The sequence below is a fragment of the Rhododendron vialii genome, chromosome 2a (genome assembly GCF_030253575.1).
Source record: "Rhododendron vialii isolate Sample 1 chromosome 2a, ASM3025357v1".
NCBI lineage: Eukaryota > Viridiplantae > Streptophyta > Magnoliopsida > Ericales > Ericaceae > Rhododendron > Rhododendron vialii.
The window spans coordinates 2,013,265-2,156,110 of NC_080558.1; the positions used below are offsets into that span (position 1 = coordinate 2,013,265).

The 142,846-nt window shown below is 38.8% G+C and overlaps 13 protein-coding genes, 2 long non-coding RNA genes and 1 pseudogene across 21 annotated transcripts; 5 read left to right on the plus strand and 11 right to left on the minus strand.

Moving 5' to 3' along the window:
* The first annotated feature begins 2,375 nt into the window (after positions 1-2,375).
* On the plus strand, positions 2,376-5,810 carry LOC131316670 (uncharacterized). The gene is made up of 2 exons (XR_009197222.1): positions 2,376-2,717; positions 5,540-5,810. It is a non-coding gene; the product is annotated as an uncharacterized LOC131316670 (long non-coding RNA).
* A 12,598-nt stretch (positions 5,811-18,408) lies between these two features.
* Positions 18,409-19,932, plus strand: LOC131316451 (F-box protein CPR1-like). The gene has a single exon (XM_058345820.1). The coding sequence runs from the start codon at positions 18,419-18,421 to the stop codon at positions 19,832-19,834; it is 1,416 nt and encodes a 471-aa protein (XP_058201803.1). The 5' UTR covers positions 18,409-18,418; the 3' UTR covers positions 19,835-19,932.
* Positions 19,933-20,390: 458 nt separating this feature from the next.
* Positions 20,391-23,199, minus strand: LOC131316596 (uncharacterized). The gene is made up of 2 exons (XM_058346015.1): positions 21,061-23,199; positions 20,391-20,973 (listed from the first exon to the last, which is right to left on the minus strand). Exons 1-2 carry the CDS (start codon positions 22,993-22,995, stop codon positions 20,539-20,541), a joined length of 2,370 nt encoding a protein of 789 aa, XP_058201998.1. The 5' UTR covers positions 22,996-23,199; the 3' UTR covers positions 20,391-20,538.
* A 2,179-nt stretch (positions 23,200-25,378) lies between these two features.
* On the plus strand, positions 25,379-27,786 carry LOC131316639 (uncharacterized). Its single transcript, XR_009197207.1, has 3 exons — positions 25,379-26,204; positions 27,456-27,550; positions 27,645-27,786. It is a non-coding gene; the product is annotated as an uncharacterized LOC131316639 (long non-coding RNA).
* LOC131316638 (uncharacterized) lies at positions 26,532-29,440 on the minus strand. The gene is made up of 2 exons (XM_058346069.1): positions 27,220-29,440; positions 26,532-27,126 (listed from the first exon to the last, which is right to left on the minus strand). The coding sequence occupies exons 1-2, from the start codon at positions 29,260-29,262 to the stop codon at positions 26,689-26,691; spliced, it is 2,481 nt and encodes an 826-aa protein (XP_058202052.1). The 5' UTR covers positions 29,263-29,440; the 3' UTR covers positions 26,532-26,688.
* An 8,021-nt stretch (positions 29,441-37,461) lies between these two features.
* LOC131316299 (uncharacterized) lies at positions 37,462-43,071 on the minus strand. Of its 2 annotated transcripts, none has more exons than XM_058345620.1 (3): positions 42,953-43,071; positions 38,220-40,154; positions 37,462-38,122 (listed from the first exon to the last, which is right to left on the minus strand). In XM_058345620.1, the coding sequence occupies exons 2-3, from the start codon at positions 40,152-40,154 to the stop codon at positions 37,691-37,693; spliced, it is 2,367 nt and encodes a 788-aa protein (XP_058201603.1). In that variant the 5' UTR covers positions 42,953-43,071; the 3' UTR covers positions 37,462-37,690. The 2 variants fall into 2 exon arrangements, with proteins under 2 accessions (XP_058201603.1, XP_058201604.1); XM_058345621.1 differs by having other exon boundaries at positions 38,220-40,366; positions 42,953-43,007.
* LOC131316300 (guanylate kinase 2, chloroplastic/mitochondrial) lies at positions 42,471-45,384 on the minus strand. 4 transcript variants are annotated; one of them, XM_058345623.1, is made up of 3 exons: positions 44,746-45,384; positions 42,953-43,337; positions 42,471-42,770 (listed from the first exon to the last, which is right to left on the minus strand). In XM_058345623.1, the coding sequence occupies exons 1-2, from the start codon at positions 45,278-45,280 to the stop codon at positions 42,982-42,984; spliced, it is 891 nt and encodes a 296-aa protein (XP_058201606.1). In that variant the 5' UTR covers positions 45,281-45,384; the 3' UTR covers positions 42,471-42,770; positions 42,953-42,981. The 4 variants fall into 4 exon arrangements, with proteins under 4 accessions (XP_058201606.1, XP_058201609.1, XP_058201608.1 ...); XM_058345626.1 differs by having other exon boundaries at positions 42,748-42,810; XM_058345625.1 differs by having other exon boundaries at positions 42,748-42,859.
* A 1,289-nt stretch (positions 45,385-46,673) lies between these two features.
* Positions 46,674-55,378, minus strand: LOC131315712 (mitogen-activated protein kinase 16-like). Of its 2 annotated transcripts, none has more exons than XM_058344915.1 (10): positions 54,680-55,378; positions 53,405-53,813; positions 53,108-53,235; positions 52,893-52,952; positions 51,066-51,215; positions 50,793-50,948; positions 50,491-50,702; positions 49,220-49,324; positions 48,952-49,112; positions 46,674-47,500 (listed from the first exon to the last, which is right to left on the minus strand). In XM_058344915.1, exons 1-10 carry the CDS (start codon positions 54,701-54,703, stop codon positions 47,217-47,219), a joined length of 1,689 nt encoding a protein of 562 aa, XP_058200898.1. In that variant the 5' UTR covers positions 54,704-55,378; the 3' UTR covers positions 46,674-47,216. The 2 variants fall into 2 exon arrangements, with proteins under 2 accessions (XP_058200898.1, XP_058200899.1); XM_058344916.1 differs by lacking the exon at positions 46,674-47,500 and adding an exon at positions 48,298-48,760 and having other exon boundaries at positions 54,680-55,372.
* Positions 55,379-68,143: 12,765 nt separating this feature from the next.
* LOC131316305 (F-box/kelch-repeat protein At3g23880-like) lies at positions 68,144-68,662 on the minus strand. The gene has a single exon (XM_058345631.1). The coding sequence runs from the start codon at positions 68,660-68,662 to the stop codon at positions 68,144-68,146; it is 519 nt and encodes a 172-aa protein (XP_058201614.1).
* An 11,920-nt stretch (positions 68,663-80,582) lies between these two features.
* On the plus strand, positions 80,583-87,321 carry LOC131316632 (kinesin-like protein KIN-14E). Of its 2 annotated transcripts, none has more exons than XM_058346062.1 (8): positions 80,583-80,895; positions 82,022-82,132; positions 82,494-82,603; positions 82,727-82,785; positions 84,853-84,893; positions 84,972-85,058; positions 85,154-85,330; positions 85,424-87,321. In XM_058346062.1, the coding sequence occupies exons 3-8, from the start codon at positions 82,502-82,504 to the stop codon at positions 85,459-85,461; spliced, it is 504 nt and encodes a 167-aa protein (XP_058202045.1). In that variant the 5' UTR covers positions 80,583-80,895; positions 82,022-82,132; positions 82,494-82,501; the 3' UTR covers positions 85,462-87,321. The 2 variants fall into 2 exon arrangements, with proteins under 2 accessions (XP_058202045.1, XP_058202046.1); XM_058346063.1 differs by having other exon boundaries at positions 80,583-80,892; positions 81,467-82,132.
* On the minus strand, positions 86,391-86,980 carry LOC131316633 (kinesin-like protein KIN-14E). The gene is made up of 2 exons (XM_058346064.1): positions 86,745-86,980; positions 86,391-86,562 (listed from the first exon to the last, which is right to left on the minus strand). The coding sequence occupies exons 1-2, from the start codon at positions 86,978-86,980 to the stop codon at positions 86,391-86,393; spliced, it is 408 nt and encodes a 135-aa protein (XP_058202047.1).
* Positions 87,322-109,425: 22,104 nt separating the features above from the next.
* Positions 109,426-116,804, minus strand: LOC131316058 (uncharacterized). Its single transcript, XM_058345328.1, has 2 exons — positions 116,551-116,804; positions 109,426-110,313 (listed from the first exon to the last, which is right to left on the minus strand). Exons 1-2 carry the CDS (start codon positions 116,585-116,587, stop codon positions 109,565-109,567), a joined length of 786 nt encoding a protein of 261 aa, XP_058201311.1. The 5' UTR covers positions 116,588-116,804; the 3' UTR covers positions 109,426-109,564.
* LOC131316309 (uncharacterized) lies at positions 116,597-117,076 on the minus strand. The gene has a single exon (XM_058345635.1). It carries the CDS (start codon positions 117,074-117,076, stop codon positions 116,597-116,599), a length of 480 nt encoding a protein of 159 aa, XP_058201618.1.
* Positions 117,077-117,872: 796 nt separating this feature from the next.
* On the minus strand, positions 117,873-124,502 carry LOC131316060 (uncharacterized). The gene is made up of 6 exons (XM_058345329.1): positions 124,155-124,502; positions 121,316-121,552; positions 120,101-120,212; positions 119,846-120,020; positions 119,418-119,655; positions 117,873-118,557 (listed from the first exon to the last, which is right to left on the minus strand). The coding sequence occupies exons 1-6, from the start codon at positions 124,327-124,329 to the stop codon at positions 118,259-118,261; spliced, it is 1,236 nt and encodes a 411-aa protein (XP_058201312.1). The 5' UTR covers positions 124,330-124,502; the 3' UTR covers positions 117,873-118,258.
* Positions 124,503-125,988: 1,486 nt separating this feature from the next.
* Positions 125,989-128,325, plus strand: LOC131309742 (small polypeptide DEVIL 21). The gene has a single exon (XM_058336347.1). The coding sequence runs from the start codon at positions 127,824-127,826 to the stop codon at positions 127,941-127,943; it is 120 nt and encodes a 39-aa protein (XP_058192330.1). The 5' UTR covers positions 125,989-127,823; the 3' UTR covers positions 127,944-128,325.
* Positions 128,326-130,165: 1,840 nt separating this feature from the next.
* On the minus strand, positions 130,166-140,066 carry LOC131309736 (DUF21 domain-containing protein At4g14240-like; annotated as a pseudogene).
* Positions 140,067-142,846: the final 2,780 nt, after the last annotated feature.

The window sequence follows — 142,846 nt, forward strand, 5'->3', positions numbered from 1 at the left end:
AGGAGATGAAAATTAATCTCCTACAATACATACACCCCCTATATATACTCTCATATCTTTAAATCACACACTCACTCCCTCAAGTTTCAATTTCCTCATTTCAAACCCTAATTCAAATAACCACCAAATAAACCGTATTCTCCTAATTAGCCAATTAATAAACATTTCAAATGATAATAAAAAAATAAAAAAAATACGGGTCTCTACAGTTCAAGCATAATATATAGAGGCACAAGAAGTCTCAGTACAACGGGATTCCAAGAATTCCGTCCATGATGATTTCATTGAACAATTCGGATCTCCGATCATATTTCATTGAGGATTTCATCAAAGTATTTCTTGTCAATGTCTGTGTTATGACAAGCATTCGAAAAGAATGACACAAAGATTTATGTGGTTATGCCTAAGCACAAAGCTACTTAAACACGTGCACTCCATGGACAAAGAGCAAAAAAAGGTTGGTTGGCATATACAAAGCTGGAAAGCATGTGGATACACTAAATTGATGTGCACGCGTGTGTATATTACGCCTATTTGTTTGACGAATAAATGAATATACGCCAAAATAGTTGAAGATTGAGGAACAAAATGTGTTGTATGGATGTCTTTCTATGGTTCATCATGAGAATCCAAGCAATTTTGAATGCTAGGGTGTCGAGGTATTGGCAATGAAGGAATACGGCATTAAAAAATCATGGATTCTGCTGTTCATCATATCGAATTTGACATTATGGTATCGTGATTGGTTGGAGCCATTAAGCTATACAAAAGATGGTGAAGCTCTAATGAAAGTTTTCATGGATCGTGACGGTCATGGTATAAATTCCAATTCAACCTAATCACTACTATGTCAATGCAATTAGGTATGAGGAAAGTTTGGTTACACCTACTGGCTACGTACGATTGGGAAGAGGAAATGGTTCCTGGGAGTCCTTCTATACCGGAGAGAGAGATTTCGAGCACTAAAACTCAGAAGATGATGATAAGTCAGATAGAGATGAAGAATATTCTTACAAATTGCTCAAAAGAGTACAACATAGAAGGAAAAGTTGGTGAATGCTGATCTGATTCTTTATCTCTTCCACTCTAGCTAATTTTGACATCACTTGTTATTTTTATGGGTGTTTTGAAATTGAAATATTATGCTGAGTATGTTACTTCTCCATCTCCAAAAAAGCATTTTTTGGAAGGCAAAAAAAATTTATGATCGATCCTTGAAATTGTTACAAAGATCAAAAGGACAAGGAACAAATCCTAAGCAAAGCTCAGAACTATCTTCTGCCAGCCCGAGACCCAAATTAAACCCTAGGTTGTCTGCATATAACAAAGCTGTAAAGCATGTGAATATACTAAAATGACGTACATATGCATATAAAAATATATTTCCCTCATGTTTGACAAAATTAAAGGGGATGAATATATGCCAAAAGGGGATGAAGATTGAGGAACAATAAGAAACTTTTCACTATCTTATTTTCTCCATTATGTTAGTTTGAGTTTCTTAGATGGAAGGAAACTAAAAAGTTGTAAGGAGATTAAGGGTTCCCAACCTAGCATGTATATAAGCGATATCCATCAATCAAGGTACTACAAGAAACTAAAAGGAAAAAAAAAATGAAAAATACTATTGACAAAGCTATCTATTTAGCAAATTCAATGCACTACACAACCTGCTCCTTCAATGGTTAGAATGATTGCCTCCACAGTCCTGCTCCTTAATTTGCTGGAAAACCTTGCCATTTCTTTCTCTCCGAAGTGTATTAAATCGATATTAGAATATAAATATGGAGCTTGCCAGATCGCTGGTCCGAACCAGCCCTTCTTCCACCGGACCAGCCCTTTACTTTACTCTCAAGTTCCATCAAAAACCACCACTAAATCTTACACAAACAAACTCACTTCCTAAACACCTAGGGAATTTCAGGAGTCTTCATAGATAACCCTCTCTTTTTTTGAAACAGCAAAAAAAAGCTTCATTAACTCATAACACGAAGTGCAGAGCTAATAGGTTCATAGATCACCCTTATTCAGCCAACATGTACGTCCTTAGTGGATAACGTGCAATGACAAGCCATCAACAATATAAAAGACCACTTGGGAACATGGGGGGAAACAAACCATGCAAACTGAGCCAAAGGAAAAGTTGGCTTCATCATGGGGTGATAGGTTGCTTTTGCTCTTGTTTGATAAACAAAAATTTCTTTGAAACTCAAGCATGTTTAGAGGATACCATTAGCAGTTTGTAGACACCCCATTCTGGATGTAGAGACCCGTAATTTCATCATTTAATTTTTGGTATTTATAATGCAATTGGTCTATAAAAATAAAATGTATATATATATGAATTTAAGGTTTGAACAAAATGTTGTTGTTAATGTGTGAGGGTGTATGAGTTGGGGGTTATAATGTGATGTTTGTTGAATAGAGGGGTGTTAGTGCATTAGGGCTATATGTATCAACACACCAAGAGAACACTTCACTTTCCCCTTTTCTTTTTTTTAGCCGAAGCTCTCTCTCCCTCCTCTCCCTTTCTCTCGGTCTCCTCTCTCTCACTCCCTCAACCAAATTCTTGCTACTCCACCATCAATCCTTGAAAACCCACGCACATCTCTTCATCCTCGGCCCTCGGATCGCGTGGGAAGAGCTCGGTGGAGGCATATTTCGGATTTGGAGGCTAGGGTTTGGTTTGAGCTCAAAGCTTGGTCTTGATACTTGAGGTAGGGATCTCCTGCCTTCTTTATATGTGTTAAGTGTTGGTTTGATGTGCAAGGATTAAGTTTGATCATCTATTTTGAGTCTTGAATAAATCTAGTGTATGCTGAAAATTTCGTGGGTTCTGGTAATCTGTCTTTTTGGGGCCTTTCTGCTAGGAATTAATTTTTGGTATCTTCATAACTGTTAAAGTACGTTTCAATACGAAGATTTCGGTACCAAGATCATGCAAAACCGATAATCACACAATTAGTTATGAATTTTTGAATACTGGCTGTTTGCTGGATGTGCGAATCTGTGCGTGGCTGTCTTCTTTTAACTTTCTGGGCATGACGAACATTTTGGGTGGCTTTGGGTCTTTTACAGGATGTGCATATTTAAGTTAAGAAGAGATTGGCGTTGGAATCAATTAATTTGGTTAAGTATACAATTTTTGGTGAATTTCTAAAGCTGGGTTGGTTGATAGGTGCGAAAATGGTTGCGAAACTGTTTTTCTTTTGATTGTTGGGTTAATCTCCTCTCGTTTCTGAACCTGGGATTTTTACTGAGTGTAGGGCTTGTCGTGGTGCAACTTTTGGCTTTGGTTTCACTATTTTTGGGTTTAAGATGAAAGAGTTATGATTTTTCAATCAATTTTACTTATTCCCGCGTAGAATCTGACAGCACCGGCGGACTTAGGTAAAATGGCCATAACTCCTAGCTCGGGACTCGAAACGACACACCGTTTGTTTTGGTAGAAACTAGACACATAGAGCTTTCCAACGATACATCCCATGCATCATGGGTATGTCCGAGCGATAACAGATTTGCATCCAAAGTTGACCTAAATTCTGCCTTTGTACCAGTTTTTACTGTTATGTTGGAGCTATAATTGAAAGGCCGTAGTTAAGTTACCCGAACTCCGTTTTTGATGTATGATCTATGGATTCAAAGGAGAAGCCTACTTTTCAATGGTTTAAATGTCGTTCTTAAATTTATGTTATTTGATCGGATATAGTCAGAACTTCAAGTGTGAATGATTAATTTCACCTATTGGATATGTGGGGGATATGATGAGTCGATCTAGATGATTAATTATTGGGATATGAGAATTAGTGAGCATAAGGGTTAAAATACTTGTAAACGATTGGAATAGAAAATGGATTAGATGGATGATACGATCGATGATAAATTAAGTTGTAGAATGTTTGACGCGATGTGTAAATTATTCGATGTCTTTCCATGAGATTGAGTCTTTGGGCTTGTGGGATACTTGCAGTGAGTTAAACAGGATTTGGTGAATCACTTGGCATGAGTGCATGGTTGTTAAGCACTGATGGGTACTACAAAGATGAGGATCTTTATAAGTATTTGCAAATTAGACTCTTAATGGAGATGTCACAAAGGGGGTCCATTAGGTGGTAATATGAGATGTGAATCAAAAGGATTTTAGTGGACGCACGGGGGTCCTTAAAGCCCGGAATTGAACGAAAGGATTTTAGTGGACGCACGGGGGTCCTAAAAGCCCGGAATTGAATCAAAAGGATTTTAGTGGACGCACGGGGGTCCTTAAAGGATTTTAGTGGACGCACGGGGGTCCTTAAAGCCCGGAATTGAATCGAAAGGATTTTAGTGGACGCACGGGGGTCCTAAAAGCCCGGAACTGAATCAAAAGGATTTTAGTGGACGCACGGGGGTCCTTAAAGCCCGGAAGTGAATCGAAAGGATTTTAGTGGACGCACGGGGGTCCTAAAAGCCCGGAACTGAATCAAAAGGATTTTAGTGGACGCACGGGGGTCCTTAAAGCCCGGAATTGAATGAAAGGATTTTAGTGGACGCACGGGGGTCCTAAAAGCCCGGAATTGAATCAAAAGGATTTTAGTGGACGTACGGGGGTCCTTAAAGCCCGGAATTGAATGAAAGGATTTTTGTGGACGCACGGGGGTCCTAAAAGCCCGGAACTGAATGAAAGGATTTTAGTGGACGCACGGGGTCCCTAATGCCCGGAAGTGCACAAGAAAGGCATGGATCCACCGAAAGGTGTGATGCCGGAATGGACATAGGACGCACGGGGTCCTTAATGCCCGGAAATGAAATCGAAACATGTGACAGTGAAAACGGAGAATCTTCATAGTATTTAGCATCATACTAAGATTGAAATGTCAGTTTGAGTTGGTAACTTGGATTGTCTAGTATGTCAATACATGTTTTACATTCCTTCTTTTAGACCTCCAACTCATTGTGGCTTGTTTTCCTGATATGTGGTGGTCAACTTGTTATGTGTGAATGCATATTTGGTACCTTGTGGTGCTATGCATTGTGAGAGTTTCATAAAAGACATCTTATTGTGAAGAGATTTTTACTAGATGTTAAACTTGAGATTTGAAGATTGATTTGGGGTTGACGGGTGAGTTTCGTTGTTGTTGAGGTGCGATATTGTTTGACTTGTTATTGCTTACCTTATGTTCTAACTCCACATGCCTAGCATGTATATTTTGGGGTGAGGTTGGCTAGTTGTATGAGAAAAGAAAGTGAAAACACTTCGTTAAAGAGCTAAGATTAATCTTTAGGTCATTGAAATGGAAATGAAAAAGCAAGGATTGATTTGGATAACGTTGTAACGGTAAGCTGAGATTTTTAAGAGTATTGGTGTGAGTGGGTGAGAGTGTTGGTGTTTGAGAAATGGAGTTAAATATTTTCCAGCGTGAGTATGACATTTTGAGCTTCACTTTTGACAAAACAAGTATGCTTTTGGAAAATGTTTTCCCTTGTGATCTGTCTTCACTTCTGCATGTAATTTAGGTATGGATATCTCTACGAGCTAGTGTAGCTCACCCTATCCTTTCAGGTACTCGTCATGACACTTAGCTTGGATTGCATGGAGTGCACATTGAGATGTCTCGTGAGAGCTTCATTGGTATCATTAAGGAAGTGTTCATCAGCTAGTCCAATTCATGTTGTGTACTTTGCTCCCAATTGAAGGTTGTGCCCTTTTGATTAGAATATTTGTAAAGCCATGTATAAACTCTTCTCCTTGACTATTATGAAACCCATTTAATTGTAAACATTTGGGAGACTTTATGTAAAAAAAAAAAAATTAGAGAGAAGAGCTTTGATTCCTTGCTTTGGTTGGCATGACATTTAAGGGTATATATAGTTGAGAGAGAGACTTTTATTTGTAGAAAATGTATTATTATTTTAGTTGAAAATCGAGGGCGTGACAATTCTGGACTGTCCAGGGAATGCTATTTTTCAATGTTTTATTTCCCCAATGATGATTATGGTCGAGAACAGCCTGAGGACGATGGTGTGTTTGAGCTTTGAGCATCCCGAGCCTCTTTCAAACCCCTTTCAAACCCTTCAAACCAAAGCCAAACGGCCCCAGCAAAATCCAACTAGCTTACGCCAGTACCTTGATGACGTACGCCAGTTAGCTGCCACATGTCAGTCATCGACCGTTGATTTAGCTATCACTGACGCACGCCGGTCCAAATATGGCACACGCCAGTCAAATCAACTTTATTCAGCCACATGGACGAGACTTTTGTGCCACCCTGACGTCGGCCACAGTAGCCCCTGATGATTACATCGGCCAGGCCCGCTCCCTCTCTCTCCTACACCCCCCATCAAGGCAAGTCTCATGCATTTAATGCATGGGAGGCTCCCTTCCTCTTCCAACCAGCCAAACAGGGCCTTAACACCAGACTGATCTCAGTCTCTCTCCCCTATAAATACCCCCATTGCATTCATTTGCAAGGGGTTAGCCTCATTAAGAAGAAAAATCTCTCTTCCTCCTTTCTTCTTGCTCTTCATCTCCTTTTCTTCCATTGAAAGAGGAAAGCAAGCAATCCACTTCCATACACCCTACTGATATCCAGTCATCATCTAAGCCTCCATCTCTAAGCTTTAAGCTCAATACCACCTTCAATCCTCAAACAAAAAGGTATACCACCTTTGTGTTCTTTACTGTTTTCAACCCCTGAGGGGAACCAGTAAGGCCCAGGCTGGAAAACAATACTAGTCCTGGCCTTAAACTGGTAAAATACAACAATCGTATGAGATGGAACATGGCGCACGCCAGTACTCCTATGCCGTACGCCAATCATGGCAGTATGAGCACTACTGGTGTGGGGATCATAGATCATCATTTCTGTCATTTTATCATTCTGTCGATCACCCTTGCATGATAAATAACCAGTTTACATCTTTCTGTATATTTAGAGCTGTTTAGATGTAGAAGTTATTGCTTACTTTTTTTACCTGTTTAAAATGGCCTCTGGGATCCTTCTGGTCATGTTCCAGAGCCCAGATGATGCAAAGCCATGCACTGGATAATGGTCACACCTGCGTACGGCATCGTATGACTGGCGTACGGCAGTTGTCCCACGACCCAGTGGCTGGCCCTTGCATCTTAGTGTGATCTTGGCCTGCTTCCTGTCCCCACTCTGTTTAGGGGGTTTTCTGTCTATTTTTATGGCTTCAAGCCATTTCATCTGTCTGTAACTATATATATTCTGCCCTATTAACTGTGTGGTTTGTCCTGGGTGTGCGCTGGTCCCTTTCCAGAGCCCAGAGGATTGCAAATAAGGACTGTGAAGCTTAATGAGTGGAGTACGCCAGTCTAGTTGTGGCGTGCGCAGGTCGTGCCTGCGTGCACTGATCAGTGCACGCTGGCACGGGGTCTGTTCACGACCCTCCGGGGCAGCGTACCCAACTTATTCAGACTGCTCTTTGTGCTTGTTCTCAATCTATGTTTATCATTGCAAGCAAAGTCATCCATAAGCATTTTTGTCACATAAATTGCAACTTGTTACCGTTTTAACCCCATTAACTATTCCCCCGCCCTAACTGGCTAAAAAAAATGATCAAAAGAGAGAAAAATACAAATGTTTTACAAAAAATGCCCGAGTAGAGACCGATCTCCGGATTGGGCGAGAGGGGTGCTATAAAACCCTTCCCCTCTCGTAACCTGGCTTCCGAACCTCAGATATCGAAGGTGACGACGATCCAGTCTACAAAGCCTTTTCAAAATCAAACAAACGTGGCAAACGTTTTTGAGTTCGGTTCCTTGGGTGTTTCACCGCTAAAACCCGAGTGGCGACTCTGAATCGAAGCGTTTCGCCGCACTTTTTAGAAAAAGGGCCGCACCCAATTTTACAAATCGAGCATTTTTCGGGTAGCGTGCCCACACAGTTGCAGATCGTTACATCGTTTTTTTGTTTTTTTATCGGCAAAAAGAATTTTATTAAAAATGAGGATGAGGGAAAGGGAATCCAACAAAGAGTTGAAAGATACATCACAAGGGCAGAGCCCGAAACACCGAAGGGGTCCGTAAGGGTCCAAAACAAATAAACACTTAAGCCCAACCCTACACCCAAGATAAACAAAGAAAGCCCAACACACTCAAACCCGGCCCAAACCTTGGACCGGCCCACCCAAACCAACCCTCAAACCCTAGCCACCTTCAACATCCACCGCCGCACAAACCACCGGAGCCCAGCCTCGCCGTTAAGCCGAGCCGGCCTCTCCCAGATCTAGAAACCGGTGGCAGGAACAGGCCTAAAGAAATGAACACCGAACACAGACAGGGCAAAGAGGAGCACACCACCACCAACAACTAGCCCCACCAAACTAAGAGTGGTTAACCTTATCAAACTAAGAGTGGCTTTTTGGGTTAAAGGAAGATGCAATCTTACAATCTATTCGGTTGAAGAATTCTAAAGCCATTTGGATGGCATTAGAAAGCATAAAATCTGAGTCTTTTTTTAATTCTCTTTTTTGTTTTTTTCCTAACTCTTGGTTGGTCTTTTCTTATTCTCTTTTTGGATTGTTGGCTAGCATATGATTGGATTGGTTTTTCCTTTCAATGATGCTTGCCCTATCATTCTCGATGTACCCATTATCGAGTTTCTAATATATCTTCTTTGCCTATCAATAAAACAACTAGCCCCACCACCAACAACTAGCCCCAACAGCACACGTTCCAAACAGCAACAGCAAAATCGGAATGACGAAATGTTGGCCCCTCGCCCGACTGAGATCTCGGAGTGGCCACAGGCCGGACTTCAGCACACAAAGACAACCTGAAATGAACAGGCCTGCAGAAATGAACACCGAAGACAGACAGGGCAAAGAGGAGCACACCACCACCAACAACTAGCCCCACCAAACTAAGAGTGGTTGACCTTATCAAACTAAGAGTGGCTTTTTGGGTTAAAGAAAGATGCAATCTTACAATCTATTCGGTTGAAGAATTCTAAAGCCATTTGGATGGCATTAGAAAGCATAAAATCTGAGTCCTTTTGTAATTCTCTTTTTTGTTTTTTTCCTAACTCTTGGTTGGTCTTTTCTTATTCTCTTTTTGGATTGTTGGCTAGCATATGATTGGATTGATTTTTCCTTTCAATGATGCTTGCCCTATCATTCTCGATGTACCCATTATCGAGTTTCTAATATATCTTCTTTGCCTATCAAAAAAACAACTAGCCCCACCACCAACAACTAGCCCCAACAGCACACGTTCCAAACAGCAACAGCAAAACCGGAATGACGAAATGTTGGCCCCTCGCCCGACTGAGATCTTGGAGTGACCACAGGCCGGACTTCAGCACACAAAGACAACCTGAAATGAATAGGCCTGCAGAAATGAACACCGAAGACAGACAGGGCAAAGAGGAGCACACCACCACCAACAACTAGCCCCACCAAACTAAGAGTGTCACACCCCAAAAATGAGAAGTGACCGGCCGTGAACCATGAGGCTAACCCATGGAACACGCAGCCTACATAAATTTAAGTAACCGAAAATCAAATGATCACTTTTCGTTATTAATCAAATCCAAAGCCAAATATGTCTCAATCATAAACATGGGGCACAACCATCCCATGAACCAAATAATATCCAGTGATCCAACAATAATAAAAAAGAATTCATTATCGGACAATTGTTTCGAATGCGGAAGCGATTTATAAAAATAAAACTAAGATGAGACACCCTAAGAAGGTCAAACAAAAGAATCCCCGAGGTGCCGCCAGAGTTCTACTGCCATTTTTGAAAATATTTGTTATTTGATGTGTATTAGTACCCACATAGTATTAAGGAGTTAATAGTCATTGGGTGACGCAATTGCGGTAACGTTAACGCCCCAAGCAGACCACTTGCCCAGTACCCTGATTTTGATCCACAAACCACACCACATGGCCCAAAAGCTTAAGCACAAGGTACTAGTAGTAGCTCACAAGGTTTGTTATATGCCCAAGATCATCCATGTAGACTTCCGATGTGGAACGGGGTGTTACAATCTCCCCAACTTTATAGCCTCGCGCCCTCGCGAGGGCTTGAGCACTATAATCACTATTATAAATCAAACCAACAACCAAATCAAACCAAACTCCGAGGGCCCACACGGTCGTGTACATGGATGGCTCTGATACCACCTATAACGCCCCAAGCAGACCACTGGCCCAGTACCCTGATTTTGATCCACAAGCCACACCACATGGCCCAAAAGCTTAAGCACAAGGTACTAATAGTAGCCCACAAGGTTTGTTATATGCCCAAGATCATCCATGTAGACTTCCGATGTGGAACGGGGTGTTACAAAGAGTGGTTGACCTTATCAAACTAAGAGTGGCTTTTTGGGTTAAAGGAAGATGCAATCTTACAATCTATTCGGTTGAAGAATTCTAAAGCCATTTGGATGGCATTAGAAAGCATAAAATCTGAGTCCTTTTGTAATTCTCTTTTTTGTTTTTTCCTAACTCTTGGTTGGTCTTTTCTTATTCTCTTTTTGGATTGTTGGCTAGCATATGATTGGATTGGTTTTTCCTTTCAATGATGCTTGCCCTATCATTCTCGATGTACCCATTATCGAGTTTCTAATATATCTTCTTTGCCTATCAAAAAAACAACTAGCCCCACCACCAACAACTAGCCCCAACAGCACACGTTCCAAACAGCAACAGCAAAACCGGAATGACGAAATGTTGGCCCCTCGCCCGACTGAGATCTCGGAGTGGCCACAGGCCGGACTTCAGCACACAAAGACAACCTGAAACACCCAGCCATGAGAGCCACATCCACCTCACCACCACCGGAAATAACCATCACCGATCAAAACGCCCTCTTTACCGATCATTTTTGTATAAAACCTGAAAAAAAAATGTTAGAAAATGAAAAAACAAACGCCCTCTTTCACTCCAAACTGGATCCAACAACCACCACCGCCCAACCACCACCTGCCACCACAAACCTCCAAACCACCCAAAGTCGCTAAGCACACCGAAGGAAAGAAGAAACCTCCTGCCGGAGGTGAGGAGGACCAGAACCACTTGGCCGAGACACCAATGGCATGCCCAAACCACACGGTGGAGGGCGGCGGCCCAGAACCAGATCTAGGAAAGCAGACGGCCCGGTGAAAGGCCGAAAGCACCAAACCTGGGCTTGCGAAAACAGGAGACAAGGGAAACAGGGAGCTCAATCAGGGAGAAAAGAAGAAGAGAGGAAAGGCCTGGGGGAGGAGAGGAGGAGAATGGCCGCGTCCCCCTGGCAAAAAACCCTAAGTGGCTGAACTCTGACTTTTCCTTTTCTTTGAGAGAGAGAGAGAGAGAGAAAGAAAAGACTAGGATAACACGGTTATCATTACATCGTATTAAGGAGAGGGTGGATGAAACGAACTTGCCATTAGCAAATCCTTGGCTTCAACGTGTCCTTAAGCTAGCAACTTGACTATGCTTGGTAACCTATGTCATACCATTAACTGTTGCAGATGGGGCAACCCTACGTCTGTGTGTATGGATCAATTGATATTCGTAATGGTCTGCTTATTGTGCACTTTTCATAAATAATAGGTTATTATCTCATTTAAAATTAGGGAGATGTGAGCATTTTACAGAAATAATTTAATTTTCAACTCACTGAGGGTAAATTGGTCATATAATTTTGGGGTTTAAATAATTTTAGATTCAAACTACTTGGGTTATAAAGTGAACTCCACAAGCTTTCTAACGGTTCAAACCTTGCGAATATCGGAGTTTGGAAGTGTTCGGGACAAACCCGCAAATTAAGTTTGACCAATTGTGGTGCTTAATTGCTCCCCAAACGTAATTCCATGCGCCCCAGGCACATCCTTCAAATTTCAAAATTGACCAAACTTTACGGTCCTGACACGGACACTCCAGAACTCTGATTTTTACATGGTTTGAACCATTAAAAAGTTTTTCAAGCCTAATTTCTAACCAAATTAGTTTGGCCTAAAAATTATTTTCACATCAAATGACATGAAGATTTTACCCTCAATAGGTCGAAAAATAAATTATTTTGGAAAAATTCTTGAATCACAATAATTTTAAATCGGATCAAAACCTATTTTGTATTGATAAAGAGTGCATCCGAAGTAAGAAAATATAGTGAAGTGATTGTGGTATATTTGGTCCGACAGTGTTGGTGGTGAAGGGATGGTAGTGCTCCGTTGATCTTCGTACTAGTCTACTTACTACGCATTTTTCACTAACCAAACTTTCTTATTTTCATGTTGGGATTCCACGTACTATCTTTTCATAATTTTAAAATCCTCTTTATCCTTTTTAGCCCATTTGAAATGAGGGAGATGCAAGCATTTTTCCGAATTGAAATACTTTATTTTTCAACTCGTGACCGAGGGTAAATTGATCATATCTTTTTGCAGTTCAAATAATTTTAGATTCAAAATACTTTAGTTAGAAAGTAGACTCCACAAGCTTTGTAACAGTTCAAACTCTGCACACAGATGCAATTGCATGCGCCCCAAGCGCAATTCAATGCTCCCCGGGTGCATCCTTCAAATTTTAAAACCGACCAAACTTTGTGGTCTAGTCACGAACGCTCCCAAACTCTGATTTTTATGTGGTTTGAACAGTTGAAAAGATTTTGAAGCCTAATTTCAAATCAAATTAGTTTGTCCTAAAATTTATTTACACAAAGTTTTTCACTTCCTGAAAACTTCTACTGACATGTCACCACTCAAAAGGACCACCTGGGAAACCACACAAAGTGAGCCCAAGGAAGAGTCGGTTTTCCATGAATAGCCGACTGAAGGAAATTTACATTCCTTTCGAAGCTTAGAAGTATCAAGGAATGGCGAACATGAACTAACAATTAATCAGCAGAACTTGCAACAAGAAGGACCTACGTAATTTCATGGGATGCGCCCGGGTCGAAACTAAAGTCAAATGAGAAAATAACGATGTGCCAGGGGCACAATTCCAGTGCGCCTGAGGCGCATTACCTCAAAAGAGAAAATTTCTATGCGCCCGGGGTGCATTATATTTGCGCCTGAGGCGCATGTGATGCACCAACTGTTTCCTGGGCACTCTATTTGCGCCTTAGGCGCATGCGATGCACCAACTGTTTCTAATTCATTTTTTTTTACTGAGTTTCTTAGTTCTAATTGGTTGGCGATTGTAAAATGCAAACCCTTGAGCATTATAAGGATTGTTCAATGACAATAGAGGCACAAAACAGCCAGTACGTTGGGATTCAACTAGAGTACCATCCACAAAGATTTTATTGAAAAAATCGGATCTCCAAGTAAATTATCTCATTGAGGATTTCATAGTAGATTGTAAAATTAGCCATCATCAAATTATACAAGGAAATTATACTAGCAATCTAATCCAATGTCAAGCCCATCCAAGAAAACAACCAGTGACTCTAGTCTCCTCTGCACCACTTGAACTTCAAACGTGTGTATCTAAGGTAGCACATCATATTAACGGACCAGCCAAACGGACTTATTTTGTATATCTAACAAGAATCACCTACAAAGTTTCATTACATGCGCCCGGGGAGCAAATGAAATGCACCTATATGGCACAATACATCAAAAGAGAAAATCAGGATGCGCCCAGCGTACAATTCAAGTGCGCCTGAGGCATATAACGTAATAAGAGAACATCAGGATGCGCCCGGGGCACAACTTAAATGTGCCTGAGGCACACTACATTAGAAGAAAAAATTCTGATGCGCCCAGGGCACAATCTATTTGCGCCTAAGGTGCATGTGATGCAGCAACTTTTTCTAATTCATTTTTTACTGAGTTTCTTAGTCCTAATTGGTACAAAGGGATTCAAGAGTTACCGTTCCGAGAAGATTTCATTGAAAATTTTGGATCTCATTGAGGATTTCATATATATTGTTCATTTCAACTTCAAACCAAAATTTCGGCACAATTCCACCTCATTCTACATCTTCTTTCCTTTCTCAGAAGAATGAAATTCCCACAGGAACGGTTTTGAAAACTTAGGAAATTTACCAACATCAAAGAGGTAGGCAGGGAAAACCAATTTGAGTAGTTTCTGCTCCTGATGGTCCCATTATTGGAATTAATGATAGTTTCTACTTCCTTATCGTGACAAACTCCTACTCCATTAGCAGAAGCAGAGCAATGGAGTGTGTATCCTACAGGAAGAACTAATGGACCTAGCTAAGAGCATGCTGATAAGCCAGATGCACGAAGTTTAACATTCTTTTGTAAGCTGAGAAGTCTCTAGCAATGGAAAAAATTAAGTGTCAATGAGCAAAGCTTGCAAGAAAAATGAGCTAGGTAATTTCCCTAAATGCGCCCAGGGAGCAACTACCATGCGCCTGAGGTGTGCGCAATACATCAAATTAAAGAGAAAATAGGATACGCTAGGGAAGCAATTTATAAAAATGCGCCCTAGGCGCATGACATTAAGAGAGAATATCATAATGCGCCCGGACAGCAACTTAAACGTCCCTGAGGCTGAGGAACAGTACATAAAAGAGAAAAATCAAGATGCGCCCGGGGCGCACTATATTTGCGCCTGAGGCGCATGTGATGCTACAACTATTTCTAATTCCTTTTTTACTAAGTTTTTTAGTACCAATTGGTTGGAGATTGTAAAATGCAAACCCTTAAACATTATAAGGACTGTTAAGGATAATAGAGGCACAAGAAGCCAGTACGAAGGGATTCAAAAGTTCCATCCACGTAGAATTCCTTGAAAATTTCTTATCTCCGAGCAAAGAGCAAAATTATCTCATTGAGGATTTCATATATATTGTCAAATTAGCCATCATCAATCTAATTGGGATATCCCAATAGGTGGGCAGTGGGATTGAACCCCCATAATTAGTCGATGGAAGTTCATGTAAGCTTAGCCCGAGTACGTGAGTTATCAAAAAATTAGCCACCACCAAATTATTTCTAGGCAATTAGTAGAAGCAGAAATGTGGAGTTCATCCTAGAGGACAAACTAATGGACCTACCACGTTGTGGTACAACTTTACGGATGAGGTTAAGATGGCCCTTACCATTGGTATTTGTGATATATTAATTTGCTTCTATAATTGTAGGTTTTCAAAACCGATTGCAGGAAGTTTAACATTTTTTTCAAAGTTAGAAGTCTCTAGGAATGGCGAACATGAACTCATAATAAGTAGATCTTCCAAAAAGAATAACCTACGTAATTTCATTAGTTGCCACCGAGGCACAACTATACGCGCCTGGGATGCAATACATCAAGAGAGAATATTTGAGATGTGCCTGGGGCACACGCATTACATGAAGAGAAAATCAGGATGCGCATGGGGCACAACTTAAGTGCGCCTAAGGCGCACTACATGAAAATGGTAAAACTTTGAAGCGCCTGGGGCGCACTCTATTTGCACTTGAGGACGCAACAACTATTTCTAATTCCTTTTTTACTGAGTTTTTTTAGTCTTAACTGGTTGCAGATTGTAGAATTCAAACCCTTGAGCAAATCAAATTATCTCATTGAGGATTTCGAATATATTTTAAGCCATCATCAAATTATTTCTTGTTAATGTCAGCGCGCAATATCAGTATTTGATGATGCTTTTGTTACAAGAGTATATTCAGTTAAGACTAGAAGAGGATAATTCATTCAGTACATGTCAGTAGAAGTTTTCAGCAGATGAAAAATTATACTCTGTAAAATGTGCAATTTCGCATGCAGGCCACTGGGTTCAATTGACACCACAGCTGCACATGCAGTGGTGGTAGTGCTCCGTTGATATTGGTAGTGGTCTACTTACTGTCCACTTTTCACGAACTAAACTTTTTTGTTTTCATGTTTGGATTTCACTATCTTATTACTTTGAAAATCCTCTTTATCCATATATAATAGGTCTTTATCTCATTTAAAATGAGGGAGAAGTGAGCACCTTATAGATATGATTTAATTTTTAACTCACTGAGGGTAAATTGGTCATATAATTTTAAGGTTTAAATAATTTTAGATCCAAACTACTGGGTTATAAAGTAGACTTCACAAGCTTTCCAACGGTTCCAACCTAACGAAATCGGGGTTCGGGAGTGTTTGGGACAAATGCGCAAAGTTTGACCAATTATGGAGCTTTATTGCGCCCCAGGCACAATTCAATGCACCCCGGGAGCATCCGTCAAATTTCAAAATCGACCAAACTTTGTGGTCCTTTCACGGATACTCCCGAACTCTGATTTTTACGTGGTTTGAACCATTCAAAATCTTTTCAAGCCTAATTTTGAACCAAATTAGTTCGGACCAAAAATTATTTATACATGAAAGTAAATGATGATTTTACCCTCAATAGGTCAAAAAATAAATTATTTTGAGAATATCCTTGAATCACAATAATTTTAAATCGGATTAAATCATATTTCACATCGATAAAGAGTGTATTCAAAGTGCTAAAAGATGGTGAAGTGAGCCCAACCTGCCATGAACGATACAAAAGGCTACCTGGGTGACCACACAAAGTGAGCCCAAGGAACAGTCGTTAGCTTGACCTTGGGGTATTACCGTGTTAGCTTGTACGATGTGCAAGCTTGCGTGCACCTCAGACTAATTCCACGGCCCCACAAGCTATCGCTAAATGATGTCTCAATGAGCAGAACTTGTAACAAGAATCATAGGCAAAATTTCATTATATGCGCCCAGGGCGCAAATGAAATGCGCCTAAGGCACAATACATGAAATCAGAAAACCAGGATGCTCCCGGGGCACAATTCAAATGCGCATGAGGTGCATAATGTAAAAAGAGAAAATCTATGCGCATGGGGCACAACTTAAATGAGCTTGAGGCGCACTTCATCAAAAGAAAAAAATCGATGCGCAACCTATTTGTGTCTAAGGTGCACGTGATGTAGCAACTTTTTTTTATTCATTTTTTAATAAGTTTCTTAGTCCTAATTGGCTGGGATTTGTAAAATGCAAACCCTTAAACATTATGGGATTGTTCATGGACAATAGAGTAAGCCCGTACAAAAGGATTCAAGAGTTCCATCCGAGAAGATTTGTATAGCAGGGTTATGCGCCTGGGAGTTTGTAAGTCTTGTTTGAGCTTCAATGGAAAAGTACTTATCGAAAAAAAAGATTTGATTGAAAAATTTGGATCTCATTGAGAATTTCATGTATATTGTTCATTTCAACTTCAAAACTAAATTTCGGCACTATAGACCAACCTCATTCTACATCTTCTTTCCTTTCTCGGAAGAAAGAAATTCCACTGGAACGGTTTTGAAACCTCAGGAAATTTTCCGATCGAAATCAAATGGGTAAGCAGGGAAAACATTCATGCTTGAAAAAACAATGACAGTGACATTGCTTATTTCTCTTAGCTCTATGTCTAATGGTCCAAGTAATCTTAGTAGTTTCTGCTCCTAATGGTCCCATTACTGGAATTAATGATAGTTTCCACTTACTTATTTGGATAAACTCCTACTCCATTAGCAGAAGCAGAGCAATGGCGTGTGTATCCTACAGGAAGAACTAATGGACTGTTCAAGCATAATATATAGAGGCACAAGAAGTCTCAGTACAATGAGATTCCAAGAATTCCGTCCACGATGATTTCATTGAACAATTCGGATCTCCAATCATATTTCATTGAGGATTTCATCAAAGTATTTCTTGTCAATGTCTATGTTATGACAAGCAATCGTAAAGAATGACACAAAGATTTACGTGGTTCCGCCTAAGCACAAAGCTGCTTAAACGCGCGTACTCCACGGATAAAGAGCAAGAGAGGACTCACTGTTAAAACAAAGAGCCGGCTATATCTCTAAGTTCTAAGAGAGACCATAGAGGCACAAGAAGTCAGTACAACGGGATTCCAATAACTCCATCGACAATGATTTCATTGAACAATTCGGATCTCTAATCAAATTATCTCATTGAGGATTTCATCACAACATTTATTGTCAATGTCTGTGTTATGACAACCAAAAAGTAAAGAAAAACAAATCAACAAGCAATTTAAAACGACACAAAGATTTATGTGATTCCACCTAAGCACAAAGCTTAAACGTACCCCACAGGAAAAGAGCGAAAGAGGATTATTACGAAAACAATTAGCCGGCTATATCTGTAAGTTTCTAGGAAAGACCTAACGACATTCATGGGCAAAAAATTAGGACTTGGGACACATTAATTTTATTCTTTGGTCATATGTAGATTTAGTGAGCTTGTAAAAAAGATTTCGAAAATAGACAACATGCATGTAGGTCCAACTACTCAAATGTAAGACCTCAGCCAGCTCCCTGAGGCCCCTCCAAATGTCGCTGGACCAAAGGCCCATTGGCGAATTTGTTTAATCTATCACCCTAATTTTTGCAGAATTAGGGCATCATAATTGAGTGTGAGGCACGGCAAGCATATATATATATATATATATATATATATATATATATATATATATATATATATATAGTTGTAGCGTTTATACATGGCTATTGCTAAGCCTTGCCCCCATTCTTCTTCACAAGTCATGACAAGCAGAAGAGAAGAAAACCCTATTCCCATAAAACAACAGTTTCGGAAGAGAATGAAAAGGAAGAAAAATAAGCGAAGAAGAAGAAGAGTGAAGAAGAAAGCAGAAACAAAATCCCAACCCTGCCGGTTTCCAAATATTCCAGAAGAAATCATTGTCGAAATACTCTCAAGATTATCCCTCAATTCTCTTTCGAGATTAAGGTGCGTTTCCAAACAATGGTATTCTTTGGTTTTTGACATCATTCCCAAAGTAACCGGGAGGAACATGGTTCTCGTTCAATCCATTTCAAGATCTGGTACCCCAACGTTCCACTCCATTGACGAAGAATCTCATGAGACACAAGTGCGCAGACCATGGGAAAAGAGTATACCTTGCCTATCAAAAAAAGAGAGTATACCTCCCATATTTTTCGGTTCATGTAATGGCTTGGTGCTTCTAAATATTACTGACGACTTATTCCTGTGGAATCCCATCACTAGTTATTTTAAGAAAGTTTTATCGTACAACCGCTTGGCTGATACATCGTATAGTGTTGTTTCCGGACTTTGCTATGACTCATTGTCTGATGAGTACAAGGCTGTAGTGGGGCTTTCGCATGACAGTCCACTTTATGGTGGTGAATTTGTAAAGGTTGGTAGTTTCAAAAGCAAAAATTGGAGAATGGTTGGATTGCCTTATGCGGTTGGTACAGTGCAATCAGGACCAGTGATAAATGGAAGCCTACATTGGTATGGCTTGAAGAAAAACTCGGGTCGCTTCCTTCCCGGGCCCCAGATTTTTTACTTCAATCCAGATCTGAATACCTTTAAAAAGATTCCTATGCCGGAGCCTAAGCACAAGGAGGAGGGAGATATGATTTTCGGGTTGGGAGTTTTGGACGGATGTCTTTCTCTGGTTCGTCATGACAATCCAAGCAATTATAAATGCCACAGAGTCGAGATATTGACAAGGAAGGAATACGGTATGAAAAAGTCGTGGACTTCGCTGTTTATCATATCGAATTTGACATTAAGGCATTGGGATACATTGGAGCCATTATGCTATACAAAGAATGGTGAAGCTCTAATGAAAGTTTCCTCGTATCATAACGGTAATACCATGAGGGCGTACAATGTTAATGACAGTTTACATAGAGAAATTTCAAACTATATCGATGCAATTAAGTATGAGGAAAGTTTGATTGCACCTACTGGCTACGATTGGGAAGAGGAAGAGCTGAGAGGGGAAGCAACATATACAGATTTCTGGTATGGAACATTAGTCAAGTACAAAAAAATAGGGAATGGGTCCTGGAAAATCTTCGAAGAGAGAGATTTTGAGCAGCAAAACTCAGAGGAGGAGGATGAGTTAGAAACAGATGAAGAGTAGTGTAAGAAAATGAGTACAAAAGATAAGGAAAAGCTCGTGAATGCTTATCTTATTCTTTATATCTTCCACTCTAGCTAGCGAATTTCGACATCACTTGTTATTTTTGCTCGGGTTTTGAAATTGAAATAGTAATATGCTTAGTATGTTCCTTCTGTTAATTTACCTGCATCTCCGAAAAAAAGTTGTCCCCGTATACAAAGCTGGAAAGAATGTGGATATGCTGAAATGACGTATATATATTACGCCTACTTGTTTGACGCTCAGATGAATATACACCAAAAGAGTTGGAATAAGTGAATGGTTGACACATAATGAACAGGGACATAGCTGGTTTGAACAGACATGCATGCCCGAATGTTCACCCCCCACAAAAGAGGGTGAACAATACCCCATGTTCTATTGGCTGTTACCATCTTATGGATCCCACACTAACCCACTCCATTCTCGTATCTTTAACAATGGTTACTTCAACTATTATGCACACGAAATATTTATAAGAGTGGGGCAAAAAATAGCGTGAGAATTTGCTGCAGTGATTAGAGATCAGGTTGGACATAGCATTTCAAGATTCGCAAGGTTGAAATTTCTGGCACTTATATATGTTACATTTGAAAAAGAACAGCTTTTAAGCTTCACTCATCTATAACCACACAGTCATGACTTATTTCTCTGACTCATCAAATAGAAATATTATTTGGAAAAATCTATTCTGCATCACTATAATTGACTTCCATTAACTTCATTGCGGTCTCAACTAGTGAGTGAATCGTAGTGTTGTGCCGGCTCATTCCAACAACACCAGAGAAAGAGTTGAAGTTTTCAAGGTCAGATGTTGTCTCTAGGACAGACTCCATCTCCTCGATCATTCCCAGATCCTTGAAAATTTGGACATTTTTTTCCTTGTAATTCATCAACCAAATTCCCAACTCTATGACAAACCTCCTTAATCCCGGAGTTTTGTTTGCTGGATTCTTGTATTTTCTCAGAATCTGAACCAGTGCCTCAGCCAATTCTTGAGTTCCAGCTCTCCTGAACAAGTTGCTTGATTCTGCACTAGTCATAAATTTGAAAACATCCACTGCTAGTCCCACCATCACTTCTTGCAATTTGCCCTCTGCAGTCGTGATAGCTCCAAGCACCTGCAATAGAACTGATCATCTCCACAACTTTCTCTCATAAATAATAGAAAAAATTTAGTGTTCTTTGTCAGTTATTGAAGAACTTACAACATGTGCTGCAATACTGACTCCCCTTAGCTGCGTGAAACAGTCTGCTCCGGAGTAGATGCACAAATTCTTTAAAATTCTTGCTGCATTTATGCGTAGAAACGGTACTTCCAATTCCAATGCTTTAACCAGCTTTTCAATTACATTCAAATTTAGAAGTCTGCGACAATTACTCTTGCTTTCAAATGCCAGCATTACCAGTGCTTCTCCTGCTGCGATTCTTACATCTTCCTGATGTTTGGGAATCTCCTCTTTGAAGAAAATGCTGAACAGCTCTTTAAGAACTCCACCGGTGCCCCCAATCCTCTCTGTTGCATCCGCTTCAATTGCCAGACTGGTTAGAATCTCAATCCCGAGTTTTTGTAACTCCGTCTGTTTCTCACCGTACTTCAGTATGTCTCTGATATTGCTGATTGTGAATATGATTTCAGATATTTCATTCCTGAGTTGTTTACCTGTGCTCCCCGTCGTGCTAGCTAGCATCTTCAGCACTTGGAGTGACAGTTTCACCATCTTGATCTGGGATGGTTCAACATTGTCATCCTTCAGTAACCTTTCCCCAACGTGAGTGAACTCTATGATTTTCGGTAAGAGTCCTCTCGTGTTCCCTATCTTTCTGCAGTCATCATGGTCCCGAGCAAGATTCTTGAGAATGAGAATTCCCAAATAATTGAATCTCTCGTTGTCATGGATGATTATCTTCTCAGGGATTCCATCCACTACACCTTGTGACATCCTATACTGGTTCTGAAGCAGGGACGATATGGACTCCATTGCACCAGGTATTCCCGAAACCCGAAGAGCGTGCTGCTTTTGACTTGCTAGATTTGATAATATCTCCGCTGCGGATTGCCTGATCTCTTCTTTTTTCGGATCTTTCCAATTCAGCATTTCGACTAACCTTTCCATAACCGGTAATTTTGTTCCGATCTTTTGGAAGGTGTGGTCGGAAAACCTCTCGTTCGTCGCAAATTTTTGTAATACCCGAATTCCAATGAGCTGTTCATCTGGGAAATTCGAATCCAAGAGGCCCATGGCGTGCGAAACCATGTCCATATTTAGTCCATCAAAAACGCTTCCGTATATGCTTCTCGAATAGACCTCATAGAAGAATCTTCTCGTTGAATCCATACCCAGAGACCCCAGCCCGCACGCCTCGTGCACTTCTTCCAACACCTTGCAGTAAGTCAACTTCCATTCCCAATATGCCTTCTCCAGGAGGAACAACAATGCTTCTGCCAATGCCAAGGAGTAGAAGATAAACAGAGCTGCTTCGCGGTTCATCATATCAGTACCTCCTCTCGGTGAAGTCTTATCAGGATCTCCTTTCGCCACTTCACCGAAGTCACGTTCGATGAGTTTCACTAAGGACAAAACTGCACATGCTATCGCGAATGCCAGCTGGAGCCCATACAGAACCTTGCTGACATTCCTGGGCAGAAAGACCCACTGGGAAAAGGTGAGAATCGGAACGTCCGAGATCTCCCACGTCCGAGCCAGCATCGTCTTCCAGTCCCACTTCCGCCGGCGAAAGGCCAAGGTTCTTCTCAACCTCGGACTCTGCTTCCGAACCACATTGATAGGCCCGGAACAAATCGAAAAGGTGGCTTGGCGTTGTTGCCATTCGAGCTCGTGGCTCCGGCTGAATATCCGGGCCCCCTCGATCAACAGAATTATGCTTATGAACCAGAAGTCTGTTTTACCAAGGGTGCTTGCAAAACCACCGAGTAAAACCACAGTTGCCCAGATAAAACCTAGAGTTCCGAACCCTGTAGCAGCTTTTTCCAGCGCCGCCAACCGGAGAACCACCAGGGTTAGCAACTTTTCCGGTCCATGATTCGTGTGATCAAAACTACTTCGTGATTCGACAGCGGTAGGCATGTCGATCACCAAATAACCTCTTCCTCTTCCTTCTTGTATGTGACCGTGATCCATTTATATCCGGTCAGATCGAACTTGCTAAATCCACTTTTTGGTTTCCTTTTTTTGTTGGGTGGGCAGAGGAGAATGGGTTTTTTCTCGTTTTGAAATGGTGGGCTGAGGTTGAGTTTTATTTTTGAATTGTTGTTTTTCTTTGAGCTGTGGACAAGTAGCGAATGGAGGAGTGGTGTGGTTTTCATTGTGAATAGGAAAATGAACTTTCCAACCTCGTGTTGAAAAGGGAAAATTAGGCGCACATAGAGTTGATCTGATCTAGTTATAATCCCTTTGTTCCGATTTGTTTGTCCAATCTCGAGTTTTCAATTTATTAAAGAAATCAAATTTAGGTCATTGGTTTGAAAATTTATATAATCTGAGCCATTGATTTTGAAATTGGACAATCAATTTGAGATGTGTAAATTAAAAAAAAGACAAACAAATTATGAATTGAACAGTCAATTTAAAACATGTGTAATTCAAAAAGAAGACAAATAAATTGGAATAGATGAAATATTAGACTCCATCCATGGGGGTTGATCAAGTCAGTATTACTAATCAATGGTCTCCCCTGTCCAAATCACCAATATGCAAGCCCATACAGATGGTGAGGCAAACTAATTACAAGCTGCCATGTGTCATTCCCAAGCCTTGGGATACTCCCGGTATACTCTTCCTTTGTCTCACATAACACGTGAGGCTCCTAATATTCAAAATGTGGTCACCGACTATGGTGACCATAGTATTACTCCCTCCGTTTTAAAACAAGTGGTCTTTTTAAAATTTCGTGTCATTTTAAAATATTTATATTTTTTGATTTATGAAATTTTATGTAATTTTGAAAATTTTATTTAATAGAATTAATTAAAATCTATTAAACAAGATATATATTGCATATTTTTTAACACTCATATTAAAATATATAAGTAATTAAAAATAGCACGTTTTTTCAAAAAAGTTACTCATTTTGAAAGACATTGAGTACTATTCAGTAAAGTAGGAAAATAACTTTCAGAAACTAAAAGCAACCTCTTTCGGCTCACTGTTACATAATATGGTGGGCCACGTTGTTCCCCAATTATCATGGGCAATTTGTCACCTTACCTTTTTCTTTTCTTTTGCCCTTTAATTAACCACCACAAAAGAATACTACTCCCTCCGTCCATTTTTCAATGTCCTATTTCGTAACTCCAACTTATTAAAAAAATATCATCATTATACCTTTCACATCAACTTTTTTCTTCATTTTCCCTTCTTACCCATCATCATTACACTTTTTACTCACTAACTTTTCAAAATGAAATCTACTTTTAGGGACAAAATAGACAATTTACCAATTTTTACCCACTAACTTTAGCAAATAAACACTTATTAAGGGACAGCCCAAAATAAAATACTGGACTATAATAAGGGGACGGAGGGAGTAGCAGAAAACAAGACCAGTGAGACGAGAGAGGTCTAATCTTCTTCCGAGAAAAAAAGAAGACTTGAGGTATTGGTCAATGCACGTTCTTATGTGGGGTGGACAGATTATAAGGTGTTCCAAATGGAAAGTAAAAAAAAAAAAATTTAGAAAAGAAGGTTTTTCAAGCTTTAAATATATTGAAAATGAAAAATAATTTTTTAATTTTTTTTGTACCGTTTAAAAGATCTCAATGAAATCTATCAAATAAGATTTATATTGATAGAAAAATTATTTGCGTAAACACATCATTTTTTAGCTTAAAAAACCTTTTTTTTAAAAGTTCTTTTTACTATTTATTTGGAACACCACCTTACTAGCTGCTTATCCAAATCCCAATCATTCTTCCCAAGGGCATGAAAGTTCCTATCCAATTTCATTTGCATCATTGCTGTCCACTTTCGATTTTTTGGTGTTCATTTTGGGATTCGAAAAATGATCGAAATCGTTTATTTTATAAAACTCGTAAAAAAAAATATCAATGCAAAAAATTCAGTTTGATCCGTCTTCTTCTTCTATTTGAACGAATCACATTTTTGCAAGAAAAAAATAGACTTGAAGTTACAAATCATCTAGATAGACAATGAAGTCCGATCAAATTTATTGTTCTCGATGAGTTATGCAGAATGAGAGATTCCGATCATATTTTTGGTTTCGGATTGAACCCCACAAAAACTGAAAAATGTGGAAGACACTGGACACAAATAAACCAGCTTTGCTATTGACACATATTTTCTGTGCATAGATTGTAATATGGGGCCTACTACAGATCTCACACCAATAATTCGAGCCATTCATTAAATTTAAAATATTTATTTAAGGGCTCTTGCGAAAAACCAGCTCAATTCAATACCTATATATGCTCGAGCTAATTATCTAACTTTTTATTCAGGTTTTAGAAGAGATTAAATTATTTCCACCTTAGGCCCCGTTCAGATATTACAGGGAAGGTGAAATTGCCTGAAAATGCAAAATGGTGATGCCTGGAGACAATGTGACTGCAGTTTTTGAGCTTGTTTCAGCTATGCCTCGTGAAACAGGATTGTTTGACTCCTTAGTACACAAGCCTACTATTGGGGATAAATGAGTATCCTGGATTGGTTTGTGTTGTTCAGTATTTGTTGGTATTTTTCTAGCCTAATTCGTTGGTGTGTGTTCTGATCAATTTCTTTTTGACAAGACGAAGATTTGCTTTGAGAGAGGAGGTAAAATGGTTGGCGCGGGAGCTGTCTCAAAAGTGCTTGGCTATGATATGGCTAATATCACTTAAAATTTTGTATCTACTCATTTCGGAAAAGATGTTAACAGCTATCAGGAGGGAGAAGTACAATTTATGGTGATTAGGGACATTTAGTGCACTTAGGAGTTGATGATTGCTTAGCCCAACGTTAGAGACATGAATAAGTTGAATGTTGATTTATTTGAATGGCGTGTAGAGATCTGTTAATTTCCATATTTCTGTTTATGAAAATTTGGTAAAGATAGTTTTCCGAACTTCACAAATTTTTCTATCTTCATTTAGTATGGATCAAGGTCCATGATATAAGCAGTGAAAAAATATCAATGGTGTCTTTATGGTTGTGCTTAATGATATATAACTACTGATTCTTGTTGAAATTATGACCTTCAGCCTTCAGGTCTATTATGAATGGACCTGTTCCTTGATTATTTTGTTTTCTTATCTTGCTCTATGTAGCATCAAATTCTATGACTTCAGGGTGAACGGATAATGTCATCATGCACAAGGATTCAGGCCTATCTGAAGGTAATATATTTTTTGCAGGTTTGCATATATTTGCTTCCTGTGAATTAGAAAAATGCTTGAATCGCTTGCAGTGTGAATTAGATGATTTAGTGATCCGGGTAGGCATAGCATTTTGATATTCACAAAGTCGAAATAGCCAATATGAGCATCTTCCTAGCCATCTACCACATGAAAAACAAAACTCCGCCACTTGATTTCTTTGATGGCAGGATAGGGTGAATTGTAAACTTACATGCTAGATCAATTTCTGCTAAGTAACAATAGGTGTGGAGAAATGGAGAAATTGCTTCATATGAGATCCTCAACCGAATTTACGGACATAATAAAGTCTCAATAGATATAGCTTTGATCTGGAATCATAGAAATTTCTGGTACTCATTTGGTACATATAAAAAATAACAGCTTATGAGCTTCAAGCACCCATACTTACACAATTATTGCATTTTCCTGACTTGTCGAAACAGAAATATCATTTCGAAAAAAATTATTGTGCTGTGCTGGCTCGTTCCAGTGACTTCATTGCGGTTTCAACAAGTGAGTGAATGGTTGTGCTGTGCTGGCTCATTCCAATGGCACCAGAGAAAACATTGAAGTTTTCGAGCTCGGATGTTGTCTCCACGATATTCTCCATCTCCTTTCTCATTCCAAGATCCTTGAAAATTTGCACATTTGTTTCGTCGTGTCTCATCATCCAAATTGCCAACTCTACGACAAATCTCCTTATTCTCGGAGTCTTGATTGATGGCTTCTGATATTTTTTCAGAATCTGAACCAGTGCCTTAGCCAATTCAGCCTCTTGAATTCCAGCTCTCTTGTACATGATGTTCGATTCTTCACTACTCATAAATTTGAAAACATCCACTGCTAGTCCCACCATCACTTCTTGCAATTTGTCCTCTTCTGACATGATAGCTCTAAGCACCTGCAATAGAATTGATCATCCATATTATTATCTGCATTACTTTCTTTCATATTCTAAGAAAATGAGTGCCTTTTGTGTTATTGAGAAACTTACAATCGGTGCTGCAATAATGACTCCCCTTAGCTGCAGGGAACAGTCTTCTCCGACGTAGATGCACAAATTCCTTAAAATTCTTGCTGCATTTATGCGTAGAAACGGGACTTCCAACGCTTTGATTAACTTTTCAATTACATTCAACTTTAAAATTCTACAACAATTACTCTTGCTTTCAAATGCCAGCATTGCTAGTGCATCTCCTGCTGCGATTCTTGCATCGTTCTGATTTTCAGGCATCCCCTCATTGAAGAAAATATTGAACAGCTCTTTGAAAACTCCACCAGTGCCCCCAATCCTCTCTGTTGCATCCGCATCAATTGCCAGACTGGTTAGAATCTCAATCCCCAGTTTTTGTAGCTCCCTTTGTTTATCACCATGCTTCAGTATATCTCTAACATTGCTGATTGTGAATACAATTTCAGAAATTTCATGCCTGAGCTGTTTACCTGTGTTCCCGGTCGCGCTAGCCAGCATCTTCAGCACTTGCAGTGACTGTTTCACCGTCTTGATTTTGGACGGCATAACATTTTCATCCTTCAGTAACCTCTCCCCCGTGTGAGTGAAGTCTATGATTTTACGCAAGAGTCCTCTTGTGTTCCCTATCTTTCCGCAGTTACCATGGTCCCGAGCAAGTTTCTTTAGAATGAGAAGTCCCAAATGATTGAAATCCCAGAAACTATAACTCTCATTGTCGTGGATGGTATTCTTCTCAGGGATTTCATCCGCACCAGGTAGCGTCCTGTGGTTCAGAAGCAGAGATGATATGGACTCCATTGCACCAGGTATTCCCGAAACCCGAAGAGCATTTTGGTCCTTACCGGCTAGTTTTGATAATATCTCCGCCGCAGATAGCCTGATCTCTTCTTTTTCCGGATCTATCCAATTCAGCATTTCGACTAACCTTTCCACAACCGGTAACGTCGTTCCGATCTTTTGTAGAGTATCGTTAGAGAACCGCTCATTCATCGCGAATTTATGTAAGACCCGAATTCCACTGAGCTGTTCATCCAGCGAATTCGAAGCCAAGATGTCCATGGCGAACGAAACTATGTCCGTGTTTAATCCATCAAAAATGCTTCCATTTACGCATCTCGAATAGGCATCATAGAAGAATCTTGTAACTGAGACCATACCTGAAGGCCCCAGCTCGCACTCCTCGTTCACTTCTTCCAACACCTTGCAGTAAATCACCTTCCATTCCCAATATGCTTTCTCCAGCAGAAAAAGCGCTGCTTCTGCAAATGCCAAGGAGTAGAATATAATCAGAGCCGCTTTGCGGTTCCTCTTATCAGTATCTCCTTTCTCCACCTCACCGTAGTTACGTTCGATGAGTTTCATTAGTGACAAAACTGTACATGCTGTTGCAGATGCCAACTGGAGCCAGAACAGAACCTTGCTGACATTCTTGGCCTGAAAGGCCCACTGGGAAAAATTAAAAATTGGAACGTCCGAGGTCTCCCACGTCCGAGTCAGCTTCTTTTTCCGGTCCCACTTTCGCCGGCTCTTTTCCAGGTGCAAGCTCTTGTTTATTTGTCTGGTACTCTGTGGACTCTGCTTCCGAACCACATTAACAGGCCGGAAACAACTTGCCTTCACGGTTTGAATCATGACTTGTGAGCTTGATCTTATTGCGCGGATTCCGACATCTGCGATCACATGCGTGGCTTGGTGTTGTTGCCATTCGAGCTCGTGGCTCCGGCTGAATATCCGGGTCCCCTCAATTAACAGAATTATGGTTATGGACCAGAAGTCCGTTACACTAAGGGTGACTGCAAAGCCACCAAGTAAAACAACTGTTGCCCAGATAAAACCCAGAGTTCCCAACCCCGTCGCTGTTTTTTCCAACACTGCTAGCCGGAGAGCAAAGAGGGTTAGCTTCTTTTCCGGTGCATGAGCCGTGGGACCTGATGGGGGATTGGGATTGACGTTGCTAGTGAAATTCTCCGTGTCGATACTGCTTTGTGGTTCGAAAACGGTAGGGTCCTCGATCTGCAAACGAAGGCTTTCTGTTCCTTCTTCTGTGTCTTGACCATGATCCATCGGATCAAATTAAACTTGCTGAATATGATGTCTTGCTTTTTTGTTGGGTGTGATAGATGATCAGATTGGAGTCTGAGTTTTGTTGTGGTGAGGTTGAGTTTTTTGGTTTGAAAATGTTGCTGTCTTTGAGCTGTAAAGGAGGGAATGGGGGAGCGCTGGTTATATCCTAAATAGGAAAATGAGTTTTGGAACACGTTTGGAAAACAATAACCAGAGAGAAAAGGAAAAACGTTAGTTGTTTATCTTTCCGGCATCCTATACCTGACGGGCTGGTACCAGCCGGATCGTAATTTTTTTTTAGCAAATCCGGTACCCCAGAATTATGATTCCGATTCGGCTAGAATACCGGTCGATACGGACCAATGCGACTTAGTGCTACACTGTACCACATTAAATTTTATCTTATGTTTCTTCCAAGTAATTATATATATTATATTTCGATATGCAAAAATAGCTCAAACGGTAGTAAATCCGAAACAATAACCAATATCTCACTAGCAAAAAAATTGGTACTCTAACCGGTACGGTATATAGTATGAAGGGAATGTTTCCCGGATTCCTTGAATCACTCTTTCTCTCTTTTAATCACTCTTTCTCTCTTTTATAATACCATGCTCTTTCCTCCATTGGATGGGAAGCACTGACCTGCAAACTAATAAATAAAAAATGAGGTACTCGTGGGAGAAAAGTAATTGTCTTTCGCATTTTGTTTATTTAGCCCTTTGATCATCTTTTATGCTCTTTCCGTTGACTAAACAAAACCATCTGTGGATGACAATATTGCCGTACGGTACCAGATTATTTTAATCATACGGTACCGGATCGGTATCATACGGTACCGGATTAATTTTTATTTTATGTTATTTCTAAATAATTATATATTGTATGCTAAATTTTACGATATGGGAAGATAACATCAACAATCAATCAATCCGAAAATGTACCTGATATCTCACTGATACTGTTACGTACTGTATAGGAAGAAAAACGCGCGCTACTCTAGCCAGTACATACTATATTCATAACCTTTGTATATGGTATAAACTATAAAGGTCATGTTACATGAATTCCTAGAATCACTCGTTCAATCTTTTATAATACCATGCTCTCTTTCCTCTCTTCGATGGGATGCGTTGACCTTCAAACTGATAAATCACAATGAGGCATGACAATAGAAAGATAAGTTACAATATGAATAAATACGATGCTATCAACTCTTATGTCATCTTCAAATAATTGGGAAATTTTCCCAAGTAGATGCAGGGACTTTGCCTAGTGATCAGGGGCGGAGGGATTACGAGTCCGGGGGCAGCTGACCCCACTGCCTCCCAAATTTTTTTAGAGATTGGTATAATTTTTACTCATTTGACCCACCCCCCCCCCCTCTTTAAAATTCATTTTTGCCCCAACCCATATATAAGGGTTTTGTACCTAGGAAAAAGAGGAGTCAAAATATAATTTCCGCCCACAAAAATCCCCAAAACGTGAATAGCGTTTCATTGTTATTATTATTAATATATATCTACTTTTTGATTAACTTGTTAATTTGATTTTTTTTTTCAAATAGCAACTCGAAAAAGTGAATCATACATAGTTCAAATTTTCGACCCCACTCATCGACAATCTTGGCTCTGCCCCTGCTAGTGAGGGGTATGACAATAGAAATATAAGTTCCAATATGAATAATTATCAGCTTGACAAATCGAAATACATGACCATAAGGGATTTGGCCAAATGGACATGAAAAAGTAAATAAGTGTTTGTCATCCATGAGGTAGTATGTTCGTATCCCATCGAGGTCAAACATTCTAAACATTGGGATCATTTGAGGGTTTGTCTGGCAGCCTTGGGATTAGTGGAGGTGCATGCAAGCTGGCCTGGAGCTCTGGTTATCAAAAAAATCTTGAAGTACAATCTCCATAATGAACTATGTTTCTTATATGCACGTTAAGAATGAAAATTCCTTATGCAATCTATCAATAAAGTGAGGCATTCTAAATTGTGGTCGACGCTCTTTCATGCCATTAAAAGCACATCTGACATCAACGATAGCACTAACTTCAAAACCTCTGACAATATATGTGATCAAGCTTGACATAAATTCATTCGAGTCCTTCTACCATCACACTTATTTACACACCCACACTCACAACACCCTCACAACACCCTTGTTGTGAGTGTGGGTGTGTAAATGGGTGTCCAAGGATGGGATCAGGAGGGGTCTAGTGGCGGCGGCCACCACGACAAGAATTTTAGAAAACGCAATTATTATATGTGAAAAAAAAAATTTATCCCCAACTTATATAGTGTCGCCACTGCTAGATTTTTTTCCTTATTTTTTATTATATACTAGTCATAAATCTTCTATTTTTTTTCAAGAAAGGAGATCCAAAAAAGTATTCTAAAACTAAATTCAATGGGCCAATAACTATTAATATTATAATGCATCTTTTTATTTTTTTAGCATACATTTCGCCACTGTTAGGGTAAAATCTTGGTTCCGTCCTTGTGGGTGTCGTGTTAGAATTATTGAAATTCATTCTCTCTTTTTACATACTTTGTACATGGGTACCCCAGTAACATTCCTATTCAAAATACCAACAACGGGCAGAAATTGATCGTCATCAGCCCAAAACTCAAAAAATGGAAATGGCTCAGCAGACTTGGGAAAATTCCCATCCTCGGTGGTAGGAAACTCCATTAATAGGGCATACTTGGCTATAGCATGAGTGAATCTATTACAATCGCTTCTAACAAATGAAATCGAAACATAATGGAAATGACGAGCTAAATTTATTACATCCGTAAGAGCATGTACATGAGACTAGCAAAACCCACCTTTGTAGCTGTTTTACCGAATCAAAGGTTCAAAAACAGCTTGCAGTAGTCTCTGCAAACCTGAAGCTATTTTTCCTTTTTGGAAAAATCCTCTCCACATCTACCGAGCAACTATTCATGAGCAAAAGAGTAAAATATTGTTCTTTCTCTCACTCCTCTGTCCCACACCCACTCTACCCAAGTACCTTACCACATGTGGAGTATTTTTTTATACTGTTTAATGGGAATAGAGAGGAATAGTAGAGAGGTTGGTGTGGTGGGATTGAAAATAATGGATAGGTAAAGTAAAAAAGGTATTTTTTTACTAGGTATTTAAGCTATTGTTGATGTACATGCTCTAATATGCACCGCTAAGCTAGAGCTAGCATTCTTCTACCCTTGGAGCATTGAACAACTTCTTTAGCATCTCCTTCCACCACAAAATCCTCCTCAGTTCCACCTCTTGCTAAGCAAACAGCATCACAAAACCCTCGAGCTTCCACCATTGCAGCGGACAGAACGTGAGTGATAGGAATAGCTGCCATCTTCTATGATACCAAGCACTTTCTCTGTGTTCTATGTTTTTTGAATTTGGTTAGTGCTTTGCAAAGTCAAGTGCTTTGCAGGTAACCAATTTGATATATTCATGTTACATCTCAAGGTCTTTAATTGATTTTAGAATGGACTTTTTTTTTTGGTTGGGGAGAAATGGACCTATTTTTCACTGTTTTGGTTTCTTCCTCAAATTTGCTTAGATTTTTCTTGAACAAAATGGCATTTTTTCCCACTGCCAAATAGAAATCCAGGTGAAAGTAAGATAATTATTCAGTTTTCCTTCCTGTCTCTAATTGAACCACTGTCCCCTTGCCCCCTTTCAAAGACATAGTCAGGCATTATCTTCCACCATATTCACTGTACCTTTCACACACAAACTGTTTGACAAAATGTTTGTTTGATAAATGAGGTTTTCATGCAGTAGTCCAACGTCACTTCACATGTACAAATACAAATTGGCACGCTATTCTTCAGAATTCTCCTACTTAAAGTGAGAACTGCTATTTGGTGGGAAAACATTGATGGGAATGGAAGCACAATTTATTCGGCCAATGTACACCCTGGGATGGTCTTAATTGAAGATCGAGGTGTTGCAAGATCAACCCATACTGAAATAATCACCCCAGACATACAAGAACTCTCTCTCTCTCTCTCTCTCTCTCTCTCTCTCTCTCTCTCTCTCTCTCTCTCTCTCTCTCTCTCTCTCTCTCTCTCTCTCTCTCTCTCTCTCTCTCTCGGTACAATTGCTCATCATTTCAAGTTGATAGAATTCTGATGTCTTTCTCTCTGATGTGAATCTATGTGTGTTGATGCTTCAAAATGACTCACGGCACTAACAAGCACCTGTTATAAGTTATTGGCCCTGTAATTTTATTTCTTGTAAAGAGCTTCCCATTTACTTATAACTGGTTGGGTGAAGACCATGACAATAGGTAGTGCACATATTAGAGGCCCAAACTACAAAGGAATTAATTGGTCAAAACGTAAAAAGGTTGATTATGAGACAAATCCCCTGTAACTATCTCTGTATTAGTCAGCCAAACAGGGTGTCATGATGTCAAATTGTCCCATTATATGATATATTCTATAATGCAATATACTAAGGTGTTACTAGCATAAAGGTGGGGTCATGGCACCCCACCTCAAGCCTTGCTTTCGTCACTGGTTGCCGCATATTATGTCAACGTGATCAATCAAGTAAGTAGAAGTGTAAATCTAGGAGATGAAACACCTTGAAGGCAAGCTATATGTTGTAACATCTATTCGATATCACTTATGCAGCTTCCTATCTCTTTTGTTTTTATTCCCTCCATTCAGGTACAATACTAAACCTCAGGTGCTTCCAAAGTCTCACATCTTTTGATCAGTGAAATACTGAGTTGGGAGAGTGGTGTAAGGTCTAATCAGATCTCGACCACCTCAATTATTGCACCAATGAGTGTTTGGTGGCCAAGTACATAAAGGTATACTTATTAATGTTACTAAAAATCTCTTGGCAAATACAAAAAGATCCTTAGAGTTCATTCTTTGATGATCGCTGCTACTACCATGAATCTATGAAACTCTCCTTCGCAAAAAACCCTTTGACTACTAACTAGGTGTGCTTCAATTTAACCGTTACTAAAGTTTGATGAACTTTTGCATGTCATTAGTATTTTAAAATTCTGTTTGTTACCCTATGTGTATTGCACACGGTGCGTTAGAATTGGTTTGAAACTACAAGTAATTGTCTTTTGTTTGTCAGTTCATGCGTTCTTGAATGCCCGACATACTGACTCCCGTTGATTCATATCAGAGAGGTTCTTGTGGAGTATATATTTGCAGTTGTAATATGGATTCTACAATATTTGCAGTATCGTTACTAAAATTCGTTTATCCACAATATAGTTCTTCCTTAGATTCCTTGTTAAAATTACCTTATCAACAACCCCGTTTGTTGCTTTTGCAGGATCATATCACAAGCATTTCATTATGCCCTCCTTCTTGTTCCCACGAGATTGTCAAACCAGCACCCAGTTAGTCAAAGATAAGATAGCTTTGTAAACCAACACCCATTTAGTGTTTGTAAAAGTAGCTTGATGTTGGATGTTCCTAAAAAAAAGAACTACATTGCGTAGAATAAAGAATGACAAATTTTGCGCGAAGTTAAACACAGGTTGCAATTTTTTGATGATGAGATTATCTCAAGGAACATTAGATGTCATGTTTAGAAGCAACCCAATACTCTTTCAGCCTACTGCTACCGAAGAATACTAGATCCATCGCTCCAACAACTACGTCAATATGCCTTCAAAAAGTTCGAGAGCTTTCCGATATGAAGTATTAGAAGGCTGATCCATACTTAGCTGACAAGAAACAAAGTATTGCAACTATTTAGGCATTGGTGTGTTCTTTTTGTTCAATCTGCTGATGATGAGTGATCCAAAGCAAAACGAATCCTTCGAGTGAACTTCCATTTATGTTGTTATTTGGAAATTTTTGAATTTTCATTACAGGCCTATTTTTGTGTAAATAACACAGGATTTATAAATAGTCTATATGCCGTTGCACATGCTCATCACTAGTGACTTTAAAATCGACCAATAAGTCCGGAGCTTCAAACAGCGCAACGTTGTTTTAAATAACTTCGCATGTTCAAGATGCGAAGTTGAAACTTGGAAGGAACCTCGCGTCTCTTAAACGCGAGTTCGTAACAAATCCCCCAAGACTTTACACTCTCAATAAAATCTTCGTCCAAAGCGGGCGTAAATTCTACGATTGTATCGATCATCATAGAATAACATCAGTTCCACGTACACAGAAGTTGAAATTTTATTCAATTTAGGCTGCAGATTTCAACATTTTGTGATGCCGTTCCACAAACATATTTGGGGCTCGTGTTTCGTCAATTTTATTTTGATAGTCTAGGTCAGTTTACGTGCACCTCGACTAATCACGTAGAAGTGTCCCAGTTAAAGATAAAGCAAAGCTCTGTATTAGATGGACTCCGTTGATATTACCTAAGAAGTTTCAAGACCTTAAAGAGGGAGCCAACCCATGAGTACCAATCAGTCTCAGACTTTGATCACCGAGCCAACCTTTCGGGTATAGAAATCACGAATAAATGTAAAAAGAAACATTCAATATTGTATCAGTACGTCTTGACATGGAAACATAAGATATTGTAAATACTTGAGAAAGACATAAATTACATTGTTGAGATGCAACGGAGAAATCAGAAATGTAATTCTACTAAGTGAACCTTTTCTTATAACAAAATTTTCAACTTTGTTTTATTTAGGGAAACCCTTTCACTTTCATCAGTGTTCTAGACAGCCAGTCCGAAGCCCGAACTTAAGAGGTGGGTTGTGCGTTAGGTTGTTGACAGCTAACACGTAGAAAAACTCGTTATATCCTCTTGACATGAATCCGATTATGAATGACTTATGCTAGGGCATTACAAGATGTCTTCGATAGAGCTTAATGGAAAAGAAGGGATTCTCGGAGCTTATCCCAATTGATTGGGACAAAGTGTTTGGTTTGGTATTCTAGAGGAAAGCAGCAATGGAAACCTAAGGTGAATCTGTGAATGACATCCATTTCTTTTCTTTTTCTTTGGTAGGAATTCAATGGGACAAGTTCTGTGTAAGATATGTGTAAGATATTGCTCAGTAGCTAGGTGTGGACATCCCATTGTATAGGTGAGATAGGTTTGTGCAGTGAAGAAGTTCCTATGTTTTGGAACCAAAACAATAAGATTGGTTACGGGCGTTCTGTGGAATGTTGAGTTGCTTGTTTGTTGATGGAGTGTAGATAGTAACAGAAAGGGTTGTTCAAATACTAAGGCAGAGGTGATGGATTCACTGTGAATCCAAAGGAACTTGAACGAATAGTTCTACTTTGCTTGAGATACGCTGACGCCAAATGCCTCCATGAGCTTGCCCCGTTTTGAGTTGGTTGGTGAAATTGAACAAATGATGAATGTGTCTAGTCTTGACTACGTATCAGATGTTCCAGCAACTTCGTATTCAGTGTTCTGATTTGTATATATGTTCCAAGTTGTCATCATGACTTGTTTAAATTCATGCTCATTAGCTCATCGGTTTTCCTTGTATGGATTGTTGTTTCAGAAAACCACATGTAAATGTGGGTACCATTGGACATGTTGATCGCGGGAAAACTACATTGACTGCTGCAATCAGAAAAGTTCATTGCTGATATAGCCATGTAATCCGTTGAGATGTATTTCCTTTTTTTATCTCTAATCACGTTACACAAGAAAACAACTTGAAAATTTTATAACCATCCTGACCATACTGACAATTTAAAACCCGGAAGTTTCTACCTATTGTGCTTACATTGCCTGGTTAACAGCATAAATAGTCGGAAAAAAATTTTTATTTTTGTTTTACCCACTTTGCCTTAGGTGCTCGCAGAAGAAGGGAAAGCCAAGTTTGTTGCTTTTGATGAATTGACAAAGCACCGAAGAGTAAAAGAGAGGAATTACTATTGCTACAGTTAAGATACAGTTCAGGACTTAGCATCTGCGCAGGTCTTACATGTCAAAAAACAGCATTACGCTGAACTCGGACTTGAATTTTTGTTACCTCTTTAGTGTTTTTGTACCGTATATGTTCTGTGAGTTTACTCAATCTCATGACCATGATTATGCAGGCCCATGTGGAGTATGAAACTGGTAAGCGGCACTATACCCATGTAGACTGCCCAAGACATGCAGACTATGTCAAAGTAGGCTTTTTAAATTGGATTTTCACTGAAGGGAAGGAAAGTTTCTCGTTATAAACTGACATGCTTGATCAATTTCTACCAAGTAACCATAGATGTGAAGAAAGGGCTTCAAATGAGATTGTCAACAGAATTTATAGACTTAATAAAGTCTCAATAGATATAGCTTTGTTCTGGCATCATAGAAATTTCTGGTATTAGATTGGTACAGATGAAAAGAAATAGCCTGTAAGCTTCATGCATCCATATATACACGATTACTGCATTTTTCTGACTTGTCGAAAAAGAAACATTATTTGGCAAAGAATATATTCTACATCACCATGAATTGCTACTCGTCCAGTAACTCCATTGCGCTTTCAACAAGAGAGTGAATGGTTGTGCTGTCCTGGCTCATTCCAACGGGACCACAGAAAATCTTGAAGTTTTCAAGCTTGGTTGTTGTCTCTATGACAGATTGCATCTCCTTTACAATACCCAGATCCTTGAAAATTCGAACATTTATTTCGTTGTTTCTCATCATCCAAATTGCCAACTCGATGACAAACCTCCTTATTCTCGGAGTTTTGATTGTTGGCTTCTGATATTTATTCAGAATCTTAACCAGTTCCTCGGCCAATTCAGCCTCTTGAATTCTAGCTCTCTCGAACATGATGCTCGATTCTTCACAAGTCATAAATTTGACGACATTTGCCGCTAGTCCCACCAACACTTCTTCCAATTTGTTCTCTTTGTTCTCTTCTGACATGATAGCTCCAAGCACCTGCAAATAGAATTGATCATGCATATTATTTTATCTCCATTACTTTCTTTCATATTCGAAGAAAATGAGTGTCCTTTGGTGTTATTGAAAAACTTACAATAGGTAAAGCATCAATGACTCCCCATAAGTGCAGGGAACAGTCTTCTCCGACGTAGATGCACAAATTCTTTAATATTTTTCCTGCATTTATGCATAGAAATGGTACTTCCAATGCTTTGATCAGCTTTTCAATTACCTTCAAATTCAAAATCCTACAACAATTACTCTTGCTTTCGAATGCCAGCATTGCTAGTGCTTCTCCTGCTGCGGTTCTTACATCGTCCTGATTTTCAGGCATCCCCTCTTTGAAGAAAATATTAAGCAGCTCTTTGAGAACTCCGCCAGTGCCCCCAATCTCCTCTCTTGCATCCGATTCCATTCCCAGACATGTTAGAATCTCAATCCCTAGTTTTTGTAACTTCTTCTGTTTCTCACCATACTTCAGTATATCTCTGATATTGCTGATTGTGAATACATCTTCAGAAATTTCATACCTGAGCTTTTTACCTGTGGTCCCCGTCGTGCTAGCCAGCAGCTTCAGGACTTGGAGTGACTGTTTCACCATCAGGATCTGGGGCAACACAACATTTTCATCCTTCAATAACCTCTCCCCTGCTTTACTGAAGTCTATGATCTTATGTAAGAGTCCTCTTGTGTTCCCTATCTTTCCGCAGTTATCATGGTCCCGAGCAAGTTTCCTTAGAATGAGAAGTCCCAAGTAATTGAATGTACATAACCTATAACTCTCGTTATCGTGGATGCTTATCTTCTCAGGAATTTCATCCTCAACCCCATGTAGCATCCTGTGGTTCTGTAGCAGAGACGATATGGATGCCATCGCACCAGGTATTCCCGATAACCGAAGAGCGTTCTGCTCCTTACTGGCTAGTCTTGATAATATCTCCGCCGCACGTTGCCTGATCTCTTCTTTTTCCAGATCTTTCCAAGTCAGCATTTTGACCAACCTTTCCACAACCAGTGACGTTGTTCCAATCTTTCGGAGAGCATCGTTAGAGAGCTGCTCATCCAGCGCAAATTTATTTAGAATGCGAATTCCAATGAGCTGTTCGTCCAGCAAATTCGAAGCCAAGAGGTCCATGGCGAACGAAACTAGGTCCATCTTTAGGCCATCGAAATTGCTTCCATTTACGCACCTCGAATAGGCAACATAGAAGAATCTTGTAATTAAGACCATACCTGAAGGCCCCAGGTCACACGCCTCATTCACCTCCTCCAACACCTTGCAGTAAATCACCTTCCATTCCCAATATGCTTTCTCCAGGAGAAACAATAATGCTTCTGCCAATGCCAAGGAGTAGAAAATAGTTAGAGCCGCTTTGCGGTTCCTGTCATCAGTATCTCCTTTCTCCAACTCACCATAGTTATGTTCTATGAGTTTCATTAGTGACAAAACTGTACATGCTGTTGCAGATGCCAACTGGAGCCCGAACAGAACCTTGCTGACATTCTTGGACATTAAGGTCCAATGGGGAAAAGGAAGAATTGGGAAGTTCGAAGTCTTCCACGTCTGAGGCAGCATCTTTTTCTGGTCCCACTTTCGCCGGCTCTCCTCCGGAACCTTGTTTATTTTGTTGACTTTCATGATGCCTGCAAGCGTGGTTTGGTGTTGTTGCCATTCGAGCTCATGGCTCCGGCTGAATATCCGGGTCCCCTCAATTAACAGAATCATGGTTATGAACCAGAAGTCTGTTTTACTGAGGGTGACTGCAAAGCCACCAAGTAAAACCACTGTTGCCCAGATAAAACCCAGAGTTCCTAACCCTGTCGCTACTTTTTCCAGAACTGCTAACCGGAGAGCCAAGAGGGTTAGCTTCCTTTCCGGTGGATGAGCCGTGGGTCCTGATGGGGGATTGGGATATAAGTTGCTACTGTTCTTCATGTCAATACAGCTCTGCAGTCTGAAACCGGTAGTCTCCTCAATCTGCAAATAAAGGCTTCCTTTTCCTTCTTGTGTGTCTTGATCATGATCCATCTGATCAGATTGAACTTGCTAAAAGCAAATGTCTTGTTTTTTTGTTGGGTGGATAGATCAGATTTGAGTTCGAGTTTTGAAGTGGTGGGTTGAGTTTGAGTTTTGGTTTGAAAATGTTGCTGTCTTTGATCCTAATACTTACCTCCGTCCCCCTCTATACATGGGCGACCGGGACACCAATAATTAGTCAAGGTGCGCGTAACCCGAACACCCTATTAGCAACATCAGGAATTTTAGTCAGTGGTTGCAAACAAGTAGTTCAATATTGAGATATTTACTGGGAAAATCCAATGCTGGCTTTTGAAATTGTGAAGTAGAAACTCCTATGTATATTCTCCTTTCGATTTTGTTTCTTATGAACTCATGGAGTTCGCTTGAACCTTGGAATCTACAGCCGCCCTTGAACTCATGTGTGACATAATAAACTATTTTTCTCTTTGGTCATGACATAATACTTGTTTTTATAATGTCTTGTAGAGATCTATCTATAGTCACTTTGTGATTAGGTAAATTGACTTTCGAGCTTTGGCAAGCGATTGCTATCTTGAAATTAAAACAAAGTCGGATATATGGATAGGCGCTTTTAGGTCCTCTCGCGTCACTCCTTCCGTCACAATATTTTAAAATATATATAAAATTACCAACAAAAAAAATTGACTTTTTGGTCTTTTTCGTGGATTTTTCCAAAAAAAAAAAGAAAAAGAAGAAGGGTAAAAGTCACAATTATTTACTTTTCTTTTTATTCTCGTCAAGACGAATCAATAATCAACCTCACAAAGTAGATAGATATGGTATGACATAATTTTTCCATTTCATGGCACATCGCCATTTTTATATAATCTCTTCTGACGGGATTTGCTAGTTCAAATCTAGGTGATGATCCACGTGATTCAAAGATTGTGAGGGACTTGTTTACCCAAAAAAAAAAGATTGTGAGGGACTTGAGAGAAAAATGATTCACACCTTCGGACTCAAACACTGCAAGCTAAATTGACACAATTTAGCTTGGGTGATCACCCTTTTAAGAAAGCCCGTTCCCACCACGCTCTCGGCCCGACTGGCTGCGAGACTCCACGTGTTGACCCTTAACCCGCCGATCTCGATGTACTCTCCTTGACTCGATAACCAATGTCATTTCTCTCGTGTTTCAGTTCGAATTTGAATCACCAAAAACTAAGTGTCTCTAGAAAGGAAAATGACGACGAAACTGCCTACTTATTTTTGTAGAACCCTCTCATCTTTTTAGTCTTTTTTTTAGTTTATGTTGAAAAGGTATCCAGCTTTTAATCTGATTTTACCCTGTGCGTTACATCTACAAAGTATGTTACCCCACTTCCTTCCCACCAAAGGCCAAAATAGTCAGGGTAAAAGTTGCTGGAGATGTCTTACAAGTGTGGATCCCAAAAAGATGATCTTACCGGTAAAAGCATGCCTTATTATGGATGATTCGTTGGTTTTTCTTATTGTTTAATAAGCAAAAACTTCTTTGAAATGCAAGCATGTTTTATTTAGCCTTTGGATTTATCTGATATCTGTCGTTCTATTGCCGCACATCATTACATCATACTATTTAGGAGAGGGTAAATGAAAAGAGCTTGCCATTGGCCAACTTACGCATATCTCAACTAATCATTGGCATCCACATGTCTTTTAGCTAGGAAACTTAACCAATGGGATCGGACATACTTAACTAATTAGGGCAGGGCATCCCTCATCTAATCCTCGGCATCTACGTGTCTTTTTGCTGGGGAACTTTAACCATGCTTGGGACTCCAATGGGTCGATTGATGCCTTCAAAATTTTAAAGCATTGCTACATGCTAATCTCTGGTTCAAAATTTTTATTTTGACCTCACTATAACACCCTTAATTTGCCTCGGGCAATTTCAAATATATGATTCCCAGAGATCCCTGAGTGGGGCACAGAGATTCGTAATTCTTGAGTGCTGCTTCTCGGGGCAAATCAAACGCAAAACACCAAAATCAAGTGCAAACAAGTCATGATCGCAGGATAAGTAGGACTTCAATTACTGATAGCAAATGGAACAGATTGGCTAGGTATGGCTTCCGATCTCGCCATTCAGAACCTTGGATATTCCAAAGACCCCTATTAATCACCATCGCAGGATAAGTAGGACTCGTAGTCCAAGATTACTGATAGTAGCCATATACCATATATAACAAACACCACATCTAAGTGTGCCTAATCCAACCAAGGTGCGCTACATTTGTAACCTATGGAATAGGAGTGCCTCGTGCAGCCGAATGCAGCATAAACTGAAAAATGTGCGACAGATCCCAAGCACATCATTGCATCTCAACAAGAAAGTGTAACGCGAACTCAAAAAAAAAAATCATTTTAACAACTTAAAGAGCGAAATGCAATGTAAGTTAATCATCTGAAAACGAATTTGAGAATATACTCCACATGTCGAACCAAAGCTGGGAACATAAACTCAAAGGTGTCTGGAGTTTGGTACGCACTTAAGAGTCGAATTTGAGGGCAAAAAAGGATCCATATGTAGATGACAAGCAGTGAGCTATGCTTTGCTGAGTAGCATGTGACCATCAAAACACACTTTAGTGGGCCAGAGTTCAGCAAAATGTAGCTCCATGCCTTGGCTCCAATTTCCATTTCATGAAAAATCACAATGTAGCTTTAAACAAAATTCAAGTCCCGAATTCAATAAATTCATATGCGGTCACCTAAAGCTCTAAACACATGTTAGAAACAAAAATATCTATCTTTCAAACAAATCTGATTTTTAAAAATGTCAATGGAAAGGGCATTGAACTAACCTTGCAAACAGAAACACCCTGACTAATCCCTATATCGCCACAGTCCTTTGCCTCACTTTAGCTTTCTCCGCGTCAATAATAGACTCCACAAGTTTCACTGAGCTCTCTAGCTTCCCCTCCGCATTCACAACCACATAATCAAAATTGTTCATATGCCTCACCTCCTCACGAGCTGTGGCAATCCTAACAAGCAAAGTCTCCTTCGTCTCTGTCTTCCTATCGATCAACCTCTTCACCAATGCAGATTCACTCTCTGCCACCAAGAAAATAAACACAGCCGAATTCCTAAGAATCCTCCTCAGTGTTGCAGCCCCTTGTATGTCCACTCTCAACACAATGTCGTACCCTTTTGCCATAAATTCCCGAATCTGCTGCTTTGGAATACCTGATGCACGGAAGCGCTTAAGAGACAAAATATGTGCAGCAAGAACAATCACGTACACAACATCAATTAGAGAACTACCTCTTTTTCTCAAAGTTCATTAATGACAAAACAACCAAAAAGCCTGGTTTGGATTCAAACGTAGAAAAAAAATTCCAACTCAAAAACCACTCATGACCCCTACTTCCAATCTGTACTCTCATTTCTCTCTCTACTTATTACCTTTATCTCCAATTATTACTCTAATTCCTCTCTCTATCTCTCTCCACTCATTACCCTTATCTCCAATTATTAGACTAATTTCTCTCTTCACTCATACCCAAAAACCAAACCCAAAAAAAAAACTCAAATTTGAATCCAAACAAGGCATTGCATTTCGAAAATGCTTTAGAAGATAACATAGATTTGTAGGGATTCTGCCTGTGCTTCAATACCCCTTCACAGTCACTATACACCAATGCATACTCCAAAAGCTCATCTCTCTCCACCATGGACAAGAACTCCTTGCTCACAAAAAAAGCAGTCCTTCTCATCCACTTCCCAGGGCCTTCTCGATGGGAACTTGCACAAATACTAAAGCTAAAAATTGCAAGCATCCTAAAACTACTAATAAGAGGATAATAATATCAAAACAAAGACTTTGCAAGAATTCTGCCCGAATATGCATTAGAAATTACAGAAAATAAAGAGACATATACTGTGCATGAGTTCTGCATCCTTCAGTACCCCCTCAGTCCTTCACAGTCACCATACACCAATGCGTACTCCAAAATTTCATCGCTCTACCATGGACAAGAACACCTCCTTGTTCCCAAAAAAGGAAGTCCTCGTCCACTTACCCGGGCCTCTTAACCGAAACTTGCACACATAATAAAAGCTAACAATTGCAACCATCCTACAATTACTAATTAGAGAACAATAACTCCTCCTTGCTCAACAAAAGTCCTCCCCATCCATTTCCCCGGGCCTTTTCACTCAGGCTCGTGGCCATGGCTACAAAGTGGGGAAAAAATACTTGCACAAACAACAAAAGATAAAAATTCCAAGCATCCTAAAATTACTAATTAGAGAACAATAACTCCTCCTTGCTCACCCAAAAACAGTCTTCCCATCAACTTCCAAGGGCCTTTTCTGCCTGCTTCAATACCCTTCGCATACACCAACGCATTCTCCAAAGCTCTTCCACCTCCACCATGGACAATAACTCCTCCTTGCTCACTAAAATAGTCTTTTCCATCCACTTCCCCAGGCCTTTTTGCCCGGTTGGTTCCCTCGGCCACAGAGTGAAAAAAGAAACAAAAAAACTTGCAAAATTAATAAAAGTTAAAAATGGCAAGCATCCTAAAATTACTAATTACAGAACAGTAATATCCAAACGCAGACTTAGTAAAAAATCTGCCCAAATCAATACCTTTATAATCCCCATACACCAACGCATACTCCAAGAGCTCATCTCTATGAACCATGGCCAAAAACTCCTCCTTGCTAACAAAAAAATAGTCTTTCCCCTCCACTTCCCCTTCCCTCTTCGCCCGGCTCGTCGCCGTCACCACAAAGTGAATCCCCTCTCTAACTTCCCTCAACCTCTTGATCACTGCATCTTTCCCCACCCCACTTGGCCCGCTGATCACTATAATCAAAGGGTTTGGGTTTGGTGCTAATGAGTCTGAACTGAATGCAGACCCAACTGAGGCTTCAAGTGCTCTATACAATTCGGCCCGGTCGGCAGTCCCCGGGTCAGGAATTGGCACCGCCGGCGGCCGGCGGGCATCACCCATTTTGCAATTTGATGAATTTGAGGCCTGAAATAGGGTTTTGAAGGTGTTTGGGGTGAGATATTTGGGGTTTGAGTGGAAAACAGGAAATGGGTTTGTGGGTTTTGGATGGAAAAGAGATGGGTTTGGGTTGATTCGAGTGAGAGAGGTGCAGAGCCTTCGAAAGAGCATCGAATATGGATTTTTGGTAGAGATACTGGTTAATTGTAGGGGTAGGGTTTATCGTATACTGGGCAGAGGAAGGAGCTGGTTGTTGTGATGTTTCTGCTATGGTGTTTTGCTCTAAAAGGGTAGCATCGGTTAATTATCCTAGAGGCCTTTGAACTCTAGATTTCCCAATTTGGCACTCATACTATGAGATTTATCAATTGCGGCCAAGTTCCCTAGCGAAGGAAGCCACGTTTTTTGACAACTCAAGTGTCCGGAATAATTTATGCACATCTTGACTAACCTTTGGGGATCAATTCTACCACCCACTTGCAAGGAATGGAGAATTACACTAGACCAACAGATCGAAGTCAAAAAATAATATAATAATGAAAGACCTGTCTGCCCTAAATTTTGAAAATCGTCCTTAGTGTTGTGATATTTGAAATTTCATTAAGTTTGCGTCAATGTTTTTAAATGGGCGCTACTATTCGCAGCCCTCTATTTTCTCCCATCACATAGCCCGTTAAAAATTTTCAATTATACTCGACAGTTCGTTACCGAAATTGAGATATATTTTCAGCATCCAATTACCGAAATATAATATTTTTTTCAACAGATATTTACTGAAAATGTATGTTCGGCAGTTGTTTACCGAAAGTTGAACATATTTTCGACATGTAGTTACCGAAATATAATCTTGTTTTCAACAGCAATTTACCAAAATGTTATTTATGATTTTCAACAACCATTTACCGAAATGTGATGAGCTATAGGAAAAAATAAAAGGCTACGAATAGCGGCACCCTTTAAAATAAATCATTCATCTTATCGAGATGAAATGAAAATGTAAAATATGGCGACCAAAATAAATAAATTAAACATTCACTAAAGATTAAAAAAACAGAGAGAGAGAGAGAGAGAGAGAGAATCCGTGGACCTTTTCCTCTTCTTTTTTTTATAACCGAATATCCAAACCAACTTGTTCGCATTTTGACTAATCTTTTCCTCTTCTTTTTTTATAACCGAATATCCAAACCAACTTGTTCACATTTTGACTAATTCGGAAGCGCTTTTCCTTCTCTCGGCGCCAAAAATGGGGCAAAAGATGACGGATCAACAGAGATGAGATAGAATTGCTATGTGGTCAAATGAGAACAATTTAACTCAGAAAGACAGAAGCACACACTCTAAGCAAAAATTATTCTTCTCATACGTAATTGGTTTGGTGACAGAGGACGAGTTCGAGTCTCTTTAGCAACAAGGGGGAGACTCAGAGAGAGGGCATTACCAATTTCATCGGTCTAACAGCAGCCGCGCGTCTCCAAACACAAACACAAACACAATATCATATGTGAGCTAACGTATCATTCATAGAGCAAAAGAAAGCCCCTCATTAGAAGTACAAAATTATACAGACGAGAATACGTACCAGCTGAACAAATAGTAACTAGCATTCATATGTTCTACAAAGAATGGAAACAAAATGAGTATGGGCTTCACAAGTAAATGGTATTGGCTGTTCTCCTCAGTTCATAACGAACCCTTTTTTACAATTCAGTTGATGTCAATAGCAATCTGTAGCACCTTCACCAACAATAGTCAAGAGCAAATCAATAAGTTTACCGATACAGAATAAATTAGAACGGATCAAACTGTTGGCAGCACTACATCCATTCAGCACGGGTTCCACACTCTAATGGTTCATGAATGTATCGCCGCCAACACTACGTTAGTACGTTATGTGGTTCATCCTATGTTAGTCTACTGCTTGAAATTAGTCCTTCCAACCTCCGGGAGTAGAGTAGCACCCACTGAAGTTCCCCTCACGATTGAGGAATTTACAATTGAGAGCCAATCAACTTTTCGAGGGTAAGTGATTTCGGATTTTCATCACAAGTTGAATGCGAAATTCCAGCATCTCTGTCCCCTAAAAAGCCAAAACACCTAGAGTAACAAGTCAATACCATTGGCTTCCTCCGGACCCACCTTGAGCAGCGGCCACTTTCCTTGCCATAAACTGAGGATTTGGCTGCAGCCCATTGGATCCTTCGACTCCATCTTCTCCCCCTCTCTCATTTTTACCACTTGGGTTTCTCCTTGGATATGAAGAGCTAGAAACAGGATACTGGGTGGGAGCAGCTGGGTTCCGAACCATCCTTCGCTGTTCAAGAGTCTCTGCTCCACAGTTGTTGTACCTCAAAACTGAGCTGACTACTTTCCCTGGCCTCGCAGCACCGCTTGCTGTGAAAGGTCATATTCAAGAGGTCATATAATGGAGTCAAAGTCTAAGAAATAAGAGGAGGCCAATGTCACTTACAAACGTTCGGGAACAAAGCATGAGACACAATCATATGAAGGTTACGCCAAATGTAAATGGATAGATATATTTGTGTGCCTAGTTTCCTGAATACAGGAACAAAATACAAGAATAGGAGGTGAAGTGATGTTCTTAAATGACACAGCCTGCAGTGCTCTGCTGTGAGTTGACTCCCAACATAGCTGAAAGGTGGGAATGAGACAGAGAGCAAACATTGGCTATGACTTTGCATAAAGCACATCATGTAAATTTCTAATACGTCAATGCACGACCTTTCTGTCTTTCTCTGAATTGATACTTACATAGAGATTAACAATTAACAATACAACCTCGAACTTTTCACTGGTAAAAATAACAGATCAAATTGCCTTAAAAGTTTAAACCTCTATTGCTGAGAAAGAGAACGAACTCAGACTGCTCTCACCACTTGTGTAGAAGCTAAAAAGCATACAAACTCATAACAGGATGCAAATTAATGTTCTATTGCCCTTATAAGTTTTTTAATTTGAGATCATTTACTCAGTGTAAATGGCCAATTTATCTATTTGTTTGGTTTTGCATAAGGTGGCTGCACAACCTATAGATGTATCTCTAAGGAATAAATGATCAAATGAAACCTTCCACACTAAGAAGCACGGGTACACACTAGTACGATTCGGATTCGGGTACGGCAGTATGACGAAACCTAAAAAATGTTGGGTACGGCTGGGGTACAGCTATAAGCCTATAACCAATGTGTTTTTAAAACATAGAGCAATTTATTGCATGTAATTACACGTCAAATAAAGGAAATAGCAAAATGACTTGGACGACTAAGAATACTACAAATAACTGTTTAACGCCAACCTTAATGTGCAAATCAAAGACTAATGCCATCATACTAGAGAACCTATGGACCGAGCTCTTTATTGTAGAATCATTCTAAGCATAGAAACATGAAGTCTTGTCAATTAGTTTCATCTCTGTATTGGGGTACGACAGAAATCATAGGGAAAATCTCGGTACGTGTTTAGTGTACCCGGTACATATTTAGAAGTACTGGTACCCGGAACGTTATGGGTACAAGTACGAAGGGGTTCTAAAAGTACCCGTGCTTCATAACTCCCACACTACGTGAAGGACTTCAAAAACAACAACCAGTTCTGCTCCTTAATTGACCAAGATTTCCTCAGATGTCTTCACCACTGGTAATCGTGAAAGTGCCAGAATGTGTTTCAAATTGAATGTTAGAATAACTGGTTATTACAAGAATTGGGAAGCATTGTTTAGGGATTCCATCCACCATAGAAGATCTGCCGGCACCTGTGCTTGTGCCAGACAGACAAATAGTACTTGGATTTCAACAGAAATGATCCATCATATTAGAACAACAAACCTTGAATACTTGGAGGAACTTGGAGAGGCATTCTTGGCATTGGGATCCCAGAAGTACTCTCCATGTGTGGCTTTTCAGCCTCTTTGATGCAGCACTTGGTGAGGTCATTTGCGATCTCCGTAGAATTTTGTGCTGAGTTATCCGAATATAATACACAAGCCCTGCATCCGAGTCTCTCATCAGGAGCTGAGAACTACAGTGAATGACATCTTTTGGGAGATATCCTAATGTACGTACAGCACTATGTCAAAGACATTGGTTAAAAAACCTGGGAAGTGATGATGCATGTTGCCTCTCAGGTGGAGCAACGGTGCAACCATTTCCATAGCGTTCCTCAAGGTAAGCAAATTGCTTCTTGAATTGGTCCACAGCACTGTAAAAAGAGGTTGAGACAAGGGAAACAAACAACCATTAATTCTATCACTGCAGCTCAAAATAACATGCTTTGCTGGTTAAAAAGGGCCTTACCCGAAAAAGGCTGGAAACATAACAAGGTAAAACAAAATTGGATTATTCAAGGGCGCCTAGAACAAAAACTACCTTCAGTTTTAGATGGTAAAGTGAGTCTTTTATTTCATTGGCAATGGCAGATGATAATGTGAGTTGCTGAGTTTTAAGCAAGTTATTTGCTGCTTTACCTCGGCTGTGAGATAAACTTCTTATTCCTTATAGATGCGTACGTGAGAAATTTTTTTCCCTGGAAACATAACTTGGTCCATCATGCAGCAAGTTTAAGATGACGCCTGTCGAAGTTTTCTTTTTCTTGGTTTTCTTGTTAATTCGTTATTTGTCTTTTTCTCTTCCGTTTTACAAGGAAAGAAGTAATGTGTCCCTTTGCAATACAGTTTTCAGGGTCATCGGGTCTCTGCAATCAGAAAAAAATGCAAAGTATACCTTCATGTTGAGTCCTAAGTTAAGGCAATGTAGACAGGTAACGAGCAAATAGTCAAACGTATTGTACATTCTCAAAACCTGCATTAAGGCACAGCCACTAACCATTATCTCTCTTACTACCTCCGTCCTATTTTGTGTGATTCACTTTCCTTTCACGGAACTCCAATTATCACCCATATTAACCCATCTATAATAAAGAATCTAAGATCATATAAAATCTCATATCCCCTAAGGTAAAATTCAAATAAAACAGTGTGATCTGTTGCAAATCTACCACGCGAAGAAGCTTTTCGTGAAACGTGTGCAGGGTCAACCATGGCACCTAAAATGGGATGGAGCCATGGAGGGAAGGCATTGGATTTGGTTATTCTATGATAGAAGGTTTCGATGTTGGATGAAACAACGATTGTTTTCTATTCTTGGTACAAACGAATGAAATACAGAAAACTCCCCAAAACAGGAAGGTAAACTTACAAGTTATATGTTTCTCAACTAATAAAAATGTTCTGATAAAAAAAAAAAAAACTAATAAAAATGTTCAATAGTAATGCAAGCCAAGGAAATTGACAAGTTATAGCAAGAAAAGGGAATAACCAGAAAAAATGGAGAACCTCTAAAAGTCACTTATATAGTTTTTATGAGTACCTTGGATACATGAACCCTGTAGGTTCTTCGCCCTCTAAATGCTCTTTCAACATCTTTGGATGGTATTCAAGAATCTCTCGATATATTAATTCTCTTACATCTTCCTTTGTCACCCTTCGCCTTTCAAACTCAAATTCCATTTTTGTAACTGGTTGAGCAGAAGGCTCTCTCTCAACCCTGGCCAAGTTCTTGAAATATGGATCTGCAAGAGCCTAAGAAGTTGCAAAACAATATGCACCATTAGATGCCTGAAAAAAAAAAATGCATTGCACAGGAAATGCACGGGATGCAAATTCGTGTACCTCTTCAGCAGAAGGTCGATCCTTGGGATCAAATGCTAGCATTCTTTCCAATAACCGAAGTGCAAGGGGATCCGCATTTGGGAACTTTTGGGACAAAGGAATGGGTCTTTTTTTTCGCATGCTGCTTAAGTACCTACGAGCTTTCTCATTCCGTATCTGTAGACATATAAGCTCAATGTTTGATCTGACGCACTAAATACCTAGATGTCCTACTGACAGTGATTTAGACAATAATATTTCCATCACGACAAAAAAAGATCACAGAAAACAGACCCTGGCAATGGATTCAGGAGATGGTGTTCCCAACAGATCGGTCATCAAGTCCAATTGATGGACTACATTTTTCCCAGGAAAAAGAGGCTTTCCAGTCAAAAGTTCTGCAAATATGCACCCAATGCTCCATATATCTATTGCAGGTGTGTACTGAAAACAAGATGGACAGTGAATGAAAGTCAATAACAAACCTTCTTATAAAATTTGGACCAACCTATGACCAAACAAAAATGAGTTTCACTCTTTTTCAAAAGAGAGAGCACAATTCAGTGTAAAGGTACAGTGAAAATTGCAGCTGAAATAAAAAAGAGAGATTTAAACCAACTCTCCTTTATGCCTGTTGGTTCTGGTATGTATTTTTTGATATTGAAAACCTGGACGTTGTAGATGACTAGGTGGTTGCTTAAAAAGATATTCGGAGATCAGCATTGAATTATGCATTAGGCAGTCAAAATATGTGTTGCTTCAAGGAATGGAAAGAGCAAGGTCATTAAAGAAGTGGAAAGCACTCTCATGGCTTTTCTTTGGTCAGGAACAGATCTCAAACACACTGGTGCTAAGGTAAGCTTTGTTGTCCCAAGGAGGGAGGCTTGGGTTTTAGAAGGATTAAGGAATGGAATAAAGCTACAATGATTCGACACTTATCGGCCCTTTGTAAGAAAGCTGGCACATTATGGGTGAAATGGGTCCACACTTACATTATCAAAGATCACTGCTTTTGGTATATGGACATCCCCGTTGACATCTCGTGGACAGTTAGGAAAATTAAGGGTCTTCAATCCCTTGCTCAACCTTTAATTCAATACAGAATCGGCAACGGAAGGAACACACACCTTTGGTTGGACAACTGGCACCCCTTTGGACCCTTGTATGTCAGATTTGGGAATAGGGTGGTGCAAAATCTAGGTCGATCTTTGCATGCTAAGGTTGATACTTGATACTATCATTGGCCAAGGTTCTTGGAGATGGCCTCAATTGAGGAACCAGGTAATCCAACTCATTATCTCTGAAACTCCTCATTCTCTCTTACCCATACCTGATTGTGAAGATTCTGTGGTTTGGATACCTCATCCTAGTGGGGAAGAATTTACAGTTCAGTCAGCTTGGAATGCAACTTGGACCAGTTTCCCTTCTCAGCATTGGCACTCAGTGGTATGGGGAGGGGGTTTAGTGCCCAGACGGTCTTTCATCCTCTGGTTAGCTGTTTTACAGAGATTAAAAACTAAAGATAGATTAAGGAAATGGGGAGTGCTTGATGATTGCTGTCAGTTATGTGGCAGTAAAGTGAAGTCTCACTGGCACCTTTTTTTCGAATGTCCCTATGCTTTAGCTGTTTGGCAACAACTAATGAGTAAGAATTTGGCTCAGGAGGTGCCATAGAAACTTGATGATGCTCTACACTGGTTTTGTGTAATTGCCCAAGGTAAAAGTCTTCGAAGCATTGGCATTAAGGTCTCTTTAGCTGCAGCTGTTCATGGTATTTGGAGAGAGCGAAATACTCATATTTTTCAGGGCAAAGCTATGGATTCCGCTCAGTTGATTCCAAAAATTGTAAATGACATTAGGGGGTTTCTGAGCACCAAGAGATTGCTGCATTCTACATCTCTACCCAAAGGATACTGCCTTCTTCTCAAATTGGGGGCTCCCTACAAGACTTTTATGGCGTTTGTGATTTGATTTTGTGATTAGGCTTTCGATGTATAGTGTTGCTTAGTCAGTTTTGTTGGTGTTGTATGGGGATTGTTTTTATCCCCTCACTGTGTAATCCTTTGTTTGAGCTATAAAAGTCTTGCACTTTATCAAAAAAAGTGGAAAGAGCAATTTCACCTTGGAGAAGAAGGATCCACACAATTCAGGAGCCCTATACCATCTTGTTGCAACATAGTCCTATAAGCACAATCAAACGAGACAATTAGAAGGAGGGAAATTGATAGCAAGTTTTGTGTGAGCATGTGCGTATTTTCTTGTTACCTAAGCTGCTAAGAAACTAAAACATAATGGCATTAAAACTTTAATCAGAGAAACATAGCCAAAAAACTTACTGTCCAAAATATGGCAGTTGGGGTATCATTAAAGGCTACTCTTGCAAGACCGAAGTCACATATCTTGAGTTTGCAATCAGCATTTGCTAAGATGTTTTTTGGTTTTAGATCTCGGTGGAAGACATTTGCTGCCAAATGAAAATTCCTAAAAGTCAGACTTGGGAATACCAAAGAGTTAGTTACTGACCATAAGTTCAATATTTCTCTACATATATTACGTCACGAAGTATTGAACTACATCTATATAAGTGGAGGCAGTTGTAAAATGGAGTAAATGAGGTAGTCACAACATATGACCTGTATGTATGTATTTTAGACCTCGAAGAAGCTGATAAAGAAAGAACTGATAATGTTCTGGGGTCAAATCATCATTTGCCTTGATAACCTGATGTAAATCGGATTCCATGAGTTCAAAAACTACATATATGTCTTTGAATTCCCTTCTGGAAGGAGGCAACAAGATATGTTTAATTTCCACAATGTCTGGATGGCGAAGGAGTCTAAGAAGCTTAATCTCCCGAAGAATTCGTGTGGCGTCAGAGACATGTTCGAAAATATCATTAATCTTCTTGATAGCTACTTTATCCCCAAGATGGTTATCGAAAGCAGAGCAGACAACGCCGTAGCTTCCTTTGCCAATTACTTCTTCTATTTTATACCTGCTCCCTTCACCATATTCTGTGAAAAAGTCTACTTCAACAGATCCCTGCATGCCCACATTTAAACATGTCATGAATGGTCAAAAACAAATATGACCCATAAATGAATTGTCCCTGTCATGTGCAGCTAACACCAAAATTTGGAAATTGAGCGCGATGATGTAGAAAATGCATTACCTTATAAATCGTTAACGTTGCACCAACATCAAAGGCAAATATAGCAAAAAAGTAGAATTACACCAGAGTATCTCATTGCCATATTTAACATGGCCTTGTAAGTGCTCAAATTGGACTACACAAGTCCTGTGTAGCCATGTCGTTACATTTACCAATATCTATAACTTTTGTATTAGGCAATGCAACACATATATAAAGAGCATAAACAAAAATATGAAACTACAACATGATCATAATGAAACTACAATCCATATAAGCTATAACCAAAATGCCCAATTGTTACAAGAATACCAGCCTCTATTCATAAAGCATCCACTCACCCACCAATAGGTATGTTACAACTTACAATATACAATCAAAGATCAGTTACGCGTAATGTATCCTTGGGGAATCTCTCGAGTTACATCAAATTATCTAGCAACGAAGGAACAGAAGATACTGTTCTATCCATCTGTTTGGATATGTAAATGCATACATACTGCTATTACTCACTAACAAACCTTGCACATTAATTTACCGGAAAAAAAAAAAAAAAAACCTTGCACATTTATGGAGTCCTCGATAAACTAATTAGATCTTGCTTAAACCATAAATATCAGCTCCAATAACAGACAGAGGTATACTTGCATCTGCACGCTAAATATGCATACATTTTTTTCATAGGCAAATAAAATAAAAAGGATTAGAGTACACTAAACACGAGCGCGCGCGCGCGTACACACAAGGAGAACATTACCTTTTTGCGCTGATCAGGCTGCATCTCAACAATAGAGCATCAAAACACTTCAAATGTCCAAAAGAAAGCCCAACCCAGAGTAGATCAGAAAGCTAAGATCACAAGGCTGACTTCTCACTCAAATCAACGAATAATAAATACTCCCAGATCAGAATATTGCAACAAAAACCAAAGTGGCACAAAATCAAACAAGTAAAAGCTCTAACTCGAAACCCAAGTAGGGAAACCTAACAAAAACTCTTTGGGGGATAAAAATTGGAACTTTTTCCAATTTAAAGAGAAGGGTGTTACTATGTATGAAGTAATTTAACTGGTATACAGACAAAGATAATGGATTGGAGCATAAATGGGTGTAAAATTTAGTAAAATTTTTGCAGTGAATCTATGTTACTATGAAATGGGTAGCTGGAAATGAGAGGTTCCAAGATATTTGGCTAAATTTAGGGGAGTATCTGAGATGACTAATCTCTGATAACAATCCAAATCCAGGAAAAAATAGTAGCAAACATTTTTCTTTCTTTTTTTCGTTAAAACGAAATGAAAGGGACGGGAAAGTGTGTGGTCATAGAGAGAGAAAGACAGAGTTGGAGTAACGATGCTTCAGATCGAGAGAGAGAGAGAGAGAGAGAGTGCGTACGTGTGTGGTGAGTGGAACTTCTTTGGAGTGGAAGGGTTGGGGAAAGTTGGGAGAAGAGAAACAAGAAGGGAGTCAAGGGACAAAAGATCTAATTTATCTGTTTAACTTAAACAAAGGGAAAATTATTGAGGATAAGACCAATACACCACTTGATCGGTTGTACCAAATTTACAAGGAAGAAAATCAGATATTGAGTAAAAGAAATGGAATTGATTTTCGCATTTTTTAAATTGGAAAATTTTGAAATCGGTCCAATGGGCTGACAATAGTGAGTGTGTGAATGTATATTAAAGGGTATAAAAAATATACAGAAATGCGTGTTTTTCTTGTCTTCTAGTGTGTTCACTGGGCTGACAATAACAAAACCGTTTTAAATTACTATTTTTTTATTTAAATTTCTTCAATTACTAACCGTACTGGAATGATTTTTGCACTTTCTAAAAAATATAACAATGTCCAGATTGTTTTGTGTATCCAAATTTTATTGTATAAAAATGTTGTATTATATACATGGCATAAGTATTTAATAAATTGAAATTTTGGCATTAACAAAAACAACTTTGTCACTACTACCATTGGGCAAATGGTACATGAGTATTGTGCACATTAATTACTATCTGAAAATGAAAATAAATAAATAAAAAAACAATCGGCCGACCTTAGTTTTTTTTGTTTGTTTTTTTTGAGTGGTGCTACTAATATCTGTACCAACGCGTACAAATGCCTTTTTGGACCTCTTTTGGGTCTCAAAAAATTATCAGAGCCTCTTGTTTTGTTTAAAATATTTTGTTTATGGTCCTTGTAAAAAATAAGCTCAATCCGGTATCAGTAAGGGCATTTACAAAGCATCCAACTTTGTCGCATGCCTAAATTTTAAAGCAAAGTTTGATGTTTTGTAAACGTCATTATCGATACCAGACTGAGCTTTTTTTTTTTGCAAGGACCATAAACAAAGTATTTTAAACAAAATGAGCGGCTCCGATCATTTTTTTGAGACCCAAAGCATACCCAAAAAGTCATTTGTACACGCTGGTACAGATTTATGTTTGTGCTAGTATCATTTTTTTTTTCTCGCATCCGTTGACCTTGGTTGCCTACTTGCAAATTTTAAGTTTCCAAATATTTTCAAGTTCAACAGAGAAATTCATTACAATGGAGAAACTCGTAACAAATCCAGAATGTTAACACCTCATATAATATATATACAAATTAAAGATCTAAATGGAGGCAATAAGATATGGATTTTAGCAATAAAATAAAAGGAGACATGCATTTAGATGGGCAGTTAAATAGCATAGAATGCATGTGTGTAGCTATGTGATGTATATAATATGAAATGAAACAAGCTTTGATTAAAATAGAGAAGACTTTACTCTTACGATAGCTTTTATTTTATTTAGAAAATACACACACACCAAAAAAAAAAAACAGTACTGGGGACACAGATTTTTCATATGTATGTGTTCGACAATTTTACAAATTAGTTTTTTTTTTAGGTTAACCAAGGTTGATCGTAAAGGCACTCACCCAGCACATTGGCTCGCCAAGCGTGCAATGAGGTCCCCTACTACGTCAAACTCTTTTTTGATACCGGAGCCACTACCGACCTTCGCTTTTCGTTTTTGTTATTGTAGTTGTCTCTGTTGTATATATTTCGTTTGTGTTTCTTTGTAAATAGTTATTTGCTTATAGCTATGCATTTCTATCGTTTTCTCAAGAAAATGGAGTCACAAAAACATTTATACGGCATATATATATTACTTTCTCCGTTTCACTTTAAATGTCGATTACAAGAATTCGTTGATTTTCAAACCTCAAAAAATAGTATATTTTTTATTTGATGCCAAATTAAAGTGCTCAGATAAAGTGGGACGGGGAGAGTAATTTCCAACAAGAGGGGCAGTAAATTGGAAAATTGAATGGAAAAAATGCAAAATACTGAGCACAAATACTAAAAATAAACCATTAAATAATAAACTTCTTTTAAACGCGCTTTTTTTCCCATGTGTCCAAGATGCCATGTCACGTGGGACCCAGGCTTCACGGTCTTACGCCAGAAGACTCGGAAGGCAACGCGGTGTGCTTATTCGCTGACCCAGTCGTGATTGCACGCTCCTACGAAGAGAGTGGACCACCGCGTGATGACAGTGGTATACAGTGCAAAATCCTTTTTTGTGTAATTTTCCGCGGCCCGGAGCAATTATACGCGTCCAGGAGTAATTTTGTGCGGCCAGAAGTAATTTTGTGCGGCCAATAGTAATTATTCTTAGAGGCCAGGAGTCATTCTTCGCGGCCAAGAGTCATTCTTCGCGGCCAAAAGTAATTTTTCGCGGCCAATAGTAATTTTTCGCGGTCAAGATTAATTCTTTGCGGCCAATAATAATTTTTTGTAGCCATGAGTAATTTTGTGCGGCCAATAGTAATTCTTTGCGGCGAATTCTTCGCAGCCAGGAGTAATTCTTTGCAGCCGAAAGTAAATTTTCACGAGCAAGAGTAATTTTTCGTGGTCAAAAGTATTTTTCGCGACCAAGAATTATTCACGCATCTATGAAGAGAGCGGACCAGCTAGAGCACCGCGTGATGACAGTGATATACGGTGCAAAAACGCGACCCAACACAACTCGAACACAAAATGAATCCGAAATTATTCGATGTCTATCGGCTCATGTTCGTCAAATGGATTTGGAATTTGTTGTAACCCAGCGTTGTATTCGTAGCATTGTTCTTTGGTTGAATTACTTTCTAATTTATAACTTACCTAATTAAAACATACTAATAGGAACAAAGATTGTTTGTGGCTGTTGAGTGTGCTTAAACTACCAACCAGAGTAAATCAATACAAATAATCAATGGTAACAAAAGGACATTTTTATTTTATTTTAAAAACTCAAGTATTCGGGTCAGCGTACGCATACATGACTTGATTTTTGAAATCAATTCCATTATCCACTAGCACGAGGTCCATTTAAAACGGGAACAACGCCCTATATAAACTGGCGCCTCGAAAATTGATTGGAGATTGTTTAGCTAGCTTGATTATTTTATAAGAATAAGTAATAGAAAGATACATTACGCAAGTTAAAAATAAAAAAAGAAATTAGAGTAAACGGCTCCTAAAGTTGTCCAATATACAGTAGGATGGAAGAATTTCATCCTTCAAGGCTTTAGTTCAAGTAATCGTTTGGTGGGGCTGAACACACTTGTATGCAATTCGTAGCACGCGACAAGACCTCAATTTCGGATTCTCACATAGGTGTGGCGAAGTCTCCAATTTAATTATGTGGTGCTGGGAGCAATACTCATTGACAGATGTTTGAAATATGCATATCCGTTTCTCGTGGCTGAAAAATAAAACAAAAAATTAGACAAAGTTGAAATCCGTAGGTCAGTGAAATCCGTAGGTCAGTCTGAAGGTAACTTCCAAATTCCGAGTTGAATAGTCTGGATCCCAAAAGGTTGGGTTACTATGCAATTCAAAGTTGCCTATAGTTTACCAACAAATTTTTTTTTTTTTAATTTTTTTTTGCCAAACAGAGGACTATATTATCCAACTTCTTTTCCCATTCCACGTTTCTCCAATCATTGGTTTTCAAAGTTGGTTTGATACTAATCCTAAAAAAGCTTTTTTCTTTGGTGTGTTTTGTCTGTCCAATTTCATATACAGGTGGGGAGGAAAAAAAGGGGTCCTCCTCCCAGCATATTTGAGTGGTGATGATGAGATTGAGATACCACTAGATATCCACCACACGTTTGATAAAATAATACTGCTGGACAAAAAGTCATTTCCTTGTGCCATTATTCTGGTTATTGGATTCTTTACTTTGTGGATATATATCACCAAAACACATCCAAATATGGACCGTCATTGTTTTGACTCCATGACATGCAAAAAATTGCATTTTCAAAATAGTCCACTTAGACCTTTGGGCTTAGCCAAGTCGGTCGTGTAGCTCTCTTTGGAAGTGAGAGGTGAGGTTGCGGGTTTGATTCCTATAAATAGGAGGATCAACCTATTGTGGTAATATTAACTTCTAACACTCCTCAATAACCCCCGTTAATATATACAATATTGACAAACAAACAAAAAATAGTCCACTTCTCTTTCTCAGAAAAAAAAGAAGTAGGAAGCCTTGCACAAAATGAATAAACACTTGTACAAATACTCACATAAATATATATGTCGCACACACTAGTAGTATACAGTGCGCGCCGCACTACCGGTGAGTGTGGACTGTGCAATTGTGTGAGCAGTTATACATTTTGAGTGTTGTTCTAGACTTTTCTTTTTTTGTTTCATTGGAAATAACTTACCTAGGTAGTCTGTAGTTCATAATATCTTGAACTGCACATGGGCATCGTCATAGTTTTCATATCGATGATGCAAATCATTAACCTGTAAGTTTTGTTGACTAACTCATCTACTAAATGATGGGTTTTTTTTTGTGTCTCAATTATATAAACAAATTCTGTATGCGACGATAAGATTAGCGGATCAGACCATCTGAGATTACCCAATAGCGGATCTCACATTTGAACAACATGCAATGGACAGTCCAAGATTTGGTCTAAGTCAATCTCTGTCCCACTGGAAGAGAACGATCGAAGTTGAGGTCAACAGGATTTAGTTTCCGCACGGCGGCTACTCGGCAGCATCCCCTGTCTTTGTCATTGTACTATGCTTTTTGGTTCAATCTGTGTGGTCATATGTTAATCTAATGGGAATTAGATCACATTGAAGATCAATATCTAAAATACAATTGGCAATGAATTTGATAATTTTCACCAATTATAGCATTCGAACATAAAAATTATATCCCCTGAAGAAGAACAATTTTTTTTTTTTGAGCTAGCCTGAAGATTGACAATTCAATCCCATATTTTATTTAGTCCAAGATTTTGAATCCCATTCTTACCGGCCGGTACGTACCGATATACTCCAAATTCGGTACCCCACATCTAATTTCATTCCGGCTCAAATACCGGTCGATATTGGTCAGTACCGAATTACTTTTAGATTTATTTTTCTCTTCTAGTACCGAACGGTAGTGGTCAATACCAGACTATATTTAAATCTATATTTCCTATTATACTAAATTCTTTGATGTGAGAAAATAATATTAGTGGCGCTAACTCTGAAACGATACCCGGAATATCATTGTTAACATATGTACCGTACCAGTAAAAAAACCAGTACTATATCGGTACGGCATTCAAAAACTTGATCAATATTATTACCGTCATTACATTGATGAGTTAATGAAGTCCTCAATCCCATACAGATGCGGCAAGTAGTTGGTTGGATCTTAAAGGGGCTGGTGGAGTGGGAATCAACCAATTCATTTCTCTTTTTAAGATAAGATAAGATAAGAAAGAAACGTGATTCTGTTCAAGGCAGAAGAACTATTTGCTTTCTTCTTCTTTATCCTCGGCACTAGTTCCCGTTTTTTTGAACTTAACTTAAATTTAAAAATTTTGTCATTACTTGAGTTTTTTTCGCATTTGTTAATTTTGCGCTAAACTTTTGTGGGTTATAAAGTAGAACTTCACTTCATCAACCAGATATCCTGATATTCAAATTAATCACTAATACAAAATTTCATTAACCGCATAACAATTCCTTATCCCAGATATTTTGAATAAATACCACTTTTTTACAAAAAAAAGCCAACAGAAAAGACTTTTTTTACTTAAAAGTGGTCCTTATTCAAAATATTTGAGTAAAAATAAAAAAATATTACTTTTCCGATTCCTCTCGTTGAGACGAATAAGAAAAGAAGTTTGATACAAAACTAACAAATGCGAAAAAAAATTCAAGTAAGAATAAAACCAACTCTTTTTTTTTTCTACCAAAAAGTTAAGGGGAATGGGGCCTCAATGGCTGCAGCCAAAACTGATTGGCTCAATTGAGATCATGCATCCAGCATCCCTAAACAGCAGCAGTTTCAGTTGCAGCACACCACTCTGAAAAAAACCTATTGACACCTGAGAATATTGGTATGAGATGCACCAACATAATTAGTATATTCATCAACAAATTCAGCGCCAATATTCGCTTGAGACCGAAAGCCCTGTTCATCATGTTTGATCTAGTGCCACCAGCCACACAGATTTGAATGGCAGCAGGCCAGCAGCAAGTGAATCCAAACATTATTTTTATCTCTAACGACATGGATGTTTAATCTACGTCATCAAAATTTGGAACAAAATAATATTAATAATGTAGTCTCCTCACATAATTGAAATTTGGAATGAAACCCTAAACTGTTTTTAATTTTTCGATTCCTCTCGAGTCTCGACGAGACGAAGCCCATAAAAATTTGATACCGTACAAAACTAACTAATGCGAAATAAATGTGAATAAGGAAAAAAATTTGGACTTAATGCTTTGTTTTAAAGTGGGATTTTGTGGAGTTTGGGTTTAAGGCTGCTGTGGCCTGTGAGCTTCCAAGTCCTCCCATCTAGAACGTTCCCATTTTGTAAAGTGTTTTTTCGTTTTTTCTTTTTTCTTTTTTTTGGGTAGGAAGGCTATGATTTTATTATTGATACTAGAGATTAGGGCACAGCCATGCATCTCCACTTCGACTATAGGTACAATATACTCGTAGTAAGATATTGCCATTAAAAACAAAAAAGATAACGATAATGTCTAACTTCTTCTAATATATTTAGCAAATAAATAATAGTAAAGTGAACATTACAATTTACAATGAATATATTATAAAGAAAATGCTAACCAATACCCCTAGAGCTTAAGTTAAGGTGCAATCAATATAGAAATTTTCTAACATTTAATGCCATTTTCTAAAAGAAGGCCTCAGATCTCCTGCTTCCTGTTTGGACCATATATTCACCGCCCATCGATGATTGACCTAGAGATGGCAATTATGGGAATGCAACCTATTTTATTATTATTAGTATTGGTATTTGTATTTTAATAACATGTGCAAGACACTTGGCGTATCTCTATTTACTTGGAGATTGAAAAAACATATGGTATTGTCCTACACACTTGGAGGTTGAAAAGAACACTTGGCATGTTCTTACACACTTGGTTGTTAGTGGGAAGTTATTTGGACAAATGGAAGCAAATGAGAATGAAGAAGTTGGGAAGTTATTTCCTATGCATCTTTGTTTTTCTATAAATAGCCTTTTTAGGCCTCATTGTAACACATACAAACAACGCCAACATGCCTTTATCTTTTCTTTTCTAGAAGTAGTTATAACTTGTAATTGTTCACTCGATTATTTTAATCGATTGTTCTTCTACTTTAAAGATTAATAAAGTCTATTTTGTTAGTCTTCTTCCGCAATCCATTCACTTCATTGTTTGTTTCCAAAGAAGTCCTGAAAACGGCAAGGAACCAAACTCCACTTTTCACACCTACATTCCAGCAAATCACATATACCATTTCTCCGTCGATTGGATAGAAATTAGAAAATTAGATAACAATTTTGGCGCTAAAAGGAGGGCTCATTACTAATTTGGAAGTGAGCAATGGCACACCTAATCAGACAATTCGTTCAGGTTTTGGGTCACATTTTGGCAAATCCACAAGACAACTTTGCCCAAGAATTTTTGACTCTATTTCTAAGGTTGATTACCCCAAGACAAGGAGAAATTCCTAATGACAGGAAGACTCCAAATGGAATTGGAGGTCAATGTGGTAATGGCCAAAATGAAAACATTCCCATTGGTTTCAAAGTACCGCCTGGATTTGGTACTAATCAAAGTCAATATGTGCCTCTTATGGCACACTACACGTCAACCACAATGGCCCCTGAACTATTTGTTCAATTGTTGATCAACGGCATTCGTAAGAGGTATGGATTTTTCAGAAGCCTTCTGTATTGGTATCTGTATTGGTTTTGGTTGAAATATGCCCAGTTTTGGTTAAGAAGTGTAGATAATGTTCATTGCTTTTCTAAAATTTTTATGGGCAAATACCACAGTTTTGTCCACACCATCACTAATGGCAAAAAACCAAATGTGAAAATGAAAGCCTTTAAGGTTTGAACATTTTGCGGAAAATGGAATAACGGCCATTTGTTGGTCAACTTTGGAATCATTCTGGAAATTAAAAAAGAAAAAAAAAATCGATGAGAGGGTTGTTTGTGTTATAAAGGTGTATAACCCCGATGACAATTCATATAGAGATATTCATAGTCCAACTTCTCAGGATATTTTTCATGTGTATGCAGCCATGTATGAGGAAAGTTTGGTTAAACCAATAGGGTACGTTTGGGAAGAGGAAGAGCAGAGACTGTTACGGGAAAAGGCGAAGCTTGTAACATGGTTACTTGGAATTAATACATGGAGCTTGAAGAAGATGAATAAAAACAGCCAGAAGAGCTATGAGGCACGGATACTTATCTATGGGGAAGTATGCGTATTGTATCCATATCGGACACAAATATTCCTTCGATACTCGTGACCTTCAATTTGATTCTCATTCTCTACCTCTATTTTCTTTAATTTTCGAACTGCTTAAAAAAAAGTTCATTTTTCCTGATTTTTTTGATAAGGTATTGATATGCTGTTAAATAATTTTTGTATTAGTGATTAATTTGAATATCAGTATATCTGGTTGATGAAGTGAAATTCCACTACATTCCTGCACGTAAAGGTCTAGTTCCACAAACTCAACTTTGATTTGGCTGGGTTACAATTTGATATCTGATTTGGGGGGTTTTTGGAGTTCGCCTTGGTATAACTGACAGTTGTGAGAAAAATCGTACCATTAACCACGAAAGAATGTGGCATGGCCGCGTGAGGCAATCTTTGCAAAAAATTCTTTTGGTCATTCCACATTCCTTTTTTTCACGGAATTTGCGTGTCGGATAGATATGACTGGGATAAGAGTGAGGAAGATTTGTCGGACGCTGTCCGGCAACAAACCAAGACTAGCATAAGTATGACCTCTGAAATCAGATGGGTTCTTTTTTTTTTGGTAAACTCAGGTGGGTTCACTACTAGAGCAACTATGATATCGACATGACCCAAATTGTTCCCGATTTTAGGAACTCAAGCTTCAGAAGGAGTATCTATAGATGGAAGTACCATGAGTGTTTTTTTTCTCTCTCTTCAGTTTGTGGGTCCTCACTCTTGTAAACTTAATTACACTATTTTTTTCGTTTTGTGTGTTTTATTCGTTCTTTTTGAATTTTTGTTAGAGTCGAGTGAATTTTTTGGATTAATGATTTGTTTCGATGAGAGGAGTTCAAAAAATACAAAATCGTGACCGAAAGCAAAAAAAAAAAATTTCACTAAAGATGAAAAAAAATATCAAACAGCTGTCTTATTTGTTTAAAGTGCCGTCTTATTTGAATTTTTCAATATCGGTCCATATTTTTATACTTTTCCAATACGTCTCGTCTCGTCGAGACGAACGATGAACCCCTAAAATTACGACGAAAAGCTAAAAAAAAGTTACAAAAAGTAAAAAATACTGAAATAACTGTGTGTAGGACTGAAGTCGGGAACTCTACAAACATAAAAACCTTACCCTCTCACACTCGTAGGTGTGTTACTTTTCCAACGTTTCCCAATACGCCTACATGCAGAGCGCACCATGGCCTGAATATCTATGAAGCAATTTCATGTAGAAACCTAAAAGGAAACAAGTTAGAACTGAGCATATCAGCAGGATTTACCCTCTGCAAAACAACTGCGCGTTGTCTTCTTTTCTCCTAGCTCTCTCTCCAACCCTTTCGGCTTTGGCGGACACAACTCATTATGGAGAAATGGAACCAGGTCATGGATCTGTTCAAGTGGGAATTCCAGATTACCCGTCCCGGCTCTGAAAAGCGTAGCGCCTGTTAGATTACCCGTCCCGGCTCTGAAAAGCGTAGCGCCTGTTACACTGAGAACATAGCATATCGGAGCAATTAGCAAGGGCTGTCTTTCGATGTTGAGAAGTTAGTTCTCTCCCACGTAGATATCGGAATATAGAAAGTTAACACACACAAAACCAACGAAAACAAACTCTTTTTTTTTTTTTTTAATTGTGATGCAGCAAGCGTAGCAATGCCCCATGTGATCGAATTGTGCTAATTCTCAACTTTGTCACTAACTTTTACTGAGATAGTTCCGAAGATTACGGCAGATGTGTTTAGAAAAATTATTAAATCCTCTCTAAGCACTGTCACGTGGTACTATAAGATCCTTTTCCACGACACATTAGTGTGGATTCCATCACACATTACAGACTAACTGCGGTGGAGAAGGCTACCGCAACTTGACCAAAGAGATAGCCAATAGAACCAAAACCCCTAGGAATCTCGAGGGAAATGATATTAGGAAGGAATCTCTAAGAATCAGATACTGAATACTCTTGAAGCTCAAAATTAGATTTGACCCAAATGGCAACTCTGGATTTGATGACATCAGAGATTCCTACAGTGTCCAATATTTTTGCCTTCGGAGATGAATTGATTCCTTGCTATTACATATAAGACCAGATGGTGGCAAAGAAACAAGAGGTCCAGCATGCATTCTGAACTGATTTAGGCTTTGCCCGAGACCACCCGGACAAGGACAATGGCTATGATGCTTCCAATTGTTCCTAACCATTGAATTGTATGAATTTATCTCAACCATTGATTGTCAAAACATATCAAAAATAAGTGTAGCAAATATATAACATAGTAAGTGTTGCCTTAGTATATAGTATGTAAACTTTGTTTTGGAGTAAGTAATATTGCGATATTTTGGCTCAAAAATAGTAAAACCACCTCATTTTTAGCAAAACCACCTTATTTTTCTGATGGGTAGTTTTCATCTAATGGCCATGATTTGCATATTTTTCAATATCTAAGAGTCCATATCAATGGAAGCATCATGCTCCCGTGACATCAAATTTCCCAGGACGTCAACTCGGATAAAGAACCTGGGCAGATGCACACAAAATCCCAACCACTGAAGAATATGAGACCAGATAATCCAAGTAACTCCACAAAGTAAACGAAGAAGCATAGCAGATTCAGGAGTGTCACCGTACAGAAGGCAAAGACCATCAACACCATCACCAATGGACATGACATTTCTTCTAATTAGCTCAGAAGCAGTTGGTACCATCATCGAAGGAGATGTACATTTCTTCTTTATCTTATAGGGAAAAAAGAAAAAAATTAAGCATAGCCAAGTTTTCACTCTTTTTCTTTATGGAAAGTAACAACCCCCAAGTCTGTCTTACCACCAGCTTATCATTGTAATAGGGCGACACGTCTGTGCAAACTTAGACCTATTGATTCCTAGAGAATTCTCGAAACATGACATGACAAAACAAGCGGCATTTAGAAGAAACTTCCAAATTAAAAGTAATAGCAAATCAAATCTTTCCTACCATGGAAACTATGTGAAGATTCGGTGGATTTCAAGAATATCCCAATTCCAAAAAAAAAATCAACCAAAATCTTATTCCTACTACTTTGCCCTTTGACTCTCATGTTGATCCATGTAGACATGTAGTTTGGTCTACCAAAATCTATACTCCTACCAGTTTGCCCTTAGTCTCTCATATTTATCCATGTAGCTGCAAGCAACCAAGTCTACGTCAGAGTATATCTGACTCACTCTCTTTTGAGTTTGCCTGCTCGTTATCTTCCTCTCCAATCCACGAGTACTCCCAGGAACCATGCCATCTTCTTGTACATCTGTGTTAGGATCGTCACACACACGCACACGATTTACGAGTATAAAACAATAAATAATCAACATAGAGATTTACGTGGTTTCCCAAAACCGGGTACGTCCACGGGAGCGAGAGCGGCTGCTGTTCTTTATTATCACAGTATGAATTAGGGTTTACAACATAGAGTATTTATAACTACTCTATTCTAACCCTGATCTGGTATTTGGTCTGTATCCCAAAAATACCCCTGTACGAACCGTACCGTACCACGGAAGGCGTTGCCCCCCGCACCCCCCAATTACGGAACACCTGGGCCTTCGGCTCTATTTTCAGTTTTTCACTGGATCATAGGTGATGGGCCAGGATGCCGTCGCTCTGCTCCACTCCACTCGTTCCGCTCTACTACGCTACGGCATCCGGCCTTCTTTCTAGAACTCCTTAGTATCTCTTCATACTTAACATATGAGCTAAAGTTTGAACATTCTGCATAGAGGCTCGTTACCACAATACGCTGTATATGTTGGCTCCCCCCTCCGCTCTTCCTCTTCCCAATCGTAGCCAGTAGGTGTTGTAAAACTTTTCTCATACATAATTGCATCGACCCTATTGCACTTCGGTTAAACTAGAATCTCTTTGTACGAACTGTCAATAGGATTGTAGTATGCCCTTACATTCTCACCGCTTCCAGTCATGGAAATTTTCATTAGAGCTTCACCATCTTTTGTATTACATAATGGCTCAACCTCGTCATAAAACCTTAATGACAAATTCGATATGATAAACTGCATAGTCCATGAATCTTGCATACCATATTCCTTCATTCCCAATACCTCAACACTATAGGCTTCAGAATTGCTTGGATTGTCATGACGAACCATGGAAAGGCATCCATCCAAAACTCCCAACCCAAAAATCATATCTCCATCCGCCCCCGTGCACAGGCTCTGGCATTGGTACCTTGCTAAATTTATTCGTACTTGAATTGAAGTATATAATCCCATGCGAGAAGTGGCCGGAATTTCCTTTAGAGACATACCAATGTAGGTGCTCGTTTACGACAGGCCCTGACTTCACCGTATAAACCTTATAAGGGAACCGAATCGTTCTCCAATTTTTGCTTTTGAAACTACCAACAACGACTCTTTCACCACCATATGATGGACTCTCTCCTTAGAAAGCGCTATTACAGCCTTATACTCATTGGTCGAAGAGTCGTAGCAAAGCCCAGAAACCACGCAGAAACCCACGATCGCCAAGGGGATTGTATGACAACACTTTCTTAAAATATGGCGTGACGGGATTCCACAAGAACAAGTCATCATCTATATTCAAAAGCAACAAGCCATTACACGAGCCGTAGATTTCTGGGTTATAACGAGACGTAATCTTTTTCCATGGTCTACCAACTCGTTTCACGCGAGACTCTTCATCGATGGAGTGGAACATAAGGGTACCTGACGTTAAAATGGATTGGACGAGAACCATCTTCCTTCTGGATGTCTTGGCAAAGATGGCGGAAACCAGAGAACGCCATTGTTTGGAAACGCAAGTGAATCGAGAAAGAGATTTGAGGGGAAGTCTTGAGAGAATTTCGATGACAACTTCCTCTGGAATATTTGGAAAACTCGGTTTGGTTTGTGTTTCCATTCCCGCTCCCGCTCCGATTTCCTTTTTCTTCACTCTTTTTCTCCCTCGTCCATTTTTCTTTCTTCTCATTACTACTTTGGGCCAGGGTTTTCTTTGTTGATATGAAGAATGAGGACTAGGCAATATTAGGGGTGAGCATGGATCGGATTGGTCTGGTTTTATAGTAATCCAATAACCAAACCACTACTTACGGATTATGAATTCAGAAAACCAAACCAATCCATAAAATTCATAAAACCAAACCAATCCAAACCATTCAAAGGCGATTTGGTTTCGGTTTTAAACCACGGTTCGTTTAAAATTGAGATATCATTACTATAAACTATTTTAAGTACTTAAAATTGCATAGATAACTTAAACTAAAAGTTATATTGAAATTAATATATTAAAATCATCAAAACTCACTAACATCAATCAACTAAATAAGAATAGAATACATTAGAAAGTAAGTTACCGAGATAAAAGAGTAGGAAATCACTTTACTAAGCCCAAACCATATATGTTTAGCGTAATGAAATTGTAGGAATAGGAAGTATAGGAAATTAATATTGAAAGTGAAAGAAAAGAATAGGGTGGTGGAATAGAGTATTAGATAAGGAAATTAAGTTTATTAAGTATATCTAAACAAATTATATACTATATGTGTGTGTGTGTATCACACGGTTCGGATTGGTTTGGAACCAGAACCATTAACATAAATTCCATAAACCAAACCATTTAACACGGTTTCTATTTTTTTTAAACCGAGACCTAACCACATCATTAAAAAACCAAACCAAACTATTTGGTTTGGATTGGTTTGGACTGGATTCACGGTTTCATGGTTATTTTGCTCACCCCTAGGCAATATAGGCATAGATTACTCCTATAAATGTGAGGTTCAGTTACATATATATCAGTGAGTACGGATGTTTTTCCGATGTGGCCATAAACACTCGATTAATGACGTATTCTCGTGGACCTGAGGACCTTGTAGTGACGGTGAGTATCTCAGCCACACGTCTATCTCAGCAATCAATGGTCCGAATTTTAAAAAAAAAATTCAGGGAAGAGTAATTCTCAAAAAGGTGATTATTTTGATAATCTATTTTTGTCTCATCGATGATTTTTGTTTCGGAAATTACTAAGAAATTGGATTCATGAGTTGTTTTCTCCAACATGAGTTTTATTATTGGGGAGTCCAAACTGAGTTGTACTCCGGATTTACTTGTGCTCCCCTGGGGCAAGTGGATGGTGTGATTGGGTCTTTAGAATTAATCGAGATGTGTGAAAGCTAGTTCGGACACGTGAGATATACCAAAAAAAAAAAATTCATTGGGGTGACCTCTTTAGTTAGGGCATGATACTTGCTTTTAAGAGGGGTTGGGTTCATACTCTGGTAAGCTACTCATCGAGTTGGGAAAATATGCTGCTGAGCCCAAAACAGATTTCATCCCGAACTCGAAAATATGATAAAATTTGTTCACTTTGTAGAGCTCAATGGATAAACATTCTTGAAAAAAACCAAGTACATTTTTTTACACCAGTTACCCATTGATCGACGTACATTATTCTTGAAAAAATAAATGACAAGTATTTCAAATTACAGTTGAAAATAATTATTATTATTCATGCAGTTACCGACCGATACCCCAAATCCTCAAATCCTGAAGTCCAATACTTCTTTGTTTTGAAACGATCACAAGAGCAAAGAAAGACAACAACTGAAACTAAAGGAGACTCTCTAGCTAAGAGAGCTCCTAGTCCGGGCGGAATACAATCCGAACGAATCAAAATTTTCCCATTTAGACAATTAGATGCTAGCCAGTGCGCACTCTTGCTCTTCTCGCGACAACACCACACAAAGAACCATTGTCTCGCCCCTGCCCATTCCTTAATATCAACTAGTGCAGCTATCTCCCAAGGGCAAGGCTTCCTTGGGTCATTGATGGAGTTAATCAAATTCTTACAATCTGATTCGAACACTACCACTGGGAATGATCCATCTCTCCCGCCATCACGCAAGTGATACGCAATGCCCAAGCCTCAATGACCAAAGCTGAAACAACCTCCACCTTACCAAACCGCCACAAAAGAGCTGTATCACCACAATCTCTAGCAATAATGCCAAAGGCAGCCAGGCTGCGAGAGGAAGGAAATGCTCCGTCGTTATTAAATTTGATAGCAGAATCTAGGGGAGGATCCCACCTTGTTTCTCGACCAAGTCTGGGTTGGTCCGCATTCCTACTTGAAACCATTTCTCAGAGGTAATCCGTATTTGCTCCATTAGCCTTGAGAATTGTATCCTCAGGATCAGGAACCTGCCCATTGAAAATAAAAGCATTCATAGCTTTCCATATAGCCCAGAAGAGTTGGAAAATCATTCCCACATCCTCCACTGTAGTTTCTTTTGCAAGGTTTCCACATAATAGCTCATCCATCCATCCATCTGTCAGCCGCTACAATTCCTTTTTCAACCACCCAAAACGCCTTGCCACTTTCAAACCAAACTGCCTTAGTCCATGGGCAATGAAACGGGGTATGCTCTACAGTTTCTCTTCCAATTTCACAAATTGGGCAGAGAAGGTTAGGTGCACATTTTCTTCGGTAGAGGTTTGCTTTACAGGTAGGAGGAAGAAGGATGGCACTTTTTCCCTCTGGCTGAATTCAAAACCCATTGAGAGTACCCAGATTTCACAGTATATTTCCCAGAGCTGTTGTGACTCCAAATTAGTTTGTCTACAGACTTAGTCAAAGATTGCAATCTTGGAAATAGTCTTCCTCCCCTCCCCGGATACACAGCTGTGTAACTTGTCGTGATCCCAAGAATGAGCAACTAGTGTCAACTCCCCAGAATGAGGGGGAGTTGAACTAATTTTCTCACCAGGAAGACTGTACACCCACTTATCATTCCAAAACTGCACAGATTCTCCATTCCCCACATTCCATCTCAACCCATATTTGGAGTAGTTTCCTTCCTTCTAGCAGACTGCTCGAAACCCATGATGGCGAGGCTCCTCTTACTGCTTCCAAACATGATTTATTGAGGATATACAACCCTTTTAAGATTTGCACCCAGAAAGATTTTGGATTAGAAACCATACGCCAGAATTGTTTTGCCAGGAGAGCTATGTTGAAAGCCTCAAAAGTCTTTAAACCCCATTCCCCCCATCCCTTTCTGAGTTGTTAGTTTATCCCAAGAGCCCCAGTGAATTTTCCTTCCTTTATCTCCTCTACCCCACCAGAAATCACCTACAAGTTACAACCAAATTCAGACTAGGGCAGAGTGACAAAGGAGCTTTGAAGCACATAAAGGGATACATAGGAATGACTTGGACCACAGCCTTAATTAGAACCGCTTTACCTGCATGGTTAAGATCCTTGTTCCCCCAACCCTGAACCTTCCTCTCTATCTTATCTCTGATAAATCCAAGGGACTCTTTCTTCGATTTCCCCTAGAATGAATGCAGGCAAACCCAAATATTTAGCAGAGCCTTCCATCTCCTTCATTCCAGAGAATGCCTTTGATCTCTTCTTTAAGCCCTGAGTCTGAGTTAGCAGAGAAAAACAAACTTGACTTCTGAACATTTAAGGACAATCCGACGCCTCACTAAAACACTCCATGATTTGCATAAAGTTGGAACAATAAAGAGGATTAGCTTCAAGAAACACTAATGAATCATCTGCAAATGACTTGTTACCAATGGCTTTCTGTAGGAGAATGGAAAACACATCTGCAACGATCGGGAAAAGATACGGGGACAGAGGGTCCCCCTGTCTTAAACCACGGCCAGGGAGAATCTTTTTTCCATCACCTTCAGTAGGAAATCCCAGCAGATACGGTCATACGACTTATTAAGATCAAGTTTCAGAGCCATCGATGCCTTAGGTCCCACCCTTTGTGCTTGAGTAAGTGAAACGCTTCATGTGATACGATGATATTATCCTGAATCTGTCTACCCGGAATGAATGCTGACTGCTGCTCCATGCTGATGTCATTGATAAAAGGTAGCAATCTGTTTTTTAGCATCTTGGAAATTACCTTGTAGATGAAACGGCAAAGACTAATGGGTCGGAATTGAGTCATCTCTTCTGTGTTCTTTACTTTTGGAATAATAGTAACGTTTGTATGGTTCAATTCTTTCAACAGGGTCCCCTCTTGAAGAAAGCTCTGGACAGCCCCAAATACTTCTTCACCCACAACATCCCAATATGTCTGAAACAAGAGGCTGGGAATTAACTCTCTGATCCAGAAGCTTTGAGTGCCCCCATTTGGAAAACTGCTAGACATACTTCCTCATGAGTATCCTCCTTAATCAAGGAAGCATTAACTCCAGCAGAAACTTTTCACCAAAAAAAACTCGAGCAGAAACTCTAGGCTCAATCAGACTCAGAATATCCTCAAAGTCTCTGGTGGGAGGGGCATCGTACAGGGTTTGAAAATGATGTTCAACAATGCCTGTGATGTCTTTACTCTCTGTCTTCCAAACCCCATCCTTGTCCTTAAGTTCAACTACTTGATTATGCTGTCGTCTCTGAATAGTAGTTAGGTGGAAGAATCTTGAGTTCTTGGCCCCCATTTGAACCCACTTGATACGGGAACGTTGATGCCAATACATAGCGTCTTTCTGCGATAGATCTTCCAACTTACAAATCAAAGACCTTTCAGAAACCACCAAATCCGGATTGTAACCCTGGCCAAGCTGAGATTGTACCTGAAGTAATTGTTCTTTGGTAGCTGTTATTTGAAGATGCAGCTCCCCAAAGTTTGCACGGTGCCACCCCTTCAAGTTTTCTTTACAACCCCTTAGCTTTCGCATACCGTACCCATCTTAGATCCTTAACATTGTTTCTCCCAAGCCTCCGAGATGACAGACTTGCATCCGTAGTCCAAAAAGACTCGAACTTGAACAGTTTTCCCACTTTCCCCAGGGGAAACGATGTATTGAGAATAAGAGGATTGTGGTCTGACCCTATTGCTGCTTCGACAAACCCCATCGCCTGGTCATGAAGTTCTCTCCATTGTGCATTGGCTAACGCCATGTCAATCCTTTCCATGATGAAATTGCCATTCGATCTGTTATTCCTCCATTTGAACTTAGGGCCTTTAAACTCAAGATCCACCAAACCGCAGTCACGTAACATCCCATGAAAAGCTGCCATTAAGTTATGGCAAGGTAGATTACCCCCTAATTTATCCTCAATGCTCACTACTTGGTTCAAATCTCCGATACAAAGCCATGGAAGCCTCTCCATCTGAGCCAGGTCTCTAATTTCATCCCGCACCTGTTCTCTCCCACTTCTAGATGGACAGCCATAAACCATCACTCTTCCTAACCATATCGCTAAAGATTGCTAATGTTACTTCATGCTTCCCAATCCTTGAATAACCAGATATCAACGCGGTCCAAGGAATGATATTAGCCCCTTCAATCTGTTCAAAGATCTTCCAAGCCTCATCACACTGCCCCATTCTGCAATAAACATCCAGTGCCATGTTCCAAGTGGCTAAATCAGGCTCAAAACCTTCCAACCTCATAGTGCCCAACAAATCCAAAGCTGATTGAAGAAACCCTTTACAACCATACCCTGAAATCAGTGAATTCCACGACAACAAATCCCTTTCCACCTTTTGGCTAAAAACCCTTCTGGCACTCTCAAAGTCCCCTCATTTTGAATACACATTACTAAAAGAATTGCAAACTCGTAAATACAATTCAGCTCCATAACTGATCACATATTTGTGGACTTGAATCCCCACTTTGAAATTCCGAAATTGAGCACATGCCCGTAAGACCTTAGGAAACACATAATTGTCAGGAATTACACCCTTCAATTTCATCTCACAACAAAATCCCAATGCACATATCTATCTGACATTCCACCCCGCAAATAAACTGAAAGGATTACAGTCCAAGCAAACACATTTGGTTGCGACATTTTGTCGAACAGAACATGGGCTGATTCCGAACCCCCACAATCTGCACACATTTGAACTAATTTTTGTGGTTATGAAAGGGTCTTGGTGTAGCCCGTGGGGATGGGTATTAAGAGATAGACTACCCAATTATTCTCATCTCCATTGAAATTTGAAGTGGAAGTGGTGCAACAAATTCTTAGTTAAAGTGCTAAAATCATCTTCATCCACCGAGTAGTATCTACTGGAGGAGGGGCGAGAGAAGTAATTATGCTACAAAAGAGGCGAGAGAAGTAAAATCTGCAAATGTGGGGAAATAGTTTGAAGAACTTGTATGAGGAATTACGTACGGAGTTCTGCTGCCTGATCAGATGATCGAGAATCGAGTTCGCCATAAATTTCCTTCGGAGCCCTGTGTGCTTTGAGTGAGAAGAAGACGCGTGAATTGCAAACACGTTCCGCAATCTTTTAACTGGAGGCCATGCTCATAGGAAAGCGTGAAATGCAGACACGCTTCGTGTTGAAACTTTGGCCGCGGGTTTTGACTCCTGGCCGCTTATTTTGACTCTTGGCCGGTAAATTGTAACTCGTGAAACACAAACACGCACGCTTGTACTGAAGCATGCCTAGGCCTCCTTCTCCTTCTTCGGCTTTCATCGTTACCTTAATTACAAAATGAATGCTGCTACAGGTACAGCGGCCGTGCACAGACCGCTTTTGCGCCCGTCTCGGGCTCTGCAAAGATGATCGAAGCCGCTCATTTTGTTCAAAATACTTCGTTTAGGGTCCCTGTAAAAAATCACCCCAATCCGATATCGGGAAGGGTGTTTACGAATCATCCAACTTTGCTTCAAAATTTAGCGGCTCCGATCATCTTTGCAGAGCCCGAGACGGACGCAAAAGTGGTCTGTGCACGGCTGCTGTGCACGGCCTGCTGTACCTTTAGCTTTACTGTTACAAAATGTGTTTGCCTCATCAAAAAGCAGATTTTTTTTGGGTGAATTAATTATTCGTTTTAACAAGAAGAATCTAATAAATAAAAAATAATGAACCAAATTAATTTTTATGAATAACAACAAAAATTAATCTTAAAAAGCCTATCTATTAACCAAAAAGAATTAATCGAGTTCAGTGCTCCTGCTCTCCATAAGTTTCGTTGGAGCCTTTGTGTTGGTGTGAGAAGAAGATGCGTGAATAGAAAACAAGTCTATTTTTAGCTTGACCGCGTGCCGTATTCCTACTAAAGCGTGAAATGCAAACACGCTTTCGTTTGGAACTTTGGCCTCCATCTTTTGCTCATGGCCGCAAAGTACTTTTCCGGTCCGGACATGAACTATTGCTTTATGGGTGCAATATTTTGAAAGCGTGTTACGCAACCACGCTTCTTATTAAAACTCTAGATGCAAACTTTTGCTCATGTTGCCACTTGGACGCAACACTTTTGCTACAGCGATATTTTGAAAGCGTGAAATCCAAACACGCTTCTTGCTGAAACTCTTCCCGCAAGCTTTTGGTTTCCCTTTTGTGTTTTTGTACTTGAAACGCGTGGAACGCAAAAACGCCTGTAGAAACCTAATTGGGAATTAGCGAATTGCGCTTGTATAGAAGCGCCCCGTTCCAGAACGGGCTTAAGTTCTTATTTTTTGTCTAATAAGAAGGGTTGTTTCACAAAAGGGTGAACAATTACTTATTTTTTAAGAAGATAATTTCAAGTTCAAAAATTATGTGCTTACGCAAATAATTTTCCTATCAATATGGATCTTATTTGATAGATCTCATTGAGATCTTTAATACAGTGAAAAAAAAATTGAAAAATTATTTTTCATTTTCGTTATTTTTGAGTTTGAAAATGTGAAATAAACTGCTTATTTAGGTTTTGTGGAACAATCCTTCTTATTTTTCTTTGAGAAGTTCCAAAATAAGTACTTATTTTATAAGAAGGTTTCTGGAACGGAGCTTCTACTCATTTTATTATTATTTTTATTATTTACTTTATTTTAAAAAATGTGTTCACTAATATGGGCCGGTTTGGCCTCATAAAAAAGCCAATTTTTTTGGCCTTATTTGATATTTGGCATTTGCTAGTTTTGCATCAATTTCTTTTGAGTTATTTGTTCGTCTCGACAAAATAAATCTATCAAACAAAAAATTATGAACCAAATTAATTTATTAAAATAAATAAAAAACGATCTAAAAAAATGTACTTGTTTTGGATTATATTCGTCTTCTGTGAAGTTTTTATGAGTTTTGATAATAATAATAATTATTTACTTTTTAGATTCCTTTCGTCAAGATGAACGGATAATCTACAAAAGATTGACACAAAAATAAACAATGTGAAAAATCTTGAATAGAGATGAAGCGAAAATAAACCGGCAATTTTTTAGGCCAAAAAAAGACACTAAGTTAATGTTAACATAAACAAGTTCAGCTTAATAAATCATTTGACTTATTTTTTTGTCTTTATTCAATATTTGTGTGCATTTGTTAGTTATGCGTCAAATTTTTATAGATTATTAGTTCGCATCGATGAGAGAAATCGAAAAGGTAAAAAATTATGATCCAAACTCAAATTTGTTTTAGTGAAGACGAAAATAAGCCAAAAACACAACTGTAACAAATAATTCATTAAAACTTGACACAAAATTAACAAACGCAACGAATAATTGAATAAAGACAAAAAAAAGAAAAAGAAAAAGAAACCAATAAGCTTATTTAAACCAAACAACGCCTTTGTTTTTATGTTATTTAAAAAAAAAAAGGACAAAAATGCTATGGAAAATGTGAGTTAAGAATGTTGAGAATAAAGTTCAAATTATGAAATTTAATTAGCTGACAAGGTGAGGTGGCCCCAATAACATATCGAGGTCGAGAGGAATTGATCTTGCGGTCTTGGAGTGGTAAAGCCCCGCCAAGACAAGTCAATTAACCATTGTTGCAACAATCCATTCTCGTTGGTTTGTTATTACCCAAACATTACTGACTTGGCTCAAAATCTGCTGTGGCTTTTTCAACGAAAATGTATCGGATTAATCATGTTGAATTGAAAATAATACTTAACACATACGAAATATCTTGTTATTTTGATGTCTGATGACAACATGGATGTTTAATCCACGTCATCAAAATTTTGAACGAAACATTAATTATATAGTCTCCTCGCATAATCGGATTTTGGATTGAAACACTAATTTTTTTGATTTGTCCCGATGAGATGAACCCCACAAAAATTTAATAGAAAACTAACAAATAAGAACTAAATTTAAATAAGGACAAAGGTAAAAAAAAAAAAACTCAAAAAGCTCCTATGGACTTTAATGCTTTGTTTTAAAGTGGAATTTTGTGGAGTTTTGGTTTAAGGCTGCTGTGGCCTGTGAGCTTCCAAGTCCTGCCATCTAGAACGTTCCCATTTTGTACAATATACTAGTAGAACGTTGGAATAGAATTACAGAGAATGTGATATAAAAAAATAAAAAAAATGAAGAATTGGCGTAGAGTAATACAGTAGTTGTCTGTGGTGGAGTTATGGAGTAGTAGATTGGAATTTTTTTTAAAAATATTTATAGGAATTTACATTTGCAGCTTTGCTAGGGAGGAGGGCTGTAAGAGCATCTCTGATCCTTACCCATTTGCCTATTCAAATCCAAATTTTGAGTAGAAACAATTATAACTCATCTCCATTTTGAGTTTTACTCTTTTCCTTATCTATATCATGGGAGACCCAAATTCATACCCATTTTCTCTCTCAACTTGAGAGCCCTTCTTCACCTCCTGGCTAGCCTGGTCGTGCTCCACTTGCATCTCCCCTCTGCCTCCATCCTCTCCCCCACTCTCCACCTCCTTCTTTGGTCTACTTGTCCGGCCTTCTTGTTCCAATTAGTATTTTTAAATTTTTCATAATTCCACGACATTTAACCTTGTGAAAAATTAAGAGGTGTTACAGGATCCATCGTATTAGAAAACACAACATGAAGGAGTACATATCGGACATATTACATTCGCAAGAGTGAATCCTCAACCACTCTCTCAACCTCTCACCACTCAATTGAGTATTTCACCTAGTGTCATCAAAACAAAGTAACAAACCAAATCACTTTTGCTTACCCTTATACACAATCAGGTTTGCCTCAATTACCATCATTTTAATGCTAATCTTCGTTCAGGTTTTTGTGTTGCTGCGAATTTGCAAGATTTTGAGATTGAGTTTGAGGTTAGGAGATGGAGAAAGGGAGGATCTTGTTTCATCTATTGATTTTCCTATAGCAGTTCGTTGGTCCAAGGTTCTCTCTGACCATTCTAGGAACAACTTCAACAAAGCACTAGAGAAGATTACTCTAGAATCTAGGACGGTCTCCAAGATGATGATGTAAGTGGTGTTTATGCTATCTCTCTGATTTTTTACTTGAATTCATGTAATTATTTAATGTTGCCTTCATTCGCAGATAACTTGGCAGCCTTAGCCTAACAGAAGGCTTCAGGCTTTGCCACTAGACGACTGCTGTTCGAGGCAACAGACGGTGGTGAGGTCCAGGATTGTCCTAATTTGCTATGAAAAAGCAGTTTACCACAGGCCTGATGTGGCTCCAAAGCAGTTCGGTTATAAATCAGTGGTGGTGACTGACAAGATGATTGACGTCAAAGTTCGCGGTAGGAGTGGGCCAAAAAACCGAAAAGGAAGGGATTGGGGGGAAAAATACAGCGAGTATGTGAGAGTTTGGAAGAGGAGGACTTCACTGGGCTGCCTCATCATTGAAGGTAATAATCCATTAAGTGCATACTAATAGGAGTGGATGAAATCTGTTTTAGCCATTTCTTACTGATTTATTGTTTTATTAAGTTGAATTGGCTTTTGTAGGATGCTTATCTCTTTGATGTTGAGCGTGGAAATTGTTTTTAAATTTTTTTCTTTTCTTCTCTTCTTTTCGTTTTTTTTTTTTTTTTTGTGTGTGCGTGGGGGGGAGGGGGGGCTGGTGGTTTGGTTTGCTGAAACCGTTTTACTTGGCAGCAAGGGAAATTGCTTGGATAAAGCTTCACTCCTTGCGCATTTTGAATTGGAAAATTTCCTTATCGTTCTTTCCTAGAACCAAATGCTGGCCAAGTGTCAAAGGCTTTTCTTTTACATTTCCTTTCTTTGTTTTAGGTTAAATGGGGATTGAAGTATAACTTTGTTATTCTTGTTCACTGAATCAAAGGAAGTTGGGGTCATAGTTCTGAATACCGTTTTGGACAGGGTACCGGTTTTCCCACTGGTACGGTACGTACTGGTACCGGTCAGGTACCGGGTACCGTTTCGGATTTACCGCAACTACAATATATATAATAATTATATATAATTATAATTCAAAAAAATCTCTCATACCATACAATTCATCATAAAATACATCTAGTCCCACATTGCTTAGTTACAAAACTCTTTTCCACTTTAAATGACTTTGCACACTAATAAACTTGTGAATGAGGACCTAATGAGAGGTCTCCCGCGCTAGGAAAAATGTGCCGTTCACGGATTATTCGCGCGCAGGGGGGGTGCAAATCCGGGATCTGAGCCTCGCGCATGTACTATGGTTAAGCCACGTTTTGCTAAAATTTTGAAAAACGTTTTTTAATTTTTTTTTGGAGAGATAACCCAGGAAAAAAATCCTCCTGAAACGTTTTTTTTTTTTTGGGACCAGATTAGCGTAAAAACAAAAAACAAAAAAAAAACGCTGCAAAATTTCGGGGCCGGTATTTCCCGAAAAGTCCGGTACCGACTGGTAAGGACCGGTATTGGGACCGGAACGGAATTGGGGGTTAGGGTACCGGTTCTTCGCCAAAACGGTACGTACCGGCCGGTACGGAACGGTATCAATAACTATGGTTGGGGTGTTAGAAAATGCTGGTGGGGAGGCTTCAGTGGAGGCAACATTTTCTCCAGGAGGGGATGCATGCCAAACTGACAAACTGACGAGCACGGTGATTATGCATTATCATACTAGTCGGCAAGAGAAATTGCTTGAACTAGTCTTAGAATTCTTTTTGAGCTAATTTTACTTGTTTAAGTGTCAGTTTGAGCGACCCTAGTGCAATGATTTATAAAATTCAAGTGGTAGAATAGTATGTTGAAGCTTAAAGGGGGAGAGTGTAAAATTTTTTAGTCGTAAATCCATTTATACCAGAGAAACACGAGTTCTCTGTTCTCGGTTTTCGATTTTCCATTTTCTTCCCATTTTGCTCTCTCTCTCTCTCTCTCTCTCTCCCCCAAGAACTAGCTAAACCTCTCGAACCCACATAGATTCCAATCAATCCCACCACGTATTGGAGTTCTCGAGTCCTCGATCGCGTCCAAAGAGCCCGGAGGAAGTGTATTTCGCATTTGGAGGCTAGGGTTTTGCTTGAGCTTGGGTTTTGGCCTTCGACCTTTGAGGTAGGGATTTCCTTGCTACTTTTATGTGTTTATGAGTAGATTTGGTGTTTGAATCACGCAATAGATCAGTGTATGGAAGTTTGGTGTTTGCCCCTTTGGAACCTACTATCTTGGGTCAGTCTATATATATATATATATATATATATATAGACTGACCCAAGATAGTAGGTTCCAAAGGGGTATATATATATATATATATATATATATATTTAGTTGTTAAACATTGTTATTCTTTGTTATTGATCCTCGATGTACAGCTTTCTATGGTAATAATTTAAGTGGGTTTTGCTTGGTTGTGTGCCGAGAGAGAGAGAGAGAGAGAGAGAGAGAGAGATGCGTGTGCGTGTGATGACAGTATTGACTATTGAGTCTTGGCTTTTAGTTGTGTGTGATTTGTGCGTGTGGTGAGAATGTTGGGTCATAAGTCTTTGTAATGGGTTTAAGTACCAGTTTAATCCTTATAGCAATAGTATTAGTTTATTATTTATACATGTGGATACTTTTAGTGTCATGTGTTTCTTACTTTCCAAAACCATCCCTTCTTGCACCCTTTTCGTCTTTAATGGCTATAAAGGCTTGAGTCGGCACGAGAACTTATGATATGTCATGAACAACGAACGATTGAAATGGTACATGAGGACACTTGATATGATACGAAGACACATACTAGACCCACCGACAGGTGAGGTGCTAAGCAGGGGTCCACGGTAGCCCATCGAATGACCGGTAGGGGTCCACGGGAGCCCATCAAATGACCGCTAGGGGTCCATGGTAGCCCATCGAATGACCGGCCGGAGCAATTGCTCATTGAATGATTTTGAGGTGAACTAAATTCTCAACGATGAAGAGTACTCGCTCATGACACTTGACGTAGACACGTGAATGAGATAAAGATTTATAAGTTGACATTGTGGGATTAAAGGATAGGGGTATGGATACGAGTATTTTAAATTGGCTTCTTTCCTTCGAGTTTGGATAATATCATCTTGTTTTTGTTACCAATATCTTGTTTTCATCATTGTCTTGTCTTGCATGCGTTATTTATGTATTTGGTCACCTTATTTGCATATAAATGTAGTGTCAATTTTCCTACTGGGCTAGTGTAACTCAACCCTTCATTTTTCAAGTGCGAATCCGAGATGATAGCATGGTGTGCTTGATGTGCATTGTTTTGAGCATCTCTTGAAGGCTAATGGGTGAAGTTACTAGGAATCTGTTGTAAAGGCTCATTTTGGGAGATGTAATGTAACTTAAAATCTCATTCTTTTGACTATGACACCTTGTAAACTTTTAATTATCCCCTCTTATTTTGAAATTGTGAAGTACTGGGTTGTAGTGCCCACATATTGTAACTCTTTGAAACCTTGGACTTGAAATGATAGCATGAAACTCTCTTTTGGGCTATTAATCGTAAAATTGTGAGAACTTGACCTATGTAAAGTTATTATTATTTATGTTTAAAATTGAGGGCGTGACATGCCAAACCGATGAGCAAGGTGATTATGCATTATCGTACTAGTCAGCGTGACTAGGAAATTCCTCTTACCGATTTGTCGGTTTTGAATGGAACCTGTTTGATTCTTTCGATCCTCTCTTTCCAGATCATACTATGGACATACAAGCGAAAACCTTGAGGAAGATTTCTAGCAGTTATGATCGTGATAAGAAGTTTTGGGCCATGGCAGTTAGTAATCTGGAGGAAAAGATAAAGGTAATGGGTTTAATTCTCTTTGCAAAATATCGAAGTAATTCACATCTCCATGTTTTCATTTCTAGCTGTGCACATCTGAGTGTATTATGCTCTTAATATGCATCACTTTTTATTGCTGCATAGGTGATGAAAGAGCAGCATTTTCAGCTCTCTTCTGAAGCACATAAATGTGCCAATTCAATTCCCACTACAACACGAAAGGCCTATTGCGAGGAAATATGGCGAGGAAATTCAATTTCGTTGCTAAAAGTACACAATCTGCGAGGAAATCCAATTTCGTCGCTAAAAGTTACATTTAGCGAGGAAATTTCATTTCCTCGCCAAAAAGTTACATTTAGCGAGGAAATAATAAAATAATAATTTCCTCGCAAAAAAGTTACATTTGGCGAGGAAAATCTGTTTTCCTCGCCAAATGTAACTTTTTGATAAGAAAATATTTCGTCACCTTTTTTAGGATTCATTTTTTTTTATATATATAAGTTATTATTAATTATATTCCTATGTATTTTGTAATATCACGACGGTATGACATAATAAACTATACCATTATGAAATTTATTAAAATAAAAAGTGTTAAAAGGGAACAAATAGTTTTCATCACCAATCGCATTGAATTGGTGAAGAAACCTCGTATTTGTCACTTTTCTTATTCTAATTAGCAATGAAAGATATCTTGAAGTGTAGGTATCGATGATTTTTTTCATAATAGTGAAAAACTCAACAGAAGATAAAGTTAAAAATATCTTAAGTTACTGATGTACGTTGTATTTAAAATATCTCAAAGTTGGATCATCACAATTCTATTTTCAGAACATCTACATAAAAATGCACTATTTCACAAAAAATACACTATTTCATATGTGTTGTGCATTCATGCTGTAATTTTTTTTCCTCTGTAAATAGTTTGTTGATTTTTATTTAAACCAACTTAGGTGATTGTAATGACATTCCTTTATAACCAGATAAATATGTTAAGTATTAATTTCAAATGCAATTTTGTAAGTATCATGGATACTTTTATTTATACATATACATATTGTGTGTGTGTGTGTGTGTGTGTGAGAGAGAGAGAGAGAGAGAGAGAGAGAGAGAGAGAGAGAGAGAGAGAGAGAGAGAGAGAGAGAGAGAGAGAGAGAGAGAGAGAGAGAGAGAGAGAGAGAGAGAGAGACGTTTTAAAATTTAAAAAAATTTATTAAAGATTAAAAAACTAAAAAAGTATTGTCTTTAGTGCTTTTAGGATGATCTTATATGAATATTTATAAATTTTGTTCATATTATTATAGCGATGATGAAAAAAATTACAAGTCTATAATACCCTTTGTATTTGGCAAAAAAGAAGGTCAAACTCACTTTTAAAATTAGAAAATGAGGGTGATGCTTCTTGTTATTCATAATCTGATATTAAAATATTAGTACTAAGTACAAAAAAAAATTTACCCTGAAAATAACAATTAGTGGTTGAGATTCACTTTGATATATAGGGTCCCACAGATCAAACTGAATCTCAACCACTAGTTGTTTTTTTCGGGGCACTCTGAGGTAAATTTTCTTTGTCCCTAACTTTTCATTAAAATATATCTCAAGCTTATGACGACAAAATTAATCTCATTCCATAAAAGTTAGGATTATCCCATAAAAAAATGAGAATAATAACACATATTATTAGTTCTTCAAAAGTTGTTCGATAAAATTGTTGTGCTAGCAAAAAATTAACTTGTTCAAATAAAGTTCAGACACTATAAAACTACAAAAAGTAGAAAGACCAAAATTAATGTTGAAAAAATTAATTTGGAGTGCTGAAAGAGATAATATATAAATAAAGTTTAACCAATTTCACAGAAAGTACAGTGTAGCGTGGTTGGTAGTTGCTTCGCGTGTTATGGGAGAGGTCCAAGGTTCGAGTACCAGCAGCTGCAAAAAGCGCGGAGAGAACTTCTGTTTTGGGATTCTTTTTGTTTAGCGAGGAAAAAATTTCCTCGCCTATTGATAAATTCGTAGCCTATATGACGACAAATGGTATTTGCGAGGAAAATATTTAGTGAGGAATTTAAGCATTTAGCGAGGAAGAAATTCCTCGCAACACGTCAAATTAGGCGAGGAATTTATTTTCCTCGCTAATACTTTTTGCGACAGGGTTTTAGCGAGGAAAACTGGCGACAAAATTTTTCCTCGCTAATACATTTTGCGAGGAAATCAGGTGCTTTTGTGAGGAAACTAAATCCTCACTATAGCCCTTTCGTGTTGTAGTGTCCCGATTGGACAATAATGATTTCTGCAGTTCAGTCCCTGGGTAGGTTTTGAGTTATAGGAAAACTCTGCACCTCAGCTTTTTAATTATGCATTAATCTGCGTGCTTATCACTTTACAGTTTCTCATTGTGAGGATCTAAAAGTCAAGTACAATGAGGAGCATCAAGAACAAAGGAAGCTATATAACCAAGTTCAAGAGGCAAAAGGCATGTTCAGTATTTTTGCCAAGCACATTATACGTCTTTTTCATTTAAAATATGAGTATCGTTTATTGGTGCTGATTATTGCTTTTGAACATCAGGCAATATCAGGGTATTTTGCCAATGTCGTCCTTTAAGCAAGACAGAGGTTGCAGCTGGGCATGCAACAGTTGTTGACTTTGATGCAGCCAGGGATGGGGAACTTCGGATTCTGACGGGTGGTTCTACCAAGAAGAAGTTTTCATTCGACCGAGTTTACACACCGAAAGATGATCAAGGTACCTCTATGTGCTCCTGCTATGAGATGACTCACTCTTGACATTTTCCAAATGGCAATGGAAAGTTGATGTGTTTCATGTTTCTTTTGACAGTTAATGTGTTTGCGGACACTTCACCATTGGCAACATAGTGTGTATTCACTTACGGGCAAACAGGAACGGGTAAAACGTACACTGTGGAGGGTACTTAGCAAAATTGAGGAATCAATTATAGGACCGTTGAGGAGTTGTTCAAAGTTTCCAAGTGTAGGAGTGCCACTTTTACCTTTGAAATATCAGTTAGCGTTCTTGAAGTCTACAATGAGCAAATCTGGGACCTTCTGGCTATGTCTCTGCCATCAAAGAAGTAAAATTACTTTTTATAAATTCCTTGCATATGCACATAGAATAACTCAACATAGCTATTATACTTTTTTAGGCAATCTAGAGTATGATCACATTTTAGAATTTGTGAAGGCAACGTAGCTCGATTGAGTTAAAATCACGACATAATCATATGTGATACTATTGTTGTTGTGGTATATTAGGTTGGAGATAAAAGTAGATTTGGAAGGGTTTCATCATGTTCCCGGAGCAGTGGAAGTCAAAGTAGAGGACACAAATAAAATCTGGGGTGTACTGCAGACCAGAAGCAGTGCCAGAGCCGTTGGATCCAATAATGTGAATGAGTATAACAGCCGTTCTCATTGGTAATGAATTAACCCCTTAATCTTTTTCTCATTATAAGTTTGTTTCGTTTCATTTCCTTTTTCTGATTCTTATTATTTAACGTTGCTTTCCCTTTTTTTGAGTATACTTTATATTATCCTAGAAATAAGTATAGTTCTTGCAGAAGTAGCACCATAAGGCGATAACTGCACGAGTGTTGCTTAATGCTTTATTGATTTACTTTTGCATCACTCAAGCTATCACCTTATGGCGCTAATTCTGATTCTGCATGGACTATACTTCTACCACGATACAAAGTATACTCAAAAAAAGGGGAAGCAACTTTAAATAATAGGAATTAGAACAAGGAAATGAAACAAAACAAACTTATAATGAGAAAAAGGCTACGAGGTTAATTCATTACCAATGGAAACTGCTGTTGCTCATTCACATTATTAGATCCAACGGCTCTGGCTCTGCTTTTGGTCTGCAGTACACCCCAGACTTCATTTGTGTCCTCTACTTTGACTTCCACTACTCCGGAAACATAATGAAACCCTTCCGAATCTACTTTTATCTCCAACCTAATAAACCACAACAACAATAGTATCACATATCATTATGTCGTGATTTTAACTCAACTGAGCTACGTTGCCTTAACAAATTCTAAAATGTGATCATACTCTAGATTGCCTAAAAAAATTATAATAGCTCCGTTGAGTTATTTTATGTGCATATGCAAGGAAATTATAAAGAGTAATTTTACTTCTTTGATGGCGGAGATGTAGCTAGAAGGTACCGGATTTGCTCATTGTAGACTTCAAGAACACTAGCTGATATTTCGAAGGTAAAAGTGGCACTCCTACACTTGGAAACTTTGAACAACTCCTCAAGGGTCCTATAATTGATTCCTCGATTTTGCTGAGTACCCTCCACAGTGTACGTTTTACCCGTTCTTGTTTGCCCGTAAGCGAATATACACATGTTGTAGCCATCCAACATAGAGGCACCGTCTGCTTCCTCCTCAGCAGCTGCCTCTCCGGAACCACACAGGTGTTCACCATCGTCCAGGTCCGCCGTCTCTCCAGCCGCTTTCCTCGCCGTCTAGATCTCGTTGAGAAGAGTCGCTGGCGAAGCAAGAATGGGTCGGAGAAGAGCGAAAAGTCGTTTGGCGGTGAATCTGAAGGGGCCGATTTGACGTCTTCGTCGACAACTGCTTCGTCGATGGTGTCCTCCCCAAATTCACAGGGCTCGTCCTCGTCGATCCGCCCCATCCCCACGCTACAACTCCTCGGCACCACCGTGGCCGACGCTGTCGAATGCCTCCGCATCTGGTGCCCGCGGAAAGAGGATCCGCTGCCCACCCGATTTCCTTCAACTGCTCCATTTCAGTTTCTTCATCTTTACCCATGTTCTTCATATTTTTCCCCTTAGTTTAGTTTTTAAACGTTTATCAGGCAATCCAAAAAAAAATTATTACACCACGTTCGGTAGCCTTTTTCACATTTTAAGTCGCAATTGTGTTTGACTGCGAATTTCACACTGCGAATTTTGAGGTCGCCGGAAAGTCACCGGCCGGAGGTGTTTGCCGGCTGGGAGTGGTTGTGCAATAGAGGTGGGAGGGGTGGTTGTATTTAATGAAGGGTAAAAGGGTAATGTTCATATAAGATTATCTTTAAAAGTAAATAAAAATTGAGTTTGCCCTAAGTGAGAATTAAGTCTAAATTTTCTAGACCCACAGGTAATTCTCTTTATTAGCATAGCTGTTTCCAGCTGTTGTTCCCCTCCCGAGGGCAGGTTCTTATGCGTTACTCACCTGTCCGCCACTGGAAACATCTCTTCTGGTCCGATTATGTGTCAAGCATGTCACCAGTGTTACTCACCCGTCCGCCACTGGAAACATCACTTCTGGTCCGATTATGTGTCAAGCATGTCACCAGTGTTCATCTTGGGCCAGGTTTTCGGCAATGGAGTCAAATATCTAGAGTCATCCAGTAATACGAAATTAACGGCTTGGATCTTTAAGTATGACTATGGTAGGTTCCACTTTGCATAACATAAGGGTCACAAGAGAGAAACCTGTGTATATAGGCCCGTTTGATAACTATATTAGTATTTGGGATTGGATTACTAATCCCATAGGACTACTAATATTGTGTTTGGTAGCCCAAAATGAGTTGGGATTATTAGTCCTTAGGACTAGCAAGGTGGGTATTGGGGGTATTGAGAAGGGTCTCTCCCACTTGGTATCAACAATCCAATTCCTTCCTTGCCAATGCACAAATACAAAAATAGCCTTCACCAATCCTATCCCATGTAATGGGCAAAAATGAAAATGTATACTATCAATTCAATCCTATCCCATGTGAAACAAACATGATATTAATAATTTTATCATATAATCCCATCTCAAACAAACATATTCATCACCAATCTCATCTCATTGCCAATCCTTTCTCATTACTAATCTCAATTTTAATCCCATCTCTTTACAAATCCTAACCATCTATCACTGTTATCAAACGGGGCTTGTGTTCAAATTTACACAAGCACGATTAGTTTTGTTTTTTTATGTTTGATATAGGTAGTTTTAGTGATTCAGTTTTGCTAACCTTCATCTATTAGGCAGAAAATAATAAGCACAAAATTTCGAACAAGTTCAGATATATATCAATGCATATTCATAGATATTAATAAATTTTTACAAATATTAATATACTTTTCTCGGATATCAATGCACTTTTTACCTATTATCCTACATACTTTGGACGGAAGTTAGAATAATCCTTAGTGATTGAGTAAATTAGATTACGAAAGCAGACCAAACGTCGCTCCACCTGCTTGACACTTGCTAGGACCTCACCCCGTTATCCTACAAAAATGAGGTTTTTAAGATTCCACATCTTGGGTTTCGGAGTTTTGGATGAATGCCTTTGTATTTATTTACTAGTCTTTTCGTCCCTTTTTTAGAGTTCAATATTTCATTTTGAGCTGTCCTTCAATAAATGTCAATTTGTAAAGTTAGTGGGTAAAACTTTATGAATTTTACATTTTGCCCCTAAAAATAGATTTCATTTTGAAAGTTAGTGAGTAAAAATGTAATGATAATGTCTCTATAGAGGGTAAAGAGGAAAGTGAAGGTAAAAGTTGATGTAAAAAGTGTAATGATGATGTCTTTTTCATAAGTTGGAGTTATGAAGCGGGACACTTAAAAAAGGACGGATGGAGTATTTTTTTTGAACAAAGAAAAATTTCACTATCAATGTAAAGATTACAAGGATTAATAGGAGCAGGTGCGTGAAGGCATCACAACATACACCAGGATTACATCTCAACCGCGTTGGCACTCTATCCTCATGACAATCATGTGCTGCACAAGCCCCTAAAAAAGGTTAATAAGTGGTCAACCTGAGCAAAAATAGGAACTAATTATCCCAAGGTGCTATAAACAGGAGCACGAATTCGCCATGAAAATTTAACGTTGAGGTATTGGCAATGAAGGAATTTGGCATAAGAGAATCTTGGACTAAAATGTTTATCATACCCAATTTGACATTAGGCCTACCAACAAATTTGGAGCTATTAGTTATACGACGTGTGGCGAAGTTCTAATGAAAGTTCCCACAGGTGATATGGGATGTGAGATGATAACATATATACAATCTAATGGACAATTCGCATAGAAATTTTTTGACTCAAGATGATTGCGACTACGTCAATGCAGTTATGTACGAGGAAACCAAGGTTACACCTACCTACTATGATTACGAATGGGAAGAGAAGTAGTTAAGAGGAGAAGAAACATATGTGGAATATTTACTAAGGGCATCCACATCAAACACGCTACATCTTTTTCAAAGTTAAAATAAAGAGAAAACAGGCAAATTCTCCCCTGCATCAGCCTCTTCCCCTCTCTCGCTACTTTACAATTTCCTTAACTTTGCTACAGTGCCTAGTGGTAAAAAACGAGGCACTATTCATCCATCTATTTGTTACTTTATTATTTATTTAGGATCCTGTAGAACAGAAACTTGATTATGAAAGCCTTAAAGACAAAAATTAACTATGACTTTTTAGGATAAAATGATCAAAAAAATAAGATCTTCGCACTGGTTCAAATGGATTGAAAATTGGAGCACTTAATTTTTTAGACTGTTTATATAGTAAAAAATATGGCTAAAAAATTAAATACTCCAATTTTTAATCTTTTTGAACTGGTGCGAAGATCTTACTTTTTTATCATTTTATCGTAAATGGTCATAATTAATTTTTATGTCTAAGAATCTCATAATCAATTGTTTTGGAAGAAGGAAATAATATATTAATAGACCACAAGTTAGAATAGAGAGTCTGATGCAGTATGCTTTTTAAAAGTGACTAGCTAAAGTAATAAAGTGACATTTTAAGGTGTAATTTGGTCTGAAATTTGGAGAGACTGGTGCGGATGCTCTAAGGGCATCCACATCTCTCTCTTTGTTTCCCTCTTTAAACTAAATTAAAGAGCCAAAACAGGAAAAAACACCCAAAATCCTCTACATCAGCCTCTCTTCCTTCTTCTCTACTTTGAAGAAACTCTAGTTTTGCTACAGTAGCTCGTTTGGACAGACGAGCTACTGTTCATTTGCTTCTGATTTTAATATCGGTCTTGCTATTGTCAGCCCACTGGGTTGGCGATAAACACACTAGAAGACAAGGAAAACACGTATTTCTGTGTACTTTTTATACCCTTTAATACACATTCACACACTCACTATTGTCAGCCCATTGGGCTGATTTTAGAATTTTCCTTTATATAAATATATGAGAAAATGACGGTTCGAAATGTGTTTTAATAATTAATGCCTGCCAAGAATATGTTAAGAACATTATTAATGCTGAAAATGTCATTGGCGGGTATTAATTATCAAAACACGTCCTTAACCGTCATTTTCTCTCTCTCTCTCTCTCTCTCTCTCTCTCTCTCTCTCTCTCTCTCTCTCTCTCTCTCTCTCTCTCTCTCTCTCTATATATATATATATATATATATATATATATATATATATATATATATATATATATATATATATATATATATATATATATATATATATATATATATCAGTCCGTCTCCCGTAAGGACCACCTTATTTTAATAAAATGCGGACCTCCCCTTCCCGATTGAATTTCGATGATCCGAGCCGCTCAATGTGTTCAGAACGTGATTTTAAGGGTAACCGCGAGAAATCGGCAAAAAAAATGACTGGGAAGGGCTTCATCCGAGCAGTTTTTGTTTGTTTTTTATCGAACGGTTCAAACAAAAACTGCTCGGATGAAGCCCTTCCCGGTCATTTTTTTTGCCGATTTCTTGCGGGTACCCTTAAAATCACGTTCTGAACACATTGAGTGGTTCGGATCATCGAAATTCGATTGAAAAATGGGAGAAATGAGGAGGTCCGCATTTTAACTAAAATAAGGACTCCTTCATTTGAGACTGACTGTATATATGTATGTATGTATGTATGTATGTATGGCCCAAAAAAATTGCACTAGCCTTTACACAAAAATAGGTCAATTGAATTTTAGGATCAACCCAAACGGTAGAATTACTTATTAGAAACACTAAGGCGTTACAAAAGAAAAAAATAATGAGGGACGACCGGAAGAATATATTGTGTCGATCCAAAAAAGAAGAAGAAAGAAACACAGCAAGTTACAAACGCTTCATGCTTCACGCTTGAGGAGAAGAAAGGAAAGGAAGACAACGACTGACGACCATGGATGGAAAATACTTGCACACGAAATTTCTTGATCAAAAATTATCTTCGGTCAACCATGTCTCAAAAAAGATTATGGAGACTTAATTAGTACATTTGCAGCAAAAAGTGCGAGAAGACTAATTTTCAAATGATGGATTTTGAGGTATTGTAATAGTTGCATTTTTTGGGAGGATAATTATATATATGCTTCTATTTTGTAATGGTTTTTTTATGACTCTTTGTAGACCACTTTTGTATGAAAAATATAAGGAGACCACATTCAAGAGATTCGTTTCCGACTTTCAAAACTTATGAGCCGGTCCTAAGTGGACGCCGGTGGGGGACTACTGCTTGTGGTGGAGCTGAGAAGGCTGAAGTGAAAGGCCAAGTAGTATAGAGACTATTAGTGGGTGATTTCGCCTTCTTACATGGAGGAGAAGCTCGCTAGGGGTGAGGCTGGAGGAACAACCGTTGGAGGGGTAGTTGGTGGCGGAGTAGCTTGTGGTGGAGGCGGTGGAGCTAAGACTGGCGGTGGATCTGAAGCCGGCGGTGGGGCTGGAACTTGCGGTAGAGACAGATCAGGAGAAAAACAAAAACGAATCGAGAAAGGGGATTTGCTTGTTGCCGGAAAACACTCTTTTAGACAACTGCATGTTCAAACTCCATGTTCCCTTTTCTGTGCAAATAAAACTTTTGGTGAATTACACTTGTCTCCCATGAAGCTAGGGCTTAATCAGGGTTTTTATCAAATTTTCAGGTATCGGCACGGGTTCGGGGGGAAATTAGAAAAACTTAGTATCGGGTCGGGTTGATAGTACCCTGCCCCTGTTACCTGCCGCAAAATATATTTATAAGTAAAATTATTCTTTTACCCCGTATCTAATTATCATTATACTTCAAATTTTATATTTTACCCTAATAGGAGTATTATTATAATTATACTAAAAAGATTTTATATTCTTACCTTTATATTTTCATCATTATAATAAAATACAGTGTTCTTTTATTCTACTCTTAGGTTAACAATTTTTTTAAATTTCTTACGGAGCGAGACGAGACTGCTAAACCCAATCCCCGATTGGGGCGGGAACAAGGTACCAAAAAAATATCCGGATCAGGATCGTGTGATAATTTTCAGTTACAAATCGCTTAAAAGCTTTGGCCCAATTCGTATGCTGAGGAAAAGGAGAACAAGTTGCATTGGCTAGAGGAGTGGGTCACAAGTAGAGGTCTGGAAATCAAATCCGCACGAGAGTGGGCTGAGTTTGATAAATCCAATAAATTGAGTGGGTAGCTTTGGTCTGAAATTAGACTGAGAATGGAATTTACTTTTTTAGAAGTAAATAAGCTACTTGGTTTATTTTTCCCCTTCAAAAAAGAAATGAAATGAAAGCTACTTGGTTTAATTTTTGCTTTCATTAAAAAATAATAATAATAACATTTGTTACTTCTCTTCCTTAATATATAGATATACTAGCACATGCGCGTGTCTAAAGACACGGCTCAAACCATTGGGTGCACAGCTTGAGGGATTGGGTATTCAATGCAGCTCTGGGAGTGCTTAGCAAGGTGTGATAATATACGAGAGCTCACAAATCAAAATGTTATGTTGCATTTGCAATACGCTATATGGTGGTTTAGTAAAGTATAAAAACGGGTTAAATATCTACTTCCCCCTAAACTATTCCAATTTTAGTTACTTCCCCCCCGAACTATCAATTGAAGTTACTTGCCCCTCCAACTATGAAAACGCTATTCCCTTCATCCAATCCCTAATTGTCATCCAAATCTTGGATGGAAAACTGAACATTCTTACACAAAAATGGTTTTGATGCCCTGAATGTGGTTTGGCGCCAATAGAAGGGTATTATGGACATTCCAACTCAAACCCTAACACACTAAAAACCCACAACGGCACAACCCATTGTAAACTCAAAAACCCACAACCTGGATCATCAAATACAGAGAGAGATATAGTGTGTGACCTATCTACAATGGCATGGATCTTGAGAGATCCAAATGGAAGAACACCAAGATGTAAGTCTTTTTTAATATCTATTCCGAGATTTGCATATTTAATATCATACTCTTTATATTAATATCTATTCTAAGATCCAAATGGAAGAACACCTAGATGTATGTCTTTTTTAATATCATACTCTTTATATTATAATCGCACTCCTTTATAACTTTTCGATTATTCTATGGGTATGAAACTGTGGTCCCAGCCATGGTTCAAAGCCTATTATATGGGTATAAACTTTTCGATTATTATATGGGTATACTCTTTATATTATAATCCTACTCCTTTAGAACTTTTCGATTATTATAGAACTTTTTGATTATAATCTTACAAATCTTGCATGTTTGTATGTTTTTATAAACTTTTGCAGATTCCAGTTCTGAATACTTTAGTATTAAGTTGAATCATGGTGGAAATATAGTTAGGGATATCATAGAGTATTATGTTGGTGGTACTGTGAGCTACGTTGATTACTGTGATAATGATCGAATATCTAGAATTGAGTTGCAATCAATGTCTAAGGAAGTTGGGTATGTGGAAGAAGTAGTTCTTTTCTACAAGGTTCAAAGTAATGGAAAATGGGGTTTTAAAAAGATCGAAACTAATGGTGATGTCACAACCATGGTTCAAAGCCTCAGAAATGGTTTGGTGGAAGTGTTTATAACTGATAGTAATTTGGAAGGTCTTACTAGTGTTGAATGCAATACCAATGTGGATGTGGAAGATGGCCTTTTAGATATTGATGTCACTAGTTGGGAATGGGATTGTGGATCATTTTCACAGGACAACTATAATTATCTAGATTTCACAACTCACATACCTTCTAGTAGGCCAAACCCACCATCCACCATTGAACCACTTTCCACCAATGAACCACCACCCACCACTAGAAGAAGAAATGCTAGAAGAAGACCTGTTCATCATGTGTCTGATTCAGAATCTGATCCTGATGTTTTCATAGACAGTGATTATGAATTCAGTGAAGATGATGATGCTTTGTTTGATGCCAATGTGTATAAAGACATAGAGTGGTGTGGTGTGAGGCAGAAAAAGGTAGTTGGAGGTGATATTCCCCATAATTGTTTTTCTAAAACAGAGTCTGAGGAGGGGGATTCCTCTGATGGTTTTATGAGTTTTGACTCTTCTTCTGATGAAGTTAGGAAGGACAAGCCAAGGTTTAGGAAATATAGGCCTGTACTAGGGAAAGTACAACCTATAATAGAGGAAAAGATGATTTTTAAGAATAGGGCTCAATGTGTAGAAGCTATAAGGCAACATGCAATTGTTAATGGAAAAGCAATTACATTTGAAAAGAATGACACAGATAGAGTAAGAGCTCATTGCCTTGCTCCTTGCCCATGGAATATACTAGCCTCAAGCATCACAGGTGATAGGAAAACCCTACAAGTTAAGACATTAAACCTTAATCATAAACAATGTGGCTGGAATTGGACTAACAAGCTAATAAACTCAAGCTGGTTGTCAAGAACTTATTTCAAAGAGTTCAAGATCGATCCCTCATGGCCTGTTACTCAAATTGTGGAACAAGTAATGGCTGATTATATTGTCAAAATATCTCCACAAATGGCATACAATGCTAGGAAGAAGGCAGTTAAAAAAATAGAGGGTTCTTATGCTGAGCAATATGAGAAGTTATGGGATTATTGTGGAGAGATGAGTAGAACCAATCCAGGAACCTCAGTACACATGCATTTTAAGAAAGATATGGATGGATTTACCACTGATCAACTTCAAAGAATTTATATTTGTTGGGCTGCATTAAAGAAGGGGTTCATTGAGGGTTGTAGGCCTATAATTGGAGTAGATGGTTGTCATTTGAAAGGCCCCCATGGTGGGCAACTGTTGGTAGCAGTAGGGATAGATGGGAATAACCAAATTTATCCAGTGGCTTATGCAATGGTTGAGGTTAAAGAGGAGGCAAGTTGGAGTTGGTTCTTGCAACATTTGAAGAATGATCTTCGGATTCCAAATGAACCGACATTCACAATCATTTCAGATAAGCAAAAGGTGATCACCAATTCAATTTCAGTTTATTTATGTAATTGACCATTCATTTTCTCAGTTTTACTTATGTGATTGACTAAGCATTTTCAGTTTCTATTTTTAATGTATTATTTAACTCTCATGCAGGGGCTGATGAATGCAATCAGGGACTTGTTGCCTTGTGTGGAACACAAACATTGTGTTAGGCATCTGCACAGCAACATGAAGAGAGCTGGGTATATAGGGCAATCTGTTAAAGATAGGCTGTGGAATCTTGCTAGAGTAACCTTTGTGAGTTTTTCAATGCTGCAATACTAGATGCTAGGGATAAGCCAATCCTAACCATGCTAGAAAGGATTAGGATTTACATGATAAGGCATTTAGTGAAGAGGAGGGCTTCTGTTGAGAAATGGCATGGTTAGATTGGTCCAAAGATTGTCAAGTTATTGGACAAGAACATTGCACTTTGCAACGAATACGTTGTTGTCTTAACTGGGGAAAACCAGTTTGAACTTAGAGGTTTCAGCATGGAAACCAGTTTTGTGTTGACATGAATGCAAAAACATGCACTTGTAGAAGGTGGGAGTCGATAGGTGTCCCTTGTGCACATGCAAAAACAGTTTTATGTTTAAGTTAGTTTTCATTTTTTTGCTTATGTAACTAATGACGTACTTTACTTATGTGTTTACAGGTATCCCTTGTGCACATGCACTTGCTGTCTTAAGAGAATCAAAAAAGAAGGCTGAGGGCCTTGTGCATGAGTACTACCAAAAGCAGGCATACATCAACACCTACAAGCATGTCATATACCCCATGAATGGGATGGATATGTGGGAGAAGACAAACAAACCACCAATTCAACCCCCACATTACACTAGGAAGTCTGGGAGGCCTAAGAAATGCAGAAGGAAGGAACCAGATGAGCCACCTGCTCAAAGTGATGGAACCAAGAAAATGAAGAGGTATCTTAACAAACTAAGCTGTAGAAGATGTGGGGGAAAGGGGCATAATGTGAGGACTTGCCCATCTGGTTTCACAGCACCAAGGTCCAAAGAGCAGCAATGCAGTCAGCCAATCTCACAACCAATATTCACTTTGCCATCACAGCCATCACAACCCACACCCAAGGCCCCCTGTAGAAGGGGAGGTATAGCTACAAGGGGAGGTGCCCCTTAAATTTCAGTTTTATAGCTAGTATTATGGTCTTTATCTAGCTAGCCTTCTTTTGCTACGGCTGAAAAAAGCCTTCTTTTGCTACTGTTATGGCTGAAAAAAGCCTTCTTTTGATACTATTATGGTTGCTACTGTTATGGCTGCTATTGTTATGGCTGCAACAAGCCTTCTTTTGTTATGTTGGCACTATTATGTGTCTAGTACTGATGTGGTTTATGGAACCATTATGGCTATTTGCAGTCTTCTCTTTTAATTATGGTATTCATGTGCTGCTGCTGCATTTTTTGAGAAGGGAGTATATGGATTTGTAGACTGTCATGGACTGCACTGATGTTTATGGAAGCATGAAACATTATTGATGCAGTAGCCAAGTCCACCTTAAGCATTTTCAGGCCTACTAGTAGGTATTTTCGTAAATAATTGACCGAGAAATTTGGATTTGGGCTCACTTGGGTTCGATCCGAAACGGCCCAACGGTCAGGACACATGGCCTTTGGCCATGTGCTGTGTGTTTTTTAGCCTTCTGAGGCCGTTTGGGCCTCCTAACGGGCTTTCGAACCGTTTTTGGGCTATTTTTGTTTTGCTTATAACTTTTCGTAGGAAACTCCGTTTCAGCCCGTTTTTTTTTTTTCAAAACTCTTGTTTTTTCCTAGCTTATTCAGTCCATGATTGTCCTTATTACATTGTTCTTCAATTTCTTGGTATATTATGATTGGAATGCTTAAAGTTTGAAGCTGGTTGGGTCCTGCATGAAGCTGCTGCATTTTTATTTTTTTTTTGGTATATTATGATTGGAATGCTTAAAGCTTGAAGCTAGTTGGGTGCTGGTTCAACAACAGTCATTTGACTGCATTCATAAAGCTAGTAAACCAGTTTTGTAGACTGTCTTGGACTAAATAAGCTAGGAAAAAACTTCATTCATTCATTCATTCATATAAAACACATTACAGATAGGTGCTTGGCATTTAGAGTGCATGTGCTCCTCATGGCAATGCTAGGAATTTGTCACTTGGAACATTATAATACTTAGAAAACATGGGGAAACAAATTACAACCAATGCCAATACAATCAGCTTCAAGTGTCATTCTTGCCGGTGAGATAGTGTCAGCAAATTCACCAAATCCTCACTTCTCTTGATTGCTTGTTCGTTTTGCTTGGACAATTGTTGCACCTCTCCACTTTGGTTTCGTACAAGGTTCATCAATGACTCAATTTCCTCTTCATTTTCTGAGACAAAGGTCTTCAAATCTGCATTTTCCCTTTCTATTTTCTGCATTTTCTCCTTCAGTGCTGCATTTTCTGCCTTTACCTTCCTCAACATCTTGATTACATGGTTGCCAAAATCCATTCCTCTTGTGCAAGTTGGAGGATCAATCCAGTCAAAAAACTTGCACTTACAGTTTGTCTGTATTAAATCCGAAAATTAGTTTCATTCCAAGAATTAGCATACATGTAGCAAAGGAATTTCATTTCATTACCTTGTAGTTTATGCAACCTACAAACCTCCGTCCTGGGTTCTCTTCAGTGAAGGAGGTCCTCAATGGAGACCTTTGTCCACAAAAGCAAATCTGTTCATTAGGACTAAGATTGGGATTGGAGTTGCTAGAGCTGCTCATTGTGGGGGGAGGAGAGACAGAGAGAAACAGGGAGGGGGAGAGAGAGAGACGAAGAAAGTGAGTGAGAGGAAGGGTGAAATGGATTGGAATGGGGACTGAGATACAGACAAAGAAGAAGGATATATAATAGATTGGTAGGGTTTGAGCTTGAATGTCCATATTACCCTTGTTTTGGCGCCAAATCAACGTTTGGGGCGCCAAAAGGTTTGGTCTGGAGGTTTTCCATCCAAGAATACCATCTTGGTCTGACTGAAGTGAGGGATTGGATGAAGGGAATAACGTTTTCATAGTTGGAGGGGCAAGTAACTTCAATTGATAGTTCGGGGGGGAAGTAACTAAAATTGGAATAGTTTAGGGGGAAGTAGATATTTAACACATGCCAATTATGAAAACAAACAACGTGGATTTTTCAACACACAAAAAAGGTCTACTCCAAGTCATTATTATTCATTAATGCGAGTGGGAAAGGAACAAAGCAAGGATGAATTAAAATCTTCCAATTAATGGAGTACATCTTTCATGTAAAATGCAAGATGTCAATAGCAAATATTAATCCAACATCACGACTCAAAGAAGAATTTTGTATTCTTAAACACGGTTTTCTACTCCCTTTGTTCTCCATCATATTGAACTGCACCAGAAGCACTTTCGAAAAGATGCATCCCCAAACTCGGTTTGAGTGGGAGTAAGAGTTGATGTTGAAGATGTGCCAGCCTATGCTCCGACTCATCAATTTCTGCATGTCTCTTTTTGCTGGACATTGGCTCACCCGAATCCGAACGAACAAATTGAGATTTAAAATCAACGGTAACGAATCTTGCTAGAGCATACAGATCTGTGCATTCTATGACAATTAGCTTCCGTCACTAATATGGCATCCTTCAAATCCCACCCACAATCTATGACATGTCCGATAACTGATATACCTTGTCCAACCAACATGACTCTCCCTCGAGTTATAACGTTTCAATCAAATACCATTGGGGAGATTCCAAAATCTGAAAACCAATTTTCTACATGTTGGGGGAACTGCCTAAACCAGTCACAACAATAGTGCGAATTACTTAAGCCTTCCTTCTCATTTCTCCAATATCCCATCCCCTTAGCGCACGCCCACTGCACCATAAAAATAGGCAAGGTTAGGGAACTAAAAGCATAGACATAAGTTAGCCTAAAGGCGGACCCAAATAACTTGTTAATCAAAGGACTACAATACTGTGTTAATCGAATAATGGATAAAAGATATGCAATGCTTTTCGAATCCTTGAGCAAGTGAAAATATAATCTAACCCAAAACAAAATACGCCTGGTAAACACTCTATTACAAAATCCAAACACAATGTCATAAAGACAAACATGTTAGCACCTTATTAATACTGTGAGAATATTGGACTCCAAATTATAGTAAATACGACGATGATTCTTCCACGTTTTCTCAACAGTTAGTGGCTCATTGTGAGATGGGCTCCTGCAAATTAGGAAAGTAATGGTGAAATGCCCCTAAAAGACCCATTGTGCTTAAATGCTCTGCTCCAAACATAAAGATCTAGGAAGGAAGAACCAAAAAAGATTAAGTATCGTATACTTTTGGTCTATTTCGTACTTTTACTCCTTTTTTTTTTTCTTAGCAATCACATTCTTACCTTCTACCCGATAAAGAAAAGAGTAATTCTATTTGGAATCAAGAAACCCACGGTTCTCTCCTGAAGCAGCGTAAGCTTTGGATACTCTTCGGGATAGCACAAAGGTTTGTCCCAACGGCAATGAAACGATGTTGGAATCTGCAAAGTGATGAAGGGATAATTTAATTAGCCATGATCAAAAGGAACTTCTGATGACTTGAATATGAATACATCAACAAACCTTTCATATAAAACGATTTTAATGAATTGATCTACGATATCTAGTGCTTTAGGTTTTAATTCAGGTTGATCGATCGCCAGCATAAGGATAGATTCATTTTAAGAAAAGTGATGAAGGGATAATTTAGCCATGATCAAAAGGAACTTTTGATGACTTGAACATGAATACATCAACAAACCTTTCACCTAAAACAATTTTAATGAATTGATCGATATGATATCTAGTGCTTTAGGCTTTAATGAATTGATCGATGATATCTAGTGCTTTAGGTTTTTAATTCAGGTTGATAGCCAACAAAAAGATAGATTCAAGTAAAGAAAAGCTACTATCCAATACATATGCTAGTAAAGACGTAATCTTCTTCCATGGTCTACCGACTCGTTTCACACGAGATTCCTCATCGATGGAGTGGAACGTAACCTGAACTCAAAATTATGGTTTGGACGAGAACCACATGGGCAAAAAACCCAACAATAACCGCATTGACGTAGTCACAATCTGGACGGAGGGAGAAATTTTTTTTTTTTTTGAACGGCAAAGAAATTTTTTTTTTTTTTTTTGATGAGGAAAAAGGATTACAAGAAGGCATGAGAAATAAGCATCACAACGCAAAGGTAATATCTCAACTATGTTGACACCCTACCCCTGCGACAATCATATGCAATTCATGGCGAATTTGTGCTCCTGTTTATAGCACCTCAGGATTTTGTTACTATTTTTGTTCTGGTTCACCGCTTATATATCAACCTTTTTTAGGAGTGTATGACGTATTTGGCATATCCTTGTGTTGTGATGCCATCGTGCACCCGCTTTTATTAATCCTTGTAATCTATATATTGATTAATGTAATTTTTTCGCTGTTAAAAAAAAATACAAAGGCATTCATGCATTCAAAACTCTTAAACCCAAGATCTGAACTCTCAAAAACGAGAAATTTTTTGGTTCCAGGTGGGTATTACGTGGCTGTGCTCACGTGGTGCCTGAGTAGCCTATCCTATCCAGGCCATCAAAAAATGTATTAGACGGCTCAGATTGAAACCTTCTCTCTCCTCTCACCCCACCACTCTCTCTTCTCTTTCTCTCTCCTTTGTCCCTCTCCAAATCCAAGCTGTCCAAACCGAAATGGACAGCTCAGATGCGCCGAACAGGCACCACGTGATACCTACCCAGCACTGAAAAATTTCTCCTCAAAAACCTCATTTTTCCTAGGATAACGGGGTGAGGTCCTAGCGAGCGTCGATCAAGCAGGTGGAGTGACGTTCTGTCTGCTTTCATAAACTTTCATTAGAGCTTCACCATCCTTTGTATAGCACAATAGCATACTCCATATGATTTTTTCATGCCATATTCCTTCATTGCCAATACCTCGACACTATGGCATTCAAAATTGCACAGAATGTCATGACGAACCATAGAAAGACATCCATCGAAAACTCCCAACCCGAACATCATATCTTCCTCTGCCTTGTGCTTGGGGTCTGGCATCGCTACATATACACATCGTACATAGACACATACTTAGATCTACCATGCAGGTGGTAATATATAAACATGATATATAAATTCTGTTATCACTACAAAAATACACGTGGTTCGAGCCTCTGTCAAGGAAAAACTCTGCGTTCACCACTATAACCCGTAGACATGTTTATGCTTCTTAATTGCTAAAGAGAGTATCATTTACAACCCAGTTTCTCATTCTACAAGACATGAATGTTTCCTCAATCTTAACAAGTACTAATTTGTACAGCAACATAGTATGTCAACATGCTTTTCAACTTTTGGAGCTGGGTTTCGGCCCATGTGATGTACTGTTCAACTTTTTGTTGGATTTCCATTTTCCTCTTCCTGTTTTTAATAAAATTTTGCCTATCAAAAAAAAAAAAAAAAGCCAATGCTTTTCAACTTTATTACACGCAGACAATTCTAGAGATGCACTGGAACAAAAACAACACACCATTTAACTATCAAATTGATTCAATTGCCTTAGCATCCTAAGTAGCGTTGGCTAGCTCGGCTCATTAACTTTTCTGGCACCGTCTATTTCAAACAAAATCAAAAATTAAAATGGAATTTAAAATAATACATATAATCAGCATCAGGTTTCGAATTCAAAAGAAAACTAAAACGAAAAATAGAGCGGAAATTGGAGTGGAAGAAACGATAAGGAATCCGATCAACATTCATTACCCACTTTTTCCAGCATTTCGCTGGAATTCTCAGCCTATTGTTTTGCCCACCTCGGTTCCTCCTCGAGATACCCTTTGTTGAGTTCTCTTTAAGTCTAATAAAATCTTTGTTGCCGATAAAAAAATGCTTTATCACCATTCCTTTTTCTTATCCACCTCAATGGAGGGCCGTAAGGCCCGTAACCATAATATTTTTCATATGTTGGTTTCCCTTTCAGCTCTTCCTCGTCCCAATCGTAGTCGGTAGGTGTAACCAAACTTTCCTCATACATAATTACCTTGGCTCTACGGCAATTTGTTTGAACTAGGATTTCGTTGTACGAACTATCAATAGGATTGTATATCCTCACATTCTGACCGCTTCCAGACGTGGATTCTTTCATTAGAGCTTCACCATATTTCGTATAGCATAATGGCTCTAACTTATCACAGGACCTTAATGCCAAGTTCGATATGCTAAACAGCTTAGTCCAAGATTTTTGCATGCCGTATTCCTTCATTGCCAATACCTCTACACAGTCGGCTTCAGAATAGCTTGGACTGTCACAGCGAACCATAGAAAGGCATCCGTCCAAAACCCCCAACCCGAAAATCATATTTCCATCCGATCCGTTCCTATGCTCTGGCATTGGTACCTTGCTAAATTGATTCGTATGTGCATCCAAGTAAAGAATCTGGTCAGACACATACCAATGTAGGTGTCCATTTACTACGGGCCCTGACTTCACCTTGTAAACCTTATAAGGAAATCGAACCCTTCTCCAATTCTTGCTTCTTAAACTACCAACATCGACAAATTCACCAGAAAGTGCCATTACTGCCTTATACTCATCGGTGGATGAGTCATAGCAAAGCCCTGAAACCGCGCGAAAACCCTCATCCGCCAAATATTTATGTGACAGAACTTTCTTAAAATATCCAGTGACGGGATTCCACAAGAACAAGTCAGAGCCAATATTTATAAGCAGCAAGCCATTACACGAACCGAAAAATATAGGGGCATTACGAGACGTAATCTTTTTCTGTGGCTTACCAACTCGTTTCACGTGAGATTTTTCGTCGATGGAGTGGAACGTGAGGGCACCTGATCCCAAAATGGATTGGACGAGAACCATCTTCTTTCCGGTTGTTTTGGCAATAATGTCGGGAACCAAAGAACCCCATTGTTTGGAAACGCAAGTGAATCGTGGAAGAGAGGCGAAGGGAAGTCTTAAGAGTATTTCGACCACAACTTCCTCTGGAATATTCGGAAAACTCGGATTGGCTTGTGCTTTCACTTGCACTTCCGCTCTTCTTTTCCCTCGTATATTTTTCTTCCTTCCCATTCTCCTTGAAAGCTATTGTTTATGGTGGCTAGGGTTTTTCTTTTTATTAGTACTATGTTGTTATGAAGAATGAGGACTCGCAATATATATATGGATTACTCCTGTAAACATTAGGGTTTCGGATGTGGCCTTAAATGCTTGACGTGCCTCACACTCAACAAATGCCCTAGTTCTCGGAAAATTGAGAAAACGAAATCAGGAACACAACAGATTGGGGTTACTGCTGCACTGCACATATCTCGCTGTCCATCTCGGTATGAACGACTTGAATTTAATTCGAGCTCCTACAAATCTTAACCGTTCATTATTCGAATTAAAATTCGAGCTATCCATTGTCGAGATGGACTGCCGGATCGGCCGCACTACACGGTGTAGTGCGGGAGGTGCACACTCCGAGATCCCAAATTGTGGCTGTGAAATTGAATAAATTACCCCGAGTTTTAATCGGGAGCTTTTTTTGTGTTCATTGGCGAAAAATTCATTTAAAATCGGGTCATCTTATTAAAAAAAAAAAAAACTAATTACTAGTTTTCAAATATATCCTCCCGCAAAAGGGGATAATTATTTCCAGCGACGGATCCAAAAATAAAACTTAGGGGGGCCGGGGGCACTTAATTATCAGTGACGACTTCAAAATTATTTGTTTACAATCAAAGCCAATGTTACTTAATTTCGATCAATGCTCATAATCATTGAAGAGCCCTTATTTTTCAAAAGAAAATCAATACTTCTGATTAATTTCATCATTCAATCAAGACTTGATTAGACGAATGGGAATGCATATTATTCTGAAGACGAATGAGAATGCTGTATTTTTTTAGAGAGAAAGTAGTGAAACTATTTGATTTCGGGAACGTGTACTATTCTTGAAAAACCGAACGACGAATATTGTTTTGAAATTGCACTTCTGAAAAACCAATTTCATCAATCGGCCAATATCCGACGGATTTGATTTTTCATAAGAATGCTCTGCTCATCGACCGCGTGAATGGTTTTGGTTCAATATTGTTCTGACATCATCACCCAGAGTCTTACTTTTCAACAATGAAGGCACACATACACATACTTATACATAACACAAAATGAATCGATCACAGCCACACCTCTTGATCTGTTACAGAACCTCCGCATTGAAATCCCAGACAAGCTTCACACCCATTCCGGGCAACACACAAGCACACACCCACTTTTCACACAATTACTTCAGGTAATTAGGTTTAACCTCAACACTTCTGGCCATGACTCGAAACTCCTCCAGGTGATGATGTCAATATTGTTCTGAAGCTATTCATACTCTCATTGTTCAACAATGCACACTTGTAGGAGTCTTTCTCCTCACTGTTCTCAATAGTACTCATCGTAGTAGGCTTATTATCTTCCTTTTCCATGGTGCAAACTTGCCAAATACCATCCCTTCTCTTTTTCATCTTTTGGGGAGACCTATGAAGGAAATATTCCACATATGTTGCTTCTCCTCTTAACTCTTTGTCCTCCCAATCGTAGTCAGTAGGTGTAACCATGGTTTCCTCGTACATAACTGCATTGACATAGTCACAATCATCTTGAATTGAAATTTTTCGATGCGAACTGTCCATAGGATTGTATGTTGTCATCTCACATCCCATATCACCTACAGGAACTTTCATTAGAACTTCCCCACGCTTTGTGTAACCAAATAGCTCCAAATTTCTTGCTACTCCTAATGTCAAATTGTGTATGATAAACATTGTGGTCCAAGATTCTCTTATGCCATATTCCTTCATTGCCAGAACCTCAACATTATTGTTGATTGAATTTTTGCGAATCATACAAAGGCATCCATCCAAAACTCCCAAACCCAATCCAAACCAGAAACTCACTCCAAACCTCACATACGGAGGAGGTTTTGGCATCGGCACCTCATGGAATTCATTCATCTGTATATCGAAATACATAATTTTGCGCGACGAAAAAATACTACCATAATGGTCGGATTCGTTGGAATGCCAATGTAGGTGTTTATTTACTACAGGTCCTGACATCATCTCATGAAAAACTCCATCGGGGCAGCAAACCCTTCTCCAACTATTGCTTTTGAAACTGCCAACAACTGCAAATCGACCTTTAGAATTCTGATTCTTGTGAGAAAACACCATTACAGCCTTGTACTCTTTGGCAAAGGAGTCGTAACAAAGCCCAGAAGCAATACGAAAACCATCATCACCCAAAGGTGCATAGGACAGGACCTTCTTAAAATACTTAGTCACGGGATTCCACAAGAACAAGTCATCATGCGTGCCCATAAGTAACAACCCATTACAGGAACCGACTATGGTAGGGTACTTAGACCATGGACTCTTCGTGTTCCATGGTCTAGTACTAACCCTATTTACTTGACATTTTTCATTGATAGAGTGAAACGTATGGATACCTGATGTCAAGCTGGACTCGACGAGTGCCATCTTCCCTCCAATTCTTTCAGCGAAGATGTCGGATATGGCAGAATGCCATTGCTTGGAAACGCAGGTGAATCGCGAAAGAGATTTGAGTGGTAATCTCGAGCGGATGTTGATAACAATTTCTTCCGGAATGTCAGGGAAATTGGGTTCTGCTAATTCTGTTTGTGTTTTCTCTTCTGGGATGATTTCTTTCTTCTTCATCTCCCTCCTTCGTCTGCTGTTTACCTTCCTTCCCATCCTCCTGTGGAACTGTTCTAGTCTCGGGTTTTGCTCTTTTGCTTTTGCTGTGAAGGATGAGGAATAACATAGAGGGGAGCAGTTGACTTGAGGGATGTGGCCATAAATGGGTGCCGTGTATATATAGTTTTACAAAATCTTTAAAGTAATGTTACAAAAATCAATCACGACTAATCGAACACAAGTTACTTTTGCTTTAAAATCAATCAAGAATAATCGAACACAAGTTACTTTTGCTTTCAAGGAAGACCGGAAAAAGTAAAATATAAAAAATGCAAAAATCTAAATTTCACACCGATAATAGAGAACCACCGTCCAACATTCGATTTAAAGCAAATAAGGAAAGAGGAAAGGAAGGGAACCAACCTCTCAGGAGACAACAAAAGGCAGTCAAAGAAAACAAAAGGCACTTAAAGAAAACTAAAGGCACTTAAAGCAAATGAGGGAAGACGAAAGGAAGATCGATCAAAGAAAAACACAAGGCAGTTCAAGCAAATTAACCCAATGTTACGTTCAATCAATGTTCAATAATACGATCGCACTCCCAAGGGGAAACCAACTCTGAAACACTCAAAGGAGATGAGTTGGTTTCTATCACTTTTCTTGGAGTAGGGAGCAAGGCTTGGCCCAAAGGGTAAAGCCACAAGATAGAATCTTCCTCTCAAAGGAGATGAGCTGCTTGATCTGCTTCAAAATGTACCAATGGGGAGCTACCAACTGTCCAAGCCTTGCTCCCTACTCCAAGAAATCGGCTGAGACCTGTAAAATCTTCCTCTCCTGCATAAAAACTGTAAAAAGCAAAAGAAATTTTCAATTATTGCAGAACATCAAGGCCTCTCGGCCTCCCCATTGGTTCTTGAGGTGCTTCCGGGGGCCCACTTGTTATTTCTAGTATCCAAATATGCAGAAATATGAGGCAATGCTTGCAAGTTGCTTGTGTTGGCAACTTGCATGCATGCCAAGTACCTCTGGCCTTTCTTTAATATGTAGGAAGGCTTTAAGTGGCTTCTTGCATGGATACCATGTGTCTCTAACAGCTACTTGTGTTAGCTGCTTGCATGTATGCCAAGTACCTTTGGCCTTCCTTCATCTTGAAGAAAGGCCTTGAGCTGCTTCCATTCCAAGGCAGTCCACTTGATGTTTCACATTTTTCCCAGGCCACTAAGCTATTATCCCATGCTCTCCACCCCACCGCATTCCTATGGACCATGCTCTGGCTGGTTCATGTATATTCTAGAATAAGGAAGGACACAGAATGTGAAACTGGGCCTTTAAAGGTTCAAGCCTTCTTAACTTGGGCCTGGAAAAGATATTTCAATTGATTTGGACCTACTATAAAGCCCACAACTAGGCCCAGGTCCGAAAAGTAAGCTTGTTTGAGATCTGGGGTGAAAAACAGGCCCAAGATGAGTTTGGATTGGGCTTTTATCAAAGAAATTTCTTGGTCATTGATCTGGTCCTAATCCATGAAGCTTTGGTGTGGCCCACTGATCTTCTACTTGCATTTCAACCCGACCCAATAATGGGAGGTTCATTGCAAGAACTCCTCCAAAGGATAAAAAATAATGGCTCTTTTAACCATTAATTTTTAATTAACCCGTGTTTCTAAATTTTGGTCAAAATTGGGTGTAAACAGAAAGAGAGGGAGATAGTAAATCAGCAGACTAACGTTCACCAGATCTCCTTCTCTTCTTCCGACTCCGACTCTTTTAAGTATGCCGCAATTTTTACTGGGCTTTGCAGTTCATGGTTGTCTTTCGTTTCAAGCTTCAAGTATTCCCAAGAACTATCCCTTCTCTTTTCCCATTTGACCGGTGATCCGAAACGATAATTTTCAACATATCTAGCATCCCCTCTCAACTCATCCTCTTCCCAATCATCTCCGGCCCGTAGGTATTTGAAGCTTTTGTTTTATGGTTATGGGGCTAGGTTTTTCTTTTCTCATTGGAAGCAGAGGATAGGGCTTAGCTACATATATATGTGTGTATGTATATATGAACCAATCCAATGAAGTGAGTAGAAGCAAACAAGTGCATAAATCAACTACATAACCCCAGGGTAGATCAAGGCTCGGGATAGTTCGCTCCATCCTAGGTAAAGGATCAAAATCTATAAGGCGCTATCAACTTTTTGTGGGTCATATTCATACATGACTTTGCCAAAACTTTAAACGAACCCCAATAGTGGATGGTGGAATTTTGGTTATTCAAAAAGTAATCAAGGTGCGCATAAGCTTGCAATGAAATATCAAAGAACAACAACAAAGCTTTAGTTGGTCACCTTTGTGCATCACTTAGTTCGTCCAATTATTCTCCCAAAATAGTGCTAGTGTTTTTGCTATTCTTTTTTTGTCATACGGTAATACATCAATCGAATTAGTAGTTAGTGACTACCACAGGGGTTGAACTCCTCTTCATAGGAATTGAACCCACAATATCTCACCCCCAATTGAAGGGGGCTACACGACCGCTTGAGCTAGGCCCCCGAGTCGAATTATCAGTGCTAGGCTAGTTAGTTATCTTTTTACATTTCCTACTGAGAGGGTAAAAGGGCCGCCATTGCGGGGTCTGGGGAATGGTTGATGTATGCAGCCTAGCTTAACCCTGCTTGCAGAAGTTAAATCTTGCCAAAAATCAGAACCAAGTATTAATTAGAAGTCTTTGGTTGTTATTTTATTTATTTACCACATATGGGGGTCTACTTGGGCATTCTGTTCACAATTTTTGAACCACCTCTGCAATAGGGTGAAAATTTGGATCCCTGGTGCCTGTATGAAGTCATAACAATCGTAGACTGTCTTTGTTGATAAACCATAAGAACAAAAAATAGACTATCAAAAAGTATAGATCACACCCCAAATATTACACTAACACGTGGAAAACACAAGTTCTTATTTAATTTCAGCGAAAATAGAAAAATAATAATAATAATAATAAGTTCACTCACTTCCATCTCTAGCACTTCTTGATGGGGGAGGAGAATTCAAAGCGCACTTTTCATAGTGCAAACTTGCCAAATACCATCCCATCTCTTTCTCATCTTTTGGGGAGACCTATGAATGAAATATTCCACATATGTTGCTTCTCTCGAGTCTTTGTCTTTCCAACCGTAGTCAGTTGGTGTAACCGTGATTTCTTCGTACATAACTGCATTGACATACTTGCAATCATCTTGAGTTAAAAAATTTCGACGTGAACGGTCTATAGGATTGTATGTTGTCATCTCACATCGCATATCACCTACGAGAACTTTCATTAGAACTTCCCCACGCTTTGTGTAACCAAATAGCTCCAAATTTCTTGCTATTCCTCCTAATGTCAAATTGGGTATGATAAACATTGTAGTCCAAGATTCTCTTATGCCATTTTCCTTCATTGCGAATACTTCAACATTATGGTTGATTGAGTATCTATGAAGCATACAAAGGCATCCATCCAAAACTCCCAAACCCAAGGTCTGATCTTTGGACCTCACTCCCAACATCACATCCATAGGAGGTTCTGGCATCGGCACCTCATGGAATTCATTCATCTGTATATTGAAATACATAATTGTGTTCGACAAAAAAGTATGAAGAGAAATCCGGAACAAATATTCAGAACTACAGCCAGAATACCAATGTAGGTGTTTATTTACCACAGGTCCTGACTTCATCGCATGAAAAACTCCATCGGGGCAGCAAACCCTTCTCGAACTACTGCTTTTGAAACTACCAACAACTGCAAATCGACCTTTGGGATCCTGATTCTCGTGAGAAAAAACCATCACAGCCTTGTACTCTTTGGCGGAGGAGTCATAACAAAGCCCGGAAGCGATACAAAAACCATCATCACCCAAAGGTGCATACGCCATGACCTTCTTAAAGTATGTAGTCATAGGATTCCACAAGAACAAGTCATCATGCACACGCATGAGCGACAACCCATTACACAAACCGACTATGGTAGGGTACTTAGACCATGGACCCTTCTTGTTCCATGGTCTAGTAACCCTTTCCACGTGACATTCTTTGTTGATGGAGTGAAACGTATGGATACCTGACATCAAGGTGGACCCGACGAGAGCTATCTTCCCTCCGATTCTTTCGGCGAAGATGTCGGAGATCGCAGAATGCCATTGCTTGGAAACGCAGGTGAATCGCGCAAGAGATTTGAGAGGTAATCTTGAGCGGATGTCAATAACGATTTCTTCTGGAATGTCAGGGAAATTGGGTTCTGCTTCTGTTTGTGCTTTTGTTTGTGTTTTCTCTTCTGGGACGATTTCTTTCTTCTTCTTCTTCTTCTTCTTCTTCTTCTTCTTCTTCTCCCTCCTTCGTCTGCTGTTTGCCTTCCTTCCCATCCTCCTTTGGAACTGCTCTACTCTAGGGTTTTGCTCTTTTGCTTTTGTTGTGAAGGATGAGGAGAAAGAGCTGCTACAGAAGAGAAAGAGCTACGCCAGTATTTTAAGTTTTTCTTGAAAAAATTGCTCAAAGGTTGGTTCCCATCTCCAAACTACCTAAGCATTTACGAGGAATTGATTAAGTTTTTAGGTTCTCAAAATAATTTTGTTCCTCATTTCCCACGGGCCACTGATGTTCACATCCACATGTTTTGCTTCAAGCAAGGTGCAGCGTCCAAGAATGGGCTTTTTTCGTTTGGATATATTATGCGTGTAAAATCATTGTCCACATGTTACGGTTGCTACCTATCATGCCATGTACTTATATATTGGATGTACATGTTAATCTCCTCTGTGCATAGAACGGATAAAACGCTAGTATGAATTGTGTAAGAGTAACTAACGCGCACGGCTCTTTTTCCTTCTTTCCTTTTTTCCCTTGTAATTCCTTCGACTCGAGCAGGGGTTTCTTACTCTGCTGTACGGCAAATTCATCACACAAACTTGATGTGGAAATATCAAGAAAACCTATTTGAAAAGAAGCACCAATATTTTCTTGGAATTTCTAACAACATGAAGCTAGGATTTCTGAAGATAGCCTGCGAATGTAGTAGTTATCTTTGGAACAGCTATCCTATATTCCGATTACCGAAAGCAAAAACTTCCTCGCTGAAAGCTCTTTTTTAACACGTACCAGAGAGATTTCGTTTTTCGAAGTTGTTTTCAGAGTTTTGCGAAAGACCTTCATACCCGTTTGTTTGATACTATCCCTGGAGAGAGATTTCAAGAAGATTTGTTCTCAAATTCAGCAAGTTTCTAATAGTGCAGTGAAGTGATCTTTGGAACAGCTCTTAAACTGAAATAAAACTTCCAGCTGCCCTGAGGCCAGGAAAAAAATTCCTTGTGAAAGCTCTTGAAAACAAAAGACATAGTCCATGGGTTTTCCTTCCTTTTGCCGCATTTCGCTCAAAGGGAGACAGTGAATCAAGCTGTTTGCAAGGGCCAACTTGATCCTCTTCCCCAGGGATCCTTATGTGTTCGGCTATTGTTTTCGAAATAGTTCTGCAGAACATGTTTCATATGCTTGTTCCCTTGACAGAATTAGGAAATTGTTTTTTGGTAAATTACTAAAAGAAAAAAAAAAAAAAAACCATGCTAAATAAGAACACTTCAAAAAGATGCCTTCAGATTCTCAAAAACTTCCTCTGCTAAAGAATGAACAAGGCATGAAAACTCAAAACTACGATTAGCTAGTGAATTCTTAATAATGGTATCCAAAAAGTATTCATCCGAACCAGATCTGAAGCCAACAACCAAATAGGGGATTTTTTTCAACTTCCTTGAGTATGTTTTGGCTTCAAAGAAAATTCGAACAATTGATAGTCTCATTTTTCAACAATGCAGACTAGTAGTCTTTCTTCTCACTAAAGACGAAAAAACATGGATGACGAAACAGTCAAAAATTATTTATGAAGAGAATATTTCTGAGAGTATAACCAAGCAGAGTGCTTTTTCTTTTCCATAGTGCAAACTTCCCAAATACCATCCCTTCTCTTTCTCATCTTTTGGGGAGACCTATTTAGGAAATACTCCACATATGTTGCTTCTCCTCTTAACTCTTTCTCTTCCCAATCGTAGTCGGTAGGTGTAACCATGGTTTCCTCGTACATAACTGCATTGACATAGTCGCAATCATCTTGAATTGGAATTGTTCGATGCGAACTGTCCATAGGATTGTGTGTTGTCATCTCACATCCCATATCATCTACAGAAACTTTCATTAGAACTTCGCCACACTTTGTATAACCCAATAGCTCCGAATATGTTGCTAGGCGTAATGCCATATTAGGTATCATGATAAACATTTTAGTCCAAGATTCCCTTATGCCAAATTCCTTCATTGCCAATACCTCAAAATTATTGTTGATTGAATTTTTGCGAATCATACAAAGGCATCCATCCAAAACTCCCAAACCTCGAATCTGAAATCCGGAATTCAGAGGAGGTTCAGGCATCGGCACCTGATTGAACTCATACGTCTGTATATCGAAATACATAATTGAGTGCGACAAAAAACGATCATAATAGGCATGCCAAAAAAGTAGGTGTTTATTTACCACAGGTCCTGACTTCATCTCTTGAAAAACGCTGTAGGGGCAGCGAACCCTTCTCCAACTGTTGCTTCTGAAACTACCAACAACTGCAAATGGACCTTCAGAATTATGATTCTCGGGGGAAAACACCATTACAGCCTTGTACTCTTTGGTAGAGTAGTCGTAACAAAGCCCGGAAGCAATACGAAAACCTTCATCACCCAAAGGTTCATACGACAGGACCTTCTTAAAATATTTAGTCACGGGATTCCACAAGAACAAGTCATCATGCACGCCCATAAGCAATAACCCATTACAGGAACCGACTATGGTAGGGTACTTAGACCATCGACTCTTCTTGTTCCATGGTCTAGTAACCCTTTTCACGTGACATTCTTCGTCGATGGAGTGAAATGTTGGGACCCCTGCCGTCAAGGTGGACTGGACGAGAGCCACCTTCCCTCCAATTCTTTGGGCGATGATGTCGGATATGGCAGAATGCCATTGCTTGGAAACGCAGGTGAATCGAGAAAGCGATTTGAGAGGTAATCTCGAGCGGATTTCGACAGCGATTTCTTCCGGAACGTAAGGGAAATTGGGTTCCGCTTCTGTTCGTGTTTTCTCTTCTGGGATGATTTCTTTCTTCTTCTTATCCCTCCTTCTTCTGCTGTTTGCCTTCCTTCCCATCCTCCTTTGATATTTTTTTGTATGTGTCTAGTCTCTAGGGTTTTGTTTTCTTTTTTGTTATTGTAACGACCGACGAGGAATTGCCAAATACTCCATATTTATACAGGGGAACATTTGATTTGAGGATGCGGCCGTAAATGGGTGCCGTGCCGCATACTCAAAGGATGCCCTAATTCTCAAAGAGATGTTGTGTTACTGAGTCTTTGAAGCACTGGGTCTCACCGTGCGTTTACGGTAATAATATAAATCATTCATTCTGTATGGCTTGCTCAACATTATAACTATTCAACATATTTGCTTGATCGAACATTGATATGTATATCAAAAAATTAATTTTTGGTTTACAAAATAGCCGATCTTAACTTTTAAACTATTCACAGAATCATATCGTCTATTTTATATATTAATTCATTTTTTATTTTTGACATATATATTACTCTGCGTGTCCTACAATATAAACAGTTCAGATTATTACTGCAATAAATGCATGAAGAATCTCACAAATAGCAATGGTGAAAATTGTGGGATTTCACTTGAGGTGGACACAATTTGATCTCAAAGATCAATCACGATTAACCAACGTAAGGCATGCCTAGTTTCCCAAAAGTGCTTTCTCGATCCTTCGCTCTTCTTTTCACTTGTCTATTTTTCTTATATGAATCTAGCTTCTCTCCGGTGGACGTGATTATACTTATCAGTTATCACGCATCTTTCGTGGACCCTATCAAACCTTATTACTATTACTAGAAGTAAGTTTTTGATGGGGGCAAATACTGTCTTTAGGATAGTGTTCTTCTAATGTGACTCGAATTATTTCTGTCGTTCCAATTTTGAAGAGACGACGCCATCGCATTCGTCATTTTGAAGACCGAATCTCCAACATCAACTTGATTATACGCAGACAATTATAGAGTTGCACTGAAACAGAAACAACACGCCACATATAAAATTGATTCAATCGCCTTAGGATTAATTCTTAGTAGCATTAGCACATTATATTTCTTGGCACTGTTTTCAAAACCAAACCAAATCAAAAATAAAACTGAAATTAAACATAATACATACAGTATAATAATTAAGCACAATGTTTTGAATTCAAAACAAAATTAAAAATAAAAAAGTGGAAATTTGAGTGGAAGAATAGATAAAGAATCAGATCAACTGCCATTGCTCTTCTGGTTCGATTCCAACACATGCATTTTGAGTGTTGTTAATCATCCTCTGGGTGTTTGGCTGATCGTTACCAGAATATGCCGTATATGTCGGTTCCACTCTCAGCTCTTCCCTTCCCAATCGTAGCCAGTTGTAGGTGTAACCAAACTTTCCTCGTACATAATTGCTTCGACCCTATCGCAGTTCGGTTGAACTAGAATTTCTTTGTACGAACTGTCAATAGGATTGTATGCCCTTACACTCTCATCGCTTCTAGACATGAACATTAGAGCTTCACCATCTTTTGTATAGCATAATGGCTCTTACTTACCATAATACCTTAATGCCAAGTTCGATATGCTAAACAGCTTAGTCCAAGATTTTTGCATACCGTATTCCTTCATTGCCAATACCTCTACGCTGTCGACTTCAGAATAGCTTGGACTTTCACGGCGAACCATAGATAGGTGTCAGTCCAAAACCCCCAATATCTCTAAGGCTCGGGATAGTTCGCTCCCTCCCAAGTAAAGGATCGATATCTCCAAGGCGCTATCAATTTTTTGTGGGTTCTGTTCATACATGACTTTGCCACAACTTTAGACTACCTCCAAGTAAATATCACACCCCAAATATCACACGAATACACGGAAAACACAAGTTCTATTTTAATTTCAGCGAAAATATGGAAATAAAATAAAATAAAAGGTTCACTCACTTCCATCTCGAGCACAAATTTATTGATAATAGCACACTGACTACAATCTCACAACACTTCTGGCCATAACTCAAGCGATCTGGGTGATGATGTCAATATTGTTCTGAAGCTATTCATTTTTCAACAATTCACACTTGTAGTCTTTCTTCTCACTCTTCTTCCCAATAGTACTCATCGTAGTAGGCTTATTATCTTCCTTTTCCATGGGGCAAACTTGCCAAACACCATCCCATCTCTTTCTCATCTTTAGAAGAGACCTATGAATGAAATATTCCACATATGTTGCTTCTCCTCTTAACTCTTTGTCTTTCCAACCGTAGTCAGTAGGTGTAACCATGGTTTCCTCGTACATAACTGCATCGACATAGCCGCAACCATCTGTAATTGAATTTTTTTGACTCGAACTGTCCATAGGATTGTATGTTCTCATCTCACATCGCATATCACCTACGAGAAGTTTCATTAGAACTTCCCCACGCTTTGTGTTAACCAAATAGCTCCAAATTTCTTGTTCGTACTCCTCCTAATGTCCAATTGGGTATGATAAACATTGTAGTCCAAGATTCTCTTATGCCATAATCCTTCATTGCCAATACCTCAACATCATTGTTGATTGAATTTTTGCAAATCATACAGAGGCATCCATCCAAAACTCCCAAACTCACGATCCAAACCCTGGACCTCACTCCCAACATCACATCCGTAAAAGGTTCTAGCATCGGCACCTCATGGAATTCATTCATCTGTATATCGAAATACATAATTGTATGCGACGGAAGAGTACGATCACAATATCGGAAACGACCCTCAAAACTACAGCCTGGATACCAATGTAGGTGTTCATTTTCCAACGGTCCCGACTTCGTCCCATCAAAAACTCCGTCCGGGCAGCGAACCCTTCTCCAACTACTGCTTTTGAAAACTACCAACAACTGCAAATCGACCACCTTTAGAATCCTGATTCTCGTGAGAAAACACCATTACAGCCTTCTACTCCTTGGCAGAGGAGTCGTAACAAAGCCCAGAAGCAATACGAAAACCATTATCACCCAAAGGTGCGTACGCCAGGACCTTCTTAAAATACTCAGTCACGGGATTCCACCAGAACAAGTCATCATGCACGCGCATGATCAACAACCCATTACACGAACCAACTGTTTTAGGGTACGTAGACCATGGACCCTTCTTGTTCCATGGTCTACTACCTGACCTGAAGGTGGACTCAATGAGAGCTATCTTCCCTCCGATTCTTTCGGCGAGGATGTCGGATATCGCAGAATGCCATTGCTTGGAAACGCAGGTGAATCGCAAAAGAGATTTGAGAGGAAATCTCGAGCGGATGTCGACCACGATCTCTTCCGGAATGTCGGGGAAATTGGGTTCTGATACTTCTGTTCGTGTTCTCTCTTCTGGGATGATTTCGTTCTTCTTCTTCTCCCTCCTCCTCCTGCTGTTTGCCTTCCTTCCCATTCTCCTTTGAATCTGTTTTATGAGTCTAGTCTGGGGTTTTTTTTTTTTCTTCTTTCCTATTTGTAGTGAAAGATGAGGAATTGCCCAAATATATACTGTATATAGGGACACATGAGTCTAGTCTAGGGTTTTTTTTTTTTTTAAATTAATGTGTCCCTAGCACTTTTGATATATATAATAGATGGGAATATTTGATTTGAGGATGTGGCCGTAAATGAGTGCCATGCTGCTTACTCAAAAGATGCCCTAATTCTCGGAGAGATGTTTTACTGGGTGTTTAAAGTAATGTTTAAAAAAATCAAGAGATTAATTCATTCCACCTTAGAGTTTTCGCCACCCATCGTAGGTCTCACAATTCGTTCACTGCAATAATAAAAATCATTCATCTTGTAGGTTGATATGCATATTAAAAAATCAACTTGATCGGACGTCGACATGTATATCAAAAAAATAAATTTTTGGTTTACAAAGTAGACAATCTTTAACTTTTAAATTCTTGACAGAATCAGCTCGTTTATTTTTTAAATCAATCAATTTTTTTTATTTTTGACATATATTTTACCATGTGTGTCCTACAAAATGAACGAAGAGTCTCACAAATAGTGGTGAAAATTGCAGGATTTCTTATCAAATAGGAGTGTGTACTATCAACGAAGCTTTTATCATTTTGACAAAATAAAATAAAATTTGGGGATTTCACTTGAGGTGGACATACTTTCATCTAAAAAATCAATCACAAGGTATGCCCTAGTTTCCCAAAAGTGCTTTCTCCTTCACTCTTCTTTTCACTTGTCTATTTTTCTTATATGTATCTGGCTCCTCTCCAGTGAATGTGTTTATTTTTCACGCAGTCATCAAAACAATAGTTTGTAATGACAGCCAAAAAAAACAGAACAGCAGACAACTATGAAAACATATCGGACGTTCCAGATTCACTTCCATGAAAACATATCTAGACCGTCCGATATGTTTTCATGGAAAGTGTTCATGGATCCTATCAAACCCCTATTTACATTTTACAATACACCTCTGCATGCACAAAAAATTCCCATAAGTTATACAACTCATCTTGACTGCTCCGTACACCACTACTGTAACATGAATATTACTACTATTACCGGAAGCAAGATGAACGGCCGAATATCAACAGCTTATGAAACCCATGTACTTCAGGATGGTTCATCAATAGAACTCGCGATCTTGAACGATCAATGGAGCCACGAGGGTCCAGACATAAAGCAAGGCAGTGACCCACTCGGTGCAGATACGGACCCAAACCGATGTCCAGCCCACATCGATAAGGTCCGAGCTCTCGGAAGAGCTGGTCCATCCGGAAAGAAGCATGGCTGAATACATGCTAGCCAGAGCAAATATAAGATGGAAGAATGTGTAAGAGTAACTAACTGGCCGCGGCTCTTTTTCGTTCTTTCCTTTTTTCCCTTCTTCTACTTCCTCTGACTCAAGCAGGGGTTTTTTCTCAGCTGCAAGGTAAAATTTATCAGAAAAACTTGATGTGGAAATATCAAGAAAACTTATTTGAACAAGAAGCACCAATATTTTCATGAAATTTCTAACGTGAAGGACTTCTGAAGATGGCCTGCAAAAGTAGTTATCTTTGGAACGGCTATCCTATATTCCGAATACCGAAAACAAAAATTTCCACACTGAAGCACTTTTTTAACACGAGAGAGATTTCTTTTTTCGTAGTTGTTTTCAGAGTTTTGCTAAACACCTTCATACCTGTTTGGTAGATACTATTCAAAACTTGTTGTTCGAGATTTATTTTCCCCCGAAAAAGGAAGCCATTCCCCAGAGAGAGATTTCAAGAAGATGTGCGCTCAAATTCAGAAAGTTTCTAACGGTGTAGTGATCTTTGGAACAGCTCTTAACTGAAATAAAACTTCCAGCTGCCCTGAGGCCAGGAAAATTCCTTGTGAAAGCTCTTGAAAACAAGACATACGTGTTGGGTAGTTGTTTTCAAAATTGTTCTGCAAAACACATTTCATAAACTTGTTCCCTTGATAGATTCCGGAAATTGTCTTTTGATAAATTACTAAAAGGAAAAACCCATTCTAAATAAGAACACTTAAAAAAGATGCTTTCAAATTCTCAAAAACTTCCTCTGCTAAAGAATGAACAAGGCATGAAAACTGAAAACCACAATTAGTATATTTTTTACAATGGTATCTGAAAAGTAGTCATCCAAACCGGATCTGAAACCAACTACCAAACAGGGGGGTTTTTTCAACTTCCTTGAGTATATTTTGGCTTCAAAGAAATTTCAAACAATTGACCATAAAATCTTAACGGTCTGACAAGGTTTCTCTTTACTTTTGAGTACCTGACTTGGGTGAAGAAGGTGGAGATAGAAAGGTTGTAGAAGATCCAGCACGGAGGGCAGAGTAAAGAACTGAAAGAACTGTCGTCACCATCCCGAGAACAAGGGTACTGGTGGACACTCCTGACTTGTTGTGAAGACCGTTGCACACATAATTTCGAGGTTCACAAGACAGACCCGTATAACACACGTAAGCACAATATACGGATATCACAGAAGCAGGCAACAGGCTTCCATTCACCTGTTCACATTGTTGAGAAAGATTTGTTAAGAGTATTTCTGTCATCTTACTTTTTCAAGCTCAGATGGTTGGTTGAAGAACAACAAGGACAAGGCAATAGCATTGTTAATATCAAAGATTGATGTACATGAATAGATGGAAATCAAAAGCACCAGTACAAAGCCACGAAACAACTAGATGTTCCACTTACCGCTGGGTGCAATGCAATAACGCCAAATGCTAAGGCAAGAACCATGGTCATCACAAGAAAGAACACATTGAGTCCGCAATCATAGCCAGAAGGATTGAACCAAATAAACAGAATGCCTGTGATTGTAAATGCTGCAATATAGCATGTAACTGATACAGCAAGAAGAGCATAATACCTGAAAAAACCCAAAAATTGCCGTAAGTTAAATTGAATCTAGGACAGGGATATCGATAAGAGATAACAACTTGAACAAACCATTTCTGCTCATCTTTAGCGACCCATGCATCGTTCCACGAGTGTGTGGCATCTAATAATATGATTACTTGGACCAATAAAAATAAACCTGCACCAAACTTCGATAGAGTACCTGAAAATAGGATGATTCTACAACAGTAAATTACGTGTTTTTCTCTGAGAAAATAAGCAAACTTAAAGGAATTTCAAGTAAATTAAGAGGAACCAAGTGGGATAGAAAAATGAGAGGGGCAGGACATCGTGTACAAAGGTGAGATGCAAGAGTAACTATAGTGGCGACTTAAAATGTATCACGAGATGCAAAATAAAATTGGGAGCTATAATTTAGAGGACCCAAAGAATGCAGTTTTCCATCCCGGAAACCCTAGTTGAAAACATTTTTCGTAACCAGGTTAAGGAGTTGCATCATCTATTAATCACTCCATGACTGTTTGCAGGAGGAGCGTAAATATTACAAAAGGATATTTCTGCTAAAGTCACCAAGTTTGTCTCTGATAGGTGTGTAAATGTTCATATTGGTGCCCCCTAAATTATGCTTGTTAAGTCCGTTTATCATGTTAATTGGAGTGTGATACTTGTTTTTCATGTTTCAGGACTCACGGAGCGATTGATTGTCATTCGGAGCTAAACTGCTGAGTTAAAGGATGCCAAGGAGAGTCCCAAGCATGAGAAGAGTCAAGGAGACGGATTCAGCATATCCCGTCCTGACGGGACTAGATTAAAAATAAATTGAATTTACCATAACTTAGCTTCTCACCCCCCACGGACGACCTCAGACTTAACAGCTATTTTACGGAATAATTGCTAATCCCTTGTTTTATAGATATTTTTGGTATGATAAAAGGCCAACCAATCACTACGTCCAGTTTGGTTATTCAGTAAGAATGGGAAGAATACAAATTGTCATCCTCAAAAAGCTTGCCAAAATCAACTCGGTAGACAGGAAGAATGATGCATTTTACGACAACTAATACACCCACAAGCCAATAACAGCCAATGGTTCATTCTAGACATAGCTTTCACCCTTGCTTAATAACATCAAAATAATTAATCTCATTTCTCAAGTTCTTCCAAAAGGCTTTGGGATGATGAAACATGTGACACACCTAGAGATGCCTAACGGAAGTGTAAAAAATGCTTCAGGTATGGAGATGGGAAAAAAGAAAAAGAATCAAATACTCAGAACAAAACTTAGGTTATGGAGGTGAAGCTGACCATAAATTGTTATGACCACATTCGGCATGAAAAACATAACAAGGGTGAGCAACACCCAGATGACAAACTTAACAGTCCATCCACCATGATGCCAGGAATCACGTGTGTCATTTTGATCCTTCACGCCAATCATAACAAGAGCAAGTATTGCAAAAAACAAGAAATTTCCCAAGCTGATACGGAGAACTGCTTCCATTTGATACCATTCCGTTGTGTGAGTTTCTGAAGTGTTTATCCCTGCAAATCAAATCCAAGCAAGTTATCATCACTAAGCTGAAGAGTCCTATCTTGATAAATCTCAACAATAAAGTGAACTGGAATTCTCTTTTTGATCAATTATTGGTTAATGAACTGGCAGACTCGTATAGGAGATCAAGGACAAATAAAACTAAATTGAAAGTGACTTATGAAGTGATACAATATGCAAGATTGGAAGAACATAAACGAGAACAAGGAACAGTAGAGTTCGTATTGATGAAAAAAAAATCAACCTATAACAAGTAAAGCCCTATCAAGAGCATACAATTCAAGGTAAAGTTTGAATTGATTAACTACGAATCGGAAATAAGCTCAAATTTTTTTCATTCTACGAAGAGAGAAACTATCCAAACGCTAAGTCCCGCATTCTATAGAAAGGAAATACATGAGAAACCCAGACCAGTAAAGTTCAGGGAAGGATAAATCTAACTCGAACTAAGCATGCAAATGTACACAAGACACAAAATTGTACCACCAATTGAGGAAAATGTGCAAATGAGAACTTTTTACTCCAGGACGAAATCCAAATGATCAAAATATTATGTCCAGCCATCAATCCAGAGTCGAAACATGAGAAACCCAGATCAGAAAAATCCATGGAAGGACATAACCCAACTTTGGTTAGGTATATAATGTATACATTATATAAATCGTACCACTAATTGAGCAAACGTACAAAAAATTGATAACCTTTTTACTCCAGCACTTAAAATTCTGAGTCCAGCGTTCAACAGAAAGTCAACATGAGAAACCCAGATCAGAAAAGTCCATGGAAAGAGAAAACCCAACTCAGATTAGACATGAACATGTATACTGTTATACTCAAGGACGACATCCAAATGATCTAAGTACTGAACCCAGCATTCAATAGAAAGGCAACGTGAGAAACCCAGATCATAAAAGTCCATGGGAATACAAGATACAAATTGTACCACCAATTGAGAAAAATGAGCAAAAAATGAGAACTTTTTACTCCTGGATGACAAGCAAATGATCGTTTTCTGAGTCCAAGATTCAATAGATAGGCGAAACATGAGAAACCCGGATCAGAAGAATCCATGTAAAGAGAAAACCCAACTCAGATTAGCCATATACATGTATATACCTGATCAGAGTTGGTAAGAAAGGGAAAGAGCCAATCAAAAGATTCCATTTCTGTATTTCTCTCTCCATATCTCACCGAAAATACTCCATCCAAATTAGTGGTTTGGCAAGAAACCATGACGCTTCCTTTTCTTTTCTTATGAAATCCTCACTCCAAAGAGGCTGTTATTGATGTAGAACACGTGGAGGCTCAATTCCATGATCAGCTAGACCGAGCCAAGCCCCGGAAGTCTAAACAGTGTTTAATTTCAGATTACCCAAATTGGCTAAATTCGGACAAGCTCGGAATAGGCCCAAACTTGGTGGGCTGACTTATTTTCGAGTTCCAGTCAATACTCATCAACCTAGGCTTGATGACGAATGGTGCTTTTCGGCCTAATTCCTTTGTTTAGGCTTTCTATTGCGTTATTTTGCCATTTTAGGAAAGATTTGTTTTTCTTTAATAACGCTTAAATCATAATTCCTTTTAAGTTGATTCTTTTTGGGAAAGTCTTGTTTTTCTTTTCCGTTTTCAGTTTTAGGAAAAGCCCCAAATTCTGGGACTTTTTAATTTCCAAGTTTATTTTTAGGGTTTATAGGGTTTCGGCCCATATAAAGGTTTGTAACTTAAAGTTTATGCAGCTTTTTGATTAATAATATTGCAAAGATTTTCTCTTTCTTTCTTGTGCACAAGAATTGCTCGTTGTGACGAGTAGTTTATCTCGTTTGGACTAGTACGCTAACTAGTCTCTCGTGAATTCCGTTGCGTTATACTCCAGGACAACATCCAAATGATCTAAACACTGAGTCCAGCATTCAACAGAAAGGCAAAACATGAGAAACCCAGACCAGTAAAGTTCGTGGAAAGAGAAAACCCAACTCGTATTAGGTATATCCATGTGTTCATGTATACAAGATACAAGTTGTACCACCAAGGAAGAAAAATGAGCACAAAAATGAGAACTTTGTACTCCAGGACAACAGCCAAATGATCAAAATACAGAGTCCCACCACCAACCCAAAGTCGAAACATGAGAAACACAGATAAGAAAAGTCCCATGGAAGGAGAAAACCCAACACGGATAAGCCAGATACGCGTGTAAAACTAGGAAACCGTGCTACCAATTGAGAAAAGTGAGCAAAAAATGATAACTTTTTACTCCAGAACGACAATCAATTATCAAAAAATGATAACTTTTTACTCCAGGAGGACAACCAATCATCGAAAAATGAGAACTTTCTACACTCCAGGACGGCAACAAATTATCAAAAAATGAGAACTTTCTACTCAGGACGACTACCAAATAATCAGTTTCTGAGTCCAACGTTCAATAGAAAGGCCAAACATGAAAAACCCAGATCAGAAAAAGTCCATGGAAAGAGAAAACCCAGCTCGGATTAGGTCCATACAAATGTATAAAATTAGGAAATTGTACTAACAATTGAGGATAAGCGCGTAAAATGAAAGGATTATTGAAGGGTTTGAGGGAATACTGACATGGGATTTTCTCCAAGAGAGGAGCAGCGAATTCTCTGAGGATCCAAGAGACGATCAAGGAGATGCCGAAGATGCCGCAGTAAGCGATTCGAGCTGAGCGTTGGGAGATCCCAGAGGCCACCGTTGAGCAGAGGCCGCATGTCAGAGAAGCGCAGCAACCAACGCAGCACGACATCTCTCTGTTTCTATCTCTCCTCTCTCTCTCTCTCTCTCTCTCTCTCTCTAAACTGGATAAGATGCTAGATCGAGCTGAGGTGGAAGACTGGTGGTTGAAGCCAACAGTTTCTTGGATTCATCGAGAAGACAAAGATCCAGAAGATACGACGACGTTTCAGTTAAAATAAGTCGACCCCGAGGAACAACAAAAAGGGTTGGAGTAAAACTCTTGTTGTGAGAATAATTTTGTTCACTCAATTATGTTATTCACTTCTAGAAGGCGCTCATTTTTTCCGTCATTTACTCAAAATTCGCGACTCGAATTGAATTTTTGAATAGTCTCCCAACCCTAAATCTGAGTAATGATTTTTTATCTTTGAAATGAGACTCAGAATGAGCGCACTCATTACAAATTAAAATGATAAAAACTTGTCGAGAAATTAAAGGAAGGAGAAGAAAAACGACAAATTTTTCAATAAAACAATTTTCTTTGTTGTTTGTATAGGCCGTGAAATCCCTCCAATCTTGTACTTGCTTCGTCTCATTTTCATAGTTCCTTTGGGGATTTCAATATTTTAAAGAAGCATAATGATTACATCAAAAAGTATTTATCTTTTCAATTATGCCAATAATATGATTGATGTAAACTTATGTATTTATCTTTTCAATAGTTAAATTTTGAAAATAGACACATTTTGGGACATCACAAAAAGAAATACTCATGAAATTATCAAAATGGAACGGAAGGGGTACCTTTATATGTCAATCTCAAGTTTAACTATTTCTATTTAACTAATCAAATATCCATGTACTATCACACTATTCTTGAGTTTAGGTCTCATACTAAGGAAATTATATTTTGAATGAGAGGAAATTCTATATTAATTTTGCGATGGTGATCGAAACATGCTTCTGGTTGTTTTGTCGAGAGTAATTACAAAAATAAAAATAATACTAACATAATGTAAAAGTAATTTACCGAAGGGGGGAAAAAAAAGAAAAAGAAAGAAAAAAATTCCAACTTTTTAACGTTTCAAACTCTTTCTAATGGAGACGAATTTTGGCAAGAAACTTGTAACTTTTCAAATTAATCAAGTTCACGTGAGAATATATCTTGAAACCGTAAGCTGGAATATATCCCATAGAGCAGAAGTCATGCAGCAGCAACTCTGTCATCGGCCAAGTCAGGGTGTGTTCCACTAACTAAAACAAGTGATGTATTTGAAGAGAATGACTTGTCTCGTAGAACAGAAAATAAATACTCAAAAAATAAGAACATTAGAAGAACGGGCTTCATTTATGGAGCCAACTTCAAACTGGGTACCTTGTACAAGGGCAAAGTTAAAGAGTATGCCTAATACTTTTAGCTGGACATTCATCTACAAAACATATATTTACATATTCAAAACTTTGTAGCTTATAATGTAGATAAAGTTCTAAATGACGCCTTGTAAACCCCATTTACGTTCAAAATTTCCAAATATATAACATCAAAATATGAATATTTGTAACGTCCTAATTTTTCTTAACATGAAAATTGGATGAAACCGACACTTGGACACATATCAACATCCGACACCCATTCGGAACTTGCCATCTTCTCAAGAGCCCTCAGCGGTGCAACAGAAAGTCGAGCCCAGGAACTGCAGACTTGCTTACAAAATTCTGGTTGCTGAAAGAAGAAAAGAATAACAAACAAACTGAGTTGTATCCATGTATAGGTCAGCCAGTGATGATGTTCTGCTTCTACGGCTAAAAGACAATCAACTTCTTATCGTCGATTTCAATTTGAAAGAAGTTACTATGACATAGCAAAAAATATAAAGACTCAGAAAGCTTGACAACATAGAATTATGAATCTACGATAGGTACTTGGCGTATTTTGGATAGATACGTATACAGTTTACGTACTTCTCAACCAAGGGAGGAGGAAATTAAAGTATATAAGACTATTATTATCAGATAATGAGAGGAAAAAGCTTAACTAATTATTTCCTTTTTATTTTCTTCGCTGGGTCAGACATTTCTTTAACTGGAATGTTCTTATTGTGGTGTTCCACACTTCCACTTAGTCACATCAGCACTACCACAAATCAACAACTCCCTCTCTCTCTCTCCATGTTTCTTTAACTGACTACCACGTATCAACCACTTCTAGTCCATTATTGCACTTGCTGCCACAAAAGAAGACTCCCCAACAGCTACTTGGATATTTTTTCTTATCTCCATCTTTTGAGTTCAATAATCACAACATTCCAAATAGATTGATGTAAGTTGTCTCTATGTCACCAAGAGTCCATTAGCCCAACGGCATCAAGGGTACACTTAGGTCCCAGGAGAAAGGAGGTCAGGAGTTCAACTCCTCTTCCAAGGTACTAATCTAACTATTCTAACAATACCGACTTTCACCGATCTATTTTACCCACAGTCCTGCAAATCTCTAACTTTCTACCGTGGGTGTCCTGTGTCATTGAACAACAACGATACATTACTGTAACGTTACACAAACAAGAAGGGAAAAAAAAAACCTGAAAAATATCGACAGTAGAACGTGCAGAGTTGTCCATGTCTATTAGTTTCAAAAAATGTCACCGGCATATCATTCTGGTTGAAGATTCCATATAAAATGCTCTGGAAGAATGGATATTTTGTAACAACAATAGGTCCCTGACAGATAGTTTGCAAAAACAGAAGGTCTTCGATATATCCTATAACCTCAATTGGGCTCGACAAAGTCTTTAACCAGGACCAAAACTTGCCCAGACTATCCAATTAGGACCCATCTTAGGTGGATATCAGTAGTTCAATTCCCAGGTCCACATGGACTGTTATGCTGTTTAAAAATCTTATCCCTGATTCATGATAAGGTATATGCTTATCTATAGAAGCCCTCTCTGCCATTCTTTAGCATGGCACTGGGACCTTTCGATTGACTCATGAATACACGTCTATCACATTCTTGAACCATCAAAGCTAGGGAACACTGTCCAAGTTCGCGCCCGACAATTGAACTTAATGTCCTTATTGAAAGGGGGGAAGGGGGGAAAAATAGTGTCCGAGAAAAGATGGTGATGTGGGGTTGGCGATAAGGTGGATAAGGTTGGTGTGTGTCTCAGATTCATACACGGGTGGCAATGATCAGTGGCCAAGCCCGAAGGTTTTATTCAGGTTGGTTGCAATTAACCAGGGTTGGATTCTTGGGGTTAGGCCGCAACAAAGTAATTTCTTGTGAATTTCCTAGTTCAGATGTGGATGGCCTGAATTTGACCGGCCCAAGAAGGGATTAGTTGAGGTGCACGTAAGCTGGCCCGAACACCCCTAACCATCGAACCAAAAAAAGAAAAAAAAAAAATTTGATCAGTGGCCGGTGAGTCACGTGACACGGATGAGTTCTGAAGGTACAAGTGGAGCCCCTGATTAGAGGCCTCTGAGCCTTTATCAAACATTAGATGAGATCTCAGTGTCAATAAATTAGGTTCAGTTGTTGCGAGAGTAAGGGCAATTAAGGGACTAATGGGAAGGATGAGTGAGAGATGTGCAAAGTGGAAGAGAGAAGTGAGAAAACAGAGAGCAAAACTCTATATCATGAGGGTCTGTATCTCTATGCTTCTCTGTTGGCATAAGTACTCCTAAAACTCATGAATTGTGCTTTGTAGTCTTTAAGGAGCCTTAATTCATGCTCCTTTTTATTAGTGTTCAAATCTTTTGTACCCAAGTTTCCATGCCCCTGTTGCGGTGCATTCTAGCCGTGGGATCAACTGATGGTCTTTTCATCCAATACGATTCTCACAATATGCAACGGCCAAAACTACCCTGGAACAGGGGTGCAGAAAAAATTTGGAGCATAGGATTTAGGGGTTTTTATTAGTTCTGCATTGTACTTCATCTCCCTATGTAGGGTCCTATTAGCTTATTTTAGTCCAGTAATGTATCTCCTATGCATGCATGCATGTTAACTTTGTTTGGCTGTCAGAAGCACAAAACAGTTATCTCATGGATACTCGGTTGCTCACTACTTCTCTAGACGTTCTAATGCATAACTTCACATAAAGACTTGCAGATCAGATTTTTTCTCTTTATCTTTTTTATTATACCTTGAATATTTGCAAGGGCAGAAGGGAATATATTGATCCATAGCAAAAAATGAATAGAAAATAGTAACTCCAGTGCACAAGTAGAGTGATGAACAGTTACAGCTTTGGTGGATTGTCTTGTTAACCAGCAAAGCAAAAAGTCAAAAAGAAGGATAACAATAGAGGGTAATAAGTCAAGACAAGAAGATCAGCATACTATAAGAAGGGACCTAGCGAAGAATTTTCTCGAGATATACTCACTGAATTATTAATTTTGTGGCTACTCAGGCTAGCCAATGCAGGTTCAGTCCAAGTAAAATTCACCAGAAAAATCTTGTTCGATCAATTGTGAAGTTTCACTTTTATGTGGAATTTCGATGTCCTCCCTTTTTAAGCAATTGTGCATGTGCAGCTACAGTGGTTTTACGTTCTTGTTCAACGTCATAATGCAGAACATGATATTGGCTTTCTAGGTTTTGATTTATATGGCTAATGCTGGTATATAATTTAATTTCCTAGCATTGATTAGCAACGAGGTGCTTTTTTCCAAAGCCATCCACATTCTCTTTCCCATTGTTAAGTAGTGGGTTGTTCCAGTAGTTGGCCGGTTCAAAATTGGTTTAAGCAATGTTCTAAAAATAGCCAGGCACTAGTCGAGCGGAAAAGAGGCGCTAGGTGGGGACTAGGTCCCGACTAGTCAGTTGCCTAATCTAGCCATTAGACCTTCACCTAGCGCCTAGGCAGGGACTAATCGGCCGCCTAGGCAACTTTTAGAACACTAGGTTTAAGTTACGTAATGAGCCAATCTCAAATGAGGTTTCATTAAGTGACAATCAATCTCGATTAGGTCGGGATGTTTTACGATCTGACTCTAGTGTTGTTTCACAATAATCTAGGCAAATCCTTGTGTTTTACGGCATTGAGCAGGTAAATGTGTTCTATGTGAGTGTGTACCCAAGTGCTACTGGGCTTGATACTAAACATTTTTTCTAAACACAAGGGATACAAGCATAAAGTCAGGGCATTTTTTGTTATCTTTACATAGTGGGGCAAACACAGACCCTGTAGACATGTGCGGGCTTTCATAATGTTGTTATTAACAACTCTTTAGTCCCTTTCCATTGAGTTTCCACAAACAGTTGGGGGCCACACAGTCAATGCTGCCCCCCAGAATCCCAAATCAGAGGCCAACACCTGTCACCCATCTCTCTCTCTCTCTCAAATACTTCCCACAACCTTTATATAAGAGAGGTGAGTATTTGGGCTTCCCTGAACCAATTTTCAAAGGTCTGAGTACCTGTCCTACAAGTCATGAACATGGCAAAACAAAATTCCTGCTCTAGACGACTCCCAAAGTTCCGATCACAGCAACGGTGTTCAAGGTACTTTCAGGAGCAGAGAGCACGCTTCTACATTATGTGGAGGTGCACGGTGATTCTTCTTCGTTGGAATGAATAAATTTGGTTCAGATTGTGAGGTGATATATTATTCAGTTCTAACTACCCAAAGTGCAGCAGTTGAATTATTAGGTGATATAACTAGGCTTTACATATCGCAGCGATATAACTATGTGAGGGCGATCCTTTTCTTGTGTGTCAATGTTTACATGTAGTAATATAGGCACAGATGATTCCTAGCATGAAACACTAACGATTAGCTGCTACCGAAAGATGTCACTGGGGTTTATTAAAGATGAGTAACTTCGTTGTGTAAATGTGGCACCTTTGATTATGTAAATATGGCACCTGAGATTAATGTTGAGAGAGTATGAGTTCCAACAGATGATCAAGTCCTGTGGCAAATATATACACGTATAAATAGTTTGCTCAATAAATTCCACAGTTTACAGCATGTGGCACAAGCTATAGATTTATTTATTTTTTCTTTTTGCGTGGCATAAACAAATAATTCTCCTCACGTTTCAACAGTAGCAGCCCTATAAAACAAAACTTCATTGCCTATTGGTGGTGTCAACGAGAAGAGGTTTACCGAGATTCCCTAGAAACCTCGTTGAATTTGAATCTCCTCTACAGATCTCTTCGGGGTTTGTCCTTGCTTACTTTGGCTTACCTAAAAGAATTACAAGAACCAAAAAGTATTCATCCATTAGAACTCTTTCACAACGAAAGAAATTTCATCAGCGAGAAACCATGACCATGGAATATAATCACCCACGGAGATGTAATTCTCAACACTCAAATATTTTTTTATGGAACCCACTCACCGCTCCCTTATGGCCAGTTAACCTGTGAACGGATGGCGAGCGAGCCACTGATGCAGCCGCCGCAGCTGCAACCACACGTATCCTGCAAACACAAAGTCACATCAGTTTTTAATTTTCTTTTCTCAGCAACTGCCCAAGGGTGTGTTTGAAAATTGTGGGTGGGAAATTTCTCAGCAACTGCCCAAGGGTGTGTTTGAAAATTGTGGGTGGGAAAAGGGAAAATTAATAGAAAGTTACGGAGAAACTCTGGACCAAAAAAAAAGAAGTTATTTTTTTATTTTGCAGATAAATGGAAAGGAATGTGAGTTTCTTTTCCTTCTAAAAAAAGAAAAAAGCAAACCGTAATTATCAAAGCAAAAGAGGAACGACAAGGCTAAGAATAAGAAGGAAAATAACTTTCATGTGTTTTCTCTGCGATTTTTTCCCCTATCCCTCCCCTAGTAGGAAAACAAAAGCAGGAAGGGGTAAAAAGTCCCTTTCTTTTCTTTTTCTTCCCTCGAGATTGAAAAACACCCAGAGCTCCCATCGAAACCTCAAAGGTTCAAGGTTCAAAGTACCGTCTATGAACATCAACAAATTCATCTGTTTCATCTACAATCTCCTCCTGCACCAGATAAAAAACGAGCACCATAAACTTCAATGTCAATTAGATAAGCCATACATGAATGAAACAGAGGACTCAACGGCCTATAATAATTACCTGCAGAAGTTCTTCAAATACATCTTCCAATGTGATGATTCCAATTACCTCACCGTCTTCAATATCCTCTGGAAAGCGAGATAATCCATTTGCTGGAACGTCATTGTACAAGAAAGAGGTTTGCTTCTTCATGGAGGATGGCCTTGAAGCCTTCTCAATGTCAATGGTTGTTTCTAGACTCCCATCTTGCTTGGATAGCAAAGGAGTAGTTACTTGGGAGTCCCCACCAACAACTTTCTTCTCTTTAGCTTTATCTTCACCAACATTGGATGAGGTGTATCTGTTTATCCTTTTAGTCTTCACCACAGCTGCCATATGACTACTACCCTTTTGAAACTCATTCAAAATGTCATACAGAGGCATATCTGCAGGAACCCTATTGGAAACCACATAGGACCACTTCAGCTCAATGCTTTTGGAACAACATAAGAAAGTACAAGGGTGAATTTACTCACCGTGGTATTCTCCGAATTGAAACAGCACTAACAAGGTTCTCTGTTTCTGGTCGTACCGTAAGAAGACTTTTTACCTAATTACAATGATGGTAGAATAATAAAGCGAAATGGAAAAATAATTTTTATAATCTGACATTAAATTCACTGATAGATTTAGGCTATACAACTCACCAGAAGAAGTCCAATGATGTTTTTCGGATTGCCAGAATAAACAGGAACTCTACTATGACCTCGAGCAAGAACTTTTCCCATTGCTTCCCTAATTTAGTTTTGTCGAAAGAATTACAAGTAAATCTTAAATGCATCAGTGTTCTAGAAATTACTTCAACTGATTCGTGAACTTATCACAAAGGAACACATGATGCAGATATAATAAGAGTTCCACATGAACAATAAAACAACGCTAACCAGTCCAATTTTGAGTTCACGTCCAGGGAAAATGTTGACTCAATGGGCGTCATAGCCTCTTCGGCAGTCTATTCAGAAAGAAGAAGAGTGAGATGTTGATGGAAATGCTATTCAGAATCAGTTCGAAAGGTTGAATAAATAAGAGATTCATCAGGTTTATAGTACCCTAAATTGGATGCAGGGCGGTCAGTGAATCTAATTTGGAATGAAGTGTCTGGGTTGAGTCAAGGACCAATTTTCAATGAATTGACCAAGAATGTTTGCACGAAGAAAATGGGACATGGGGTGAAATTACCGGATAATGAGAGTATTTAGTAAAGTTAGGTTGCCAAAACATAAACACAAATCCAGTTCAAAAAGTTTCTAGTTTAGGGCAATGGACCGGCATGAAATCACTTTACAAATGAATCAAGAGGTACACTGGCTATTTGATAAAACTGAAAGCTGAAAAATTAAGTACTGAAAACTAAAAGCTGAATGCTGAATTTTTTAAGCTGAAAAGCTGTTTGATAAACATATTAAGCACTGAATTAAAAAATTGATGAATTACTTTTAGTTTTGATTCTCTCTTAATTTACTAATAGTAATGGTCACAATGTAGTTATGGTAATGGTGGAGTGATGATTGTGGTGGTGGGTTGGTGGTGATAGAGTGAGGGTGGTGGTGGTGGTGGTGGTGGTGGTGGAGTGGTGAGGGTGGTGGTAGAGTGGTGGTGGTGGCAGTGGTGTAATGGTGGCAGTGAGGGGTGGCGGTGGAGTGATGGTTGTGCAATGGTGGCGTTGTGATGTGGCGATGGACCGGAGTGGTAGTGGTTGTGATGTTGGTGGAGTGGTGGGGGTGGTGGTGGAGTGGTGGAAATGGTTGTGGACGTGGTGGTGGTGGTGGTGGTGGTGTTGAAGTGGTGGTGGTAATGTGGTGGTGGTGGTGGATTGATGGTGATGGTGGTGAAGGAGTAGTGGTAGTGGAGTAATGGTGGTGGTGGTGGAGGTGTGGTGATGGATTGATGGTGGTGGTGGCGAAGTTGTAGTGGTAATGGAGTAATGGTGGTGGAGTGATGGTAGTGGTGGTGGTGGAGTGGTTGTAGGAGTGGTGGTGGTGGAGTGGTTGTAGGAGTGTAGTGTGGTGGTGGGAGTGGTTGTGGTGGTGATATGATGGTTGAATGCAAATACACAAAAATTCAGCTAGAATTAAGTAGCTCAGAGCTACTTAATTTTTCAACTTTTTAGCCTTCATTTTAAGTGGCACTTAATTTTTTAAGCAATGTAAAATATGGTTATCAAACCTACTGAATCACTTATTACTTAATTGATTTAGTTTTAAGTGCTGAATTTAGGTTATCAAACAATCCCTAAGGATCAAGTGAATTGTCGAAATACTCACATATTTCCATCCTTTTTCTGTTGCAATGTACTACAAGACAAGAAAAGCAAACAAAAAAAGCATTTGGTATATTTTACTGTTTTTAGTTTCCATTTCTGGACTTCATGATCATGCATGGACAAACACAAAGGAAAATGATATATAGACTTCGAATGGCAAATCCTGTCCCTGTCATACCTTCTCAGTTAAATCCAGTGCTCCACTAATAATCGTTGTCTCATCGTGCGTGAGTTCACCGCCCTTACCAGCCTGCAAGTTAGAAAAAGCAAGGAATTATATCCAAGAAAAATGAGGGAGAATCCGAGCCATTGTTTGGGAGTTCAGCATTTGAGCACCTTTGCATAGTGTAATACTGTAATTGCACACAAATTGTCATGTATATATAGAAATTTTAATGGAGGCCATTTACCTCCTGGCTGTGGATGGAGACAAGAGCTTTCAACTGCGCACGTCTAAATAGTGGTTCGTGATGTCCCAATACACAATCAAGAATCTGGAATGACATAAAGAGCTCCGCTAAAGCCAAAGAAGATTCTTAAATAGGTAAAAGTATAATACCAGACACAAAAATCACAGACTCGCAATTAGAAGACTTAGAGTAAAAATTAACAAGCTTCAAAAATATAGGAGCAAAACAATGTACCCATACTGTGTCAGTTTTTGGAACACACAGGTTAAATAAAGTGGAAATTAGATATCTATAGATTCCACAACAAATCAGGTTCAAAAAAGCCAAGATATTACAAGGACAAGAAACTAAACATTGGCTGAAAGAATCGGAAGGAAAGTAGGTAAGGTGGACATTGTTTGTTGTTTTTCCTATTGCTGGAGTTCAGTTCAGTTTCTTCCATAAGCATATTTTTAATTGTAAGGAATGCGAATGGAAAGTATTGAATTCCATGTCTCAATACTCTTTCAGACACAGTCAAACACTCATACTTACTGGGGAAGTATGGATTGATCAACATTTAAGGTCCATTTTATTTTAAGCCTGTAAAATTGAATCCATAATTCAGGAACACATAGAAAGGACAAGAAAATTCAGCTCAAACAAGAGCACATAAAATAAATCATTTATAAGAGTCCTGACACTAGCCTTCACTGAACTGCATAATGCCATCATGTACAATGCCATCCCAAGCACTTGCACTTGCCTTTGACAATTTTGTTTTTTGTAGCTTTGGATCTTTCTACAGCCGCATATATGCTAATTTTCGGGTCAAAGTGTCCTCTTATAGCTCCAGCCTCCAAGCCTTTATCCACATTGTTTTCAGCTTCTCCCTGTTACCCCTTTAAATAGAAACCATATCACTCCCCACTGGTCAGTCATCAATTTTGATCAGACAAGACCGAACTCTCCCCTTTTGCTTGACTACCCAAAATATCAGCTTGTCTGACCAAGCTCAATTGCATTTCTAAAACTGTTTGCATCGTCATTTTTCCATCTCAATAACCAGGTGATGCGTAAAGACAGTGTAAATCATGTTGAGCATGCTCTGTGTACCGAAGATTGTGTGAATCCATCCCCACAAAAAGTGGCAAAGTAACTATCACCACCTCCATAATGTGTTGAAAGCAGTAAGGCCTCGTGTTTTCAAATCATAATCCATTCTCTGGATGATTAAGCACGTGCACGAGAGAGAGAGAGAGAGAGAGAGAGAGAGAGAGAGAGAGAGAGCTACCTTTCCAATAGGATAAGCAATTGGGTAGCAAATTACCATCAAAATACGCACAAGCCAAATAAAATTTGCACCTACAGCTAGTCCATATCTAGTGCATATTGCTTGCGGAATAACCTAGCAACAGAAGGGCAATTTGGATCAGATTCTGTTCACTGTTCCAGTTCCCAAAGAAAGTGGTAGTTTAGAAATGCAATGCACCTCCCCAAAAGCTAGAACAAAAGTCACAGAGAGAATAATAGCAATGTACTGATTGAAAAGCTTATCCAGGTATAAAGGAAGGGCCTGCAGATTTCAAAACAACAAACCATCAGTAAAAAATATTTATCCTTCAATTGTTGGAAGAGAAAGCATATACATCAGTAAAGCTAAACATACACATGAGTTTCAATTAAAGTAGAACTGGAGAAATATAATCAAGGAAACTTCATGCGAAAGTCCACTAAGACATTCAAGAACACCACACTGTTGAAAAAAAATCATCAGACAAGCTGCAGATTTTTGCTTTATGCCTTTCCTGTAGCGTTAATTTGCATATTTTAATTTGTTGACCATTTCATCGAATATGCAAATCCCTTATGATTTATGACAATGGAAAATAGATGCAAGTATCATACACGTGATGAAGAAACTCAATATCTTAATTGTTTACCCTAAACATAACTCCTAATTTGCACACAAAGATTTTTGTACTTACAATACACAAATAGTCTAAGAACTACACATGGAAGTATCACTTTACAGTCCAAATTCACATGACTCGCTTTCAGTTTGAAATTTCTTCTTTTTCCCTTTCCCTTTCCCTTTCCCTTTCTTTTTCTTTTTCTTTTTCTTTTTCTTTTTCTTTTCTTTTTCTGTTTTGGTTCCAAAGATGAGTCTGAACAGAGGTTTTTTTTTCCCGCTTCACTAATCTAGTATAAGCAAGAAGAAGACACATGCTCAGGCTCACAACCATGGGAATGCCAATCCAAGCCAGGGGGCACAGACCTTGTGCAAGTAATGCCAAATATTTTATTTTTTTTTGGGTAATTAAAAAGAGGAAGTTCAGTTGGCTTTGCCCAGGCCCGAACCATAATGCCAAATATATATTTTACTTTTAGATCATTTGTAAGAAAGACAACAGAAACTTTATTCACTTACCTCCATAGCACATGCATTGCACAGGAGCAGAGTTACAAGAAGCTGATGCTGCTTCTTAACAACTGGAAGGATAACAGCTGAATATAGAAAAGGTAAATCGATAAGCCCAACCGATACGTTTAGCGTAGGCTTTCCAGAATAAGCACTCATAATAAACATAAGCCCTGAAAGCACCTAAAATTACTTCAAAATCTGATGAAACAAAAAGTTAATTTAGTAAAGGTTATTTTTAACCTTCCTCAAATGTAACCTACTCAAGCATAACTACACCTCAAATCTGTCATCAATCAAACATAACTACACCTCAAATCTGTCATCAATCTACTTTAATGATAGGAAAATTCTAAAACTTGACTTTGGATTTTGTATATCTCCTCTACGAAGTCCCAGTACGAATTTAAGTTCTACATTGCATTCGAGTTTCTCAAGTAATAACGTTCCGAGATCATCCAACTACAACGTTTCAATACTCAGCTACCAGACTCAATTCCTTACATTTCATTTGGATGATCGGAAAGACATTCATTCATCTACACTTCTCCGTGAGTATCGAACCAAAACATTAACTTAACGCATAGCAACTTAACTGAACCACATAAACATGTCTACATTGATCATAAATGTCATATCCTCACTCGATCGCATATAAATGGCCAATAGGGGACGCCTTCATTCAACTACCCATCTTCGCAAGTACCAAATCAACTCAATCGCAAAGAGTCTGAAAGTTTGAAGCTTGGAAATCACTCCTATCCAAATAGCAACTTACTTGAAACACATCTGCATCTCTACATTCCTTATAAATCTCAGATTCTCGTTCAATCACATATAAATGGAGGACAAATTCATTCATCTGCACTGCTGCACCTCTTCGCAAGTATCAAACCAACACATCAACTAAATTGCGAAGAGTCGAAAAGTTTAAAGTACAGAAATCACTCCTCATATCAAATAGCAACTTCATTGAATTGCACTACAATGCTTATACATATCAGAATTCTCAAGACGTGACATATTCACTTTGTAGACACCCCATTCTGGACCATCCAGATAATGCTACTTCTCGGTCTTTCATTTCCCCAATGATGATTATGGTCGAAAACAGCCTGAGGATAAGGGTGTGTTTGAGCCTTGAGCGTCCCGAACCTCTTTCGAACCCACTTCAAACCCTTCAAGCCAGAACCAAACGGCCCCAGCAAAGCCCAAACTGGCTTACGCCAGTACTGTGCTAACGTACGCCAGTTAACTGCCACGTGTTGGTCATCGGCCGTTGACTCAGCTATCACTGGCGCACGCCGGTCCATATGTGGCGCACGCCAGTCGAGCCCAGTCAAATCAACTTTATTCAGCCACATGGACGAGACTTTTGTGCCACCCTGACGTCGGCCACAGTCTCCCTGATGATTACTCTCGGCAGAGACGTTTCCTCTCTCTCCTACACCCCCCATCAAGCCAAGTCCCATGCATTTAATGCATGGGAGGCTCCCTTTCTCAACCAACCAGCCAAACAGCCCTTAGCCCCAACTGATCTCAGTCCCTCTCTCCTCTATAAATACCCCCCTTGCATTCATTTGCAAGGGGTTAGCCACATTAAGAAGAAAAAGCTCTCTTCTTCCCTCTTTCTTGCTCTCTATCTCTCCTCTTCCATTGAAAGAGAAAGTAGGGCAACTCACTTCCATATACCCTACTGATATCCAGTCACCTTCTAAACCTCCATCTTCAACCCTTAAGCTCAATACCACCTTCAAACCTCAACACAAAAAGGTATACCACCCTTGTGTCCCTTTCTGTTTTCAACTTCTGAGGGAGACCAGTAAGGCCCAGGCTGGTAAGCAATACTAGTCCTGGCCTTAAACTGGCAAAATACAACAATCGTATGAGATGAGACATGGCGCACGCCAGTACACCTATGCCGTACGCCAGTCATGGTAGTACGAGCACTACTGGCATGGGAATCATGGATCATCATTTCTGTTATTTTATCTATCTGTCAATCACCCTTGCATGCTAATAATCAGTTTACTGCTTTTTGTATATTTAGAGTTGCTTAGATGCTGTTGTTTATGCTTACTCTTTATCTGTTCAAAAGGCCTCTGGAATCCTTCTGGTCATGTTCCAGAGCCCAGATGATGCAAAGCCAAACACTGGATTAGGGTCAAACATGCGTACGGCATCCTATGACTGGCGTACGGCAGGTTGTCCTAGGATCTAGTGGCTGGCCCTTGTATCTTAACTTAATCTTGGCCTATTTTCTGTTCCCCCACTGTTTTTGGGTTATTCTGCTGCTTTTTCGTGGCTTGAAGCCATTTCATTTGTCTGTAACTGTATATATTATGTTCTATTAAACTGCGTGGTTTGTCCTGGGTGTGCGCTGGTCCCTTTCCAGAGCCCAGAGGATTGCAAACAAAGACTGTGAAACCTGATAAGAGGAGTACGCCAGTCTCAGTGTGGCGTGCGCAGGTTGTGCCAGTATGCAGTGGCTCGGCCAGTGCATGCTAGTGTGGATCCTGCTCACGTTCCTTCGGGACAGCGTACTCCAATTTATCCGGGTCGCTCAGTGCTTGCTCTCAATCTATATTTATCATTGCAAGCCAGTCATCCATAAGCATTTTGTCACATAAATTGCAAAGCTGTTATAAGTTGCAAGCTGTTACAGTTTTAATCCCCATTATCTGTTCCCCCGCCCTAACTGGCTAAAAAATGATCAAAAGAGAGAAAAATGCAAATGTTTTATAAAACAAAATGCCTGAGTAGAGACCGATTTCCGGATTGGGCGAGAGGGGTGCCATAAAACCCTTTTCCTCTCGTAACCTGGCTCCCGAACCTCAGATATCGAAGGTGATGACGGACCGGTCTACGCCTTTTTCAAAAATCAAACAAACGTGGCAAACGTTTTCGAGTTCGGTTCCTTGGGTGCATAACGCAAAACCCGAGTGGCAACTCTGAATCGAAGCGTTTCGCCGCGCCTTTCCAAAGAGGGCCGCACCCGATTTTAAACCAACAAAATTGAAGATTTTGGGGCGCGTGCCCACACACTTATCTACAAATCTTCAAACGTATCGAACCAATATATCAACTCAATTGCGGAAGTTTTAAATTTTAATCAAGCAAACCACTCCCATATGTAATAGCAACTTAATCAAATCACATCCACGTGTCCACATTGCTTTATGAATGTCAGATTCTCAATTGATCACGTATAAATGGAGGACACATTCATTCCTTTACACATGAACTCAATTGCGATTTGTAAGATCGAAAACCACTCCTTATATGCAACGGCAACTTAATTGAATCACATCTACATGCCTACATTGCTTATATATATCAGGTTATAAATCGATCGCGTATAATTGCACAGAATTTTAGAGAGAGAGAGAGGACCTGCTTGCTTCTTCTCATCGGACGTGCCACTCCGCCGGAGGATCTCCAAATCGACGAGACCGAGCGACATGAGGCCTAGCGTGAGGCCTGACATTATACCGGCGAAGAGGACGAGGAAGCCGGAGAGCCCCGCGTACACGAACCACATCACCGATCCGAACGTTATATTCTCCTCCCCCAACGCTCCGATCCCACTCGCCGCCATACGCGCCACCGCCACCCAATTCAACAGGTGCATCGCGCCTCTCCCTCCCTCCCTCCCTCTCTCTCTCTCTCTCTCTCTCTCTCTCCCGTTAGAAAATTGTTCGTTAGTGTTTCTGTTTTCTTTCTCACTCTTTCTTTTTTTTTTTGGACAAGGGCAAGAGGGTAATTTTACCTATCAAACCCACCTAGGCAATTGCTGACTAGAGTGAACCCTTTAAATATACACACAAAAAACCCAAACTTCCGATGTGGGAGCCAGCCCATCTGACGCAGACGCAAGAGCCTCACCGCGAAACGCAACACAACGACAGCGGGCCCAAGAGGCCTACACCAGAGGTCGGATCCCTCCACAACGGGTGGGCACGACTTAGTTTTTTTGAGGGAGAGCAAGAGGATAATTTCACCTACCAAACTCACCTAAGCAATTGCTGACTAGAAAAAGATAAAGTGAACCCTTTAAACACACACATGCAAATCCAAACTCCCGATGTGGGAGCCATTTCTCACTCCCTGATTCACTGGCTGATCAGTAATCGCTGGTTCGCTCTCTCTCTCTCTCTCCTCTCTGTGGTGGGAAAAGTCTCCTTCGGGACAGTGCCAGCACATTGTACGAGTAATTAATGATGACAAGGGATTAGTTAGATAAGATAAGCAAAAAGTTTCATGACCTCGTTCTTCTAAAATTTAGGTTCCGTTCTAAAAACCTTCTTAAAAAATAAATAGCTTATTTCACATTTTCAAATTTAAAAATAAAATAAATGAAAAATAATTTTTTAAATTTTTTTGCATCGTATAAAAGATCTCATTAAGATCTTCAAGATTCATATTGCAGATTTTTAGATTTTAATAAGACCATAATTTTTGAGCATGAAATTGCCTTCTTAAAAAATAAGGACTTATTTTGGTTTCCGGAACGGAACCTTAGAGCATTCGGTTATATTTGGTTAGGAGTTTAGTTTAGTTTAATTTTGGTAGTGGGTGAAGAGATAAATAGAGTAATGATTGAATATAGAGATAATGATTGAAGAGAGATAGAGAGAGATGAGAAAGTAATAATTGAAAAAATAGGGTAATGATTGGAGAGAAAAATAGGGTAATGATTGAAAACAAAATTAAAACTAAAACTGAACCTTTAATCGAACAAAGGCTTCGTAATTGGTGTTTGATATATTTGTATGTTAAAAATATTTGTTAAAATGTGTATTAGAATAAGAATGGATCTCATAAGTGTGTTAGATATTATTAACATAGGAATGTGCTAGAGCATCCACAGTAGAATAATTAAAAGTTGTCACATCATCTTTTGGTTATGCATTTAAGAAGTTGTTAAGGTTAACAATGTAGAGATCCACAATGGTACAATCAAATTTGAATAATCAAAACTTGCCACATCACCTTTTCAATTTATAAAAATCTAAAAATTACGAACAAAAAAAACAATTTTTTAAAAATAGGCTTCAAACTATAATAAAATTACGTTATTAGAAAAAGAGAAAATAGTTTTTTGAAAACTTTAATTTAAAAAAAGTTTTCGGGAAAAATTTAAAAAAAAAACAGTTTTTGAATAAAAAAAAAGTGGTTTTTGAATTTTTTTTAAAAGAACAGTTTTTGAAAAAAAATTAATAAAAAAAACTGTGTTTTGCAAAAAAAAAAAACAGTTTTAATAAAAAAAACAGTTTTTGCTCAAAAAAATAGAAACTTTTTGTAAAAGTATTTTTCTTAGAAATATGTTGAAAATGGAAGAGAGAGACAGTTTTTGTGTTATGATGGTGTATTTGATTGAAAAAATGTGGGGACAACTAAATTTGATTATTGGCAAAAAAAATTCTACTTTTGATTATCCAATGGTCAAAAATTAATGAGTTGCTAAGAGGTTGTTAAGTTTAATTATTCCACTGTGAGCTCTTTTTTGAGCGTTACTAACATTAACAACATTTTAATTTTAATTATATCATTGTGAATGCTCTTAGAACATCCACAATGAGTGTGGTAATTTATGTGTTAAAATATTTATTAGAATAAAAAATGGGTCCCACGAATGTATATTAAGAATAATAGACATTTATATTTTATGGTTAGAATTTGAATTATAGATGTGAGACCCACTTATTATTTGTTAGCATGGTTTTCAAACTTGGCAAACATACTAACACACTACAAGATTTAACACACAAGCTAATGTAAGCATTGTAACACAAAAAATACAATTTTGTTTGCTAAGTCTTAACACACATAACTAAACACACTTCAAAGAGTCAAAAAAAAATTGACGCAACACTAAAAATTTAGAAAAAAAATTCAAACACGGACAAAACAAGAAAAAGCTCAAAAAGTCCCCTTATTAGTAGAAAATAAGTTGTTTTGTCCTTATTTGATTTTTTTTTTTGCATCGGTTAATTTTGCGCCAAACTTGTATGGATTATGATTCTTTTTTTTTTACTTTTATTCAAATATTTCGGAAAATAACTACTTTCATCCGACCAAACAAATCTCAGCTGTACAGTCAAGATAAAATCGAAGTCATTCATTGCCGAGCATGAACTGTTCGAAATGGGCCAACACACATGCTATCTCGAGGTCCATGTTCAATTTGTGTTAAAAGTAGTATTTTGTATGGATTATTGCTAAAAATTCGATCAATAGGATGTTCGTTGAATTTGATATATCAATTCAATATTTGGTCCTCGTGTGGGTAATTCATCGACATGGATTGACCTTACTTTTTCTTTTGATTTCTTTTTTCTTTCTTTGTTAATGATAGATATAAACATAAGTCTCCCCAGTGGTCTATCCGCATTTTCTTGTTTTACACCCGTAACGTACTCTTCCTCTGCCACGCTTCGATAGAATAGCAGAGTAAGTAAAAGTAGTATTTAGTAGCAAAACAAA

Coding starts and splice junctions, on each gene's coding strand:
- LOC131316451 (XM_058345820.1), top strand. CDS start 18,419: ATGGCTATTGCTAAGCCTTGCCCCCATTCTTCTTCACAAGTCATGACA.
- LOC131316596 (XM_058346015.1), bottom strand. CDS start 22,995: ATGGATCACGGTCACATACAAGAAGGAAGAGGAAGAGGTTATTTGGTG. Junction 20,974..21,060: donor TCAGTATTGCAGCACATGTT/GTAAGTTCTTCA, acceptor GTTCTATTGCAG/GTGCTTGGAGCTATCACGAC.
- LOC131316638 (XM_058346069.1), bottom strand. CDS start 29,262: ATGGATCATGGTCAAGACACAGAAGAAGGAACAGAAAGCCTTCGTTTG. Junction 27,127..27,219: donor TCATTATTGCAGCACCGATT/GTAAGTTTCTCA, acceptor ATTCTATTGCAG/GTGCTTAGAGCTATCATGTC.
- LOC131316299 (XM_058345620.1), bottom strand. CDS start 40,154: ATGGATCATGATCAAGACACACAAGAAGGAAAAGGAAGCCTTTATTTG. Junction 38,123..38,219: donor TCATTGATGCTTTACCTATT/GTAAGTTTTTCA, acceptor TTCTATTTGCAG/GTGCTTGGAGCTATCATGTC.
- LOC131316300 (XM_058345623.1), bottom strand. CDS start 45,280: ATGCTCTTTCGAAGGCTCTGCACCTCTCTCACTCGAATCAACCCAAAC. Junction 43,338..44,745: donor GGTGTATGGGGATTATAAAG/GTATTGATTTGG, acceptor TCCGTGCATCAG/GTATTCCAAAGCAGCAGATT.
- LOC131315712 (XM_058344915.1), bottom strand. CDS start 54,703: ATGCAGCCTGATCAGCGCAAAAAG. Junction 53,814..54,679: donor AGCCTGATCAGCGCAAAAAG/GTAATGTTCTCC, acceptor GTGGGCATGCAG/GGATCTGTTGAAGTAGACTT. Junction 49,113..49,219: donor CATGCATCATCACTTCCCAG/GTTTTTTAACCA, acceptor ACTCGGATGCAG/GGCTTGTGTATTATATTCGG.
- LOC131316305 (XM_058345631.1), bottom strand. CDS start 68,662: ATGAGAAGAAAGAAAAATGGACGAGGGAGAAAAAGAGTGAAGAAAAAG.
- LOC131316632 (XM_058346062.1), top strand. CDS start 82,502: ATGGACATACAAGCGAAAACCTTGAGGAAGATTTCTAGCAGTTATGAT. Junction 82,604..82,726: donor ATCTGGAGGAAAAGATAAAG/GTAATGGGTTTA, acceptor ATTGCTGCATAG/GTGATGAAAGAGCAGCATTT. Junction 84,894..84,971: donor TTCTGCAGTTCAGTCCCTGG/GTAGGTTTTGAG, acceptor ATCACTTTACAG/TTTCTCATTGTGAGGATCTA.
- LOC131316633 (XM_058346064.1), bottom strand. CDS start 86,980: ATGTTGGATGGCTACAACATGTGTATATTCGCTTACGGGCAAACAAGA. Junction 86,563..86,744: donor ACATCTCCGCCATCAAAGAA/GTAAAATTACTC, acceptor GTGGTTTATTAG/GTTGGAGATAAAAGTAGATT.
- LOC131316058 (XM_058345328.1), bottom strand. CDS start 116,587: ATGGTGTTTTCTCACGAGAATCAGGATTCTAAAGGTG. Junction 110,314..116,550: donor GAATCAGGATTCTAAAGGTG/GTCGATTTGCAG, acceptor AGGATCCCAAAG/GTCGATTTGCAGTTGTTGGT.
- LOC131316309 (XM_058345635.1), bottom strand. CDS start 117,076: ATGGGAAGGAAGGCAAACAGCAGGAGGAGGAGGGAGAAGAAGAAGAAC.
- LOC131316060 (XM_058345329.1), bottom strand. CDS start 124,329: ATGTCGTGCTGCGTTGGTTGCTGCGCTTCTCTGACATGCGGCCTCTGC. Junction 120,021..120,100: donor GCTAAAGATGAGCAGAAATG/GTTTGTTCAAGT, acceptor GGGTTTTTTCAG/GTATTATGCTCTTCTTGCTG. Junction 119,656..119,845: donor TTATTGCATTGCACCCAGCG/GTAAGTGGAACA, acceptor CAATGTGAACAG/GTGAATGGAAGCCTGTTGCC.
- LOC131309742 (XM_058336347.1), top strand. CDS start 127,824: ATGGGAAGGATGAGTGAGAGATGTGCAAAGTGGAAGAGAGAAGTGAGA.